The sequence below is a fragment of the Tinamus guttatus genome, unplaced genomic scaffold, assembly GCF_059628265.1.
Source record: "Tinamus guttatus ecotype Peru unplaced genomic scaffold, ASM5962826v1 Tinamus_guttatus_pri_ptg000530l, whole genome shotgun sequence".
Lineage (NCBI taxonomy): Eukaryota > Metazoa > Chordata > Aves > Tinamiformes > Tinamidae > Tinamus > Tinamus guttatus.
In genome coordinates, this window is record NW_028289064.1 from 5,931,373 (window position 1) to 6,053,744 (window position 122,372).

Below are 122,372 nucleotides of genomic sequence, written 5' to 3' on the forward strand. Positions count from 1 at the left end.
CTGAGTTCTTCAGTGTCGGTTTGCCAGCTTCCGAGAAACAAAGTGTTACATATTTTTGGTGTATATTTAAATTATCTAATTATTTATCATGCTTTTGATGGATCAGAAAGTAGTGGTAGTGTTATAAAAACTCTGGAAGGAATCAGCAAATGAAAACGACCCAGCTGTTTATTCAGGCTTTCCTAGCCTCCCAAGAATGGGGCTCGCAGCGCGACGTGAGTAGGCGCTGCTTTTCCTTGGCTCGGGTCCACTATTTATGTCACAGGCAGACAGCTTGCATTAGAGTTTGGCCCTGATCTGCAGCAGCCCTGTTATTTGAATTTAATTGAAAAACATCGAGTCACAATTCAGATTTTAAAGGTTTTTAATTAGTAAAAGGTTAGGATGGAAAATTCAGCTTAGCTGTGCAAGCGGAGTCAGGCCAAGGCTTTAAGCCTGGATTTGCACAAGTTAGGTGTTTACAGCAAGCTGCAGCTCCTGTCACCCTGCGAGGGCCATGAGCTGCGAGGGCGGCTTCGCTGTGGGCCCTTGGGAAGCAGCAAATGCTCCATACCCCTGGCACAAGGGCCAGGTTCAACTCGGCTCTCCTGCTAGCATCCTCATGGGAGCAGGGGCCTGTACGTGATCTGGAACCATCCTACAGCTATTGATAGACCGTCATATTCAGATAGGTCAGTGGAAGCCCAGAATAATCCCATTCACCTAAGTGGTGTTACACCAGTGTAAAGAGACTTTGGGAAAACCAGAATCAAGCTCAGTGTGGAAAATTTTAACAGCAAGTTTAGAGAACTCATTAGTTCCCCCACTTTAGTTATCCCCATTAGTTATCCCACTTTATTGTGGACCTTGTATCTGGCTACTTTGGGTCCTGAAGATGAAGAAATTATGTGAGGATTCCATCACATGAATATCTCACCAAACACTTCTTTACCTCTCAGGGAAGTGCAAATTAATGTTTGAAACAGAGTGCACAGCTTTTGGCCTCAGTATAAAGTAAAATAACGTAGGCTTCTAGGATATTAGTTTGCTCTAAATTATACTGCGAGATGTGTAGGCCTTTACCAAGACCAAAGGAAAAAAAAATTATAACTAAGACTGGGATTCAGTATTTTCAATAACGTATTCATACACCAGAAGAAAATTGGAGACAACTAATGTGATAAACAAGCATGAGCTGAATTTTGTAAATAGTTTTGGATTAAGAAAAGAAAGAGCACATTACAAAACACAAAAATTTTTGTTTGTCATTTCTGAAACCAGATAGTTTGATTTTCAAACTAGATTCATGGGCATATCTGAGCGCAGCTCACATAATTGAGGAAAAGGAGGTCTGTTGCAGGATGACAAATTACTTGCAAGCAGAAGTCAATGTCTAGGACAGTCCTCTGTAATGGGAGGTGAGGCCAATTCTTTCATGCAGTCAAGTCAGAAGGGTTTGAAGTCAACTGTCCTCACTGTTGGAGATGTAAGAGAGGACAAAGGAAAACAAAACCTTTTTTTTTTTTTAACTCAGTCTTTTGATTAATTAAAAAGCAGCTTTTGGTTAACTCAGGAAAGTCTTTCTTAATTTAATTTATTTTTTTTTTCTAAAATTAAGAAAAGAAAAGGTCTACCTCTCTCTGCTTAGAACAACCATTCTAACCATTGTCTTCTTAGCTGAGCCAAGCACGAGCACAGCTACGTGAGTAACAGCGTGTCCCTTGGTGTGAAGGACTGTGAACATGGATAAAGGAATTATCGTATATTCTTGTTCTTGATTTGAAATTATGATAAACATTTATCTACTAATGCAAATCAAATTCCCTCTATGAAGATTGATTTCCATATAATTTGACCTTGTCTAATAAGTCTTCTTGGCCAGATGAATTACAGGGACTTTGTGCTGATTTATTTTTGCTTATGCATAAAGTGCTGTGTGTTTGTTCATTTATTATGCTTAGCACATCGGACTCAGGAAGATTATCTTGTTTGAAAATTAAATTTCATACCTTCATATCTTTGTACAGGCTTCTCTTCAGCTGTTTGACTACGGCCCTGTTCTTTAACACGGAGAAAATCTACAGGAAAAAATTTACTTCATGTTCTGAAGTCTGCATGCTAAACAATAATCCCAGAACTGCCATTGGACTGTGTATACTCAGGTTCTTACATAAGCAAAAAAAAAAAAGAAAAACTCAATATAAATGTTTAATATAAATGCTTTAAACATTTTACTCTTGTCTATGTTCACAAATACTAATATCACTCAATCATAATCATATGGTTATTGTGTCACTAGAGGGAGAATTTTCCATTGTTTAACTGCCTTATCCTTATTCTGTATTCCTTAGCTTATTCCAACTTCTATTACTCTCTACATTAACTCCCTTTCAAATTTGGAAATTTATTTAAGGCCGGATCCAAAGCTGCTGACAGTAAAAACAGAAAGGCTCACTTTCATTTTAGTAGCCTGTGCATCAGGCCCATGAAGTCAACAGTATCTTAAGTTCTTGAATGTATTTTCAAATATAACATAACATAACGCAACATGACATAATATCATAACAGAATTGTGTGAGAGGGAAGATAATTGTGCTTGCAATTATTCTTTTTCATATTATTACCTTATATTTCGTTTGAAGTAACTTCACATTGTTAATTTCTTTTGATTATCCCAGTTCTCTTTTTCCCTCTGTATTTGCTTACATTTGAAAGATTCCTATATATTGTATTCTCATTTAATCAACTGCCCCTTCTAGAGCATTTATGGCTTTAGTGTAATCATTTCAACACTGACATGTTCAGCATCTCCCTAGATACCTCTTTGCATCCAGCTCAACAAATTGCAGTCCATTCATCATTATTAATTGTTTACAGTCCTTCAGGTGGTCCATGATTCATCTCAATTTTTTTAATATCAACCTCCTCATATTTTTAAAAATATGAAGCTAAATTACGTCATTTAGCCAATTATTTAAGAGGAGTAGAATTATTCTCTTCATTGAAAAATATTCGTGTTTTGGTGGCTACATGGTAGGACAATAGATACATCTTTCACAAAACTCATCTAGTCAGCTGAAAAGATGCATTTTGTGTCTTTGATTGAGTTTGAGCTTCAAGACTTGAAGGCAAATCAATTCTAAAATAATCTCAAATATTTTTCTATTAACGGAAGTGTCAGCATTTAAATGGTGGATATGTATTATTGACTTAATACTAACCAAAGTAAGCCTAGAGACCTATAAGGAAACTGTATTTTTTTTAGGGTGATACAGAACCGGTGTATAGTCCTTTAGTTACTCACAGTTTGAGACTGAATAGTGCATATGCTGTACCTTGGAAGTGAATAATTTTAGCCTCCTCCCCCTGCAAAAAAATCCATACTTAAGAGGGAAAAAAGCATTCCCATGGAAGATTGGTAAGATTGTTGGAAGACTGTTTGAAACTGCTCAGGTGTTTAGAAAGTTAGTATTTGATGAAGGGAGAGGAATAAGTGCCCAAAGAGCAGATAATTTATTAAAAATGCATGAAAAAATGAATAAAAACATATCGTGCATTGTGGAAACGTATTAAAATTGGCTTCACAGTGTATCATGCACCTCTGCAGTTGAATGTTGCTAACTCACGATTCTGCTGAGAGTCTCAGAATATTTAGTACATTTTTTAAAGCCCAGTTCTTAAATTCATATGATTACAGTGGGAATTCCAACTTTAATTAAAATGAAGTAAGTCCCTGCTTACAAAACAGAGCTACAAGACATGCTCATGTATACTCTACAGGCTTAGAAATCAAAAGACAAGTAAAAGCAACCTGTAACTTATTGTTTGTATACACTTTTATTACTGTTAGATTGTAAATAAACTTTATTTATTTCATCTGGAAGCAGCTTTAATCAAAATGAGTAACAATCTACAATACTCAGCTAAAGAGGGGAACACAGTCAAATGAGGTAACCTACAAAGCTTTTGACTGGATTTATTACTGGATTACAGGGTGACAAACTCTGTCTTGGTAAACTAAAGCATTTGCAACAAAGGCTAATAAGGTAATAGCAAATATGTAAGCTGCCTGACTGCCAGGGAAATGACCCACCAAGCTGCCCTGTGTATTCAGCTCATAAGATACGATCAACATTCATTACCAACTGTGTGCAAGGAACCCAATAAAAGATGCCTTAGCAGACAAACCATCTATTTTTTACCTCACTGTGATTTTTGGATAATAAATTCTAGGACTATATCACAGAACAAAACGGTTTTGTTGTGAGAGTTACTACATAAGAATTACCACATATGTGAGAATTTACTCATATGAAACTTTGAAATATTCTTTCATCATTTGCTATCATGAGTTCTGGGTATCATACAAATATATAATACATGTGATAATAATGACAGTATTACTGAGTTTGCAGAACTGAGTAACCAGAAATTAGGAAGTGCCGCAACTAATTTTTTTTTGTGTAACACTTATATTTTATGAGGTTGTATGTAACTTTTGCCTAGCATAGCTAGTTAATCCCAACACTTGTATGTAATGTTGAAGATTGTGCTTTCTGTTTCATGCCTGAAGAAGTCTTTGCATGTCCAAAACTTTTTTTCTCTCCTAATATAATCTGCTCTAATAAAAGATATAGTCTGTGACTGCAAATCTTGCTTCATGCGATGTAAGTTATCTTTCTTACAGAAAAACCATGTACAGAACTTGGTCACTCCTCATAGCTCTTCATCTAATACCAGTGTGTACCCCTGAGGCAACTAAAGGCAACTAGTCTCTAAATCCAGTTGCCCATGTCCTCCTGCCCTTCCCATTTTGTAGTCATTCTTGGCTTCCATGTTTCTTGCCTGACTGATCCCAGTTTTACCAGTTGCTTTGTCAAGACTGACTCCTTCGGCTTCCAGCTCTGCTCTGATTCATGCAGCTTCTTTCTCATGCACCTGGAATGAAGCAATGAAAGTCACTGAAAACACAGATCTGACGCGCTGCTGCTTCTCTGTACCTATTCAGAGCAACCAGTACTGGAAAGTGGAACTTCCTACGTTTGGTTGGAAAAAGCAGGCTTAGTAGCTCTGAGGAATAGTGGATGCACATTGTGATTTCATAGGTACCTGGAAGCAAAGTAGAATACTTTGGAGAGGACGGTACATTCCTAATTCAGGCACATATGAGCTAGAATTAGATGGAGCATACTCTATTAGCAAGGTCAATAGCGTAGAAAGTTATTTTTGAAAATTGGGTCCAAATTTGGTTGCAGAAAGAAGGAATAAAGTATCACTGGATTTACTGGGGTTATGTTGCTCCTTTTGGCACAAGGAATTAATCTGGATGAGAGTTAACCTTAATTTTGAACTTCTATGCTTTTATTAGTATTTCTTTAGTACCATGTGAGTTTTCTGGGCATTGCAATAGCAGTTCTATATCTCTGCAACCTCCTTGGGCTCCTGTTGATAGGATAGCGGTACTTTTTCCAACAAGATTGTAGGTGCGCATTTGCTTTCTGCGGAAGTTTTACCAAGCCTCTATTCATGTCATAAGAGATTATTGACATAACACAGTAGACTCTTAAGAAGTATTCCACTGTATGCATTTAGATAGTATTTCATCTGCATAATAAAAATCTACATGAAAATTTGCTGTTATTCAAGCCCAAAAGCAGCTTATCTAAATTAAGTATCTAGTGTGCCCCATAGATTTAGGGATGGAAAACAGCATTTTGGAAAAAAAAATGATGTAAATTGCTAAAAGCAATCCAGATCATAGAATCATAGAATGGTTGAGGTTGGAAGGGACCTCTAGAGATCATCTAGTCCAACCCCACCCCCGCTAAAGCAGGGACACCTAGAGCATGTGGCACAGGGTGGCATCTAGGGAGGTTTGGAAGATCTCCAGAGAAGGAGACTCCACAGCCTCTCTGGGCAGCCTGTTCCAGGGCTCTGTCACCCTCATAGTAAAGAAGTTCTTCCTCATATGGAGATTAAACTTCCTGTGTTTTAATTTATACCCATTACCGTTTGTCCACCTTTTGCCACTGGCCACCACAGAGAAGAGCTTGTCCCCATCCTCTTTACATTCTCCCTTCAGGTATTTGTACATATGGATAAAATCCCTTCTCAATCTTCTCTTTTCTAGGCTAAACAGGCCCGGCTCGATTAGTCTTTCCTCATACGACAGATGCTCCAGTCCATTAATTATCTTCGTGGCTCTACGCTGCATCTTCTCTAGAAGCTCAATGTCCTTGTACTGGGGAGCCCAGAGCTTCACACAATACTTCAGGTGCGGCCTCACCAGAGCTGGGTAGAGGGGGAGGATGACCTCCCTCCACCTGCCCGCAACGCTCCTCCTGATGCAGGCCAGGATCCCATTGGCCTTCTTGGCCACGAGGGCACATTGCTGACTCGTGGTTAACCTGTTGTCAACCAGGACTCCCAAATCCCTCTCCACAGAGCTGCTTTCCAGCAGGTCAACCCCTAGTCTGTCCTGGTGTCTGGGGTTATTCCTCCCCAGGTGCAGGACCCTGCACTTGCTTTTGTTGAACCTCATAAGGTTCCTCTCTGCCCAGCTCTCCAGCCTCCCCAGGTCCCTCTGAATGGCAGCACAGCCCTTGGGAGTGTCAGCCACTCCACCCACTTTGGTATGATCTGAAAACATGCTCAGGGTTCACTCTGTCCCCTCGTCCAAGTCATTGATGGACAAGTTGAAGAGCACAGGGCCCAGCACTGATCCCTGTGGGACACCACTGGACACAGGCCTCCAACTAGACTTGGCCCCATTTATCATCACCCTCTGGGCTCTGTCATTCAGCCAGTCCTCAATCCACTTCACGGTCCACTCATCTAACCCACACTTCCAGAACTTCCTTGTGAGGATGTTATGGGAGACAGTGTCAAAAGTCTTGTTGAAGTCAAAGTAGACAACATCCTTGGCTCTCCTATCATCCATCCATTCAGTCATCCCATTGTAGAAGGCTATCAGGCTGGTCAAACATGACAATGATGAATCCCCTTGGTGAATCCATGCTGACTTTTCCTGATCACCTTCTTTCCCTTGACATGCTCAGAGATGGTCTCTAAAATGAGCTGCTCCATCACCTTTGCAGGGATGGAGGTGAGGCTGACCGGCCTGTAGTTTCTTGGGTCCTCTCTCTCGACTTTTTTGAAGACTGAAGTGACGCTGATTTCTGCCAGTCCTTTGGCACCTCCTCCGCTCTCCCTTCCTGCCTTTGGTAGCATACCAAGGCTTGCAGGTCTCCGCAGCAGGTTGGAGGCGGACAACACAAGTGGTTGGTACACCACTCCTGGGCTACCTGCTTTAAGACGATATTACATTTTTTTTTTTAAAGTGAGCAGAAGCTGCGCCAGATAACGCAGTCTAGTGCCGAATGGGAAATCAGAAAGTGGTGGAAACACTTTATCCCTGTAACCTGGCAAGGCTCCCTTCACACAAGCTTTTACTAGGTCAAAATTTGCAAACAAACAAGCAAACAAGCAAACAGTGCCAGCAGGAAAAAGGAGCTCACAATATTTATGAAGCTTTTACAAAGAATTCTTTCAAAATTTCGTTATCATTTTGTGGTTTTTCTTCAGATAAGAAGCTTCCTTAAGTTCAAAATTAGCCAAAGCTGAAAAGGATTAAATTTTATTGCAAGGTATGATTCTGTTCAGCCACTGTATATTATGTCACGGTGAAAATCTGTGTGTAAGTAGCTAGAAAACAGACAAATGAAAAAAAAAAAGGGTAAAACCTCAGCTGTAATTTTCACATCAGCCTTTTATAGTCAGAGTACAATACAGCCGTTTTGTGGTATCATAAAGAGTTGTTAGTTGTTGTTCTGGTGATTTAAAACCCTAAAATTGTCAACATAGTCTAGAGTATAACTGTGCACAAAATAAAGCTATACTGCATAAATTCCACAGCACCTTTTTCATTTTGCCATTGAAATAATAAGTTCAGTTACTGGAGAAAAGGTGTGTGTAGCTTGTCGTGGCTTTCATGAACTGGTATATGTGAGTGTTGAATTATACAGAAATTCAGTTCACAAAAAATGGCAAATTGTGCAGACATATGAAGGTACAGCAATACTCTGACAAGCAAAACTTACAAAGCAATATTTATACATCCATTGCAAGACTCTTACTTTCATATCTAGAAACGAATGTCAAAGTGAGCATTACTGCATGGGTAATAAGATGTTCCAGAGTTGGCCTTAACTCTGGCATTTAACTTTTGAATATCTGTCTTTACAATTTTAATAATATTCTTTTAATATAGCTTTTTACATGATATGTATTTAGAGCATCAGACTCAAATTGCAGGTCCCCACAGATCACAGGAATAAGTGCATGCATTTGCAGTTCTTAACCTAGGAGCTAGGATTTGGGGTTATATTATAATTTAAATCAAAAACTGTTCATTTTAGTATACGCATAAAACACTTGGGGCTATCCCAAGTCCCAAGATGTGTCATCAACCCAGGTATTATACAAATCTTTCAAGAAACAGCAAATTTAATGCCTGAGTTTAAAAAAAAAGGAAAATTGTGAGAAGAAATATGTTGAAAGATATTCTAGATCCCTTCGTCAAAGAGAAAGAGATAATAACATTTGATAGCTAAAAAATATAATCTGTAGAAATCTTAATGATACCTAATGATTCACATGAGCTGTACTGTTAAATTTACTATTCCCATTTTACAACTAAAAAAAAAGAAATATGAGAGTGGACACTCACATTTTCATCTTTTGGGCTCATAAAACTTTGCAACTTAACCCATATTTACCCATCTAAGTGTCATGTTTTTATGTGCTAATGACTGAGTCCTTAATACGAGTAAGAATTAAACTAACACACAAAGGAGGGAGAAGGTGTGATGAAGCAGGAAAGGCTGCCATTCCGACAAGCACCTATTGATTAGCAACCCTAGCTGTTGGAAAGCGTGATGGTAGAAGCTTTTTCAAAGGCCAGGTAAGTCTTTCCCCTCTGAAAGCAGAAGCTTCAATGGTTCTCAGTCAATGTCAGTTTGAGCATTGGTCTCAGGAAAACTTGAACTCTTGCAAAGCGTGCATCCACTGAGTTTCAGTTTCTTATCCTCAGATTAACTGGTCATCCTTTGGCTTCTCTACAGTCTATTCAATTCTGTTTTGGAATTTTGAAATTCAAAATCTTGCTCATTTTCCTCTTGCTTTTGTGCCAGGAGCTGAGGACATCTAGTAATCAGTATTCTGCCTGTGTCAAACAGCAACTTTATAAGGGAATACTGCTCTTTGAACCCTTATTTTACTGCTGTGTATGACATATGTATGACATGCTGTTTTGTGGTTCCCTAAATGTTCTTTACCCTAAGTAAGCTCCCTAAGTATTCTTCTGCTCTTTTTAAGGAATTTACAGTGCCACAGTTTTTAACAGAAATGGTTACCTCATCAAGTAATTCTGTTGATTTCTATTAAATACTCCAGCAGATGACAATCTCCATTTCAAGAGTGCGGCTCTGTAATTTAGCTAAGTAGAGGTCAAAACTCTAAGGATATTTTTTTCTAAACCATCCTTTAACAGTTTTTCTATCATCTTCTTATCAATGAAAATTACGCCATGAAAACATCAGGTTCTTTTTTTTTTTTCCTTGTCGCTGGCATACTTAACTAGTATTTTTATCTTCTTGCTGTCTTTATGCTTTTTGTCAACTTGCTGTGAATTCGGCTTTCTCTGTTGAGTACCTGTCTACATATGTCTTCATGCTGTCATGTACTGATAAGCATACTGGGGGAAGCGGAAATGCAGCCCCCTCCTCATTGCAGGCATTTGGTTAGGAAGGATTTCAAGGTCCCATCTTGGTCTGATCTGGAGGGACACCTCAGGTCCCCTAGTGCAAGTTCTGTACATAGATAATTATTCTTTAAAATAGCTTCTTTATAGGCTTTCCATATATATGTGTGTATGTGTATGAACATTGCTTTTTGCTCAGGTTTTCACCTTTTTTGGGGAGAAGCTCTACCAGCTGCCTCTGAAGTTCCTGCTTCCTTTGCTTGGCGTAGGCTGCTGGACTTTCCCCTGGGGAACCTGTTTTTCCACTTTTGATGGCTGCAGCTGTAGTGTTAACTCCCCGAGGGAAGTGCGCATCCCTGGGAAAATGTTCAAAAGTCGGATTCAAGTCCTGGACTTGTAGGGATCACTGGTGTTATCTCTGAGAAGAGTTAATAAGGAAGCCAGGAGGTTCTTCAAAGATTCCGGAGAACAAGCTGTCCAGCAGACACTCTTGGATCGATTTACATTGCTGCAGCCGGAAAGAAGAAAAAAGCTTTTGACAAAGAAATTGCTGGCTTTCAGGATGTGGTTTGACCAGATGTAGGTTGGCAAGGGTTGGCCATTCACCTGCATTTCAAAGCAATTCTTCTAAGACTTCCTGGTTTGGAATGGTTACTCAGGAGACTTTCCAGAATAGGTGAATGGTGCGTAGGTGCCAGCTGTGACTCTAGTTTTGCTCAGCTGCATGGCTTATAACAGTACTCAGTTTGCCACTCCTGAACTCATTTATAGAGAGGTCCTTTTACCTAATGTTGACTCTCTCTCTACAGCTTCTGCTCATGCTTAGGGCTTGCCAGCTTCCTATATATCATAAGTGATTGGTTATTGATTTGACAGTCCTCTTTACCCTTGTAACTTGAGCATCCCTTTACATTCAAAGTTCTTCAGAAGAGGAAGTGCAAGACTCAGCACGGGAGCTCTTCCTCTTCTCTCCTGGCAGTCAAGCAAACTTTCTCCTCTTTCGCTAAACATCCCTGGAGAAACTCTCAACTCCATAAGCAAAATCACAAGAGCAACCTAACAGGGGCTCTTGAGACACCAACCTATCCTTTTAAAACAGTGGTGGAGTAAGAGGAAGACCCCTTTTCAGTGGGTTCTGCTTCCAAAGGGTTCTTTGAGATACAACAGCAGACTGAAGGTCTCTCTCTTTTTCTTTTTTTCTTTTTCTTCTTTTTTATGATTATGGGTTTCTGTTATCCCATTAGTTCTCCATCTTAGGGCATCCACCTCAGAAGTGGGGTGAGCACTAAGTGAACACCTAGTGTTCACTAAGGTGAACACTTAGCTTCACTTGTTCTTTGTACAGACCATGCCCCTTCAATCCTTACTCCAATAGTCTTCCTTTGTCCAATGGGAATATCTCTTTCAAAAATGCACTGAATTATCTTGGTGGGTGTTTTCTACCACTAGCCAGAGGTAGTACTTGTGCTTTTGATGTGCATCTTTGTGAAGTACCTGTGTTTCTGCCCTAGAGCTGGTTTGTTTCTGTAGTTCTCATTATGTGGATTCTCCATGTCTTGGTTAGAGGAGTGTCCCTTCCCGGAAACTGATTCCATGATCATAGTCACGCACTAGCTAAGCAAAGATATGACTGCAATGATTCTTTCATGGATGAAGGCAATTTTAGCTCCAGTAAAATTGGTACATTTTTGCACCATTTTTGGTACATTTTTTGGTACATTTTCTGAAAACACTGCTTTTCAGTGCCAAGACTCCTCAGTGCCAAGCTTGCCTCCAGTCAGCAGTACTTAATGGCTTCCTGGATTACCATTTGCCTGTTTATCCTGGTTGGGGATATCTTGATTAACCAGAGAAAAGTTTCCACCAGGCACATGCAGCTGGTATGTTGCCATATAATGATGACAAATTGGACAGGACTTTTTGATCAGCTTGTCAAAAAGGCCCTGCTTGTCTGTGTCGTCAAGCGGAGGGTTTTCCACTGGGGAAAGGTTGGGTGAGGGTTTCCGAAACCCCCAGGCATTTCTCCCCATCAAGCCTTATTCCTCATTGCCACATAAGCTTGTCCTTATGTCTTTGGTCCAGTGTTTGCCAAACAAATTACTTTTTGTTCCATTCTTGATTTTGCAGTGAAAACAGCCTTGAAATTATTATTTCAGTCAGTAAAGGTGAGTAAAGACCTTTATAAATAGACCCCTGTATATTATGTCTTTTAGCCTTTACCATTTATACTAAATGCCTTCCTAATTAATGTCAGAATTTCATCTTAGTCATGCAAGTGATTTCTGTCAGCTACATGCTTCCCAGACTGAGCTGTCTGGCATACCTTTGATATTATGGGCATACTCTTGCACTGAGACAAAAATATCTGGCTAACTCTGCTTGTGTATAATTACACTGACAATATGAGTGAAATCTGAGCATATATCTCAAAGAAAAAAATACAGATAAGTTGCCTTTCTTATGTGCTATTTCTCTATTCAGTTCTGCATTTGATTATGTTCTGCTTTCTCTATTTTTGCTTTCTGTTTTCTTGGGCTTCTGATTTCTATAATATCTGCTCTTTCATCTAGCATCTAACTTATTTCCAGTCCCATAGTAGATGCAGTGTTTTATTGCTGAAACAATTGCAGACTTTGACTCTTCCTAATTTTGTCTTGCCTTTGCATGCAGTTCACATTCACCACAGTACAATTAACCTCCTGTGAACTGATTTTTTCTTGTTTGCATTCAACACAATTAGATTTTAATTTCAAAAGCCTTGCTGTAACTTCAAATATTGTATCACTTGTGTGTTCTGTCCAACTGTAAATAGCATGCAGACTATTCATATTCAAAGTTGTAATCCAGTCTTTGCATGTAGCAGTTTCTTAATTATTTTTTTTTCCACGATTTCCACTTTCTACCTATTCTTTGCTGTGGTCTGCAGACCTTTGCAAAATGCTTTTACTTCTTAGAAACACAACAGATTTGCCCAAAGGTCTGTATTTTCTTTCAAAACTTTGTGCAATCTTTTATGTGGTTTCTTGCAAATCCACTCTGATAATATTTTTTAGACTTATCTTAGAATCTTGATTTGTGTTGCAACTGCAATTTTTATGGGCTTACAGTTTACTACATATGAAGTTGTTCATGCCTCCCCCTTTTTGATTTATGTGAAGCTCATACCCCTTCAACTTTACCTGCAACTTTACCCTGAAGAATATTGCATATTTCTTTAATGCTATGTAACATCTGTCTTGCTCTTTCTCACCTGTATAGAAGCTATTCAGCAAACCTGACAATAATTTTAGGCCACTTTTTCACCTTCTCAGGAAGAGAAAGAAATCTTTGCCCGCTTTGCTGATGTTGTCTAATGTATTTCTGAAAAGCTGGAATCATACTGGAGTCCATAGTGGTTTTCCTTTTGTTCTACTCATGTATCTTTTCCATTGCTGGTACTACATTATTTTCTGAGATGGTAGTGAAAGAGAGCTCCAGATAAGGATTTATAAGGTGAATAATTATTATAACCAAAGAGAACCTAACCTAATTATTATAACCAAAGAGAAGCTGACATAGGAGAAAAATCCCTGTGTCCTGCTCCATCATGTGCTCAGCACTGACTGACCAAAGCAGGAACTATTTCAAACCAGAACGCTACAGGCTTCCTAAAGTGCTTTTACCATGAGTGTTATTTAATGTTCACAGGTGTTATGTACTTAAAAACGTCTCTGAAGTCAAATGAGGAAGAAACTAAATGATATATTTATGCACCAAATTTAAAAGACTAAGTTTAAAAATTGGCTTCTAATAACTTACTGTTTAGGAGTTCCTGCATTCAGAAAGTTGTTCAATGCTGTTTTTAATGGAGATATTCCAGAAAACTGCTTTCAGTTCCCAAATGACTGATCTCCTTCTAATTGAGCGAAACTTGCCAACTCTCAGATCTACAAGATCCACAAGAAGCACACACAGTACAGGTACAGTATTTTAACATAAGAAAGATGTAATTAAATACCATGCTTCAAAAATCATCACAGCTGAGACACCACCATTTTGTTTCACTTTATGTACAGGAAAGAAACAAAATGGAAACGGAAGATAACAAGAGCCTGCTTGCTTATTCCTTGGTTCTTTTTTTTTCCCAAATAAATCCTTTTGCTTCTTCTCTAACAAATGTTCTGGTAGCTTGCTAGTGAAAATAAAAATAGGAAGTTAGACAATAGTTTGTGGAGAGCCTTTTCACTTGGGAAGTAACACTGCAAAGTCACTTGAGTATAATCTGTAATAATTCCTAGTATAACAGGGAAATAGAAAGCAAGCAGCAACAGCGAGTGCCTCCCAGCCTTGGCGGTGACTACAGCTCTCAGGCGGAGGGAGCTGATGGCTAAAGGCGACTGAGGCATTTAAAGTGACCAGGCTGATAGCTCTCCTTTTAGGTCTAGATCACTCTCTCAACAAGCATAGATTGGTGGTCTATATAAGATTTTGTGGAGTAAAAAAGTTTCAGGAAACCGTTTTCCAAAATACTGGTAAAAGAATGAGACAGAATCATCTATAAAATAACCTAGAGCATAGGGCAAGGTGTACTTAAATTATAGTCGGAAGATCATGGCTGCTCTTTTTTTTTTTATTTTTTCATAATTCTTAAAATCAAGGAGGCAGTGTATCCAGTTGACCTTAGCTGCTATTACAAAATGTTTATTGGATATTCTTTTTTGAGAGGCAAATGATGTATTTTTCAAGTAAATTGACATCGAATAACAGTAAGGCACAGAGTGAAATTAGTTTTAGAAAGGTGATTACAATGATACTTAACGTTTGCTATAAAGACAAGAAGACTCAGGAAGGTCTCACTGTCACATCCATGGCCCCTTCCAGTTTGGTTTGGATTTCAGTATTCCTGAACTCTAAAAAATATAACATAGGTGGTGGGATTTTGGCACAGACAGGAAGCACTACAGTTTGAGAAACATAACTGTTTTGGTGAATTTTGGATCCTGCCTGGAGGATGACTCTGCTAAATAAGAGCCTTATCCACTTGTCTGCTTCATATGTAGAAGCAGGCAGTCAGTTCTGAGCAAGCCAGCTTAGCTGTCTCCTACAAATTCCCTGGAGCTGCTTCCCACTTTTACCAGCTGTAGGGGATAGGAGAGCATGAAGAGTCATGGAGAAAGAGCACCGAATTGAGAAGTGCAGATGCAGACTCCCAGGACACCCCTCTCATCACTATTTAGGTGTGCAAGAGGAGTAAACTGGTCTAATACAACTGCCTATTCCCCTTCCTCTCCCAAGTTTAGGAAGAAATGTGTGAGGCCACCAGGGAAGGAAGAAGCAGCAAAGCGGAGGGGAAGGCAGCTGTGTAGATGTAGATGTAGGCAGACTAAAACTGTCAGCTTTTTGGGGTTGTCAGCAAGGATGAACCGTCTGTGGGCTGGCAAAGGGAGGGCTGGTGGAGAGCAAAGCTGTGGCAAGCAGTGAGAGCAGGGAAAGGGGGTGCGGAGAGTGGAAGCAGAGGCTGCTGTTGGGCTTGAACCGGAGCGGTGAGTTAGCTTGCTTTCCATTGCAGAGAAACGCTACCAAAATAAAGTTGACAAATAGAACCTGACTATAAAATCAAGCGTGGGCTAAATGGAATAAGTACTGTAGGACCATTCTTAAATATTTGTATTGAAGGATATCCCAGGTATACGAATGACCTTGACCTCAGAGTCTTTAATATTTGCAGCAAATAAGAGTCTGTTTTTGTTGTTGTTTTTTTTTTTTTTTTTTTTTTTTCCAGCTGGCTGTCTATCTATCACAACCATTAAAGATGGTTGCTTTTCCCAGTTTTCATAGATGGTCTTCATTTTGGAGTTATTTATCAATAACTGACGTACCATTCAATATTCAGTATTTTTGTCTCTCACATAAAAGTTGGTCTAGATAATGCCACCGTGCAGGTTCTAACCCTGTGCTCTCTAAGCTGTCCTCTCAGCTTGTGGGTGACTGAAAGAGCGAACATCCACAATCCTCTACATGCCACATGAAGGAGAAGTCAATATTTATACCCAATAGTTGATAGAATTCATTAAATATATTTTGCTAAATAACACTATATTACATATTCATTGTCTAATATTTGCCCACAGAAGAGGTATTTGTTGTTTGAACTGAATGCCTGGTTAAGAAGAATTAAATGAGGACAACATATTTAATATTTATTTGGTAGCACAACACAGTAGACACGCAGGAGATGAGAGAGAGTGCAAATATAAGAGGAAGAAAAGTGATTAAGTGACACAGTCAGAACACTAAATATTCCTGTATGACTACAGTGATTCTGAGGAAAACAAAAGCAAGAAAGGCTTGGGTATTTGGGTTTTAGATTTTAAAATTTAAGTACTTAAAATAGCAATATTTAAGGAGGTCTGTAAATTAATATTCATAGCATACATATTGATTTGTCCAAAAATACATGCTTTAGGAAAAATCCAGAGGTGATCTACTTTTCCAAGTCTAGACCAGTCAGCTGCTTTATTTTTGGAAGATCCTTTGTCTTCACCGAGAGGCTCTTTGTATGGGAAATTTTTATTTTTCTATTGTTTCAGCCTCTGATGTAATTTTAGCAAGAACTTTTACTACAACAAAATCTAACCACAATGATGACGATGACGGCAAACACACATTGCTGAGAGCTGTTAAACTTCTCAAGGCAGTTCTGAGACATTAACTTAGGGAGAAATTGTAGGGAGCAATGGGATTTTGTGAGAAAATATATTGCAGAATTTTCACACAGAAGGTGCTTTAGATGGTAGTTTTTTTCTGATAACATAGCAAATAATGTTTTACACTTGTAATAAAAGTAGCACATCTTGCTCTGTTTTCTGAAATATATTCTTTGAGGACAAATGGAAGTCACACCTGTACAGACAGAGCTTTCTGGCTTTGAGCCATTTATGTAGTGGTTTGTGGAGGGAAAAAATATATATACACACACACACATGCACATATATATAAATATATAAAAATAATATATTATAATATATATTTATATATAAATAATATATTCTATACGTTTTATTATGTATCTTTATATAATTTTATAAATTATTACATATTACATATATTTTATATATTATCATACATACATATATGGTATATATTGTATATATGATTATATATATTATATATTATGTATATTATACATATAATATAGATACTGCAAGATGTTTAATATTGAATTTTTATTTTATGAAAGTTTATTACCAGAATATATCTCTGCTTGTCTAAATACACATATAAATATACATATACATATAAATATAAATAAGCTACATCGGATAGATAGTGGAATGTTTATTTTAGCAGGTATGTCTTTGCATACATGTCTGGGGGTAGAATTTCAACACGTATATAATCATGGAATAATTCTACATCCTTTTCATATATTGGTTTCTAGCCATATTCTTTCTCTGGTGTGTGTATTCGTGACTTTTCTAGCAATGCTTTTTTTCTCTATCTGTATAGACTTGAATACAGAATTTATATCTTTCTGTACTTCTGACACCGATGATTTTTTTTTCCAATCACAATTAAGTGCATCATTAAAATAAAGACATTTGAAGAATCTTTACAGGATTGTCCTTAGAAATGCATTGCATGCATCACATTTGTGGTTTCCATGTTCTTAGTAAGTCCTGCTGTCCTTGCATGATTTAACCACAGACTACTAACCTTGTTAAAGCAAGCTGAAATAACAGTAAAAACTATATAACTTCAAATTTATTTTTTATTTTATAAAGAAAACGTTTTTGAACATCCCCAGCCAAGTTCAGAATAATTAACCTCAATTTTGAACTGAATAATAACTTATCACAAAATAAATCTATGACACAGATATATCAACTGTGAAAAAATAATTCAGATTATGCTTGTCCATCATATCTTTAAATTCCGTAAGTGGACTCCCAAACCTTTTATAGAAGTGATATCCCCAAAATGAATGTTCCCCATCATTGATTCCTACAAACATTTGCTGTTACAAACCTTTCTCTTTATTGTTTTGGTATGTTGTGGTTGAACAGTCTTCGTGTGCCTCGCCATAGCTATACGTACTACACTTCTTTTATAATGATGTCTTTTTTGTTTTCGGCTTTGATTTAATGTTTTTCTCTTCTCCAGCATCTTTTTCTGCTGCTATCTTTCTGTCTTGTAAGTGAGATCATAGTAAATGCTGCAAATATTCATACCTACCATTTTAATAAATGGGAGATTGGTGTTAATGTACTGAAGAATAGAATTGTATTGTCTGAGATTTTACCTCTTCATAGCAATAAGCAAATTATCTGATATTATTTAAGCTCACACTTTTCCTTTGTCATATAAAATCCTTTTGTTTTTATCCCTAATACCAGCTTTTCTGTGGTAAAACAAAGAATACAAGGAGGGACCACGCAGGAACAAAGCAGCACAGCAAAGAATTGTTCAGGGAATTAAAATCAACTGGAACAGAATGTAAATGTTAGGATGCTGGTTACAGGTTATTACTGAATCGCTGTCGTTAAATCCTTCAGTGCCTAGACCGTTTCTGTTTTTCACATGCAAGATACAGCTGTAAGCAGCACAGCACCTGAGGGGGTGATGGCAAAACCACGAACACAAAAAGAACTGAAACTGCTGCTGTGCAGCAGCCATCTTGCTCCACTCCCTTATGGCCCTCCAGTTTGCTCTTCTAGCTGTTTTCTTAAAGTTATAGCAGTCTAAATTGGAAAAAAAATAGTCAAGATTTCCCTCTGGTGTATTTCCAAATCTGCGTGCTTTTTGTTATCACATCTGCAATTACTGTGAAGTAGAAAAGGACCTTGTTAGGGTCAGGCATCTATGAAACCGAGATATAAAATGTTCTCTCTGGAGAAATAGTTCTTTGCCCCCTGGTGGTGAATTAATTTTGAAAAATATTAAAAAATACTTCTAGGAAAATTTACTTGAAATTAAAAAGAGACACTAATTGCTTCAGTGAATACAAATAACACTGCTAAGCAATGCTTAATGTGTCGGATAGAATTAAGATCCGAAATGAACAAGCACTGTGGATCTTTGACAGTCACTGCAGAATAGGACTCAATATCACCGTTTGAAAATGTATGAGATCTTCAGTATTTCAGTACCATGTTTCTTATTTTGCTTATTTTGGGTGTTCAACACACGTGTCTTGAGAACATACTGCAGTCCTGGGTATCCCTGATTACTGTAAGTGATGGAGCGATTACATTAATCTATACAACATCTTCAGATATGCCCCTCTCTGGAGATTTGTAATATCATCCATACAGTGAGAGTTCCCATTCTGGGAGACTGTAGTAGCATTCCCTGAATGAAAATATTGAAAGACCTGTACATATGTCTACAAATTGTCTTGAGATTTTCAGCTTGAGTACACTGAGCATCTCCATATGTGAACAACATACCGGAATAGCATTCTTAGAGCAGTAATAACAAAATGGACATGGAAAACCATGCACTTTCAATTCAAGTCACAGATCTATTTGCAAGGTGTCAAGACTATATTATTTAATACAAATGTAACAGCTGTCTAATAACTGTTATCATTCTTTTAATTCCTTAACCTCCCTAGCTTCTGCCTGAGACAGTGTTCCCCCATGTTGCTGTTCTTCTTACAAGAAAATATACATTGAAGTAAGACAGACTGTTGTCATGTCGTCTAGAAAAACATCATGCATTTATATTGGAAAGAGGCCATTTATAAAGATCAAGACTTTCAGATGTTGATTTTATATTATTAGGATATGGATGATATTCTGAAGTCGAGCCCTCTTTAATTACCCATCAGTCTCATTTCGTGTGATGTAAGCGTGGGTTCAAATAACTTTTGGGTTTGAAAATATCATCATAGGCTATGGCATGCTGAGTAGGCAAGTACTGTTTTGGCCCTAGCTATGCAACATATCAACAAAAAAGAAACAAAAAAGTGTAACTAAAAGGGAGGTCTGAGCTGCCCAGGCCAGGGATGATAAATAATACTCTTTTGTGTTGTATGGCCTGTAACATAACCAGCTTTCTGGTTCTATCTCTGTTGCTTTTCCTTCTCTTTTCATTCCCATATCTCTTTCTCATTATTTTGACTTACGTCTGGCCTAAGGTAACAGCTGGGCTACCCAAATGGCATATTCCTTCCAAATCTTTCAGTAGGTAAAATTGCCGCAGAGTAATCCTATTCCTACTTGTTTTTCCTGCTCATGCTGGATGCTATCTCCCCTCACTCCCCACTTCATTCTAACCCAAGTGTTTGTGTGGCTGTATTTTAAACTAGATCTGTGAGACGATTTTGGTGTAAGAACAGAACGTCTGGAAAGCCAGCGACCAGATCACTCGCCTACGAGCACACCAGGCCGGCAGCACCTCCGAGCAAGGTCGCTGCGTCCTGGCTCGTGGACGGTGCCGGGGAGCCCGCTCGTCCTGCACAGGTCCTCGAAACGCTCTCCCAGCTGCGAAACACAATTCCTGCCTCCCCACTGCTTAGCCTCGCTGCTTGGGGAGGCTTTCTTTGAGTCTCAGGGTATGGCTATACAAAGGGTTTTCCAGTAGGAAAGCCAGTTTAAGCCAGGCAGTTTCCTGCCTGCTTCGCCCGTCTTGTTCTTGCTCCTGCATCACATTCGCGTCCCTTGATTGTGCCGGTGCAGCTGTTTCTGGGTTGTGTTGTAAATTGGATTACTGAAATAAATCTGAGTGTGCGTGTGTGTGTGCATGTGCATACATGTGTGTGTGAACATTTTTTTTTCCTTTTTTTTTTTTTTTGAATCTGGATCATTTCAGTCATCTGATTTACAATGTGGCCCACAAAGCCTTGAATTAGCGAAGGGCGAACAGTGGCGCAGAGGTGGGAACCAGCATCTGCGCTGGGGGAGGGCGCAGGAAGCCCTTGAGCCAGCTTTGTTAACGGAGAAAAGTGCTGTTGCTCTACAGCACCATACACAGCACCCAAAGGAAGCGGGCAGAAAAGGTGACTGCAATAACTGGAATAGACTGGAGAGCAAACGCTTGAATTGGTGGAGATATCCCCCTTTATCTTCAGGGGAAAAAAAAATAAGGTGGTCCCTTAATAAGCTCTTTGCCCTTGGTCTAGTGGTACTCATTTGAGTCACCAAAATAGCAGGCTGATTGTGATCATGTGAATTCTGCCAGGCTTGTAAAGCATGTTGGTCTTCAGTGGTGTTAAAAATGCTAATAATAACCAGTTCATGCCTCAGGCCTTGGATGCTACTGTCAATTAGTGTCAGAACATAGATTTATTTTAACAGATTACATTCTTGTATATGCTTCTCGCCCCTACAGTTTGCAAAGTGTAGCTTAGTGTACTCAAATCAGTGACTGCTGCCAGCAAGCGCAGGCGACTTCAAGGCAGAGGGGGAAAATGCCATGATGACCTTGGTAGCTCTCAATATCCTTAAAATAAAGGAACTGCCCAGCTGGGGAAATCACATACAAAATCGGGTGTTTCAGTTAAAAATCCGATCCTCTAGCCATTTCTGTGTCATGTGTCAATCTTAGAAAAAAATACTAGTGTCTCCCGACGTGAGTACTTTTAGATCATAATGGGGACAATGCATGTAACCCTCTACTTTCCTCTTTACATCTGTGTCAAAGTTAACAGTACTAAGATTTAAATTGTCATCCCTGGTCATCTCACTTATCAGTCACTGCACATGTCACTGGAAATTTCCCTGGTATATTGTTTCAGGCTTATTGCGAAGGCAAGCATTGCTGAATTGGTTTAAGTTTGCTTTGTATTTTATGAGATCCTCTGAAACCATGAGAGTATTATTGTCTTTAAAAAATTCTTTACCTGATTTATTTTATATTCTGTCAGTTTAGTGTGACCTGCATTAAAGTGTTGGAGAGGAGGGAAATACTCTAATGACTGATCATGAAAAAGTAATCCTTCGTGACTTTAAAACATGAAAATGAAAGAACGAGAAAGGACTAAGCCTTTAGTATCGAGGTGCTTATAGCATGTTCGTAGTTCAGTTGATTTTTATGTTACACTATGAAATACAGCATTTTTTTCCCAAACTTGCTGTATTTACTCTTGGGGTACTGAGTGATTTTAATGAAAACATTTAAAGTCATCTCATAGTCTAGAAATAGAAGAAAATCATTTTCAAGAATGTTAAATTTAGTATCAGGCCTTCTCTTCCAGTAGTTTAAGGAGTAAAATAAAAACGACTTCAAATTTAATGCATTGTTAAAACTAATTGGAATAATATAGATGCTGTCTTAAATGTAAGATAGCTCTTAGACATGTATTTTAAGTAATCATGATCTCATTATCATTAATGGATTTTACTTGAAGAATTCCAAGATGTTTGCTTCAAAAGAGCTCTAATTTTCTATTGCTTTCAAAAGTACTGAAGCCACAAGCTATCTGCAATTGGGGGTCCGTGTGAGGACAGTTTCTTTCAGTCTTGGGGAACTGCATATATTACTTGCTTCTATCAGATTTTTTGAAAGTTGTTTTAACTTCAGTTTCAGCAACTGAAACCAGCAACCAGAGATGAATTTTGAAAGAGATCTTTCTTCATAAATACTGAATGATGAAAAATAGTATTGAAATGACAAATGCTTCTTTTCAAAGTTGATCATTTCACTAGATCAATATATCTAAGAAGGCTAAGAAGCTAATAAGGCAAGATGAAGTATACATGGAAAAATATAGAAGGTAGAAGGGAAGAATCTGGAAAGCATATCTGAAGGAGACTGGAGTGCTATTAATCATAAACACTGAAAGAATCATTAAAATGATACTACTTCTCTGAACTCTCTATTTGAAAATTCGTGTTTGAAAACACAAAGGGAGACATAGCAAAAACACAAGGGGAATTTATGGTGTGAATACAGGTGGGCAAACCAGAACTGATAACAGAATAAGAAAGCAAGAGGGAAGAAACTGATCTATCCTTGAACAGATTCTGTTATTCCAGCAAAACAAAGCAGCCGATAAATTAATTAGCCCCCTTTTTCTTTTTTTTTTTCTTTTTTTTTTTCTTTTTTTTTGGGGGGGGTCTCTTTGACAGTGTGAAGGAAGCATCTTTTCTTTTTTGGGCTGATTTTTTTTTTTTTGAGAAGGATGAATTACAAAAAGACTCTAAACCAGCCATTGTTGGTTAAATGATTATTTCCTGGCAAATGGGTTTAGATGTCTTTCAGAAAATAGCCAGAGGCAGAATCATGATCCTAAGGGCCCAGCGGGCATGCATATGGCACACGCAGCCGTAAGTTTAAATATCAATCTAATTAATATTTAAACAGTTTATACAAATGGGAACAGTTTCAGTGGGAGAGAATACCTAACACTACTGTATACTTTATGAGTTGGCAAATTGATAAAGGTTGGCTCATGCCTTTCTTCTGAATTTAGCAGAGAGTGTGTTTTAAAGCCACATCTCACTGTTCCCAGACGACATCCAACGCAATGTTACACGGACTAGCAATTTGGTAAACGTGGCCTCGCTCCTCTTGTAAATCTACGCATGGGTGGGTTTGGCGTTTTAAACTTTTTTAACTGGAAAAAAAAATGTTGGAGTTGGTTCAGTTAATGGATATGTGGGGGGTGACCAGGTTTTTCTTAAAGAGAAAATTGTCAAAATTTTCTCTTAACCAGGCCTCACTTCGAGGGAGATAAAACAAACGCGGCGTTCCAGGGAGGCCGCCTGTACGCACGAGCACAAAACGAGCCCTTTAACGCAGAGAATTTGCACCACGGAGACAGTATAAGGTTTTCATTTGGTTTCTCGCTCAGCCTTCGTGTCCAGCATTACCTCAGCCGGCCGATAACGAGGCGGCCGCGGCGCCGCCCGCAGCGCTCACGGCGGCCGCCGCTCGCGCGCGCGACCGCCCGGGCGCCTCAACGCGGGCAAGCGGCGAGGCCGGAGGAAGAGGAGGCCGCGCAGGGGGATGGGGACGAGGAGGAAGGACGAGGCAGGAAAGGGAGGGAGCGCGGCCGGGAGGGGAGGGAGAGCGGCGGCGGACCCGGCTCCCCCGCCCCCGCGGTGCCGCCGCCGGTTGCCGGGGCAGCCGACGTCACCGCGGCGGCGGCGGCGGCCATTGGTGCGCGGCGCCTCCCCCGAGCACGCGCCCCGCCGGGGCGGAGCCGGCGCCTGGCGGCCCTGGCTGCGGAGCCGCTGCTGGGCGCGCGGCCTGAGCGCGGCCGAGCCCGGCCTGTCCCGGCCGCCTCCTCGCCGCCCGCCGGGGCCATGGGCCGCCCGCGGCGCCGCCGCCTCCTGCCGCTGCCGCCGTTACTGCTGCTGCTGCTGCTGCTGCTGGCGCCGCGCGCCCGCGCCTGGGACAGCGGCGACCTGGAGCTCTTCGACCTGGTGGAGGAGGTGCCCCGGAGCTTCTACGACTTCCTGGGGGTGCAGCAGGTGAGCGCGGCCCCGCGCGGGCGGGCGCTGTCACCGCGCGGACACGTGCGCTGCGGCTGCCGCCGTGGCAGCGCGGCCCGGCCCGGCCCCGCGCGGCTCCCCGCAGCCTCCTCTTCCTCGCGGCGCCCCGGCTGCCCGCGGTGTCTGTGTCCCGGTGCTCTCCTGGCGGCCTCTCCTCTTCCATCTCCCCCCTGGCGGCGCGCGGGCTGCCCACGCGTGTATCTGGCGCTCCTTGTACGCGCGCCGGGCGCTGGCTCCGCGCTTGCCGGCAGTTGGCACCTTCCCCTTGTTCCGTTTGGCTCCTTCCCCTTGTGTCGCTCCTGCCCGGCCCGGACCCTGCTGCTGCCCGGCCCAGTGTGCCCGGCAGCCGGCCGGGCTCTCGCCTGGTGGTGCCTGGGGCTCCTTGGCAATCTTCCTTATTGCCTCCTTCTGCCAGCCAGTGTTCCTCTCCTCTGGAATTAGATATATATCATTCTAATCTGTTTTATTTTAGCAGAATCCCCAAAAGACACTTGGCTCTTTTATTTCTTCTAGGGCCTCTACCTTCTGGTGGCTGGTCCTGCCCCTGGAACGGGCACCCTTGCAGCCCCAAGCTCTGTTCTGATGCAGTTACAGTGATTGCAGAGACTAATAACGGTGATTTCGCATGCCTTTCATCAGGGCAGGGCCTGTGAGGAGAGGGAAGGCTGTCTCCAGTGCTTCAGCCACAGCCTCCTGATGTGGGTGTAAGGTGGACATATAATAATAACAATAATTGGTGGACCCTGAGTCTGTCTGATCTCTTTTCTCCATAAGCATCTGGAGTTGAAACTATGTGGAGCATTATCACCATCATTATACTTACCACCCAGCAAAAAATGCTTCCTAAGGTTCAGTTTCATGGGCCTGAATATTTAGTCTTTAGTTCCTGAAAGGTAATTGTGGTGTTATATATTGTAGGGATATGAAATCTTCTTTTGGTTTCAGTTCCTGTTCAGTTCAGACCCAACAGGTGAATTAGTGTTAGTAAATTCCACCCCCTCCTCCCTTTTTTTCCCAGGGCTGAGTCTGCAACTTGCACAATAAGTTTAATGCAACATAATGTAGTTAATTTTAATGGGCAGTCATTCTGCTAGTTCTGCTTTCTACTCAGTTTACAAGATACTAAAAAGTCTTTATGGAGAATGTGAATCACCTGTAATAAGCAAGTAGGGGAAAAATTAGTAGAAGATGCCAGACAGATGAAAGGATATTCTGTTAGATGTAAGTACAGGTTAATCATTTATGGAATCACTACAGTCAACACTTGAAACTTAAACTGTATTAGATGCCTTTTATGCGTAGAAGAATACACCTGTGATTATGGTAATAAAAATGTTGATGTTAAGCTCAACCGTGTGGTTTAGTGATGCAAATCAAATAGAAACCAGTAAATGTTGAAAGAAGCTTTGTTAGTTTACAAGTTTTTCCATGTTGTATGTTTTATTCCTACCGTTGGCTTCTCCAGCCTGTACCAGATGCTTCAAACAAGGTACTGAAGTAGGGTTGCTGCTCGCACTGACCCATAGAGAGCTGAAGTGGTTTAAGTTCCCCTCTGACAAAGGCCCTGCAACATGATTAGGGGATGGAAACATGCAACAGTGTTAGCTGTTCTACTTTCTAACTTAATACCTTAACATAAAGCTACATTTAACTGTAATGCATTGCAATTTATCATAATTGAAGATATGCTGTTTCCATATTTCTTCAGGTTTTCTGCGTTCTTTAGAGCTATATTTTAATGGAGCTGACTGCTTTTTTATAGGTCGTTTTATTTGGACTGTCTTTGACTAGAATGCTTTGGTTAGTTTTTCTGTAGTTTTGGTGCCATGGTTGTATTCTATTATACTCAGATGTATTTCTTGGCATTTTACCATAAAATGGGCTGAGCTTGTGCGAAAATAAACTCTGTGTCCTTGCTTTTGGACTGTTTCATAATCTCATTTATCTCACTAGTTTGCTATTTTTAAAAAGTCATGTTTTGTCATACTGTGTGTCCTGATAACTCCTCCTTGGCAAGGTTACCATTTTTTTAAAAAAAATATTGCCTTTTGTTTTGGAAAAAAAAAGAATATACATATATATATATATTGCTTAGGTTTTGATGGAGAACTCTGGTAGTGGCTTCTTGTTGGGCCTCATGTGCAATGTGGGAAGCTGATGCTGACCTCAATGGACAGGGTGCGGGTGGGGAGTCCTGTAGCTTTGGTGCCTTGATGAAGCCTCTGGCTGCGAGATCTCCCCCTGGAATTGGAGAGACCTGGTGGTCCTCGGTGCGGGTGGTCACAGCAACCTGAGCATTCTGCTGCTTGCCCTTTGGAGGGTCTTGGTGAAGCCTCATGATGTTGTTAAGTGGCAGAGTAAGAGGTTTAGAGCTGCTGTAATGTTTTGGCTGGTGACTGAGATGCGGAAAACGGTTTTTGTTGTGAATGTGGAATGTCAGAGGAAGAGTAAGATTGTGACTGCCTTGGGTTTTAGAGTAATTGTCCTTAGGACTTGACTTTGAGGTAAAGTTGGCTCAGAAACTGCAGGTGTTACGGGTGAGTACCTAGACTGAGAGTTCTCTGGTGGTTATGCAACAGCACAGTTGGATTTGTTAATCCATTGCATTCCATTGTAACATTGGATAGCAGGAAGTGTTGTTACTTTTGGACTCTTGTACTGTTACTATTCTGAGCAATTTGGGAATTGGACTACCTACTCGAGTTTTTGGTTGCTCCTAAGTTGTTGACGTGTTTCGCTTAACAGGCTTGTTTAAAATATTGTTCTGAGAAATCCGACTTAATAAGATGGGGGAGATAACCTTTTGCCTGAGAAAAGGCCATGCTTTCATGTCTGCCAAATGTTATGCCCAAATGAAGAAAATGGAACGATAAACTCTTGACAGAACAGATGTAACAATCATTTGAGTATAGTCAGTTTCAGGCTGACAAAAGAACTTGGACCAGGTAGTATTTGTCTTTAAAACTAAGATTAAATAGTTTAATAAAGACGTTATGCCCTCAGTAATAAAACTACTGTGTTACCTGAGACAAGGTACCTGAGCACAGCAAATGTGATGTCAACCTCTCAGAAAGATTCTAGGGAGATCTGGAGAACTCTAAGGTGGTCTAACTGATGTTTGAACCGATTGAGCTAATTATGTTGTCTCTTACAGCTTTTACTAGCTGCTATCTGCTTAGCAAGCATGATATGCTCTGAGCGAATCAACTTGGCATCTGTAGGGCTTGGGGAGCTCCTTGCCAAAATATGGTCTTCCTCGTAACAGCCTATATGGTGTCAAAGGAACTATCTGTTGCTCTGCTATTTCTGGTTTGCAGTAAGGAGGACACAACAGGCCTATGAATGTCTTTGAGCCTTTGTGTGGCAGAGTTCTAGTATGCTGGATCAGTAGATCAACAAATTTTGAGGGAAAATTGTTTGCCTGTGTTACCAGTGCACTGCACTAGATCAAATGAAGATGTGTTAAAATGCACAAGCTTTGCTGCTAATCTTGGCTGTGTAGAGCAGTATGTTATATGTCAGTTATGACCAAGGAATTTCTGAACAATCTTTTGGATTCCTGCAGATAATTAGAAAACAGGTCTGTACTGAAAGTTCTCCTAAGTCTGTGCAGTGCTTGAAAGTAGAAGTTTTTCTCATGATTTTTGAAACTTTGAAAGATACTGCAAACACCCTCTGAGACAGTAAAAGAGGTCCTGAAACCTCATGTTGCTGAGGGAATAGTAGCGCCTGCATTTGGCTTGCTAGCGAACATGTGACTACAGATAGAACTTTCTGAACATGTTGTGGGAGACGCATTTCTCGGAATAAGGATATACCTTCCTGGTCGTATACTAAGCTTACTTGAAATAAGACTCAAATGCACTCACATGTTTTTACTTCTCATTAAGAATTGAAGATGATCTTGCCTAAGATGTCAGTGGCACCTTCATTGGGTGTTTAGAAGCTGAAACATCTAATCTACAACTATGACTTCTAACTGAAAATAAAACAAAGTACCCTCTTTGTATGGATTCCTCTTGGAGAAATTACTTACATACTGGTGTGCTGCTGTTGTGGCAGTATAATCTGCTGTGTTGTATCCTTTCAGAAATAGGTGTTACTTTAAAATCCTATGGTTTAAAAGAGGTTTTTCCTCAGCTTTTTAGGGATGAACTTCTACATGCCTGTCAAGATAGTGATTTACACTTAGCTCCTTTGGATTAAAATATCCACTTCCAGGATTGTCAGAGTATTTCATTCATGTCATAGCTAGCTTTGCTAAATAATGTTGTAATCCTGAGTCACACTCGTGTGTTCAGAATCTGATTTCAAGTCCAGCAGCCTCTGGATGCTAATATGTTGGAACTTCAAGGAAGAGGTGATTTCCTGATCAGGAGCGTGATCTCTTTGTTTATGAGAAGCTTCAACCCTTTGGGACAAGTTGGAGGTTTTGGACTAATAGACACCTGAAACAGAGAAGCCAAGTCTGCATTAGCAAGAGATGGAGACCAAACAAGGCTTCATCTTTTGGTTGCAGTGCTCGATACCAAGGAATTGATGGCCATACTGTATTTCAAGGAATGTTTTATGCTGCGCTAATTTCAGCCTGGTTCCACAGCCCCTTTGTGTTGAAAGGCACTAGCCCTGCTCTTGGAATACATTTTACAGTTTATTTCTATCTGAACTGGATTCCAGTTCACCCACTCGAGGATCACTTCATGGTGTGCAGTCAGTGGCATAGTAAGGAGCTTTGTTCTACACATGCACTCTTGATCTGCATTAAAAGACTGAGGTAGATGCACCTATAAGACTATGGTAAATGGCCTATGCTAAATTTTATCTCCTGACATTGTCCTTTGAGGATGTTAGCAGAGATGAGCCTCACAGCAAAGTGCAAGGCAGTTAGCTGTTACCAGACATTAAGGGGGGTTTGAAGAAAATCCTCTATAATATATTCTTGAATGGTCTGTTTTATGCAAGTGTGATGACTGATTCCTCCTGAGCTGCCACAGCCCCATCACTGCAGTTCTACATTTGTGGATTCAGAGGTTATGAAAATAGAAGCCCTTGAACATAAATTTGGGAATTGTGTTTCAGAATAGTTATTCTTGAAGCTGCCAGAATGTTGCATAATCTGGCACTGCTGTCCTCCTGCTTTTTGACGGGGTCACTCTCCAGAAAAGAAATCCAGAGAAAACAAAACAAAACAAACAAACAAACAAAAAAACAAAAACAAAAAAAAAAGGAGAATATTCTTGCTAGAGAGTTTTTGGGATTTTTGAGTGCACTGAGTGATCCCCCCAAGTGATGGCAAATCCTGCCTGTGCTCTCAAGTCTTCAGGAATAAAACAGCTTACCCCTATCCAACTTTTGTCTCCCCTGGCAGGCAAGACATAGATAAGCACAATGAGGAAGAAGAAATAAAAAGGAATAACCAAGAAATTCAGTGGGCTAAATTGGGTAGCAATGTCTTTTTGTTCCAGGTGACAAGCTGGATCGTGCTCCAAAGACTCACTTTGCTCTTCTGGCACTTAAGTCTGGTGCATCCAAACTGTTTTTTACGGGTAACGTATGTGGGTGCAGTGTTACTAGAACCCTGCTGTGTGCATCATCTGCAAATGCTGTGCGAAAGTGTGGGTTGGTTCTCCAGGCTCAGGCCTCCAAGCTTTGGCAGTATTTAGTGAGACAGAGCTTCACGCTTAGGCAATCACAGCATCAGTTTTCAGATGACTGTCAAAACTGTGTGCTTCAGATTGTGTTTTATTTTTTAGCCATTTTTTGGAATATGATTTTAGTTTTTCATGAGAAATATGTTATTCACTATGGCCTTCGAAGGTCTTTTTCTATGAAGTGATCTGGAGCTATGTAAACCTTAATGTCTCTAATACTTTGAGCAGTCAAAGTTATTAGGCCAGCAGTGAAACATGATTCCTAAGTGGTCTTGATATTGATTTGGTTTCCTCTTTTAAGACTATCTTCTACTTCAAAATATGTAATAAGCAGGGCCAGCAGTTTTGGAAGACATCAGAATTTAATGCAGCATTAATCACAGGATTACAGAGTTTGTTGGAAAAAAAAAAGTGAATTATGTTTCAGCAACTTCTTTGTTCAAAACTGTCAAAATAATTATCTTCTGTGATATACATCAAGGTTATAATAATAGCAGACCTTATTTGGACACTGAGAGATCTTAGGAAATAACTTTAAATGATGGGAAAGGGGAGGTTTTCTTCAAAATCTGTTTTGTCTTGAGGAATTGGCTCCTATTAAGGCGATTACAGCCAAAAAAAAATCAATATACTCTCAACTTTTAGGCAATAATAGACACTATTGCAGTAGTCCAAACAAAAATAGAATTAAAAATCCAAACAACATTATTAGTTTCTCTGGCAGTAATGTGTCCCACGTTTTTATGAGCTTATTCCATAAAAGTAATTGCATGTTTTTTTGCAATATACAATTGAGGCACAATTCAGCCTCCCTTCATGCTTCTAAGCTTCATATTTGAGTCTGTTACTTATAAACAGAAAAAGTTATACATAGAAGTGTGATTTCCAGCAGTTCTAGAAACTCTGCTTTTGATTAAAACTGAAATATTCCAATTTCTTTCTTCAGCAGCAGTGATGCTTCAGCTGTTCTTTTCCTTTTCGTATACTTCCCAGTTCTCTAATTCTTTAAGGGTCGTCCACAGTAACTTGATCATCAAATTGCAGAAATATGAAATGGTCTGTTCTTTTCTTCCTAGTAGTTTAACTTGTAATTCTCTGGAGGGAGTGGCCAGTTTCTTGGTGAGGAATGGTAACATGGTTGGTGGCCTGTTCTGCTCTCTGCTTCTTAAAAATAACCCTCTATCTTGTTGCTTGTGCTTATTTTAAATGAACTTTCTTTGCTGAAGTTTTCATATATGTGTCTGCATTAAGTACCTAAAACATCCCTAGTTAATAACTGGGGCTGAGTAGCAGTTTTTGAAGTGACTTCTCGGAGGGCTTTCTGCTACTTGACCATTGTGGATGGCAGCAATCGTGGTGATGTGTCTAAAATGGTGTGATGAAAAATCTTAAAGCCAGGCTTTATTTCAGTCTGTTGAATGATGAACTCTTTATAGTTTGTGTAGATGTGCTCTAGAATGAAGCTCAACACAGGTTTCTGAGGAAATATAGGAATAACCATTTGGAGGTATTTGTGATGCTATTTTAACTCTAAAGTTAAAAAGAACAAGAGAATAAGCCTACGTTACATAGAAAAAACTTTTCTATTGTGAGAATTAAACTGAAATTAAAGTGGAAAAATGGAGGAAAATAAGGTATATCTGAAATCATGTTTTTAGTATTCCACAACATCAGTGGGATTTCTAAGAAATTAGTATCACTTGGGAAAATTGCAGTTTTGTCTTGTTACGCTGCCTTTTGCATAGCGATATGTCCTGTCCTTTAAAAGTTTATTTCTCTTAATTTTGGATTGCTGAACAGTAGGTGTTTTCCTTTGTTTATTGGTTTGTTTAAAGCTTCAAATGTCCCTTATCACTGCTGCCCCCAATCATGAAGCAATCATAGGGTTTTTTGCTTTTTGTTTGTTCGTCAAGCTCCCTGTAAAGAGTGATATGTAAACATACACATATGGTTATGTCTGCAGTGTATGCTGTACATGCAGTGCATGTTAGTTATGTGAACAGTAATTCTGTTTAAATGTCACACTTTAAAGCACGTTTGTAACCCCACTAACAGAGTTTGTTGTATCATTAAGCTCTGCCTTGCTCAAGTACTTAAAACTGACTGCAAATTTCTTCAATGACTTGGATCAGACCCTACGTCCTGTACTTCCTAATGTCCAGCAAACAAATCACAGAATGAAAATGGTAGAAAACTTGGAGTCACTCCATGTTTTTGGCTAGATCCAAAGTTTCTCCTTTTCAGGTTGATTTAGAAAACTTTGCTAGAAAACCAGAAGACGCAAAGGAACTTTTGAAGTAACATTGCTCTCCACTCATGCCCTGAATAAAGCGAGAAAGAAGAAACAGTAGCCTTGTTTTTATAGAAGGCTGTACCTCTGAAATGGTGCTTTGCCAAATAACAAAGTGCTTTTGCAAATGACAAAGTTGTGAGGTAGACCTACTGCACTATTTTGGGATGATGAATAGGTTCTTCTTTAAGGGCAATTATCGTTGTTATCTACTGCTGACATACACTGGGATGGTTCTGATGCCCAATTAATTGATACTTTATCACACTTCCAACTGATTTAGAGCAACTTGTATAGTTAATAATCACCTTTTCATACTCAGCAATGCCATATGCAGTGCTACTTCTGTAGAACTACAAGATAACCCAACAACATCCAGACAAACTCTGAATTCATTGATTGGGCTGTATTTACCAAGAATAGTATCTTAACGGCTGATCTGCAGGTTGAAGATGTCAACCAGGCAGTTGTCAATTTGCTTTTGCAGTTGATAATGGCAAAAGAATGGCAGCCTTCTCTTGGACTTTGTTTTTAAATACAGCATCAAGCTTTGTACAACTGACTTGCTCTCACGTTCCATTACATAGTAGAGGGTTTCCATGCTGGAGCGCACCAGTACTTGGTGTAGTGAATATTTCTGTCTGGTCTTTGTCTTACCTGCTTGTGCAATAGTGCATGCTTAAACAGAAAGCTGTGTTATTTGTGCAAACAAAATGTACTCCTGTAACGGGCAGATAGAGATCAACGTATCAACAAGTTAGTGATTTGCTGCTTTCCTGAGTCAGTTTTGTGCCTTTTACAGAGTTACACATTTAAAAATGCACACTTGTACATTAGCAAACTGTAGCCACCTTGATTTTTGTAGTGAAGGTGCAGGTTCTGGTTAGTGAACTTAGATATACTGACTATAGACAGTCAATATCTAAGTGTTGACTTAGATATATTGGCTTGTAGTTATGAGTTAACTCACAGATTTCCAGTTGAAAATCACAATATTCTTTTGATCACTGGAGATACCTTTTCCTTTTTAAATTCTCTGATCTCCTCCTCAGTGGTGCAGTGTAGTGTGTAGGGGCCTGTTTTCTCAGGCTCAGGTAGTGCACCCTGGGTGTCATCCACAAGCTGCTTGGATGCCTTCAAGGTGCACTGCATGCCGTCAGTGTAGGCTGCTCCAGGGTCCCCTTTGGTTTCCTGTTCTTACATGTCTGACATGTCACACTCCTTTCTTAAATAAAAATAATAAATCCCGTGGCAATAGCAGGTGTTAGATGTGAACCGCAGGGCGTTTTGTGGTCCGTATCCCCCATACTCGCCCAGCTGCCCCAGTTGTTTGGTCAGTGATTTTAGGAGGAGCAATCCCTGGGGTGCCTTGTGAGGGGCTCCTGCTCCGCAGCAGCTCCAGGAGCAGCCAGCAGCAAGTCCAACATCCCGCCGGGGTTAGTGAGTGCCAGGGCTGAGTTCGCCATTGCGCAGGCAGGGCTTAGGGGAAGATAAACCAAGTCTGTCACCCTGCATCTACCTCCACTAAAGGCCCCTTGTCTTAGTTCTGCTGAATTGCTCTGTTTGGGAGTTTCTTCCAGCATTTCCATACCAGCATCTGGTGTCTGATTGACACTAATGTAGCATCACAGGTGAACTTGGAGCTAACACTGCCCAGTCTCCTCCTTGGTTCCCATGAAAGTACTGAATAAAGCCAGCCCAAGCGGCTGGGGCCCATTCTGCTGCCCATGCTCTGCCCTGAAGAGCGACTATTAATCCTTGCCTAGTTTCATTAGTAAGCTTTGGTGGGGAACCTTGTCAGAAGCAATTTCAAAGTGGAATGTGCTGGCTCTGCTGGGCCCCCTTTTCACATAACCTCCCAGCTGCACTCACCCAAGTGGGTCAGCGCAGAGGCGGTGCTGCCTCTTCCCCAACAGACCATGTATATCCCCTCCTTAGTGACTTTGTTTAATGGACCCTACTGCCTTTTTCCCAGGGTGGATGTTAGCTTTGCTAATCTGTAATTCCCCAAACACCTCCCAGAGCCCTTTCTGATGGCTGGAGGTGTTTTGGCGGCTTGTGAGGCCAGGTCACCTCGCTTGGGCCCTGGTTCTGCAGCTTTGCATGTGAATTCCTTCCATAGGCTTTCATGGAGGCCGCCTGGTCCTGGAGGCTGTCTACAGCTCTTACCTGGTTGGTGCAACGCCTCTGTATATTGATTCATAGAATGGTTGGAAGGGACCTCTAGAGGTCATCTAGTCCAATCTGCCTGCACACACAGGGTCATCTAGGACATGTGGCACAGGACCAAGCTGACTGTGCTCCTCTGACCTGTCTGTGGCCAAGAATGTGTTGGTGGTGTTGGAATCTCTCCAATGTTTCCAGCGGGAAAGGACTCATAGAATTACCTTACTGAATTGCCTAGCTTTAACTTCTTCCTGACTTAAACTTCTGCATTTCTGTCACCAAGCAATCAAGCAAGTTTTGCCAGCGACCTGCTTTTTATTATGTTTAAGAAATAAAGTGTTTTTGAATTTGCCACTTTAGTTGCTCTGACAATAAAAGTCTGCATTAAAAAGTTAGAAAGTCAAAAAAAATTTTTTGCTACGTTTTCCAAAAATTCTATGGAAACCGGTGCATAATGCACCAAATTGCTATGATGATCATTGATCATTTGAAGAAAGAATAGCTGCTGTTAACCAGTTTCCTGCTCTACTGTTACTCACATATGATTAAACAAATTTTCTTAGGAGCCCAGGCCTCCTACTGAGTTATTCTAAAGGAGTTAAAGACCAAGCGGTCCACTTCTGGTAATTTTGTTTCCTTTAGTATCTAGCATTAACTCTGTAACACCCTCCTCTGACGACAGTTCTCTTTTCAGAAGGTAAAATGGAGGCTTAGGTCTGTATAATCACTCTAGGTGAGAAAGAGGTAAGATTTATTCAAAAGTCACGTTTTCCCCTTTTGATCAATCCTTTGATCAATGCCTTTATATGCTAATAATTCTATAGATCTATTAATTCCACAGAAAGCTTCTTGTTGTGATGTGCATAAGTTATTTTGGAATACTTATTTTGGAATAGATTTCTTAATTTTGATGTTGTCGTTTTGATGTTGATTAATTTTTTTTTCAGTTGTATAAATCATTGCAAATCTTCAGTTTTTACATTTCTAGTTAAGCTTTTTTATTTGGCACTGGCATTGAACTCTTGAGAAAGATGTGCAAGAATTTTACGATGGTTTGTCATCACTTCTAACTCTTTTTAAAAATAGAAACTTGCAAAATAAACCTCACAGTAGGTAATTTGTGTGAACTGCAGGAACTTCAAGTGAGCCTATCTAAGCTGAGTTGCGCAGAATCAAATACATTTCAAGGTGTTAGCATGTTCTGCTGCCCAAAGTACTGAAACATGGCATCCCATCCTGCCCTTTGCTTCTGTGCTGTGCACCTTGGCTAGTGACAAGGGATGTGACTCTGGAATAGACTTGGTTCTTTGCTGACATCTACGTTGCTGGAGCCATGTATTGAGACATCAAGTCTGAGAACATAAGTAAGCAGAAACTAATAAAAAGTTTGGTGTTATGAAAGACTAAATCAGATGGCATTTTCTTGGAAGTCTAGCTTTGCAGATACAAAGCATAAGGTGCAGAGGCAATTCCTGTGCAGGCCCCAGGTTTTCATTGTAGTGTAAAAGTAAATTGCAATATATAGATGTAATTAAACATTATTAGTTTTGCAGCTTTTTTAATCACACTTGTCTTTACCCCAAAAAAATCAAGATAAAGTTAAATCTGTTGTTTAGTTTTGTCAGTATCTTGTGAACCCGAGGATACTATGTTTAAATTCAGCATGTTTAGATAGTGTTACAGGCTCCTTCTAAAGGAGGAGCAAAGTGAGAGAGAAAGGCATTTGAAGTAAAAATCACATCATAGTAACAGAGAGCTTCAATCTTGATATTGCATGGGCTGTTTTAAACCATGATTTTCCAGATTTCAGTACAAGAACATCCATTTGTGTTCAGTAGTGTCTGCAGTGTAGAAAATAAGCTGGGGCACTGTTTGTTTTGAGAAATGCCTTTGCACAGGTTGCCGTTCTGCATTGCAGAATGTCGACTTCTCTTGCAACTCTATGAACATAAGCCCTGTTTAACATTGAACACTGATGTTCTTGTTTTCTGTCTGGAAATTAATTTCATCTGTCTTCTGTGTGTTTGCTTTCCTCAAGGTTCAGGGTTTTAGAAAAAAAAAAAGTGGCTCTTTTTTCTTAAAAAAGAACAAGACTTGTCTGCTATTTTAAAAACTGTTTACAGGATCAAAGTATCTTCTTGATTTCTCATGCGAAGAGGCAGAGTCTGTAAAACAGTGTCTTCCCTTCTGGAATATGTAGAATGCAGTCCTTTAGCTTCTGTACCTTCTAGCAGATTAAGTCTAAGACATTGTCACTGAGCTAATAGTATCCCATCATTATCAAGGTATTGGTTGTCCTGTCTGCTGTCATGATGTATAAGGGTCTTGCATGACAGTTGCTTAGACATGATCAGATTGATACTATGGCTATAAAGACAGTACTGGGCTAGGTTGGTTTCTGAAATTGATTTCTCAGTCTAGAAAGAATTGTATCTCGATCAAGTATTCAATATTTTGTTGTCCAGTTAGGAAAATACATTGAGTATTTCCAAGTCCAACCTCAACTGCAGAACTTGTTATTAATGTTAAAAAAAAAAAAAAAAAAAAAAAGCCTCACCTTGTACAAGGATTGCTTGTAGAATACCAGGCTGTTTGGCTGCAAGCCTGGAAGAAATAAATACATTACAGTCCTTCCCACTCTTCATCTGAGTGCCAGATTCAAAGGACATTTTAATAATAATATTATTTTGGTCATTTCTGAGAGGTAGCTTGCCCAAACAGAGATGACTTTTGACTTTCCACTTAAAAAAAATAATAAAGTGCATTCCCCACAAAACAGCAAAATAACCTATAAAAAAAAGGAACCTTCCCAAAGCAAAACAAAATCCATTAATTTTTAAGTGTGAAGAGTGGCGTACCTAAGAAGATAACATCTGGCATAAGTTGGCAGAGCTGGAAAATAGTAATGATTAAGCTCTCATGGCAAAAAGCTTGTCCTTTTTTTCTACTTCTGTAGTGAAACCAGTGTCCCATATAAAGATGAGGTGGTGCGAGTCCTCAAGTGATGGTCAAAAGAAGAAAGACTCCTTTAAGGACATTGATCGCTACACTACCCTAACAGTGGAATGCAAAACGCTGTGAAATGTGGGATTTTGCTTTATTTTGCTTTTCTTTGTCTTTGTGGGACTAAATTAATATATAAGCTACTTGTGTGCAGAAAAAGCGAGGTTGTGATAAAAGTGTTTCAGGTAATTGTTCAGTCTTTAGAAAATGCTGTTCTGCCTCCCAGTTAAATGACTGCTTGTGCTCTGGGACCTATTGAACGCCCGTAATAACGCAGATTCATATATTGGCAGCGGGCGCCTTGCAAGCAGACTCCCTACTTCAGAGACCTGTTCTGTCTTCAGTGACTCGATTAAGGACATGTATCATTACAAGAAGTGAGAAAATCACTCTAGGTGAATTTCTGGTGTGAGATGTATCGCTTGCTGAAGCGTGGGGCAGGGGGATAGCACTTGGCACCGCAGCCAGGGGAGCCTGGGCACATTGCTCCAGGGCATGGAGCCTCCAGGGTTAATGGTGCCTTTGCCGGTCGCATGACAGACTTGAGCTCTTCTGGATGCCAGCTTGAAGGTGAGTATTGAATAAGTGATCCTAGTAAAAACCAGTGCGTGTGCTGTGGCATAAACACTTGAGAACTTGTATTTGGTATTAAATGTAAGTGATCTAGAAAAAGTGCCGGAGTTGCCAATGTCATCCAAGGAAAAAAGCTGATTTTTAGGAGAATCATTGCTGATCTTTTGAGTTATATCTTGCTTACCAGGCTGTGCTTCTGTTCCTCTGTAGGATGGATTTGAGTGGTTTTGCTTTGGATAACCTATGGAATCTTTCCTCCTTTGTTTTTTGCTTTGGCAAACCAGAAACAAAACCCGGGGAGCATTTCAGATGAACTGGTCTTTATTTTCTAAGCCAGAGCCGTCCCTCCAGAGTCCAAGAGTTAGTCCCCTCCTGGTACAGGAGGGCAGAGCAGGTCTTTACTTCCAGCTACTACTACAGAAGGCATAAGCAGCCCTAAAAGGAAGCAGATGCCTGTCCTGGGCTTCTGGAAAGTTCCCTCTCACTTACTCTGGGTTACTTCCTTCACCCAAAACCTTTGGTAACAGTCTTACAATCCTCACCAGACGTTACCTAACTGGGCATTGTGGATTTATTTATTTATTTGTTTATTTTTGCCTTCTCCCCCCAAACAAGAAGCCGAAGTAGCTTCTCGTTTCCTGCTGTGCCTCACGCTGTGTTTCCTGGGGACGCCTCGGCCGGGACCTTCTCCCGGGCGCTGCCCTGTGCCGAGGGCAGCTGGTCACGTCCCCGCTGGCCGCGGTTGTGGTGCTCCAGGGCTGCCAGGGCCTTGTACACACATCTCGGGGACTTTCTGCTGGAATTGGCCATACTCTGCAGCTAATAATTATTCTCTCTTCTTCAGTGACATTTTCATGGCTTTTGCACCATTTGTTTTTCTTATTTTATCTTTCAGAGGCTGAAAAAGTGAATGGTCTGTCCTTCTTGAGTGCATACAATACTTTGCCTTCAGATTCCTTCTTTTTTTTCATCTTTTCATCTTTTCATTTTTCATTTTCATATTTTCGTCTTTTCATTTTCATATCTTTTTTCATCATTTCATTCATCATTTCATTTTCATTCACTATACTTCCTAATGAGTGATATCTATAATTTGCAAAGCAGCCTTTCTCTGATAACTCTTGTATAATTATATCGAATACCTCTCTTCCAAAGCTACAGTCAGCTGGAACTACTTGTAGTTAGATAGTTACGTTCAGAAAAAAAACTTGGCAATCTCCAATGTGTTCTTCTTCCATTTGTCATTCTTCATCTTGGAGGTCATCTTTTCTTGTGTCATTTGTTTTTAATGCCGTCCAATTTTACTGTGGCTTTCTCTGCTTGCCATAAATTAACACATTTCTTTCAGCTCAGTAGCTAAAATGATTATATCCAACCTGGTTAACTTATGTCTTAATTACTTTAGGAAGATCCCTATGCTTTCTGTAACTAAAATGTCCATCTAAAACAGTGTTTGCCTTTCAGTTGGACCTCAAGACTGAGTTGCCAATCGGCTGGGAGTTAGTGCTGCATCAAGCTTAAAGCTGCATGCGTATTATATAGTTTATATTCCATTATACTTTTATTTCCTACCTTTTTTTAATCCTTATACACTTCTACATTATTTGGTTTTTCTTCTTTGCTTGTAGACAATTTTCTAGCTCTCGTCCATTGAGTTTTTTTCTCACTCATATCTTTTATGAAGAACCATTTTAAATTCTTCTTGTTGGTGTCAGTCCTATTCTTCCTTTTCCAATATTGTAGGAGAATTGTCCTAACTTTAAGAGCATATACTTCTGTTGTTTGTGGCTTTCTCCAATCATTTTTGAACAAATATTTGATGTGGTGTCAATTGTGGCAGTTGAGTGCTATACAAATGATTACAGTTATGTTATACACATGAATATTTTGAAGCAGAATTTCTAGCACCCTTGTTTGAGAATTGCTGATCTAGAATGTAAGTGATTTTGGGCATGTAGCCTGGATTCCCAGGCCAAGCAGACACAAAAGTCAGATCTTCTAGATTGACCTTTTCCAGCTGGATGGTTTGGCTCTCTGGAGGTTGTCTTTCCTAGCGGAAAAATTGTCACAGGCTGCTTTGCCTCAGCCTCCCGTTCTGCAGAGAGTGCTTCGCTCTGTAAACGTAGCTGAGTGACCACCCAGTGCCTACTCAGTACAGATTTAGTGTGTGGATGGGTAGGCATGGCATTGGGATTTGGTAGAAATGGCGTTGATTTCTTCTTCACCTGCTAATGAAGTGTTAATGAGGCATAAGTCTGGTAGAGAGAATATTATTTCTTCTTTATAACCCAATAGTTATTCATTTTTCCTTTTTTTTTTTTTTTTTTTTTTTTTTTTTTTTTTAAATTTCTGCAACAGAAATTGAATTATTGAAGCTTGGCTGTGTCTAGTAGCTGCTGTGCTGTCTAACAGGGCAACACTGGGAGTCATTTGTCACAGGCAGAAAACCCAATTGCAATGGCTGTTGAAGAGAAAGTGAAGTGAAATAAGATTGTATGTATGGCATGGCAGATACTTAGGAGCAGTTCATGTAGTTTGCACTGTATGTTTGCTACCAAGTTTATTTGAGAGGTACTCTACGCCATAGTGAAGCCCTTGTGGGGTTTCTGTATTTTCCAGCATGGTGTGTGGGAGGGATAGGGGGCTGTGGCAGTAGTTACATCCAAGTCTCTCAAGTAAATCAAGATCTTTCAGCCTGGCTCCATTCGGTTACTTCATTAGTCCTTCACCCTTCCTATTTGATCTGTAGAAATCCCCCGAGGTTTTTGGTGTGTTGGGTGCCTGTTTCTGCGCCAGCCGGTTTGTGCTGCAGAGCAGCGAGGCTTGTCCTGCCCGAGCCGATGTCCCCAGCCGATCAGAGCTGATCACAGCTGGGGAGGCAGGGGAGAGGCTCACACCGCCGCGTTCTTGCGGCGTTAGGCACTGCCTCGGAGATGTGCTGCTCTTCTGCCTTTCTTTATGAGATAATATTCAACACTAAGTCCAAGGAGATGTTTTAATTATGTTATTTCTCCTAACTGCTGAACCTAGTGTTTCTCAAGTGGAAAATACTGCTTGTATTATCACTTAACTCTTGCTATGGTGATGCATGTATGTTCTAAATGTAATGCTGGGGGACTGTGAACGTAGGTTTTTATTCTGTGCAGTATGAAGTAAAAATGAAACTAACGAAGCAGAGGTTTTGGAGAGGTTTGCTGAATTTACTGGGAGACTCCCGAGTGTGCTCGGGTAGGTACCAGAGCTTCGGTTACAAGACCAGCACGTTTCTTCAGTATTCTGCCTGTATGGTTATCTCTCTACTCTGCTGATCATTTAATCTGATTATTGAGACTTTATATTTTTAAGTTCAGTTTTGGTTTCTTACCACTTGATGGCAGTGAAGGAGCTAGTGTTGCCAGGCAAAGGTTCAGGGCAAGAACCCATTATGAATAACAAAAGAGGAGGTACAAAGGAAGCCTCTGACATTTAATATTGTTCACATTTCTGGATGATATTACATATCCCAAGGATGACAGTAGAGGAGGAGAAGCCTCTAGATGGAGCCTCAGTACTTCCAATGGGGGAGAGAATTTTGTGCTCCAGTGGTTTGTTTCTATTTATAATAATTCTTTCAAACAACTTTCCCATTTAAGATTGCGATGTTACCAAACATAATCAATAAGTGATATCAGAGCTTCTGATGTTATAAAAATTCTGTGCTTTTCAAGAATATGCAATTCTGAGGATTTCTCACACCTTGTGTTCGAGTTCTGCAGGCTTTCAATGTTCTTAAGAATTATCAAATACTGTTAGGAATATGCTTTATAGATTAAGTATCAACTTCATTATTTAAGTTAGGATATTTTTCCTTTTATCTTTTCTTTTTAAGTTAATTGGTTTCACTGCTGGGCAAAAAGAAAATCTTGAAAAAAAATGTTCGCATTGTAAAGTATCCTGTACTGTTTACTGTTCTGTTCATTTTCTTCTTGGTGAAGAAGTATGTGTTGTAACTTTAAATATTATAATGCATGTACGTGTGTTGAAGGCACTTTATTAAAGAAGGATCTTTTGCACTTCCAGCGCCCATGTACCCCTCTTGCCAGGCTGATATGGGGAAATGAACCATATAATGGCCCTGCTATAGTAATTGGCTCCACATGGGTGGACTCTAGTGCACAGACAAAACCTTATTTGAAGTAATTGGTGCTTTGTGTAGGTACAAGGGTCTCTACATGCAGACTTATTTTGGATCCTGGGTCAAACCTTGGCATTAGTGAAGGTTTCAATTTCATGCAGTTATGTTTTTTTTAATTTAATGCTAAAGAAAGAAGTTAGCTTGTTAAGTTTTGTAAAAATACCAATTTATATTAATTGCAGGAAATATTAAAAAGAGGTAAATTTGCATAACTATCAAATATCTTAATTATTGGAGGTATTTTTCTAGTTCTGTAGTAGACATTATTACATAAACTCAAGGTTGATGGTAAGTGAAAATAGACGAGAATTATTAAATATTTACTTTAGTTTCTGATCCCATTTTCATTTCAAAACCACATTAAGTGCATTATATCTAGCGTTAGCTGGCACCTGTCAGCCTGACTGAAGGATCACCAGTGCTGGCTTAATGTAGTGGCAGTCAGAGCGTAGGTGTTGGGCAAAACTTAAGTTTATCTTAAGATTCTGCATCAGATGCATCCTATGTCTCCTAGGGGGGAAAAAAAAAGGGTGAGAAGAGTGAGCTGAAGATAACACTGTTTTCAGAGAGAGTTTCAGCCAGTGGAGACGGGTTTGCTGGATGCTTCCTCGGGAGATCGTGGCATTCCTCGTCTGCAGCATTCGTTGATCATGTGGTATAAAATGATATAGAAATCATTAGGCTTAGGCTATTTTGAGTAAGATTTGTTAGACAAGAATAAAGTTTTATTTTACATAGGTTGGCTGGGTTTATTTTGATGTCAGTGTAATGTTTTAGCTACTGTGGTGCGCTGTAAGTTTAGAAGACCCTAGTGCAGCCTCTTCAGCTGCTGCCATTTGAATTAGGGAACTTTAAGTTAAAAAGGTGCTAAGGAAATTATCATAGTATTCAGAACATGAAATCAATTTGTTTTAGGAACTTGGTGTTAATCTGGCTTTATTTCTATGCCAGACTAAATAGCCTAATGGCCAAAAAACAGATAGGGAAAGAGTATTTATATTTGTACAAAATAAATTTTGTTTATCTAAGCGGTTATCAAGAATTTTAGCAAATCTAACTCTAGAAATAGCCTTTTTTTTTTTTTTTTTTTCTTTTTCCTCCGTGCATGTGGTAGACTTCTGTAATGTTCGGTTGTTTTATTCAGCATTTTATTTTATGTGACTGCATACAGTTGTTAAATCTGGAAAATTTTGAGTCCAAGAAATCTCTTTCTCTTTTACAAAAGGGGAAAAAATAATGGTTGTGGATGTAATGCAGGTCTTCCACTTTCTGGAGGATAATTAGTTTATACTAAATAGTTTCTCTATCAATCAGCTCGGCAGTAGTAATTCCCCAGCAGCAATCTGTTATTTTTATTTTCTCCTTATCTAATTAAGTGTTGCAGATAATAGTACAGGTCTCAATTTTAAGGTTCATCTTTGTTAAAGCCAGCAAATTCATATTCATTAAAAAAAACCTTTTTTTTTTTTTTTTTTTTTTACTATACTAGCACTAACGCTTGTCCTGAAGTTGTCCTTTATGTTTATTTTGATGTTATAGCTGTTGCTCTAACTTTGAGTTCAGGACTACAGGTAATGGTGCTTTTATTTATTCTCAACTGCAGATCTCAAACTGTCACTTCCTGCTTTGGTTAGAGGAACAAGTGCATTCTTGGCAAAGCCATAACACTGCAAAAATTAGCAACCACGGTGTATAGTCTGTTTCCTGGAATACTGTTAGATTCGCTATTGAGATGTATTCTGAACAAAGAATTAATTTCCTCTCTGTCAGCAATTCTTAGTTTTGCTATTTGAAAGGAATGATCCTGTGGTTGAATTCATTTTTACCTTTATAATGATGAAAATATTCACATATTAAAGAGTGGATTAGAGAAAATAATCAGTTCTGCTCTATGAAGAGAACTCCAAAACAATTTTACCTTGTTAAAAATTAATTATTTAGAATTGTTTAAGAGTTAGTGTCTCTTCACATACTTTAGTGAATAATAACAATAAAGAAATAAAAATTGCTCATAGAATTAAGTCTTCATGTTTTTGCTATATTTTTTTTCCATGAGAGCACTCCTCAGCATGTGAATTTCCCTGTGTTGTAATATGTTAATGCAGTGAGTGGCAACTTGTTTGCTCGTCTGCCTTTATAGATGTAATTAAAGATTTCTGAAAAAAAAAGATTTCCATGGTTTTTGTTTCACCACTAAAATATATATATGTATTTACTTCTTGTGTCTGGTTTTACTTGCACCTCCTATTAATAATGAAGACTGAACAAATGCTATGTTGTGCTATTGTCTTTTAAAAATATTTTTGGTACAAATATTGGTATTGAAATATGGCAACTAACAGTTTTCCTGATGGATTGTATTGCTTTTACCATTCCCGCTCTTTTTACAGTTGTTTCTCTCTGCCAGTTCCCTAGTCAGTGTTATCTTTGATATTAGTAGAAGAATATGATGGTTAAGACCTTTAAAAATTCTTGTTAGTGTAAAGGCTTTTGGGTGTAGAGTGTTATGCACAGTATGTATGTGTATAGATCGTAATCTGTGTGTGTGTGCATTGTATAAAGTCCTTCTAAACTAAAAAAAAAAAAAAAAAAAAAAAAAGGAAATTGCCTTAATTTTATTAATGTTATTTTTTCTATAAATACTTGCTATGTATAAGTATAATTTAAAATGTGTATCTTTTGTACGAGTCCAGGTAAATATAAACAGAAAAGTTTCTTAAGATACAAACTGTTTACATATATCTTTCTTTTTTTTTTTGCTGGTAATGTTTCCTTTCTTTTTTCAGTTTATATAAATCTAAGTCTGAATCTAAATCTGTAAATATTATTGGATAAAATCTTAGAGTGCTTATTATTTATTTCTATTGCTATATTATTGAATAAAGTTTTAGAATCAGTTTATATGGGAGCTTAATTGCACCAGTGTTTATCCAGCACAGGCGCAATTGATTTTCATGCAAATACATGTCCTAGGATTCCTAGAGATTGTGGAATTGTAATTTTAATGTTAAAGATAATGGTATTTAATATTCATTTTAATTGCATGTAGATTTTGATTGATCCACATGGGAATAGCTCTTTGTTTTAAGTTATTCTTTTATTCTCTTATAGTTCAGGAAAGCTATACCCAATATAAAGTATATGAAATACATACAGAAATATTTATATAAATAGTTATATTCTCACTTACATTGAAGAAATAAAATAGTTCATATTTATCCAGAATGACGGAGTTTCTCTTCCAGGATGCCTAAGACTTTTTAAAGTCTTTTGCAGAATTTTTTCATTAAATGTTTATGATAAAATCAGATAGTGGTAATACAAAAATATTTCAAATGTACCCTGTGTTGCTAAATGCTGACAATACCATTCTCATAAATAATCTGGAAACGGCAGAGTATCTATAACAGAGATCTAAAGTGTGTCTACCGAGATATACTGCACAACATTCTAAGTAATTCGGGAATTTTGGGATTAAAAAAATGAATAATTCATTTGCAGTCTGAAAGTAGACATCTTCCAGTTGTGCTTCTGGCTTAGCCTCACATGCAGACAGGGCTGAGTGAAATATTCAGGAATAACTTTCTTGAACTGTAGCAGAGCTGGTAATGGACCCCCTTTGCCTGTTTGCTGTATGGCTGCTATAATTTTTAGCATCTTAGTAATAAGTAATATTAAGTAATAAGCGTAGTCACTTTGGAGCATCCTTCTGTAAGACTCTGGGTCTTGCTGTTCCCTTCTGAGATGATAAAATTACACGTGCCTCCTGGAAGCTCTTTGGTAAATGCTTCCATGTCTTGTGAAATTAAAAGTACATGCGGATCATCTGGACACTGCGTATTCCTGAATTGTCCTTCTACACGGGGGCTCATCTGATTTTAATACGTGCCCCCTTCCCCACCTCCCCTTCTTAGACTTTCTCCTTGCCCTTTTAAAATGGTCCGTAGCACATGCTGGTTTTCCCGACTGCTGCTGCCTGTCTCCTGGAAATACCGCGCTTTGTTGCTTGAAGGAGGGATCCATTTTCTACTTGTCTCGAGATCTTCGCTTTGGACCTGGCAGGCTGATAACCAGCCAGCTTGCTCTGCAGTTCAGGAGATCCTTTCTGAACCAAAATGCCTCTGCCGAGAGCTCGGGTTTGCTGCAGCGGGGAGCGCTGGTGCATTTGAGCTGTTAATGTTATGAAGCAGGTCTGCATTGCTTAGGCATTTTTTTTTTCCTTTTTCTTTCTTTTTGAGCCTGGTTGTTTCTCCGTTGCCTATTTTTATAACAGCCTTTGGAAATGCAGTACCTTAGTACTGCTTTTAACGACTTTTAGCAGATTTCTGGGGCTGCATACTGTAACATTAGGCAATGACAGTTTTCAGAATGTCTCAAATCTTAATTTGGTTTCTTTGTGCTTGTTCATTGTGATGATTTTTAATTCACTACATTATATTCTACAGGGTCTTTACTTATTCAGGCTCAGGGAGAAATCTGGCCCCAGTGCAGCTTCAGGCTTATGTATTGAGAGACTGTTGCCTGTAAAAACTGTTTAACCTGTAGATGTAGAGGGTATGTAGAGAGTGGGGGAGAAGATTGCAGGAAAAAAAAAGAAAAGGATGGTTTCATGGGTAAGCCAGTCAGATGAAAAGTGCCCTTGAGAATTGGATTCTGTTCCTCACTCCGCCACAGAATTCCTACGTGATGCTAGGCAAGTCATTTAAACGAAACTTTTCCCAAGTGGTGACTAATTGATTTGAGTGCTCTGCAATTCGGGTTGCATAATTTGCGATCCTGGGGGCTGATATGCAGAAATGCTGAGGGCTTGCAGCTGCAGTGCTCTGCCTTGGCAGCATAGAATGGGGCTTGCTACCAAGCGCTTGGAAGAATCACGTCCAAGGTAAAATTAGCATCAGAGATTAGTGAATATTTTACCTTAATCTGTGCTTCATTCAGCAACCCCTAGAAATAAAATAACGCATGCTTAGCTCTAAAGCTTTTACAGAGGTGAATGTTGTTATTGAAGTGCTCTGATGCCATCGTGATGGGCAAGTATTCAAAGTTGCAAAAATAAGTGGATAGCGAGCAGCTCGGGGCACAAGGGTCTGCCCAGGGACAGCCTGGAGAAAAGGAAGGACTTCCTACTCATGAGGTAGGCAGTCAACTTCTATATGTTGCATAAAGTCAGTGTGGCTGCAGTGATGATGAGAAATTGTGAGTCTTTATCAAGGAACTGCCAAGTTCTCCCCAAATCTCCTTTACTTGTTTTGTAATATTCAGTACTGTCTGTATCATGTAATTCTTTATTATATTTCTGTTAGCCCCTGATATTTAAACTGTGACCTTACATTTAGTATTTAAATAAACGCAAATCGATCTTTTAACAAACCTAGTAGCATTTTTACAACAGTACACGCTTCTCTTGCTCCTTGCTTAAAAAGAAGTTACCATTTTCTCTTGTAATTCGAAGAACAAAACTAAAGCTTGACCATAACTTTGTATCCCTGTGGTCTGGCTGCCAACCGCGTGCGCTTTTTGTAGGCATTAGCACGGTCTGCGGAGCTCCCACTGCTGGCATCTGCCGCAGGCTGGCTCAGGACTGGCTGGGACTAATTGGAAGGAGGCAGCTACGTAAAGAAACTTTTAATTTTAGTTCTGATAAGTTTCCTGCTTCCTCAGTTTCTTTGCCCTGAGGTAAACTTTGACCAGTGTGGTATTTGTTGTGCCTGATTCTTTCAGAAGTAATTCTGCAATATTTCTGCCATTTTGTCCAACCCTTAGTAAATTACAAGAGGAAGAAGTTGCATCTGTTTGAGGACTCTTTCATTTCTTGGATTTAGCAGGTGTGGCCTGTTACTTTAGACTTGTAGGATTGTCAGTAACATCCTTGCAAATAAAGTACTTGTGCCCACGCTGCAGTTTGTAGATTTACCATTTTAGTTCTGTTCTGTGTCAAAAATTACTTTGCATACACATTCTTGCTTGTCTGTTAAACTTTCTTTTTTATTCAAAAATGGAAACCTGGTCTCTGCAGTAATACAGCAGTATGATGAATGGATAAAATTTAATGCAAGTTTTGTATTGTACTTGTCCTGAACTCATTTCCTTTCTAGTCTTCACTTTTTCATGTGAAAACTTTGAGGAGGACCCACGTGTGAGAATATTGTATGGAGAATGTATCTTTGTTTTATTCAAGAGACCTGTGATCACAGAACTCACGTTATGGCTTCTGGTTTCCAAATGTTTTACATCTGCTGGAGTTTCACGTTGAGACTGTAGGACCACAGTTCAATCCTCAGACTTTCACTGTTATCTTTTGTGTTGATAATCCCGTAATCCGATGTTGAGAGGCAAGTAAATGAATTAGTAATAGTCGCTATCTGCTGCAGTCGGTTGGCTGGAGCAGATTTCTGGTAGCGCAGTTAATGGGATGTAACGTGTGCCAAGTTTTCCTTGCTGTTCATTCAACTGCTGATTCTTCCTCTTCGTAGGCGTGGTGTCCTTTTGATGCTGGGCTTTCCTCCCTGTGCAGTTTTTGTTCCCCTCGCCCAGTTCTGTGGTTGCCTGCCCTGCCCTGCGCTCCTGCTGCCTCCAGGCTGAGGAGCTATCCTGGAAACACAGCTGCCAGAGGAGAATCCCTTGTACCTGTTGCTTCTGCTTGTGATCGTGGGGAGCTGGGAAGTGGGAGGGAGGGAAGAGGAGACCCATTCTTTTCCCCTGCCCCGTTCTGACTTGCTTTTGCGAGCTGGGATTTTTGGAGGTGAAGGATGGGCAAACGGAGGCAACTCTGGTGCATACAACTGCTTGGTATGAGTGCTGCAAATGGGCCTCGCATTTGCTGTTTCTTGTTTTTCTGTCAGGGCGGGGAGCAGCTCCCGTTACCGATTCACTTGTGAGGAGCCGTGAGTGAGAGCTCTCGTTTTGCTTTCACAGCCCACTGGCCAGTGAGGACAGGTTAGGTGGCTTCCCAGCAAGAAGGGCAGGCTTGTTTTTCCTGCAGGATTTTTAAATGTGCATGAGAAAGGGAGCCAGTCCAGGTGTTGGATATCCTCTGCCTTCCACAGGGATAAGGTTGGGTGTTGTGCTCGCGGCGAAGAATTTACTCATGTCTGCTTTTGCTCTCAGTGCATCCTGCCCTCCATGTCCTCGAGACCTGTCTGGGTTTGCAGAGCATGTGGTGTAGCAGTGGCTTTTGCTGGGAGAGCAGAAGCTTGGAGTGTGCCGTCTCTACCCGCTATTCCCTAGGCCACTTCTGCACTCCCGTGAAATCACGCAAGGGAAGGCTCTCCCGGATCTGGGTCCTTCTTCTGCTCATTGCCCACCAAGAGGTGGGTGGTTTACAGACCAAAACGCATTAGTTCACTCCCTCCCTGATGCAGCAAGGTCACTTTGGGGGCGCTCTGGAAGGAGGGGGGTAGCTGCTTGCGAAGCTGCTTTGCGAGAAGCAGGACAGTGATGTTTCTGCCCTTTGGACCTGTTGGGGCTAAAGCACTGCCATTTGAAAAGAGGCCACGTCAGGGGACACTCTGCCACTGTGTAATGGGATCTGTGAATCTTAACAGGCAACCATCTTCCTTAAGCATTCTTTGGCTCCTTCTTACTATAAATAATGTCAGACTGGCATTTTTAGTGTGGAAGACACCAATTTTCCATACAAAGTCTGGAGTAAACAAGACAGAGACTGTCTTTAAGTTAGTTTCGTCACAAGTCTTTGCATATGTACTGGCTTCTTTAATAAACGCTTTTGGTTTTTTTTAAACTCTCAGGTGAAAAACTTTTAATTCACTTTGCATTATTTTCAGTTGATGATTCCTAATGGTAAACTGAATTTCTTTATCCAGGTTCTTTTGAACATCCACGGGCCAGCTTACAGCGTCCACAGGCTCGGCCAGGTTCTGTGTGTAGTGATTTGGGGTTGGTGCCCTCTGCTTTCTGCATTCTCCGTTTCTCAGGTGTGCCCTGCGTTGGGTGGTTGGGTTCCGCTGTGCGTTGAGGTGGTTGAGCAGTGCTGCCCTTCAGCCCCCTCTGTGAGGAGTGAGACAACTTTTAGCAGAGGGCTGGACACTCGTATAGGTAATCTGCTAAGCTTATTAGAGTTTTAAAGGGCATATTTGCTTCTTGGCTTTTAGGCTGGGATGCGGCTTATACACGGAACTTTCTGCTGACGCTGGTATCTGCACTACAAAGAGTGATGGAGGGCATTCCTATATTCCTTCAAGGAGCCTATGTACTAACTCAGCAGTGAATTACTATATAAGTAGTGGCATGTTACAACCTCCCTGAGGTCTTCTGAGTCCCGAGGTAGTAATAGCTCATTAAAATGGTAGTTAATGAGCATAAAGGGATCATTATGCGACTCCTTTACATGACAGGTAGGGCTAAATCCTAACTAGTTCAGTAGAAAATAGTCTAAATAAAGAGGGAAGGAATTTGATATATGCTGATTGTAGTTCTTTATAAAGCTAGCTGTTTAAAACACTGCATTTGAAAAAAATGATAAAAAATGTTTTGCATAAATTAAAACAGTACATTAAAATTTGCAAATGTATTTTTAGGGATTTCAGTGATAGCATCCAGTATATTCTCAAAGTTACTATAGTCTGCAATGAAGCATCATCAGTTAAAGATGTTGACTTTGCCACTTAGTATCAATTTGCTTTGAAATTTAAAAGATCTTTTTTTTAATCTTAATATTCAGAGATATCTTCTGTATGCTGAAAATAAATAGGGGAATGAAGTGAGGAAGGTTTCCATAATACAGTTTTGTTCATGAAAACATAAGATCCTCATACATGAGATTGTCATGGCAGGATCTTTCTCTTTGTATGTCTTTCAATTAGCATTCTTTTCTGGAGAAAGGTGCCAAAGATTTATCACAAATGAGCAACATGGATTTTGAAGCAGGGAGATGAAAAATTTTTTGATCTCAGTGCCTTTCAGGCTCCTGGTGAACAAAAGACTGTGAGTTGAGATAAATCTAGATCTCAAAGCCCAAGTTCTATGGACAGACCTATTTTTAGGTATGCTTGAACTACGAAAAAACGCAAACATTTCTGCAAAATCACTTCAGAACTGTTACAGCATGGTGTAGAGCCTATATAAGCAATGGGAAAAGCAAGATTGAAGAGATTTCTAGGTAAAAACTAAAATTTGAGAAAGGTGCTTTTCCTTTCTCTTACAAACAAAGAAAATACGACTGCTCTGCCTCCCGATATGATACGGTTAACTTAATGTTTCTACTATTCATTTAGGCATTTCTGTTGAAGGATTTAAATGGATATTTGTAACAAACCAAATATGGAACACTTTTAAAATAATAGTTTGTTTATTTATTTATTACAGTGTTGTGTAAATTCCTCCCTGCTTTTTTCTCATCCAGTTTAATCCTTCCTATTTTTATGCAGCATTCTCAAGGAAACCTTGCTGGTCGTATCTGCTCTTGGTATCTGTCAAGGTGGAGGTTAATGACTCAAGTGGAGAAAATATTCTAAATGCCATGGGAGACTTACTGGTTTGTTTTCACTACAGGCTACTACTTGATAAGTCACAGTGCCTGTGTAGTAACAGTTAGTGGCAAGCATAACACCTGGTTGTCCAAGTCACAGGCAGGGCCATGTTGGGTTATACACTCATAGCAAAAAGGTGTTCCCTGCCCCTCCTGTTATTTATGTGCTTGTCTCTTGTTTTGAAGACCTTTTAGGTTTTCTGAAAAGCTTGCAGACTTTTTCTGTTTTAGCATGAGCATCTGTTGTTCCTGTCTGTGCGGCAAGAATACTCATCTAGGACCTTTTAAACCATGTAATCCAGCTGGAATATCCTCAGAGGATGTATTAATTAAATTGATCATCCAAGGGATATCTGCATCCTAGAATCCCATCCTGGATGGGTAGTGACCTGCTATGCCCAGCCGTGGCCGGAGCAGTTATATTCCCTCGGGCCTGATAGATGTGTGAAGGATCTGCTTGTAACGAGGCTGTGGCCGAGGCTTTTGCTGCTCCTTGCAAGCTCCCCTCATCGCTAACCTGAATCTTCCAGGGCTGTGATTCCAGCCTGTTACTGCTTAGCCTTGGTAGATCAGACACGGTAATTATTCCATTTTTCTCTGAAACTGCCTTTTATGTATTTGAAGATGTACTGCCCTGTCAGCTGCCTTTTTGTTAGTCACTTCTGTTCTCTTAGTTGTTCTGGACGAGTCACTGCTTTTTTCTTTTTCCTCTTATTCAAATTTGTTGCCTGCCTTTGCAACTTTTCCAAATGGTCTTATTGCTTTCTAGAAACACGTAGTTTAGAGCTGGACAATGTAAGCAGCTGAGGTCCTACAGAAGCCCAGAGGAATGGCCTGGTTGCTTGTGGTGCATTGATCCTGCAGAGCGTTTCTGCCTACCTGCTTCTTTCCAGGCTGTATCTGTGTAGTTGATTTCTGTCCAGCTATTGCGCTTTTTCCCTTGTGTCTATATATATATATGCTTTTTTTTAAAAAAAATGTTTGACAGCATCTTGCCAGGTGAGTGTTAACTACTCATTTAGTAAGGATTCCCTAATTCAAGTTGCCAGTTAAAATATTGAGTATCACTGGACCTGGGATAGACTTGACAAAATTCTACTTGATATATTTTTTCCTTTTGGCATTTAATCTTATATTTTTTTCTTTCTAATTTGTTTTGCAATTACAGTAGAATAATTCCATCTTACCTGTGTCTTTGTCGTTTGGTTAAAATAATGTTGCGTACTAAAAGCATCGTGTAAGATACGTGAATGATTGCTGCCTGCCCCTTGCAGATTCATGTGAGGGTTTTTATTTCACTCTGTTCTTAAAATGCCTTGTGATACTGGAAAACAGTTACAAGCATAAATTAGAGCATTGGATAAGCATTAAGGACTACTGAGGAAGGTATTTGTTTTTATATCAGTGCATCTGTGTGTGTGTGTAAAAAATATATATATATGACAGAGGTGTGTGGGTGTATGTGTGTATAAATTGCTGTCCTTCACAGCTGATAGGGCTGGGAAAGTTGCTGATAAATTGTTAGTGCCTGTTCTGAAAGTTGTTGCCGGGGGGAGGGGATCATTCACCATGCCATGCCGATACATCAAGAAATGGGTAGATTTTAAAACTTTTTTGTTGGAGATGATAATTCTCTGTTGGCTTCTTGTATATCTTTATAATCTTCTCTTTTCAGACTTATATCCTACATCTGTTTTTGTATGCCCTTCCCTCCTCCTCATATATTTTTGACAACGGAAGGGAGGGTAATAAGTAGCTCTTAAAAATATAAGAAGTCTTACATACTTTTATAGGCTTGCAGGTTAATTAAATATGTAATCACAAAAGTGACAGCACAAAATTCTGCTCATTTGGGTATTAGAAAGTAGCTGAAGTGTGTGTTATTTATTTATTGCTTGTTTTATTTTGGATTTTGGTTTTCTTTCAGACTGTATAATTACATTTGTGATGATTAGTTATCTCCCTCCTGATACTACATTATAAGTGAGATCCAGAAAGTGCCTATTTTAAAGGACAGGAAATGCAAGAGGATATGGGTCAATGCTGGTGGTTCTGGTAAAAGGGTGTAATGGGACAGTGTAAGGAAAAGTAGAGGAGGCAAAAGCCTTGGTCTGTAGAGTTAACCTTGCCGATTCTCTAAGTTGCTGTGATTTTTTACACTCTTGAAAGAAGATTGGAAACATTGTTCTAAAGCTGAAAGGTAGAATGAAAACTGTATTAAAAGAAAAGAAAAAAAGCGCAATTATTTGGGGTATTACCTGATAAGAAGCATTGGGACTTACCAGATACAACACCGAAATATCTTTGCTGCGTAGCTGGGTGAGCCCAGGCTGCATTCAGCTGTCCTTGGTTAGTTATAGTGTCACTCTCTAGTAAAACAGGGGTCCTTGGCCTTTCCTATCTAGGGGCAAAGGTGCTGAGCAAGAAATGCACGGCAAGAAATGTTGTACTTTAACACTCTCTCTGCCAATCTGGACTGTAAAAGCGGTGGTCTTACTTTTTAACAGCTTCATTTCCTGTGGATATGGTGCAGGATCAGTGTGTTTGTTTGAGTGCTGTACACTGGAGAACTCTTATGTGAAGGGCAGATCTTAAAAAAAAAAAAAAAAAAAAAAAAAAAAGACATTGTAAAAATTACTTTCTCAAGCCCGTAATAGTGTGTGTGTGTACGTGCACAGGAACAAGGTCCTTGGGAAAACATTTGAAACAAATGAGGAATTCTTGCTCATTTCTTCCTTTTGAAATACCAGAATGAGAAAGTAAATGGAAATAAACCATAAATTGGCAGGATTTGGACTAGTCTGTAGTGGCTTGGAGAATGTTCTTCAATTGCTATTCTCTAGCTTTATTTTCCCTTTAAATGTGAAAGAGCAATTCTGAAAAAGCTGTGGTAGAGCTGGTGAGGGTCCTTGGTGTTTCAGGCAGGTACAAAGCGGGTGTTCAGTCTTAACTTAGGCTTTTACGTGATGTTGTTCCCTTGGGATCTACATTTTCATATCCAAATAATCAAGTTCCGAATACCTACATAAAAAGAAAGAAGGCCAAAATAATTTTAACAGAGGGAAAAAAAAAAAAAAAAAACTTGTTCAAACTGGACAGGAAAACCTAAGCCCATATAATTGTGCACATGTACTGGAGAGCAGCCACCTTTTTTTTTTGTTTCTCAAGCATGAGGCAGCAGAATTTTCTTTCATTTGGTATGCGAGGCTGGAAACAGAGTCGTCTTTCATTTGGCACACTCCCCTGCAAACAAACATGCCCGGTAGGGGATGGTGCCAGTTATCAGATGCTTGCAGGAATACATTGTGCTGATTGTATTCATTTTCATTTCATGAGTTGCTTTAAAACTTAGCAGCATAAAAAAGCATTAAAACACCTTTTTAACATTATTTTTAGTTTCCCTCTATTTCCCTGCTGTGCTGTTATTCTGTTTAAATCAGTGCAATGCTGCGAGCCGCATGGCTTGGTCGGCAGCGCAGCGGCTCCGTGGCTGCTTCCCGGCCACGCTCGCTGCTGTTATCTGCAGAGAAGCAGCACATTTTAAGTTTTATGCATTTTGCATTCATGAAAAAAAATCGGTGCCTTAGAAATATGTTCAGTAAAAATAAAGGGTGAATTGATCAAAGGCAGTGAGGAATTTAAGCCAAAACTCTGTTCAGAGCCACTAACTTTAGCAGTTTCTAGATAACTCTCCGTCTTCCGGGAGGCTCCTGCTTTTGTTTCCCAGCATGGGGTTCTCCAGGACTGCCAGCAGCTCCCGCAATTTGCTGTTGGACTCTCCTTGCCCTCAGATGTTTTTCCAAAAGCAAACTTGGCAAACTCGGGTATGCTGCTTGGAATGATTGTGTTCATGATACTGCAGATTAGGACCAGGTTGGAGCAGATACACTTAGTGAGGGAAATTCAGGAATGATATTTTAATCAAGTCTGATACAAGTGAAGTTTCATTCCTTTTCCAGTTTTGTGCTCTTGCTGTTGATACTTGGGGAGCGTGTGGTTACGTCTGCTCTATGTGACGGCTGCTTCTCCTCCTGGTGTCACTGGGCAATTACAGTGTGCAGGAACACAGCGTGCAGGCAAGACTTCTCTTCAGGGAAATTACTTTCAGGAAAGGAAGGTGTTTGAGGAAAATTCCAGATTCATGTGATTGGTCGCAGAACGTGTGTATTGTGGAACTCTAGGCTATGAGTACTGATGGGGGATTTTTTTTTTTCTTTTTAAAGTCATGGTGAAAAAAATATATATTAAAAATAAAATACAAAGACTAGAGTCCAGAGTTCAAGGCAGTGAACTACATAGTTTTTGGGGTAAGCTTGCAGAGTGGGAATGGCCTTGGAGCAGGTCTCCACCGGAGGGAACCGCGCCAGCCTATTCAGACCCGGAATAGGGTGAGAGTTGTTTTGGAAAGGGAGTTGCAACTGTATTTTCAGCCCTGAGAAATACCTAGGCTGGGCTTTGGAGCAGCAATGTGACTTTTCTGCCTCCACATACTAGCCATGCATTCAGCAAGAGTCATGCGCAGAGTCCCTTGTGTTGTTTGAGGAATGAGCCCTGGAAATGGATGTTGTAATCAATGGCCTACAGGCTCCAGCACTTAACAGGTATCAGTTGTGCGAGGGCTTCTCCTGCGCAGGATGAGAGTAAGTTACTGCACACTGCTGTAGACAGCTCGAGCTTCTGCCCAGTTACCTGCCTTGCTTGTCTGGGGGGATTTCTGTGGGACTATGTACCCTGATGTACCCTGTGGTGGTAAATCACAGAAGAAAAACACCTATTCTAAGTTTACAAGGTTTAGTTCTTTAATTCTCTACCGTTATGTTTCAACTTTTACACCAGATACTTACCCAAAGGCAAGTAGTGACATTCTCCTACACAAAACAGAAAATTTTATTGATGTAACCACACAATTCAAATGTCTCTTGATTTAAAAAAAAAATCTACAAATTCGACTGTAATTTGGGAAAGCTGAAAAAGACTTTTAGGTTTATGTCTCGTGAAGGCTCGTGAAGCAATGAAGTTTATTTACAGGTGTAAGATTCATGCTTCAAATACTCTTGCTGTGGAACTGATGCTCCATACAACTGCCACTTTTGGGTGCTATTTTCATTATTTGTTATATTCACTATTGGAAATTGTGCATAGGCCTTTTTTGGTACTGCAATTGAAATAAGGAGAATGATACAAGTAAGTTTATTTTCTCTCTTAACAAGTGATTGGGCAAACAGCAAATGAAGAGAAATGTGAGTTTTATCAGCATACTTGCTTCTCTGGATCCCATGCCTTCCTATTGCTAATAAAGATAATGCCACCTATTTGAAGATATTAACAGGCATATTTAAAACCCAAGATGAATTGAGTGCATTTCCTGTGTTAGAAACAGTTGCTAAATTGTAAGTAACTAAGTCTTGTTGTATAACTGCATTGCACTCGAGGGAACAATTTAGGTTTTGAATTGTATATGTTGGTAAGTGAAAACTATGTAGACATTGATTATTTTTTTTTCCCCTTGACCTAATCACTGTTTGCCTATGGCAATATCTGATATGTTATGTGTTCACCAAGAATTGTCTTGGGACCACAATGAGTGTTTTTGGCTTTTCTTTTTTAAGGTTCATTAGTAGTCGTAGTTGCAGCAGGAACAGAAGGCAATGGAGTGATGTACTGTACTTCGTGGGCTTTCCTACTTATTGTAAAGGTGGAAGGGAACTCTGCCGATGAGACTCTGAGCTTGTATAGACATAGGAGACTGGATTTGCATCTTTAATGTTTATGCATTTGAAGCATGCATTTATTACAAAAGAAATTCCTGTGTTGTCAGGAAAAAAAAGATTTTTGTAATTTTTTTCTTCTTATATATTTGTTATTTGTTAGTTTTTCATATGTACTCGTGAGTGTAATTATATGAATAAAAATTCCAACAGACTACCTTAAAAATGTATTTAATTTTTGTCATATTATTGATTGCTTCAAATTGTAATTTCTTTTGTGTTAAAAATATTGGTTTATACTGTGTAAGAGCTTACTTAAAAGTGTAAAAGATAAACTGTTAACTTACATGTAAAGGTCTTGTACCTAAACACTTGGAAACTCTATTTGTTCAATAAAGTGTTAGCAATTAAAAATTCCCATAAGAATACTTGCATATATTTGCATGCATTAGAGGCTAAGTATAGACTTGTTGTTTGGTATAACTGGGAGCTAGTTCTATCAGAAAACACCTTTTCCTCCATTACCTTGTCTACTAGGCGCGTGTTTTCTGAGGTATGTGGCTGAGAGCCGAGCAGTTTTTACCTTAGCTTTTGACACAAGTGCTTATGTTAAGCTTTGTTTTTTCAGAGTATTGGTGATGTAGCGTTACCTTTTTTCCTGTTGAATAGCAGCGTAGGGATCGGACACAGCTGGGGTGAGACGCGCATCAGGGAGGTGCCTGTGGCGAGGGCCGCCCTGAGCGGGTGAGAGCCCAAGAGAGGAGATGGGGAGGCGACGGGTGCTGTGCCGGGCCCTGCTGCCCTCACCTCACCGCTGCTGCTGAGAGGCAGCCACCGAGGCCTGGCGCGAGGCCTGGGTGGCTGCATCCACATGAGGGAGACAGCGCGACAGGCGTCCGAGGCTTCGTCAGCGGGAAAATGTACCCAAGTGCCACGTGAAGAAGCCAACCGCGAGGTGCGCAAGCGGCCCGTGATGCCGTCGGCTGCTTCTGCTGCCGAATGCTGCTGGGGCAGAGTTTGGGTTTCTGCTCCCTAGGTGCAGCTAAGGTTGTGATTTCTGGAATGTAGAAGAAGCAAGCTTTATCTTTAAACCAAAAAACGTAACGTGGTTGTAGTGTTTTTCCCCAAATCTTTGAACCTTTGCCTTAGCGTATGAAATATTCTGGTTTGTAGAAAGCACTGATTCTTCACTTCAGTCTTGTTGAGCCTTTATGGAGGGTGGCCCTTAGCTATAAATGAAAGATCCTTCAAACAGCTGTCTTAAATATGGTAGATATTTCTGTATTTGTCTGGAATTATAATTATGTGTAGCATATTTAGGGCCATGCACTGCCAGGAGGTTCTGTAATGATTGGCTTTTTTTTTTTTTTTTTTTTTTTTTTGCACATCAAATGCCATTCAGGCAGCTGCTTAAGGATCTGGAATTTTCCTGAAGATGTTCAACATTATATGTAGGTGACATTAATGAACAAAATGTTTGGGACTTCGCTTTGGAGGACAGAGTGTTTTGGGTAGTGATTGCCCCTGTTGTGAAGACTCAGTTAACTGACAGCCTGGGTGGATTGTCTGGGGTGGTAGATGTGGGCAAACAAAAAAACAAACAAAATCTTTATTTCTAGTACTGAAAATGCATGTTTTTCCAAATTGAGCAGCTTTCCCCCCATCTTCTCAAGACGAAGTAGTGTAACTCCTTCATAGTTGACTTGAGATCTCTTCTTTGCTTGAGCTATCCCTTGTGCTGCCAAAGAAATCTATCTAACCCTGCTGCTCTTAAGTGAAACAAATATAGCTCAAAACACTCTTAACTTTTTTTCTTGTTCCTTGTGAGAAGTATTTGGAATAATATTGCCAGACAAATCTTTAAAATGTTTTATTGGGTTTTTAACTATGTTCCAAAAATAATACAAAGCACATCAAACAATCTGGTGGAGAAGAAATAAGCTGCAGTTTGTCCTATATACATGATATGGAGGTACTCATTTCTTGATGATGTTACAGTCTCAATCTCTAATTTTGAAACATTTCTTTATTTTTTTCCGTCACTTTGTCTAATTCTATTATTTGCATCTAATGGGTTTAATATATCTTTATGTTAGAATAGATATTTAAACACATTGCTTCTTCCTACTCCTTAAACATGAATTAAAAATATATCAGTAAAACATGATTATCTGAAATGACTCTCTGACAGTAATCAACATGGGAACAAGCTGGTACTTAACCAGGGGAATTCTGCTTTTGGGTGCACTTACTGTAGAAAGTAGGTCCTGGAAAATAAAGATTGAAAAAAATGCACATGTAGTCTTTTCAAAAGCAATCTGTCCTGAGTAATGAAAGCGACTTCCGTCTGTAGGCAAGAGCCTAGGGAAATTTTGGTCTTCCCTGAGCGGATAGTGCCAAGTTCCTTAAAGTATCATTTCATAGCTGAATGTTCTCAAACTCTGCATCTTCTGTCACTCTCTTTTTTTTTTTGCCTTTCACTCCTCCAAAATCTTTCTCTAATATAACTCTTGACCCAAACTTGCATGTGTTATTATAGACTCATGTTCGGCAAGTGGAATTTTCAAATGAAAATAATGATTTGCAATAAAAAGGGCTGACAGATTAATTACAGTATTACATTAATTATTGTCTTATTTCACCTCTGTTCCTCTCACAGCTAGTTCAGCTCTGGATATTGGTGGATTTTTTTGTTTGTTTTGTTGTTGTTTTTTTAATACCTGTTGACATAATCTTGAAGGAGCAAATATTCACTTATATATATGAAAAAATCCCAAGAATTTAAGCTTGACAGACACGTACTTTATTTGTAAAATGTTGCCTTGGAGCTGTTTGTTTAAACAAAAAGAAAAAAGAAAAGCCAAGAGGTTGTGTTCAATGATGCTTTGTGGATCTTCTGGTGAGTGTAACGCCTATGGTCTGTTTAATACACCTCTTGACATCTTTCTGTTGTGATGATCTTTGTAGCACGCACTAAATGGCAGTCATTTATTCACTTTACCTTTTGCATTTTTTCTTTTCATAATGTGTGCCATCTTTATCATTTTTCAGGCATAGATTGATGCTAGTGCCACAATGTAACTTCAATAATGCAATACTTAAAAGAAAAATTCCTTAGACAAGGTGAAACCAAAGTTGAATGGAAGTCCTATGTGCGCTGACTTTTGTGTAAATATTAATAAGGACACACTTCATGGCAAGTCTTGAGTTGGTAAATTGAGCATGATAATTTGAAGAAATTATGACTTCCTTGAAGACATGCATATGTAATATTTCTGGCTTTTTAATTGAACTTTTAATTGGTACAGCGACCAGATTGGTTAACTTTTAAGGAAGAAAGCGTTTGAGATTTTTAGCAAATATCATTGTAATGAATGTATAATAAGTTGTGATGAGAGTTGAGTTGGACTAAAGCATTGTTCAGTCCCATGGGTCAGGCGAGTGACCGGATTTGGTTTTAGACTCTCTGGGTTGCACTGACTTGCCTCTTGCGCTTGGCTGGTTGTTTTCAGATCTCAAAAAGCTTTTGGGAATTTGTTTCTGACACTTTGCTTTGTTTGTGTTTTTAGGATGCTTCATCTGCAGACATTCGGAAGGCGTATCGAAAACTTTCACTAATTTTACATCCGGACAAGAATAAAGATGAAAATGCAGAAATACAATTTAGACAGGTAAGTGCAACATGATAGAAGTTAAAGGTAATAAAAGTGTGGGTTTTTTTTTTTTTTAACGAGAACTGTTTATAATTATATGCCTTTATTGAAAATGAGGATGCACCTTTAAAATGATGGAAAAGTTGAATCCTGAGTTACAGCCAGGTTAGTTCTGAGAGAGTTGTAAATTCTTTTTAACTTGTTCAGTAACTTGGATTTGGCTAGCTATTTGTGTATTAAAATGTGAATGCATTAAAATATTTAAATGTATACTCTTATGAGGAAAATGTGTGTTTTATTCTTTTCCTGAGGACTGTTTATAGTTGTATTTTTGAAAGAAGTGAGAAAAATTTCTGATCAGGTTTCAATGCAAGTTGTTTACTGTGGTCATAATTTAATGAAAATTATTAGTTCATTCTTGAACGTTTTCCTCTCTTGAAGCTTTGTAGAGCAAAGCCATGGGATTACTAGAATTAGATCTGCCATTTAATAAGATGCTTCTGGTGGCCAAGCACAGTCTTTTGGTAGTATAGTTTTAATGAGATCTTTAAAAGGAAATATGTGATGCCCCTTTTTAAGCTGTAACTGAGACAGGTCTCAGAGTCTGAGATGTTTGTGTGTTGGGGCGGAATGTGTTTTGTAAAAACTTGCTTGCTTGTATATCTGGTTTCTAGTACACTTATGACACTCCTCCTCCCCCCAGTTCCCCTTGATGAGCTTAGAAAACTCAAATCTAGGAAAGAACATTTGTTAGTAAGTGTAGAATATGACAATAGTACACAAATTTTGAAAATTCAAACCCTGAAGTAAACCTTTTCCTATTCTTTCTGTGTTTTTTATTTAGTTGGTGGCTATCTATGAGGTTTTAAAGGATGAAGAAAGGAGGCAGAGGTGAGTTGATTTACATAGGTTCTTCAATAAAGTAATCGTGTATGCTGCAGATAAACTATTTGGCCTGACAGATTTTTTACATAATTTCAGTTGTTCTTATATAACTGTTTAACTAAAGCTTGTATCTGGCTTAAGGGAGAATCTGTTTTCTGTTCTTGTGGCATATATGGATTAGTTCTCTTTAAAAATAGGTTTTGAAAGAACTTTAAAAGCCAGTTTCCATTTGGAAGAAGTCATGTTTAACACCTAAGTATAATATCACTTGATTTTTTTTTCTGTTTGTTAGTCCTGCTAATTATCACTGATTTATTTTTATTTTATTTTATTTTATTTTTTAATGCTCTTCGTGTAAATATAGTCCACTCAGATTCAGCTGTCTGTCATACATCAGTATATCAATAAAAGGTTCTTTTTGTGTTATTTACATTTTTTTCCAGTGTATGCCACCTTTAATATTTTTTTCTGCTTTTTTGTTGTTGTTTTCTTTCAAAGACATCTATAATATTGTAGTCTGGTTTAGTAGTATCCAGATAGCAATGTGTTGTTAATAATTGATAGTTGCCCTGGCAGCATCAGGAGCATATTCAGCAATACCTGAAGGAGATAGAATTAAGGAATAAAAATCTACGGTTGATCTGCTTTCTTGAAGTGTGTGTGTGTGTGTATGCATATATATATATATACACACACACACATATTTAGGATGTTCATTTAAATTAATGTTTACCAGGGTAACTGGGCCATAGCAAAAGAAGCTATGCTTTTAGATTGGAGTTTCATTAAAACATCTTCTACCTTACAAGTCTTTCACAAGACATTTCTTGAAGTGTTTTTGGCTTTGGAGATGTCTTGGCTGGAGTCCAGGTTTTATAGTACAGATTATCTACATTTTGATAATCCTCTGTTGAAGTGTCATGGAAATGTACTTAGAAGAAGTGCTTTTGGAAATTTGTGTCTTGTTTTGTTTTTAATTATACCTCTCACTAGAGAATTTTAGTGTGGTTTCTACTCTCCTCGAAGAAAGTTAAAATGTTGTTAGCTAAATGGGTTCAGACCACTTAAAAAGTGATTTATACCATAGATTTGCCCATCTTTTTGTTTGTAACCTTTTTTAAAATATACGTTGTGATTCCAGCTCTCTGGATATTAGTTCCATCATGGAGCTTGTGGGAATTACCTCTATAATATATTACCTTTTTTTTTTTTTTTTCCATGAACTTGAGATGCAGAAGCTTGTTAAAATTGTGTTTTTAAGTCTTCTGTACATTGTGAAAGTTACTAACCTTTAGCCAGTCTGGTCGAGGAAATAATACTGTTAATTAGTGTAACACCACAATTTGCAAATGGGAAATTAAATCTACAGTAAGTTGTTGTAGTCTAGTTGATTTCACTCTCAATAGCTTTATATATATATGTGCGTGTGTATATATATGTGTGTGCGTGTGTGTACATAGAGACAGTATTGGTTGTATTTTTCTTGCACAGTATGAAAGTGTGTCTCATATAGCTTTCATACTCAATTAAACCGTGTTGCCGTGTGTAGAGCAGAGCAACTGCATAGTCTCGTCTCTTTCAGAAAATCTTTATTGAGCAAATTTATTATTCAGTTGAAACTTATAAACTCTATGTGTGAAAAGACAGGGGGGTTGTTTCCCTGTCCTGTAAGACATTGCTATGTCATGCCCTTAACTAGCATGCTAGGAGCTACTCCCCTCCTAGGAATGTTTCTCCTCCAGTATTGCTTGCAACCCTACGGCAGGGGAAAGGAGACAGCGAGGGGTTTTGTGCTGGGATCTTCCTATTTTGGATGCTGAAAATGAGATATTTGGTTATGCAAGGCTGAAAGTGCATTGCACGAGGCGATGAACCTGGCTCAAAATTTACTGTTCTCCCTGTGCACAGAGGAGAAACTGTAGGGCACCCTTGATATCTCTTGGGCTCGTCAACACTGAGCAATCATGAAGTAAACTAATATTACCATGTTACACCCCTGGTTATCTCCAGGGTATGTAGAGATAGGTACACACTGCTTTTTAAGATATTTATTGGCAAATAAACTTGATATATTTTGTTACCTTTTGATTAATTTATGAAAAAGTAGATTTTCTTTTTTTCCCCCCTCATTTTCTTAATTCAGTTAGGCAAAGCATTTTAGACTTTAACAGCATTGTTTGTAGCCTTTAAGGAGCGTTTTACCTACGGGGCTCTGTCCTCTCTAACAATGTGGAGTTGATTACAGGAAGCATTTGCAAATGAATCAAGATATGCTGGTTTAGTGTAAGAAAGGTGTTTATCTAGCTATCATTATAATTAAATGACTGCATTCGTAGGATATAGGAAGCTTTGATGGCTTGAGGAAAAATAAAAAACACCAGCAAGGTCTTCCCCTAGTTCAGAATAGATCTCATTAATTCAAGCTTGACATCTTTTATAAACTGTATCAGATCTCTGAAATAATGTGAAATATGAAATGCAGGGGCCTTCTTAAAGGGAAAAGTAAATTCTATTAAAAAAGGTTATACTGTAATTAGCTGCTTCAGTTAATGGATTTTTTTGCAATATCATAGATTCTACAAAGAATTCTAAAACTGTGTTATGGAACTTCACAGACGATCGAAATTTTAATACTCTTGTAACAGGTTGCTAACTAGCCGTGTGTAATACCCTGAATATTTCAAACAAACAAATAATATAAATGTTTGGAGCCTTTTTTTTGTTTCTGAATAGGTTCTTTGCGGGGGCTTAGCTTGTGAACTGCTGCGTTTTAGAGACCACTGCTAGGCACATGCATATGACAAATATTTGCTGCATTCAGTGTACTACTAAGAAAAAATGCTATAGATTTATGTTTCCTTCTCAGTTATATATATATATAGAGAGAGAGAGAGTAGCAATTAAAATAAGTTGGAAGAAGGCTTTATAATTAAATATTGAATGTATATATCTTGCTGCATATGGATTAACTGACTAGCCTTAGTAGTTAATAGAGATTTCTATTAAAAATTATTTAATGAGAAAAATGTGTACTTTTATTTAACACATCCTAAATGTGGAAATCGAGATTTAAAAATTATGAGAAGCTTCTGAGTTTCAGAAGGATCATTTTCCATTGCAAAAACTAAAAATCATTGCTATCTTTATTTTTCAAATACGGAGCTTAATTACTGTTGAAAGCAGTGATTTATCTTTTAACAGTATATATTCTAAAAAGTGGGTTATAATAGAAGCTATCTTCTCTTAAAATGGCCAGTCGTGTGAGCCATAATGCTCATTGATAGTAAAATCAATAGAGCATTGATTCTGAGACTTAATCCTTGGAGACTCTTGTTCGGAACCGCAGACATAGCCTAGTAAATACAGAGGGCTGTTTAAAGCGCTTAATGCAAGAGATTCTGCTATCTTAATTTATTTTTTCTTAAAAGGTAATTTATAATAGATGATGCTTGCCAAACATTTCTTTTCCAATCTTTTTTTAAGTATTACAAAGTTTTTCCATTGGGATACATGGAGCTTATTTAACCAGTAGCCAAATTTGCAGCATCTTGGCTAACATTCCTTATTGTGCAAGAAAGATGAATAACTAATAAATTGGTAGTAATACCATAGAAAATTATTCTTTCCTGGTACTCCATATGTATTTCCCTGAAGTCTCCATCAAAAAACTGCATCTTTTGTGAAATCTTATTATTAACATAATTTATTAAAGTGGTTTGATTTCTATTTTTTTTTGTATTCTAATCCTAAAATAGTCAGAAAATACAGTGTTTTTTGATTAAATAGTAATGCTTGTATTTTCCTGTTCCTGAAACTTAACACAGAAAAAATAGTTAAGTAAAAATTCTCATTCTGAAATAACATGAATTCTAAGCAATTTTTCTGTGCAGATAGCTTGTGTTAAGGCATCAGAAGTTCTTCATACAGTAGTAGCTTCATTCTGACTTATTGGAAAAGGAAAATTTATTATATGGAAACTTACACTAGTGGATAATAGACTTGTAGTATTAAATCTTTAGTCTAGAAATAATCTAGCTACATTCACCAACTTGAATGAATGTTATATCAGAAGTCAGGTTTTCCAGAGGTGTTAAAGTGTATTCTTTATTTGCCTACAGAGACTTTCTCTTTTTCTGCCTAAAAATGAATTTGATTGTGGATTTTTTTTTTTTAGTGCATCTCCAAGGTATCAATTTAATAACTATCAAAGTAGCTAGTGCAGTTGTTGCATTTAAATTGATTTACATGTCAAGACTGGCAGTTTAGCAGCTGCGCTATTATTCCTGGATCGGTCAATTTACTTGAGAAAAACCTACTACTGAGTTCTACTGACCTGCATGACAATATAGGCCCTATTTCTATTCCTGTAATTAGGCCTGCGACTAACTCAGAATATTTTTAATTAAAATATTTTGGTCAATGTGTTGCACCAAATTAGGCCTTTCAGCGCAGATTTAATTCTGGAAATGGTGTGATTAGAATATGTAATGAGTCGTGTTCAGTTTAAGTGAACAGGTTGTGTGTCTTAGAACATACAGGTTTATTCAGTTTACTTTATAGATTTGATTGAAACACTAGTTTTAAAACTTAGCTAAAAAGGAGGTAAGTTTTTTCTTTCTTTCTTTCTTTTTTTTTTTTTTTTGGTTGATGACAGTGTTCTGTAAATAAAAGTTGATACTATGGACGTGCTAAGATATTTCAAGAAGTTTGTGTTGGGGAAAACTTGCATATGCTTGTAAAAATGCTTTTTATACAGAGAGTAATTTTAGTATATTCAAGCAGTATTAAAATAGATTGATTTTGGAAGCAGCTTTTCAAATAGAAAATCAAAATAGCTGTGGTGAATCTCGTTTTGTAACATTATAATCAAACTTTAACTTAATTTCATATCTGACTAGAAAATATATATTAATTCTGCCATCGTTTTTCCTAATAGATATAGTGCTTCTAGAGAACAAAACAAAAACTTTTCCCTCTCCCTAGCACTTGTGCTTTAAATTGCGAAAAGAAAAAAAAAAAAGGTTTATAGTAGTTGGGGCTTGTTGTTCTTTGGTGCTTTGTGTTAAATGTGTTTTGTTATTCGCTTCTGTGGTGGAGACCTGGCCACTGATAGGCAGGGAGGGCACGTGCACGTTTCTACCACTCCGTTATTTCCTAAGTGAATCGGCTGGGATGCTGCACGAGTAATTGAGATATCTAGTCTCATGCAGAAAAAATAGTTAAATTTCCACAACATGAGGCTTCAAATTCCAGATCCAAGCTTAGCATTTGACAAAGGATGTTATGCTGCTTTCTAAAAAATGCTAAACGATTGCCTGTATGTAAGTGTTTGTAAATTATTCCAACAGTCTATGGATGTTGTTTGCTTTGTAATTAGGTGCTTTGGCTTATTTAATTTTAAGCTCTCCATGAAAGTCTGTTGTATTTGCTGCCGTAGGTATGATGATATTCTGATCAATGGTCTACCAGATTGGCGACAGCCTGTATTCTACTACAGGCGGGTGAGAAAAATGAGCAATGCTGAGCTGGCATTACTCCTGTTCATTATACTCACAGTGGGTCATTATGCTGTGGTTTGGTCAATCTACCTGGAAAAACAGCTGGTAAGTATTGCTAATAAATCAAACTTGCTTCAATTATTACTATTGAGTTTCCGGCAGAAGTTGGCATGTTATGGGGATCTCTACTGCCTCCCTTCTTTGGAATTTGGATTTTTCATATTTTAAAACGATTACATTTAAAATGATAATAATTATAGAATAAGATATTCAGCAAATCCAAAGTAGTAGTCTAAAAACTACTTCATCCGTTTCCTAGAATTGATAATAAATAGCAAGAGATAGCTCTTGGTTTTTAGTTGAAAGAAGAGGGCTAAATACTCTTCTGTCATGTGTTGAAGCAGAATCATGTGCTAAAGCAGAATCATATGCTACTGTAGTAATTTTTATGCTTTTCCTAAATATCATTTTAAAATAATCACTTTTATTTGGCTGATAATCATACTTGCTTTGCCTTTGTTCTCATCTAAAAGCTTTTTTGTTTAGGGTTTTTGTTAACAGGATAGATATCGGTAAGCAGTTTAAAACCACATTATATTTTATCTTTCTTATTTTTTGGTATGTAAAAGTCTTGCATTTAGACTAAAAATACTAAGTATAACTTGAAAAAATCATATATTAGCATTTACTTTTTTTATTATTATTTTTCCACTGCATTGTTAAAGTTGATGAATTAGAAAGGAGGCAAGTTGAATGCTTTCTCCTCTTAGAAAACTTTGATTGCTATGGAGATACACATGACTGACAGAACTGGACTTCATGTGTGTTTAAAGACTGGATGCCATGGCAACAGTTATTGTTAAGATAGATCATTTTACTTAATCATGTAGGACCCCTAGATGCATTTGCATAAATGCTACTCTAATGTTTACCCTTCACAGAAGAGTCCCAGTAACATTTGTGGTTTACATGTTAATGATAACCTGTAACCATAGTTCTTTCTACATCAAGGATGAACTGCTTAGCAGAAAAAAGAGGGAGAAGAAGAAAAAAACAGGAGGCAGGAGTGTGGATGAAGCCAAATCTGCTGCTTTTGACAAAAATGAAAGGTGGGAAGAAACTCTCTTGTTTTCTCTATTTCTAAACATTTTATCAGCTATGAGTTAATTCTGTCATTTTCTCCTTGAATCTTTCCCATACTCTTATGAGGAAAATATCTGGATTTGTGGTAGTAGCCATGGCAAGTATCAAGTGTGACAGTGTGCATGTGTTTATATTTTCTGATTTGTAAATAAAAGTATGGTGTGTGTTGAGTAGATCAACAATAAGTAAAAGATTAAGACTGAACTATTGATGTTGCCCTAGCAGAAGGATATTATCTGTAGAAGTTCGGTGTGATTTTTTTTTTTTGAAAGATTTTGCAGGTGGTTCTGTTTTTGAAGATCTTTTGCTGAAGATTTTGATTAAAATTTCCATTTGAGCTTTAATTTATTGCCACACTAACAGTGATTTTTAAGTGGATTTGAATGCTTGTTTTCTGTCCAGTTAGCTTAGAAACAAATGTTAGACAAAACTGTACTTAAAATGCCTAAGAAGCTTAGAATAAAGGTGTTTGTAAAGGCTTCTAACACTGCCGTTTAGTTAAGAACACATAGGGAAATAGTGACTTTCAGGACACTCCAAGAGATACCACCATTTCTTCTATTGATTCATAGAAAGAAATAAAGGGTTTAAATAGTTCACACAGCAGGGGCATGAACTGGATCAATGCAGGATAGAGATCAGAGACCATTCTGCCTGTCGTCTTTCCTGATGACATCAGTGAATAATGCTTCAGTGAACTGCAAATGACATTAATTTTTATGTATTGTTTTGTTTATGCTACAGTCTTCATATCTGGTTGTCAGCACTTGTGAACACTTGGGTGAGGCATGAGCTTTTTTTAACTGCAGTGCTTATGCGGCTTATGAATTTATTTCCTTTTAGAAAAAGCTCTTTTTAAGAGATTAAAATATGTAGGTGCTAGAATAGAAACTAGCTGTTGTGTGTGATGTATTTTCTATTAAATATTCAGAACTATCTTTTGTATTAAATATTTATACATTTTAATATGAATTGTCAAGTGATAATTATTTTGCAAGTTAGTGGGAGGGTTCCAGCTTTCTGCCGTGTAGTGTTGTGTAGCAGGAATGAAAAACTTACAGTTCTGTTTGGCTGCAGAGTCCTGGACAAACCACAGTGGCATGACTTGCTCCCTTGCAAGCTGGGAATCTGGTTCTGTCTCACTGTGAAAGCTTTACCTCAGCTAATCCAGGTAATACCAATAATTAATATTACCTAATATTACTTTTATTTTTTTTGATGGTGTTACATATGATCAAATCCATAGTACTTGCTCATATGAATTTCCTGTGTAATGAATATGCCTTATATAAAGAAGGATTACTGTTTGTAGGTTATTTTAATCTCATTAATTCATCAAACTGTGAATATATTAAAAATGAATATTGATGTTAATCTGTTAGAAAATTCCTGCAGAAGTACCTGTTAGGCAAAACTGCAAGAGTGAATGATGAGGCTGAGGTGATATGTTTACACCCGAATCGGAATAGCTTTTTTTAAAAAAAAAGTTAATAAAAATATTTTTGTTATTTCAAGCACTGTATTTTTATAGTATATATTAATATCTAGCTTAGATTTGAGAGAACAATGAAGTCACTTTCTAAATTGAGTGAATTTTCCTTTTAAGTCACTTGATAATGATATAAATAGATATCGGAAAATGCTGAACTAACAAAGATTCAGTAGTAAATTAGAAGCTTTAATTTGGACTTATCCAAAGGACTTTTTTTTTCTTCAGTCAATAGTTTGAATTGTAAAATGCAGCTAGTATTCTTGACTGTGTAACTATTTTCAGAAAATCAGTTACTGAAATCATTTCTTCAATATCAGACACTGCTTTCCATGTGCTTTGATCACAAACTTGCGGGTTATTTTAGTGACCTTAGTCACTAACTACTGACTAATCAATATGGGTCAGAGAGAGTAAGGTGAATTTAATTTTATTCTGCAAAAATACTGCGTATTAACTCTGGAGTATTTCAGTGTGGCATTGACATTCAATATCTGTCTGCAAACTAAAAAAACATAAGGTTTGCAATTACTAGTCTGTTAGGAAAAAAAAAAAAAGGTTATAAATGAAATAAATACAAGCATGAAGATCAGACATTCGTTTCTTTTAGACTGTAACTTTTCTTGAAAGGAGATATGCAAGTTAAGATTCCTTTTTCCTTCGAAAGTTTCAGCAGAACAATATGGCAAGTTTACTCACGTAACCTTTCTTAATCTTCTTGCATGTTTTTAAAGTAAAAAAGACCATGCTAACTTGTGGTCAAGTTGAGCTTTGTTGCGCTTTTCTCAGTGAGACAAGCTGGCTGGAGAAGAATTAACTTTACTAGCTGCTGTTGCTACCTTTTTGAATTTTTTAACACGTAATTAAACTATTTCACTAATTTCACTAATGGAACATATAAATATTACATAATACAGTAACATTCATAAAGAATTGTAAATTATGGCTTTATATATAGTCTCTCCAAGCTGTCCTTTTCCCTGATTTTTGATTCTGAGATACTCTATTTAAAATAAATAAATATAACTGGGCTTTCAATTTTTTTATTCCAAACACAGCCATTACGTCTCCCTGACTTGCCAGAAAAGCTGAATATAGTGATGTGTTGAGCTTAGTTTGACACCTAGCCAATACCTATTGCTGTGCAGTTTAAATACAGGAACTGTATGTGACATAACTCTTGCCTTTTTTTAAATAAATGATGTTGAAATATAAGGTATCTAGTAACCCGCGGAAAATTGGAAACCAGCAAGCTGGGACGTGGTGGCAGGGGAAGCAGGGTACAGAGGAATTGAAAGCTAGAAGGCTTGTAGAGAAACTCGAAGGCAAAAATATGAGGTTCTCAGCTAAATTGCCCCAGAGATTTCAATGTATTTCAGGCTTTAGTGCAAGCAGAATCACTAGGGCAGTTTAGCTGAAAGGGAAGCCCCTAACACCCACAGGCATTTAATAATTGTGTTATATGTACCAGTTACAGAGATAATTTATTAACGAGATGTTGCCCTGGCTGACACAGGGATAGCTGCTATAGATTGTAGATGTTTACTGAGTTAATCAAAATGATTTTTTCAGTCATTAAAGAGCCCCCACACATTGTTTTCAAAGTTGACTGTTGTTCATTCATTACTAATACAATTGCAGGCTAGATTCTAAAAAAGAATAATCTGTATTTAAAAGAACTGCAGTTGGGACAGGGATGGGCAGAGTTTTGGTGATGCTTACAATTACGCATTGCTTCCGCTACGTGTTTCACAGCTCTTAAGGCTAACTCTGAAATAACTGAACTCAACCGAACTGTTTCCTCAAATTAAGGGAACAAAACTTTTTCAAAGTCAATCTTATTTAAAAAAAAAAAAAAAAAAAAAGGAGCACTTTAAACTTTCTTTTTGCTGCTTCTGGTACCAGTTCTTTGATTTCTTTCCCCAACACCCCTTCCCTCCCACCAGGTTCCTCAGCGTGCACATGCTCCTCACGGCAGCTCTGCCTGGTGATTCAGGGTGCGGGGCTTCTGCCCATGTCTGACTCATTTATCCAATTGAGTGTCTGTCTTCCACATCCCCTGCTCCTTCAAAATGTCAGATTTCAGAAGGAGGCACTTAAAATAATTAAGGTGGGCCTCTACTGAAGAAAAATGCTTTGTTTGCATGCCCTTCTGATGGCCTGTGCCATTTTATTGTATTCTGCATTTTATCTCAAGAAATTGGAAGAGAAATTGGTGAGAGAGGTATAAGAGAAACCCAGAAATGACTGTTTATTTTTAACTGTTGGCAATTTTATTTTGAGGGAGACTAAATAGGTTTTTATATCTGTGCATTTAGCTTAGTTAAATTTGAGAGATAAAGCAACATCTTAAAGCTTGTTTGAAGAAGTGCAGGGAAAGAATATTTAAAGTGTACCATAAATCAAATATATTTGATGCAAAAGAAACACTAAGTGGAGTGTAAATTACATTCAATACTATCAAATTTAATTCTTACAAGGTAGGCACAAGAAAAATATAGAACCCCGAATGCAAATTGTTTGTAGGCTCATTTAGTTTACTCTCATGGTAATGACCCAGAAGAAGACTGTGTCTTTTTTTATTGAACAGAACAACAAAACTGAACTAAAATGCTTATTGGAACTGGAAATTATTTTCATAAAGAAGTAGAGCAGCTAAATATAGTGTGCAAGAACTTTGGTTCAAATGGTGAATGCAATACAGAATAGACATTGTGTTAATTATACTGTTTTTGGTGACAGAAGAATCGTGTATAAAGTGCAGTTTATTCCCCAAAGAATTGTCCAGAGTTTTGTCTGACATGCAATTTAAGTGTTATATCTTGCTAATTATTCTTCACAATATATTTCTTGAAAATAGAAAATAGAGTGTCCATTAGTGTTCCAGACAAGTACTTTTCCTTCAACTTTATATGCTGAAGCTTAGACATGGGTAGTTGTTTTTTTTTAACTGTTTTTATTAATGTTGGCAAGAACTAGGAAGTTTTTTTTTTAATTTTTTTTTGAATGTTGCATTGTGATCCTGCAGTTGGCCTGGCTGTAATCAAGCAGAAAGGCTTTTTGTCTGTTTCATACAGACAAAATTCTTTTCTTTCATGTAAAGAAAACAAAGTTTTTCTATTATCTCTAGATAATAGAAATACAGTAATTACTGTTAATTATTGCCCACCCCGTCGGTGAGCTGCTGGCAGTGCTGAGGAGGCAGCGGAGCTCGGCAGGGAGCCGCTCGGTGCTACCTGGTGAGGTTATCTGCACTGCTCTCAGTTATGATCAAAACTTTTGTTTTCAACGATCTTTGGCTACTATGAAGTGGCTTAAAATAGAAAGACCAGTAATATATTTTTATGTAGACCACCAGATGGTAATTACTGTAGCTGATGTAGTAGCTTGGATTAGATTCAAACTACTGACCCAGAGGTGTTTAATTTCTTGGCAGGTTTTCCTCAGGTTTTCTTTTAATCCATGATTCATTTCAACACCTGTTTAGAGATGGTTCAGTTCTGCCTTAAATGGATTGGCAATGTGTCATTAAACTCGAGAGGCTTTGCCTCTCCAGGGCATCTCCTTTGGCAAAGTTGGCTTTAAATGTTTCCCAGTTGAATCCAGTCTTCTTTTTGTAAGTTAATTTTGTCTCCCTGTATGACTTTGTATAAAATCATAGCGTGATACTAAAATATATTTCATCGCACTCAATAATGCATGATTAAAAAAAGATTTCTGAGAGATTTAGTCAATTCTGGGGCTGTATGTCTGCCTAATTCCCAGGTTTGCAGGGTTCTGAGGTGCTCCAGCACCGCGCAGCGTGCCGACGTTGGCAGATGTTGTGGGAGCTGTCGCAGGATGTGTGGCCTGAGTGATTCCCCTTCGCTCGCTCTGCTCCGTCTTATTTCACAGACGTTGGAAGAACCAAACTGGGGATGAGGCTCTTGACCCCGAGGTCAATTAGGAGCTTAGGGGCAGGTCAGGGGAGAGGAGATGATAAAACGAGTTCTCTGCCTGTATATAAGCGAGCAGAAATCATTTGCATTGAACTGGGTACTGTCTGATGCTCTGGAGAGAGTGCTTTGTGGCATTACCCACATTCTGCGTGAACATCAGCCACTAAAGAAACTTGCCTTTTCCTGCCCCTTGTTCTGTGGTAGCCCGTGTTGTTCCGCTCCTTCACATCCCCTTCTGTTTGTCCGCGTGCGCACAGCGCGTGCCAGGGGCTGCGGCTCCAGGAGCAGCTCCCGAGGACGCGGTGACACCGGCTCTCGGCTACCGAACGGTGCGCGCTGTCCGCTGGGCTGCTTTGTGTGAAGGGTCCCGGGGGCCCTTGCAGCCCCGTTTTCCCCTCGGGTTCCTGTATTTGACTCGTGCGCGTTGAGACGGGCAGCAGGGAGAGCAGGAGCCCAGGTGGCCGCTGCTCGCGCAGCCCCAGGGCCTTGGGAGCTGCCCCCAGGTTGTGGCCGGCTGGGAGCCCGGCAGCACCTCGTGTCTCTCCAGGGATTCCCTGAGTAAAATGTTTCCCGTTTCCTGGCTTGCTGTTGAGCAACGATAAAAATGATGAAGAGAAATTTAAATGATGGTACTTCCATGGTGTTTTTGCTATGGCATAAGGAATCTTATTTTTTATTGCAAATTGAAGGTTGAATGCTGCAGTAATCTTGTAGTGACTCTGTGTTCTTCAGTACTCCCATAAACATAGTTTTTTTCATGACTGATGTTTCTCTCACAAATTGTAAGAAACACTGGGCTGAAAGGTTAAAACCTGGCAAAGAAAATGCTTTTAGTATAACAATTTAAATATGCTTGTAGGAGTATTTCCAGTTGCTTGTAAATTCTTAGAGGACTGTTTTGTTTGTAGGAGTCTCTCACCCCACAGAAGTAAAACATCCCTCTGCCCTATCACAAAATCTGTAGTGAAGATTCACATATGGCCAGTACGGCAAGTTGTTTGCCTTACTTCTGCTGACCTCTGGGCTTTCTGAGGTAGACCAGAAAGTCGGGAAGATTGGCTGGAGGGGAAAGAAATGCAAAATAAACCAACCACCTAGCACAACCTCCTTGCCCCCCAGGCATCAAGGAGAGACTGCAGAGAATGAGGATTATTCAGAACAGAAGATGTTAATTCCTGGAATAGTAGAGTTTGAATTAAATATGCATGTGTTGATTTAAAAAAAAAAAAAAAAAAAAAAAAAAAAAAACCTCAAATGCAGTATCAAGAATTTTTTTTTGTATTTTTAGGTAACTCAGTAGTAAGTGCAGGTTTTCTTGGAATTTCTAAAGATATTGACAGTAGACAATACTAGTATCGAGAAGAATTGAATTATAAGTACTTTATAACATTTTTTCTGTTTGCTATTAAAATATTAAAAATATGTTAATAAAAATGTTTATCTGACAGTCTTATTTTTCTTCCACGGCACTTTTTGAAAATCAAATGTAATCAGTGAAACTTTTTACACATTGCAATTGAACTATAATTTAGAAATGCTAATTACAAAATTCTGAGTTTCTAATTGACTATTTTTACATTCTCTCTCCTCTATGTAAAATGGGTGTTTGAAATGCCAGTATAATAAACTAGCCTGTGTAAGCCCTCTTTCCTCATTTTTTACCTGACTAAGTGCATGCTACTGCTTTGATAGTGAAGAAAACTAACACATCCATGTTATTGTTCTCTGGTAACTTCTCAAGCTCTTGCAAGAAAGAACAAAATATTTTTGTGTTCAAATTAGGTAAGGTGGAGCCTGCTGCTAGAATACTTTCAGACTTTGTACTTTGAAATGTATTTATGATAAAAATTGAATATTCTTGAAAACTAGTATTTTGTTTTAGAGAAACTTTTTGGGGTCCTTTTAAAATTGTTTTTCAGTTTTTCGTTCATTGCAACTTACTGGGTCTAATACCTATATAGCCTGGCTAAAATCTTTTCTCAGGTGTGCCATTTAAATTCTCTTTACAATCTGTAGAGCTAATTTCTGATGCTTTTTTGAGGAAGGATTTTATTCTCAAGTCTTCAGAATCCATTTAGTTTCCTTTTTCGTTTGTTTTCTATTTTTATATTACATGTAAACTTTTCCATCTGTGTAGTCCTCCCTTTCTTTGTGATTATGGCATCAGCCGGCATAAATTGTGATTAATAAATTACAAGACTAAGGTCACAATTGTTACCTGGGTATTGCTGTATTTGCAGTGATAACCCATAGTCTATCTGTAAAGCAGCAATAGTACCAAAATTCATTTATGTGCTTCTGACTAGTTTTCTTTGTTGTTCAGCTCTTGTGTCTCATTTTCTTCTAAGCCACATTTCCAATTGTTCCATGATTGACACGCTGGAGAGATTGACAGTTACCCCCTAGTGCCTGCTGTCTGGAGATTCTGCGAGCAATAATGGATTTTACACCAGAATTTAGCATCAAATATTGGCTTTCAGTGTCAAATGGGTTAAATTTAAATGCCAGTTAATTGTATCCATTTTGAAATCGTAGCCTTAAACAAAAGCATTCTCTGGATATCAGTGTGTCTGAGTGCTGTGTATGCAACACAGTCTGAACGTCTCAAACTTGCAGCAGAAGTTGGCCATTACATTTTTTGTTCTTTTTTGTTCCATAAAGATGCAAGAAATTCCAAAATCTGGAAAATACAAGGAATATTTCAGTGTATGGTAGAGATTTCTTATTTCAAGAAACTGAAAGGGGAGCCAGTGCTAATCCTAGTTTTGTAATGGTATGTTGTAAAATAGAAACTGAATGTGTTTCCTTAAGCCCTGCTTACCTGCTGTGAATGATAGTCATCCTCAGTGGTACCTACCAGGGTGTTTATCCTTACTTCTATTAAACCAAAAAATACCTCCCCCTGCTGCAGAGACCAAACAGGAGCATGAGAGATTCTCGTCTGCTGTATTCTAGCAGCAAAAAGTTACGCAAACTCTTTAAAAAGCCTCCATGAGCAGAGCAATATGCTCCATAAACCTAGCAGGGAAGTGGATCTTCTTGTTTCCCACGTGCACGTAAAAAGAAACAGAGAGAAAGGCAAGGTTCTTTGGCAAGATTCTTTGGATTAAACCCTATTATCTGCTGTGAGAATTAGAGCGGCTCTTCAGGAGCACTGCCTTACATCAGTGAGATCTTTCCAAAACATTATGAGGGTCTGCTCAGAGCTGGACCTCGATTCTGCCCTCTGTTCCCTCAGGTGCCAGCATGATGCCAAGGGCAGTTGCTGTGTTGTAGCATCCTTGCACTAAGCAATTTTTATATGACTTCTGCTATAGGATGCAGTAATAACACCTGCTTAAGTTGGGCTTTGTTTTAAAAATGTATTAAATGCCTTATTTCATTGCATATGAGACCAGGTTTTGTTTAAATGTATTTGATCAGATTGTAGTTCAAATTCCAAAAGCACTTAGCAAGGTTTTAATATATTTTACAGATCAAGATGAAAATCATTTATTTTCCTCTGTGGATAAAAAGTGGAATCATTATGTTGAAGCAAGAATCTTTTTTTTTTTTGTCTATAAACAAGAAGAATTAAGTTTATTTAAGAACACAATTAATTTTGATAGGAAGAAATGTTCTGCTTGTTTGGAAAATATAGACAAGAATTTGTCTATGTATAGACAGTATATAAAAATTTTAAGTCTCTCTGCTGTAGATTTGTTGGTTTAGGTTGAATTTCAGTCTCTAAAAGAGACAAGTGAGGCTAAGAAAACTCTTCATGCCTCTTATCCTTAAGCAGTCCGTGATTCAAATTGGAAAACTTTCAACTCAAATCCATAATTACTACTTCATCAAATTTTGTAAATGTGTATATTATTGTGAGGTTTGTGGCAGGGCTTCTAATTTCGTAAACAAGTTTCTTAAATAGATTTCAGATTGGAATCTAGCCTGGTCATTGGGGAAAGACCTCAATATTTATTTTTAACAACTTGATAGTAATTTAAAACCTGTTAAAAAAAAGGAATAAATTGGGTTTTTTTGAACATGAACAGTTATTACCATAATGAGTTCACAGTAAGAAGACTGCTGCCTAGCAATTGCTTTTGTGTGTTCCTGCACACACTATTCCAATTAAAAACTTTTCTTTCTTCCCTGAACCTCCAGATCGCTGATGGGAAAAAAGTGGGTACACAGCCTCTTAACCAGCTATATACGGTCATCAGAAATGCTTTTCATTTTCAATGCTTTTCCATTTTGTTTTACAGGCTGTCAATGAGCATCATGATCTATAATATCAATACTATTACATATGAACCTTTAGTACACAAATTCTACTTTCTAAGTAAATATTTCTATATCGAAAAATTCTGTATCTCAAGGAAACGAATGTATTTTTTTTCGATGTGAGGTTAAATGAGAAGTTAAAAACAGAGCCATTGCAATTGCTTGCTTGTATAAGGATGCTAATGTCATTGCAACATTTTCTTAAAGGATGCCAGACAATTATATATAGAATATAAAGAAACAAAAATGAAGGAGAAAGAAGATGCCCTGGCTAAAGCTGAACTTGAAACACTTCAGAGTGAGTTTTTTACCACTGTCTTAATAAGCAAGATATGTAATATAATGTACCTACTCCTCAAGATGAATGTGAACAAATGATTTTAAATCTTCTATATTTATATACTGTTCCTAAATTAACATGAGCTTTTCATTATATGACTAATTATATGACTAATTTTGCTCGCTTGTTTTTATAGATGCATAAAAACTGTGGTAGTGAAATGTTTTATGTGCTACACGGTAGCGACAAAAGCATGCTTTGCTGGAAGGGTTCCTTAGCAGGAGGGTGGAAATCTCAGAAGTATATACTTTGAGGTATAGATCATTAAAAGTGACCTGCGCATTTTGAGCTTTCCTGCATTTTTCCTTTTTGTCTGCAAATAATTTTTAAAGCGTACGTTGTAATTCTTCTGTACAAAATTTCTTCTATGATACAAATAGAAATTGAAAATAATTTGAAAATTTTCAGAAGCATAGATGCAGATTTTGGAAATGGGTTTGTGCTATTCAAATACATACAAGACTGAAGAAGGTAGCACTTTCCATAATAAAGTATTCAGAGGAATTGTAGGTGACTTTTTCTTTTTTCAGTTACTTTCTTTTTTGGCAACAAATAAATCTACCCTGTTTTGGATCAGTTTTAAATGATGTGTGTGCATATACACATCTGTATTTTATTTACTGCACCTGAGTGCATGTTTTTAAATTCCATTATTTTGACCAGTGCATTCAGTGCCCTATAATAATTTAACAACTTTGAGTACGCATAAGCCTTTAGGCACTTAAAATACAGCTGTGTTATTTATTTTTATGTAATTTCTTAATTTTATAAAATCAGCAAAGAGATTGGGTTTGTCAATAATTCCTAGTTCTACTGGTAGCTAAGCCTAATTTAATAAAATTGGTACTATTGAGCACTTTAGTGAGCATGGTGGAGCCAGGCCAAGTCTATCAGGACAGGACATTTACAGCTTTTTAGCGGGGCCTGGCGTTACGTTTGAGATGCTCACCACAAAGCAGGACCTTAAAAAGTGTCTTGAATCCAGTCGTTAAAAAAATCAATTACAAAAATGCTAGTGTAGAGCCTGTAGAGCATTTCACTAAATTACCCTGTATGACCTTTCAGTATTTCTCATGTGGCCAGGTGTGCCAGGTGTCACGTAAGACTTTTTTTAGAAAAGGAAAACAACAACCACTGCTCTGTGTGCCCTTGCCGTGGCAGTGCCCTCGCTGGGAGGCGCTGGTTTGGGGCCTTCACTGTTCAGTAAATGTCATCAAGTTTGGTCAAGTTGTAATATGGTCCCTTGGCAGGATTATAACAAGGTGCTTGAATGGCTTCCTTTGCTGCTTCATAAAACTTGGTGTAGAAGGTGTCACTAAAGGACTAGCGATGCACTTTAGCTCTTAGCATTATGGAGTTCTTGCAATGCAAGACATAATATTCATCAGAAAACCCAGAGAAGGCCTCCCTTTGTGATGGATTGTTCAGATAATTAACTTCACAGCCACAGACATATTCCTTAATTTTAATGTGGGTTTGTCTAGCTTTGGCTTGTGGTCGTTCCTTCTTCTTGGTGTCTTTCTGTGCTTGAAAATAACTTTCTGTAGATTTTCATTATATAAAGCATTTTTAGCCCTTAATTCCTGTGGTTTTTCTGTATTTATTCAGTTTTGCAATGTTGTTGTAGATGTTGGACCCTCGGTTTGTGTGTAGTGTTTTAATGTTTGCCATCTGATTATAAAATTACCTTGCTGCTTTTATCACCTCTCTGTTTACAGACTACATCAGCTCCACTAGCTCTGGTAGCTCATTTCAGATCACTGGTCTGCCACAGCTATAAACTCTTAAAACGTAGGTTCCTTGTCCACAGTTCCTCTTAAGGCCTAAGGTCCTTATCCTTAGCTGTGTGTTTGGTTTTGCCGGCAATCCAAAATGTTTCTGATCTGAGTAGTGCCGGGCTATCAGCCAGTCTGTGTTGCTACTTCTTGCTGCACTTTCCTCTTAAGTGTAAATGACTATGGTCAAACTTGTGTAATTCAGCAATGCATTGAAGGTGACTTTACATTTGATTCCAAATAATTGTTTAATATCATGGATAATTATGTTCAATATCAATCTCTGCCAAAATGCAATATGCATGTGCCTGCTTAGTGATGCTTTACTGGCAGGAAGATGCAGAGAAATTTAATTCCTACAATGCCTGCCTTTTTGTTTCGTGTGGGTGCAAATGTTCTCATCACTTAATTGTTACCTCTGAAGCCTAATGATGGCAAATGCAGCATGGTGTGTTTCACTGCTTGCTTTGGCAGGCCTCTGGAGGACATTTTGAACTTGCAAGCTTATGTGCTCTTTCCAAATGTACCAAGTAGCTCAAGATACCTCTCCCTGCAAACCATACTTCGGATTTTACAGGAAATATTTAGCTAGCTTTTAGTTTAGTGAGGCTCCTTTGAAAGAGGCATGTGTATTTCATTTTGTGTTTGTTGAGGGGCAAAATATTTATTCCCAATTATTGAATGTTTATTTCTAACCCTCAGTAGTATGGGGATGAGGTATTTTGGGGGGGAACAGGAAGTTAGGGGAGAAGCAAAGAAATATGAAAGACATCAAACCCCACAGCTTGAGAGGAGGGTTTTGTAGCTGAGGATGTTTCACTTTTGAGGATGTTTTTAGTCAATTGTCTCAAAAATAAACTAACTTCTAGGTCTTGATACAGCAGATGTTTGTATCTAGCTTTAACTATTAATGCATGCATGTAATCACATTGATTTTATTAGGCTTACAGAAATGTATAAATTTTAAACAAATGAGTTTGCCTCATTTTTGCTTTGATGTGGAATTAGTTTGTTCTGTTTTTTCTATACACAGTCAAAACCTTTGTACATTTTTTTTTCTGTAGGCTTCTGAGTCTCTTGTATTATATCTGAACACTTTGCTGTACATGCAAGTGAATTTTTCTATTTTATGATTTTAAACAGTTTTTAATTCTGCAAATGCTTTGGTTTTCTCTTGTAATTATGTAGGTAAGGGAATTATGTAGAAATAAATTCTCAGTGCAACCTCTTTCTATCTTGGAAAAAGAGATAGTTGCCCCTTACCTATGGAAGCCTGATATTTATTGGTGAAAAAGCAGTACCTTATTTTGTGATCTTTTATTATGTGGACAGCTGTAAACAACTATAGCCAGGTATTAATTCTGCCACTGATTAGACAAAATTAATATATTAATAAGATGAAAATCTAGCTATCTGCTTTTGTGCACGTAATTCATCCTACGCTGTAGCCTGATTTGTTATGCATTAGTTAATTGAACACACAGCCAACACTGGACCAGTTTTGGAAGCCTTTAGAGGCACAAAGAATTGTACAGGTAAGGGAGTTGAGCAGTGGTTTTGTGGCAAAGTCTAGGGATCCTAATGACAGGGTGTTATGCAGATTGAGCATAAGGGCAAGTTTTGTTTCCTCTTTTAAGCTTTGAGGTGTTAAATACCCGTCAGCCTGAGGTGAAGAACTGTTTAGTTCTTGAAGTGCAAAATCGCAGAGAACAAGTATTCTTGCAGTATGAATTCAGCACCTGATAAAACAAGGTGTGTCCTGCTACAAAAGGATTAAAACTATGTAAAAATTCTTAACTCATGGAAAGTATTGATCATTTTGCACTGCAGGAAGGAGAGTAGGTAGTGCAAACACCTAGTAGATATGAAACTATTTCCATAGTGCTTAGGATCGTGGATTATCCATTTACTTTTTGATGATGGGTGATTCTTTTTGATTTATCTAATAAACTAGAAGACTTATTGCAATGTAATTTGGCAGTTAGAAGGTGTAATATTCATAGAAGCTGATGAGATTAAGCTGTTCATTTGCCCTGTTGAGTTTGAAGTTTGGCTGTGGTTTCACCACAGTTGCATTTAGTTGTATGAGCAGCGGTGACTCTGGTTGTAGTTGGCCGGTTGGATATTGGTACCTGCACGGGAGAGTCTCATCTCGTGAGGTCTCTGCCAGACAGAGAGTGTGCTCATAGAACTGGGAGAATTTTTCTCTATTTTGGTTAGGTTTATGCACAACAATATGAGAAGCAATATTTGAGAGTGGAGGAAAATACCATTTAAAAAATGTTTTCTGTTATGGTGGTTCCCCACACAGTCGCATCCCAGCAACACTAGAAGATAACACTAAATGTGAGGAACATGTGTGTTCCCAAAGCCCCAGCTGCAGTTGTTGGTGCTGTCAGCGGCATCCAACGCGTCCTTGCTTGAGGTGGTGGTGGGGGCAGCAGCAGCTCCCTGGCCTGTCTGCCTGCCTGTCTGTGAGGCAACGAGTAGTATACATGATTTGTTCAGTAAAATTAACTTTTGAAATAGGCCAAAAGAATTTTGTACCAATATTGCCTTTAATAATGCATCTGGGCAATGAGGTAAATACTGGAGAAAACTTGTATCACTTGTTATTTTACTAGAGAAAACTGATCACTTGTTATTTTCCTTTTTGGTTTGTGCGAGGGGGTAACTCTCTAGGAGTTCAGTGAGTTGAATTTGTTTCCCGAGTGGTTGGATGGATGTCAAAGAAGAGAGGGAAGCTGATGACCACACTGTAGAGAGTGGAAAGGTGGAGGAAGAGTCGAACGTTCCTGGTTTGGCTTTCAGCTCTCCTACATCAATGACATCCTTACAATCATCCAGTTATTGTGAATAAAATGTACTTAAATGAACAAAAAACCAGTCTACCCCACACACAAACCCAGCCCCCTTGCTGTACTTGAGCTTTCTGGTTGCTTTGCTTCTCAAGCTTCTTTTTCTGATTCTCTTCCTCTTGCTGTTCCTAAAGCTCTGGCAATTCTTGGTCAAATTTAAAGCTTTCCAGTGATAACATCCTAGGAAGGGGTCTGTTAAGGTGGCTATTTTGTCCTTCCTTGCTGTCCCTGAAGTTTCCTGATTTAATATACATTTAATATGCATTCAGCACTATTAAAAGAACAGCGAGAGCAGAAAACAGTGATCAGTTTGGAAAATGAAGATCAGGATATAAATCTTCCTTAAGGTTTAAGCGATAAAACAAAGCTATTTGTAGCTAGACGAATCTGAGAACAGAGAAGGTATCTATTAATTCAGAACCTTTTACCCAGCCCAGCTGACTGTAAGGCAATACAGAATTGTCTAAAACTCAACCTGTCTTAACTGGTTTCTTTGAAGCCAGATGGACTTTGGAAATTTTGCATATAACAGGCTATAACAGCTCCCTTAGCTTTCACCTGATTAGTATCTTAATTATCAGATAGTGTAGCACTGACAAGTTCTAAGTGTGTTTTTGAGGGGCTTCTCCTTTGGCTGCCTAAGGCAAACTCATATATAGCTGCAGGTATAAGAGGAGCCAAGTATGTGCAATGCTTTTAATTAATATTAGGAGTTGAGCAGCTAAGAGTGTTTCTGAATTATTCTTCTCTACTGTATTGCTAACATTACTTTTTTTTCCCTCCTTTTTCTCTCTTTTTTTTTTTTCTCTTTCTTTTTCTTCTTTTTTCTTTATAGAGGAGAAGAAACCTAAAGTCAAGAAACCAAAATCTGAATTCCCTGTATACACAGTGCTGGAGTCAAATGCATATATACCAACATATGATCATGGAGCTTCTATTGAAGAGATTGAGGAACAGATGGATGACTGGCTGGGAAGCAGGAACAGAACACAGAAGAAGAAGGCAAGTTTGAAATTATCTTTCTGATTGTTATATATTTTAAATATTTTACTTGCCTATTAAGAAAATGGACTAATGTGATACACATTCTGCCATCATGTTCACACACACTATTGAAGTCTACAGACCTATTAACTGTCAGGCAGAGATATAAGAGAAAAGATTATATTGATATCCAGTGTAATTTGTGTAATAATACTAGAAATGTTAAAATAGGATGTAGGTAGTTGATAAAAATATCTGAAAGTTTTCTAGGTTCTAATATAAATGCCATTCTTGTTTATTAGAAACTAGTAGAACATGGTACAGTCAAGTAGTAAGTCTTGATTCTTTTCCTAGTTGCAGTTAATAACTCTTTGTTTGCAAGGACAGATAATATCTATTAAAAATAAAGAAGAAGCTGTTGCTTTTTAGTTCTGAGGTTATAGTATCACCTGAAGCTGAGTAAATGCCTTTATAGTTCCCCCTGCTTATGGAAAACATGTGAAGTGAAGGACAATTCTGTTTATTATTAAGGTTCTTGCTACTTTGAGTGAAGGTTCCTAGTGGCATAAATTATGTTGAAACACTGGCTTGAAAATGTATGGTCTTCATATTTGAAACAGATAAAGACGTAACAGAAGAAAGGTGGTAAGTTGGCCTCCTCACATGAAAATCTATCTTACCAGAAAGAGGGAGGTAAGAAGAACTGGATGCTGAGCGCGAAGTTAGGGCAACCCCCGATTTAGTGTTGAAGTAGTGTAAGAAGTTTCTGCTGTCATTTCTTTCCTCTGTGTTGCTAATTTCCCTACTCCTTGACTATTTCTCAGCCTATGAAAAATAATTCTCCTTATTTTAGTCAGAGCACACCTAAAATGTTTACTAAAATAATTCGAATTTAACATAATCAATTTTATATAATGATAATACATCTACCAGTATTTGATTCTGAAGTTTCATGGTTTCCCAGTTGCACAGTCTCTCTAGCTGTAAGATTTTATGCCTGTTTATCTTTTTGTATTATTTAGCGTATCTGTGTGATAGTTCACTTGATATTTCTACAACAAATCTTTTCTACAAATAGGCTGAGCTTAGCTTTTGACTTCTGCATAAGGGTTTGAAACTCTAAATTGGCTGCAGGCTTCACTTGATCTTAAACATCGAGGCATGATCTACTGCATTTCCTCTCAGTGGAACTCCGATGCTGAATTCTGTAGCCGGGTCGCCTGGGCGTTAAGAGGATGCGTTGATGGTCATTGCTGGGGTTACCTTAGCTCAAGAAATGGCTGCAGGATGGATTATAGTCAGTCACATCTCTGTGTGGCAGCTTTTCTTAGCAGGCTCTGTGGGTAACATTTAAAAAGAAAAAAATATATGTTTGTTTACAGTACTTTGGGCTTGTTGCATGTTTGACTGTCTGGATCCCAAAATTCACATTCTTCAGTGATGGAAATTGAGTCTCTCTTTGGATTTCCATGGTAGTGAAGGAATTTGAATGAGACCTGATGGGCCTCTTTGATCTGTAATTTCGCACCTGCTAGACCAAGTGCATAGAAGTTGTGTCCTTAGGGACACTTCTAAGAGAACAAAGGTTGTTTGTACATCCTTACAGAACTAGGAGTCAAAAACTGTTTTTAACAGGTAAGTAACTTCTTTTTCTATACCTATACCTGGAGACTCAGTGTTGCATCTCAAAATTGAATCAAGAGCTTATTTTTTGAATCATACTCTGTTGCAAATGGGGTTAACATCTTAAGAACAAGCAAGCAATTTGCAAGGATACTACCTGGGTACTGAGTTTGGCCTGAACGTGATGATGTGTGCTTCCTCCCCCTCATAACTAAAGCCTTCCTGCAGTGCAACAGTGCAATTTTGTATAGTAGTTGAGAGCAACTGTGCAAATAAACAGGAAAATTGTATTATACTGATTCTATTAGGAGCCATTTGTATGTCAAGAGGAGAATGTGTGTCATGTGACTAATAATAAACTCACTGAGAAAATGGTTGCAGCACCAGTTAGTTACTCCTAACTGTTGAGAAGAGAAAAACTGTGGGCTCAGAACGATCCGATGTGAATCAACCTGAAAAAAAGTTTATTGAAACAGAGCCGTCCCTTATACACCAGTTCCTTTCCCGTGTGCACGCTCCCGTCTCATCGGATGGGCTAGAGCCTTTCTCCAGATTGGTTGTTGTCAGGCTCCGTCGCTCTTCCCTTAGGTCGCAGGTTCAGAGTAACCTTTTGTTCTGCTGACTCCAACATCTCGTATGGCTGGTTCATCGGGCGGCCATTTTCCTCCATGAACGACTCCACAAACTGTTATGCAACAAATTTGCCTTTTTGGAAAGCTGTATTTGTTTCTGCTATGTCATAGGTATGAACCTGAACCGCATGTCTCTCCTACCTCCTTCTTGCACAGATATATGTGACTGTCACCTCTCAGTTCTACTTTTTTTAGGAGAAGCTTTTCTTTCATAAGGCATTTTGGCCTTCAGATTTTTTTCTTGGGCTTGTCGTGCATCACTCATGTGAAAGCTTCTTAGCACTTTTTCTGTCTTTTTTTTTCTTTTTTTTTCTTTTTTTTTCTTTTTTTTTCTTTTTTTTTCTTTTTTTCCTTTTTTTCCCCTTCTCCCCTCTGAGGGCTGTTGCAGACTGCCTACAATCAGCCAGGCATGTGGAAACATCAAAGTAACTTGGTGAAAAAACATCTTCCACGCAGAAATAAGTTTGTGGAGTTCTTGTTCCTGACATTGCTCTCACAAGTGTGCACAATCCTAATCCATGTCACACTGTACGTGAACTGTTTTGCTGTGCTGACATCTACACTTTGGGTGGAATGATCTGTCGATTGGTTTGTTACAGAGTGTTGAATCTTGCAGATTGCCAGGTTTGATAGAATTTAGATTATGATCAGTAATTAAATTGAAGCCAGTCCCGATGTATCTTTTTAAACACATGGTATTATTTGAATATGCAGGTCTCCTTCTTTTTTGAAAGATGGCAACCTTGGATTTGTTTTAAATACTTAAGGGGTTCCTGGGAGCTGTCGGTTATTGCTTCTTCCAGTTTGGAAGAGTACATTTGCATTCTCTTTGGAAGGGTGGATTTGGAAGGTCAAAGTTACAAAGATGTATCAAGGTGAAAGGAAAGTTCAGACTTTATTGCTCAGTCAGCAACAAGAGTTTGGCAAGACGAATATCTGACATATTCATCTAGGAATTAGTACTCTCATTGAATAAAAGGCTCCTTACAAAGGATTTGCCAGCATGGGGAAGACAGTGGTTTTCCAAAGTATTTGACTCAACATTAAGCTTATGTAAAGAGCATTGTGCATTATTTAAAGATAACAAGGCTACAATGTCACTACAGGAGAAAAAACAAAAAAAAGCTTTTGCTTCAGAAAATATATATTACTAATTTTTGAAGATAACGGAAATCCTGTATTTTGTAAACCAGAACGTATACTGGGGTTTCTGTCATGGATTCAATGGATTTAAAAGTGATTCCTTCCATGGCTGGTGTCAAAGACTTCCAGGAAAAAATAAATCACTTTCCCTCAGGAGGGGTAACCTTGAGATGCGTTTTGCTGCTGATCTTTGCTACGTGTGCATCAAGTCATGAGGTACAGGAATAAAGCAAAACTTTACAAAAATCAAGTTGTTAGATACTGTAACAGAGAAGGTGAAAAAGGTAAATACTAATGGAAATGAAATACGTCGGGAGGAGTTGGGGCTGCTGGGCAGAGAAGCTGAAATTAAAATTATAGCCCAAAAATAATTTGTTTCAGCTTTTATTGATGATGATACTATTAGATCTAAAGGCTGTCAATACAGTGTATTGCTAGGAAATGAGAATGACCACCTCTAATGGGGAGAAAAAAATTTAATCTCAAATTAAGAAGAATTTGCAAAATTGATCCTCATCCTGAAATTCATGTAAAAGAAGAGCAGACTGAAGAACAAATACAGTCCTTTATATGAAGGAAAATAAATGTATGCAATTGTCATTATCAGGCGACATAAAAATAATTGAAAAATGAAATAGTAGCTTTGTATATATGAAAAATAAACTATAGTAGAGCTGAGAGTTTACTAATGTGTGTTTTGGCTTGCTCTACTAGTTGTTTAGATTTTTTTTTCTGTTCTTTATTTGATTATGATGTGGAAGTTATTAATGTACTAATGACTGTTTCCATAATGCTTACATAGTGAAATTGGTAAGGAGCAGGCTAGAGAGAGGAAAATACCTTCCTTCTGAGGCAAGGGAAATGGTCCAGTGAATGCTGTGGAAAGGGAAGTGTGATCTGACTGGTGAGGTTGCACAGCTGGCTGAATACACGTGCCTAAAGCACCATAAAGCTGTTCTCTGTCTTACGTAGAGAACATATTAAGTTAAGGTCCATAAGGGGCTTATCTTGTCATGTTGTTGCTCTCTGCTTAGAACTGGATGTGAAAAGGAAGTGTAGCAAATCTCATTTGGGACTAGGTTAGTATTCAGCATAAAAAAACACGGAGAGGTAATTTTTCTGATTTTTCTGGAACAGTGACCCACCTTTAAGGCTTTTTTGGATTGTTTTGGTTGTTACACTTTTAAGGAAGGAAGCAAAAATAACAGAATTAATCAGCAGAAACAATATGTTTGGATTTAAAAAAAATAGAGAGAAAGATTGAATAGATTGACTCATAGTATAAGAGATAAGCTGTTGGGAAAACTGCATGTTTTGTTTTTCCAGTGCATTCAGAGTTAAAAACGATAATCAGTTATCATTACTCAGTACTTTTCACACAAAGGGAGAGAAATATTGAATTTAATTTGCAACAAGGGAGTTTCAAGTCAGATTTGGGAACACATGAAGGGCTGGACACAAGTAGAACATATTATCTAGCCCACTTATGAGATCTTTCTTCGAGCATTTATCTTGTTCTTATATTCCATATGTTAAGAATGGTGTGAATAGATTTGATTGTATTTGAGAGCATGGAAATAAAGTAATGACACCCTTGTGTTTTGTTTCTGTATAGGAAAGCCAAATCTTACCTAGCACTACATTGCATATTAATGTAACACTTTAGATTATTCATGTAAACTGCATATGACTATGGAGTTTAGAGGAATTACTGAAAGCTCATACTTATGCCAAAAACAAAACTCCTCAAAGCAAGAACAGAAAAACGTATTTCTAAAATTATTTTTGTTTGGTCATTGAATGTTTGGATTCCCAGTCTAAGTCTTTGTTCAAGTTGCTAAGAGGAGATGAGAGATTATTTTATTTGGATTGAGTTTCTGATTTTTTATATGTCAGCAGAAATTCACTCTTAGAAGTGGCCTGTGTATGTTTGTTATGAATTAATAGAAATTCTGCGTAAAAGTTTTTGCTGGCCTTCTTCTAGGTTGCGTCATTTTGTTGCTCTCATATATTGTTAAGCCACTTACTGCATTACACTGTGGGCATTTAACTCTTTACTTTCTTGTCATATAACCTAATACTTAAAGCTGGAAGAATAAAGGGCAGCTTATTGACAGACAAATTTTGTTGCATCCAATTTTTGTCCTGCCTTTTTTTTGCCAAAACTATTTTTGTAAAAAAAAAAAAAAAAAAAAAAAAAAAAATTTGCTATTTCAGGATTCATTTCCAAGTAATTTCTCTCCTGCTGGGATTTCTCTCGTCCATGATTTGTAACACACATTGTGTTCATGCTTTATGTGAATAATGGTGATCTTGCATGTTCTTGGCCCTTGAGAAATCAATGGGAGTTTTATCACAGTCTTCAGTGGGACCAGGATTACAATCATTTTTGCTTTGTAGATCCCTCATCTTTTCTCTGACTGGAATCTCCTCTTGGTTCCATGTCATTATTAAAGCTAGTTCATCTCTGTAGATAGAATTCCAAGTCCTACCTCAACGAGGAGTGAATACTTTTGACCTTTTGCTATGCGCTTCCTCTGTAAAGGGGAGATAAAGGTGGAGAAAGACAGTGCCTGATCCCTTCCAGCTGGACCAGATGTATGGACAGAAAATCATGTTTCTCATTATTTTTGTTTTTCATGTTATCCTGCGGCACTTCTTGGCATTTGGGTGGTTTTGATATTGCAGGAGCACCTGGCTTGATTTTACTTAAGCACAAATAGTAAAAAACTATTTTTGTGCATGGAGCTGAGAAGCTCAGGTAACATGCATCTCCTGCATTGATTTCACTTTAGGTTTCCCCCTTAAATAAAGAATATTAAAAATACCTTGAAACAAAGTATACAGAGACATTGTTTTTACACAGTATATTAGTAGATGCTGGAGATGAACTTACCATTTTTTCCAATATTTTAACAGTAGTCTGTGTTCTTGTACTAGTGTCTTCCTGGTTAAAATGCTGTTTGTGTTTTTGCTGTTCTTGGTCTGAGCATCAAAACATTGTTTCTTAGATAGTTTTTGATAACTGAGTGGACTTTTTAATGAAGCTTTTATTTGAAAGCTGACTGTGGTACAATTTTATATAATAATCTTAACTCTAAAAAGGAGGGGTGTCTGTCATATAACACTTCAAGACAAAATGCTCTAGAAATGCTAAATTATTATTTTTGTTAGTTTAAAAAATGTGGTTTTGGCAATTAAATCTTAGTCATTTTATAATCTTGCACATTTCGTAATTGCCAGCTAGCCTGCCACCTGCTCTCTTCTGCCTTGAATCTTCCCACATCTGTGCTGCTTTGAAATCTGAGTATGCTTTTTCTTTAGTAGCAAATAATATGGTGCTTGTTCTAATCAGAGGTCCTATGATGGATTACCTGAATACAGTTTCCAGGCTTTTAAAAAATGTTAATTCCTTAAGCAAGCCATTTATATTTTAGCAGGATTAAGGTGCTGGGTAAACCAGATGTTTTAATAAATTGGTCTTGGAGGGGAAGGGTTATTCTGTTTTAGTGTGCTACCTCAGGTCATCTAGCTTTGCAGTGCTTTGGGTTTTTTTCTTTTTTTCTCTAAGCAGTGAGACAAATCTATCTGAAAAGTGTGCCTAAATTAGAACTTTCCCTCATTCACAGGGCAGATGGATGTGAGCAACGAGCAGTCGTGATGTCCTGCTCGCATGCCTTGACCCTGACCCAGAGGGGTGGCTCTAGGTGGAGCAAGTAAATCACTCGGGGCTCCCACTGCGTTTAAGGCCTCTGTATTGAGTCTGCCAGCAACCATACGTGTTAGTGTCAGTTATGATGCTGTTCACTAGGAGCTGGTCTAAGATCATAATACATTTTAACCTGAGCTCCAAACTCTCATCAAATGGTGATGACTCTGAGTCACTATTGATCTGGGCTGTATTGAATTTAGTGACCCTGAGGTGAAAATCTCACTTTTCTATTACCAAACTCTTAGGCAATCTAGTGTCACTGAAAAGATACTTAATTAAAAAAAAAAAATTTACATCAGAGTACTACTGACAGTGTTACGTCAGAAGCTTCTAGGCTTTATTGTGACTTCTTTTGCTTTGTATCATTGTAGATTGTGCAGACCCAGCATGAGTAGAATATTTTTTAAGCTTAAAAATAAAGAAAACCAATTCCTCTCCTATAAGTAAATGCTGTAAGTTCCATATTTGAGTTACTAGTGTTCAATGAAATATCTGTTTGGGTCCTATACGCATATGCTTTAGAACAGACTTTTAAGTTTGTCTTCGTAATATAGTTCAGGCTCTTGCCTGAGCTCACTGAACTGATGTTTTTAGCACAATATGTACATGTTTCTTCATGGTCCCAATGCTGCTCAGCTCTGTCTTCTGTGCAGCAGAATAGTGTTAATAAAATATTGAAGTTAGCGGTTGGGACATTGTAGAGAAGGTGTCTTTCTGTTACATACTGTGTTTTTGAAATAAGTAGGACTACCAAAACAAGTGGATTGGCAGTTTAGATAATCTAAAAGTGTTTGCATATCATTGATACTCTTTCTCCTTGTTAGCTGACAAATCAGCAAGCGTAAGAAACAGAAGAAAACTTGGGAAAAAATGAGCTTTTCAAATATTTATCTGAAACAGCCAGTGTTTTTGTTGTTGTGTTGTTTTCATGGATACTTGTTTTGTTTCCTTCTGGAGATATTGAAACAGAGCAGACATTTCTAGCAAATTAGTTGTTTTTTTTTTTGTTTAATTTAGAAACAATAGAATTATATACTCTTTGAAGCATCTCTCTGTAAATCCAGAGAATATTCCTTTCAGACTCTCACCTTAAAATATTTAAGCCATTATGGACTTGAATTTGGACTTGAATAGTTTTAAGGACAGAGTAGGATTTTTATTAGTGTGTTTTTAATAGCACTTTAATTACGAGGTTTTCCTCAGGGAGGACGACCCACATCTTTGAATCAGAAATAGGAAATCTATGTTTTTCAGCTTTGAATAGCAAATTATTATTATCAAAAATCTAATTTAATGTGGAGTATTAAACATGCAATGCTTCTTATTATCTCAGCTTTTCTCAAGAATTAGCAGTTATAGATGATAATATTCTCTTTGACATGGCATCTCAAGTTATGACAGATAGACATCAGAGAACAAATTGATTTGTAAATATAAAATTAAGAAAAGTTATCAAAGTGATGAATACAGAGAAACAATTGCTCTGATGGATGCAAATGTCAGTAGTATTAAACATTACACCAAGAATTATGGAGTTTTGCCTAACATAAGTCAGATATCTAAAAGACTGAATAAGAACTAGCTCAACAACTGCCATGTAAGTATGTGAAATTTCTATGTTTCCTTTTCTACATTTCTGCCTTTGATGTATTCATTAGATAGGAGAAGTTAATAAAATATAGGAAACTTTATTTATTCTTATTTTTATAGGAAGTGATAGTTTGTTTATGGAATATGCGGTATTCTGTAATATTCTGCTCTCAGATGTCCTAAGTATGTACTGCTCTCAGGCCGGCTAAAACTACTGTGGATAGAGAGTTGTCACAATCTATGTGCGCAGGAGAGTTATGCTTTAAGATATTGCTAAGAAAAGGATATAAAAACAACTCCAAATGATGTAGAGAAATGATTTGATATGATAGCCAGGGGGAAAAAAACTGTTTGTAAACAGTATGTGTTGCACAGTGCAACAAAAATTATTTAGATTGCAAAAGAAACAAATAGTCAAAATACGTATTTCCCAAAAGATATTTCTTAAAGAGTAACAGTATAGTATATAATATTTTTTATTCTAGTTAGAAAAAGATCAACAAAGCAAATGTACTAAATTAAGATCATATAATTGGCTTTCTTCTGGTATTTTCTGATCCTCACTGTGTTTTTAAACTTTCTGTCTAATTAAAAATAGTAACATAAGTTCTTGTCCTGTACAGAGAAGAAGGATAATACATTTTGATCTCAACACCATGCTGCAGATGTTATTGTGTTAAATTCTGGCTCTTAGTAACTTTTTCAATAGTGGTTTTTCAGATTAATCAGTTTTTCCAGAAGTGATTTATGTGACTTTGCTCTAATAATTCAGTTTCACTACAGTGACATATGTTGTCAATTCATCCTCAGTTGTTGAAGAACAACCAAAAGCTCAAATTAATTGCAGAAAGCATTAATCTATATGAATCTAAATTAATCTATTCATGTAAAAGCAGCAGCAAACTACAACTCTGTTTAATCCTGGCCTGCACTATATGCTCTACTTCAGAAACCTGTCCGGATTCAGAATAGGCTTATGTTACTTCTGTTACTTGAACTTGCTTAAGTGAGGCTGAATTTCTCAATTTTCCTCAGTTCTTCAGCCTGTTTCATATTGGAGATTGATATGATGATTTGTCACAGAAAGACCTGATAGTTGACATAAGAGAAGCCTTACACCTGTGAGGAGAAGTGGGGGCCTGCTCTCCTTCCCAGTCAACCCCTGAAAAGGTTGATTGGGCTCCAGCCCAAGGGCTCTGGCCCTTGGGAGTGTATTTTCTGTCTTGAAGCTGATTTCCCTTCTTCATAGTTTTGCTACAAGCCATGCATTTATAAATACGGGGTTTCCCTGCACTCACTTTGTCTGTCTCTCAGCTAGGGAGAGATGTGGAAAATGCAGTGGGATTGCTCTAATTTGGCTTACCGTGGCAAGGGAAATCTTGGTTTCCCTTGGTGATACTACTTCCCCTCAAATTCCTCATACAATCAGTTTTTTCTCTAGTAGAGAAAGGAAGGATGAAGTAGGAAGAGAGTAGTGGTACAAGGGAAAGAAATAAGGGGAAGAAGCTGGAGGAAGGTATGAGGGCTAGTTAATCATGGTGGCCTTGTCCCACTTGTTCCTCCCATCCAATAGAGAGGATTGATCCCAAGGAGAGGCCATCTCTTGCACACTCTGTCCTTGTAAAATCACCAATAAATGAAAGGCACGCATTATAAATGTGCCTGAAAATGGGATTTTCACAAGATCTACAACTTCAGGATGAGAAAGAATTTGCAGTTTATGACACTGACTTCTGCAGTGCTATATTCATTGCTTCTTTTCTCAGCTCTGTAATGCCGGTTTGAAGTTTCTTACTTTTCTTAGTGCGAGTTCTGCCATCTTTAAATTGGAGAATAAATTTAGCCACAAATTAATCTAGTTTTAATTTATAAGTGTAAAAAAAAGATGTTTTTATATCTTCTTTCCCAGATAAACAGGGTAAAATCTGATCAGTTTCAGCAAATTCTCTTCTTTCCCATGTCAAGTGCTGCTACTTTGCTTCTCTTCTTCAGACAATGGCTATAATGATTTCTAGTTAAATTTGTTTACTGAAATTATAATGCAGGGTAAAGTCCAACATCTACAAGTAAACTAGTCAATGTGGGCTGCTCGATCTTTCCAGTAAAGATAAGATCCTGCTTTGGATTCGCTGAATAATACTGTCATTGCTGTTTTGTCACTTAGGAATTTTTGGACAAGCTGAATCTAGTTATTAGCCATTTTCTGTATAGTTTTTGACAGGTTGGATGCAGTCTTGAAAAGATCACCTTTCAGCCTTCAAAACTCAGTTCTGCACATTTAACCATGCAATTACATTCCATTTAAATCAGTCGCAGTTGTGTCCATATTTAAAGTTAAGCATGTTTTGAATTGAGGTAAATTATTTGGCCTGAACCTTTCTTTATAAAACATTACTGGACTATATATTACTTGCCCAAACCTGCAAACGAGGATAGCACTCTTAATGATGGCACACCGTGAGAAACAGCACATTGCAGCTAAGCTTTATTTTTCATATAGGAACAATCGAATTCAGTTGTGCTTGATGTAGAAAGAAGAATGTTATGCGGCCATTAACTGTAGTGTTGAACTAATTTTGTTGGGGAAAGCTGAGATTACTTTCTGTTTTGTTGCCTCTCTTTGTATTATAATTTGAATAAATTACTTAAGGTTTTTGAAAGTAGGTGAAACAGGTTGCCAACAGTAAACAAAAGCAAAGAAAAAAATGTAAAAGTTTTTGGATAATTTAAGAAGCATGATAAAGTGCGTCAGAATTTAGAATATGACTTAAGGAAAATATTTGAAATACTACATATTTTAATGGGGATTTTTAAACAGAAGACTAGAGCTGTTGGTTTGAAAACAGATTAAATCTTGAGAAAAGGGCAATATGTCTCAATAGGAAAGTCTTTTGAATGAACGTCCCATAATAAAGCACTATTAGGTTATATTTGGATAGGTAAAATATCTCACAGTTTAAATCTGAACTAGTTCTGTTAATTAATGAGTTGAAAAAGCAAGTATTCATGGCTAAGTGTTGTGTTTGTCAAAGTTCTCGAACTGGAAGGCCTATCAGCAGAACATACCATACTTTTGTCTGTACAGAAAATGGGAAATAGAAGATTCCTGGTGATTAGGAAAGCTTGAAGCATATTCTATATTCAAGAAAACTGCTGAGAGTCTACAACTTAACAGAACCCCCTATTTAATCCTATATGAAAGTGAGGTCGTATTCAAAGTCCTTCTGGGTAAGGAGGCAAAGCAAAAACCAAGTTACCAGTAGAACAGACAAAGTTGAAAAGATGTGTGGTAGATTTATTGAGAACCAGGAAGAACATTAGCACTAAGGTATAAAAATGGCTAGTCATTTCTGCTTTAAATTTAAGCCATTTGATTTGATAGGACAAAAAGAAATGGGATCATGATGCTTCAGATGAGATTCCCCTATGTTCAGTTGGATTACTTTATGAATGCTGTTTTAATCAGAAAACCTGCTTTGAAAGCATGTAATATTAGCTTGTATATTTAAAATTTGAATGAATTTTTATGAGAAAAGCATCAAAGGTTTTAGTGGGCAGTTAAAGCTAATTCTCTTGATGATACAATAGTTCCTCAGATAAGGAAATCAAGCTAACAGATTAGGTCCAGACTGAGAGCGTCTAGTCTCTTGATTAGCACTGCAGAGATTAAAAGCAGATGAAAAGACCTGAGGATTCTTGTGAAATATCAAGGGCTTGAACATTTGAAGAGTTCGCTAAACTAAGTTGTAGACAGTGATATCCAAATCCTTGAGAAGAGTGGAAGACTTGGCCCATTTTCCTCATTGCCTGCTTGTCTAAAACTGGTGCCCTGGCTTTGTCTGTGCTGCTCTGTCTGGGATCATTCATGGGCTGAATTCATCATGAGATCCCATGTCATGGGATGATTCGTGATCCCCTCCAGCGAGCCCAGAGAGGGAGCATGAGTAATATCAGTGAGGAGACCCCTCCGTTGAAGCCCCAAAGGGCCCCCGCAGGGAGGCCCCTCGGGTGAGTGCCTTGAGGGAAGCTGAAGCAAAAGGGAGAGGCAGCGGGTGGACTCCATGGGGCCTTGCGGGTGCCGCAGGGCCTCACAGTGGCCAGCGCCCTGCGTTGCGGACAGTCGTCGCCTCAGATTGTCACTGCTCTGCTGGCTTATATATTTAAGATGCTGACAGATTTTTATGGAGAAAGTATCAGAACGTTTTAGTGACAGATTATACCTAATATTCCTGATAGTTCCTTAGATAAAGTAATCAGGATAATAGATCATGTACAGAAAAAAGCATAGGCTGTTGCTTGGTACTGTGGAGATTAAAAACAATAGGTGGAAAAGGCCTGAGGATTTCTGTATAATGGCAAGTGCTTGAATGGTTGAAGTTTGTTAAAGTCATCTAACTTGAAAGTTCATATGCATATGCTAGGTAAAGATTAACTAGAGGTATCCTACAGGTATTTGGGGAGTAGGAAACAGATTTATGAACATACACTGGAGCCAGTAGCTTCATGTAGCTGTGCCTTTCAGGTAATCAGGTTTTGAAGATAGAGATTGAGGTAGAATACCAATAAACATTCAGAATTCTTACAGGAAAACTGTGGATTTCAGGGACAACTGTATTGAACAGTTAGAGATGGCTATTACAAGAGTCCTTAACAGGAAAAGAAAGAAACAATTTTTTTTTGGACACATAAACTAGAAAACAGAAGGTTTGTAGATAATGCAAATACATTTGAAAGGCAGAGAGAAGACAAAAAAGCTGGATAAAGGATGGAAGTGGACAGTGGACAGAATCAGTGACTCAAAAAGATCAGTAGTGTAGTAAGATCTACTTTATTATGAAACAGTCTTTGAAACTGGTATGTTTTAGTGTATCTGAGGGTTTTTTGTTTTGTTTTGTTTCATACCATATGTTAGTGTTTTGAAAACATTCATAACATGCCATGTTATCCTGAAGTAGATAAATAAAAGTATACTGCCCAAAGCAGTTCTACATGCAAGGGAAAATTCTGCTTAGTATTTCATGAGACAAATAATAACCTGGCAAGGAAAACACTTGTTTCTAATAAAGCCTAATCATATGCTTTAAGGTATCTGCATACCTTCGGGCTTATCTTCTGTAGCATTTAAAAGCATGACCAAAGATTTTAAATGTATCAAGCAATTCTGAAAAAAGTTACCACCTGCAGTCTGTTGCAGATCTACTGCCCTATGTAGCTATTTACTGAGGTTTAGGAAAGTCACAAAAGTCATTTTACCAGAGAATTCATGTGTATTCTAGAGGCTTTGTGATTTCATGTTCTCTAACAAATGGAAATACTTTAAAACTGCATTAAAAGTCCAAATGGAGAGAGAGAATTAAACTGAAAACATTTACTCCCTTTCTTTGGAAATTTGTCTCCAGATAAATGTATCACAGGCCAAACCTAATTACCTGTTCAACCTGTAGTTTATTTGATCTGCATGCCTGAGTGTCCTACAATCAAATTTACTGAAGAGCTTCTCACTTTTTTCTGCATTAAAAAAATTGCCTTGAAGCATCTAACAATTAAAAAATGAGTTAACACTTTCTGCCAAATGTTACCAGTTAAGCTGTAACATGAAATTAAAAATACATTTTAATTTCTGTTCAATTACATTGACTCAAATAGTAATTTTGGCGTTATACTTATTAACCATTTATTTTTGACATTTTCTGGCGTGATGGAATGTAGATTTGATTTTGAGAATATGGCAAGAAATACCATTTTGTCCTTCCTCCCCACCTCCATGGTTTGTCATAATAATGAGCAGAAAATAAAAAGCAATTTAAGTAATTGCATTTTTATAACAACTACAGAACATTTGAGAATATTTTTAGTTCAGCATCCTTGAAAGAAGTCATAATTTGAATGATTTCTTATTTTTTCATTTATTTTTCATTTTCATGAATTTATTTTTATTGAATTATTTTTATAATATATAAATATTCAGATTGCATTATAGTAATGTAGTTGTTTGAAAAACTTCTCCACTTATTTCACAATGTTAACTGCTGTGTGTTTAAAAAAAGCTTCAAACTAGACCTGGATTGAACATGCAGTAGAACACTGTGTGAAAAGAGAACATAATGCTAAAGGTAGAGTGGCCTTTTCGAGTGTATGTCACTAGATATAACAAATTAGTATGTTTTGGTTTTAGCTGCTTTTTAAACATGAAAATGATTTGTGTCAATATGTGGTAAAAATAAATGGAATTAATTTAAGTTTTTGTGTGTTAGTACCAGAGAGAACTTCCTAGATAGTGAGGTCCTGACAGTGTTCTCATAATTCCTGTTGAAATTTAAAGATGTCTCATCAGCATTGGTGTAAGGTCCTTCTTCTTCTCTGAACTCTTCTCCTGCAGGCCCTTCCAGCACAATGAAAGACACTTTTATGTTTTAGATATTCTCTATTTATGATAAATTAAAGCCTAGGTGCTCATGTCCTACTTCTGTGACATGCTATATAACAGTGCACAGGATCAAAGAACCAATCTGTATTAAACAAAACCCTGCCTAAGAACCATGTGCTTTTTTATACCTGCATTAGTTTCCTGATATGATTTGCAAGCCCTTTTGCTGTCAGAAGTGAGGGGTTAAGAATGAGAAAAGGCTTTAAATAGCTAAAGACTGTATTATCACCACACAACTTTCCTATACTGTGAAATTCCCATCTCAAATTTTTGCGTAAGGGGAGTTGGTTATTTCCTCATGTCATGTATTACTATTCCATGTGTCGCAGTCTCTGGAGAGACCTTATTTCATTTTCGGTGGTATCAGTTGCTTTTTTTTTTTTTTTAATTTCCAAATAACACTGAAGTTCATAGTTACCCTTTTGCCTGATTCTGCTCTTAAAATTCTTTAGAGATGTTTACCTCTTTGAGGAACCAGCATTTTAAAATACCATTTTTTTTTCCTGGTATCCTATCCTAATACTACATAACAGAGATATGTGTTTACCAAATCTATAGCTGAGGGCAGGAATCTGCTGTGAGAGATCTAGTTCTCTTTCCTCCTGTGAACATGCTCAAAGATTGCAGAGCGACCCAGGTATTAGATGCTGAATACTCCTGATTTTGGTGAGGACACAGCAGCTTAGTTAGATTGTGGCGGAGAAGCCTTTCTTGAACAGTCTTTCCATTTCTGTCTCAACATGATAGCTTGGTATTCTCCACACAACAGTATCAGCACAGCTGGTGCTTCTGTTTAAGAGGGAAAGAAGAATAGAGGTGTAGGAAAAATAGATTTTTTTCTGGTGTTTTCATGGCAGCAGTGATGTGGTGAGGAGTGCCTGGCGTGATGGCAGGTGGGATACCCTGCATGTATATATGGACTGCACGGAGGAGTTCAGGGGATTTGGGGTGCATTTCTGCATTATTGTTGTTAAATCTGTTTTTTTTTTTTTTTTTTTTTTTTTTTTTTCCAAGCCATATAGGATTTAGGGAAGTGTAACACTGAAGAAGCTGTTGTAAGCTCTAAGTGATTAGTTTTAAAATGTTTGTAATCTGTTAATGATTTCCTAACATACAAAGTACCAATGCCTTCACTCAATTTTAGCTCTTTTTAATAGGGCTTTGTGTTTCAAAATACGAGAATGTTAAGTGGTATGTACTTAACATAAAGTTATCACCTTTAACTATATTCTCAAAGAATGTAAGGGTAATGCCTGTTTTTTTAACAGAAGAAAGTGTTCTGAGAGAAACAAAATATGAGCTATATCTTTCCTTATCAAGGAAAACTGAAATAGAAATCATATTCAAAATGCCTCTCTTTTATTGAAGAAAGAAACAGTAGAAAGTTGGTCATTTAATTTAGATTTCTGTTACTATTTGAGGACTGTCTAGTAAAATAATTCTCTGACTTAAAGTGAGGCTATTTGTGCTCTAATAACTTTGTACTTGTTTGTGTGTCTTTTTCATAAATGCTCATTTTATCTATATATTTTATGGAATTGTCACTTTTGTCTGTGAACTCTTTGAACCTTTGTGTTCATGAAAGGCCTTTCAGTATTTCAGCGGAGGCAACCAATAGATGTTGCCTTTTAAAGGAGGCCTCGGTCACATACATCTTTAGAATGCATATTACCCATGGAAGATTTTTCTTTTTTATAAGCTACTTCAGATCCGCTTTAATGGCAGGCGTTTTATGGGCATGGCCAAAAAAAGGCAAGGAAAGATAAAATGAAAAAAAAAAGGAAAGAAAAAAAAACCTATGAATAAAATCTAGCCAGTTTTTTTGTTATACCAAATAGATAACAGTTTATTTCTTTTGGAAGTACGTTTGCATGCTGCTGTACTCATAGGTTTTACTTTAAAGCTGTCGTTTGCCCTGCTATGGTGAGTACTGCTTCTTTTACTCCTGCAGTTTTACTCCTGCAGAGGAGACCAAGAAATTCTTCTAACCTTCTTGTAAATACAAAGAATGGATGCTGCCATTTTTACCTTAAAATTTTCACTTAATTTCTGTCATATGCTAAAAATACTTACAAGAAAATGCTGAAATATTTTGTTCATTCTTGTTTCCTCTGTTTTTCAGGGGACATAGCATTAAGCTGATATTTGAACAATTCATATCCATGACTAGTTCTTATCAGCTCAGTATTGTAGAGCATTTTTGTATTTGCAACAGTTCTGTTGACAAAATACTTCTATGAAAATAATTTAGACATGTCTTTTGAAAGCTTCTTGTTCTGCAAAACCTAAAACACTGTTATTGCTACTCAGGATTGCTTTTCTGTACAGACTTTTTTAAAGATGAAATGGAGCGTTTTTTATTAAAATCCCTCCTTGCTCTTAAATCCTTAAGTAGCAGTTAGTAATGAGAAGGAAAAGGTGTGAAAGATCAGTTTCAAACTCCTTGGTGTAATTCTAGAGTTACATGAAAAAAGGTAGAAACCAGATAGAGAGAAAAGCTATATAAATTATTCAAGGTCTGGAAATGGCACATTTTAATATAGAGGGACAAACCTTTTAATTTAGCAGGTGTCTTTACTGGAGAAAGTACTTGGTATTACAGAGCTGCTTAGTCTAGGAGAAAGGCACATAAGTGCCAATGGCTGGGAGTGAAGCTGGAGACTTTAAAATGAATATAATAGCAATCGTCTTGTGAGTATCCACTCTTTCATTTTAAGTCACTTTCTTGCTGCCTCTTCTGTCAGATTAATTCTAATTCTAATTACTAACTAATTACTTCTGTTTTGGCATATCTGCAAGTTTCTAAGTGTTGTCATAACTTGAAAAAATTCTCTTACTGCTTCACATAGCTGCTTCTTATCTTGATTTATCCTTCCTTTTTATCCTCTTCTCTGGTTCTTTGTCTATTAGAACACAACTTTTTCAGTGTGATGGTGTAGATTATAATATAACTAGGGCTAGCCTGACAGCACTGTGAATACTACTGTCACTGGTGGGGGGAGAATCTATTTTTCACTAAGTTTTCCCTGCCAAGATTTACCAGTCAATATATAGGTACATACAGATACAGCTTTCAAGTGGAAATGCTTAAAAATAATTCATTTTTGGCGTGCATTAACTGTGAAACATACTTGAAAACAATGTTTTTAGTTGATGTTCCTGTATAGAGGTCATCTGTTTTTGTTTGGTCAGAAACATAAGGAAAGCTGCTATACTAACATAAAGTTGATGAACATATTTGAATTTTATTTTTAAATATGATTTAACCCTTGAAGTAAAATTAGAGCTTTTTTAAAAAAAAAAAAAAAAAAAGAAAAAAAATCTGTTATCCTGGACTTAGGATGGGTTTAAAGACTCCTAGAAACTTTCAGAAAAGTTTGTCAAAATGTAACTTTATCGGTATGGTAGTCAGTAGAAAAAAAGCTCAAGACCATTCTGTTTGAAATAATTTATTCACATCTCGCGCAAAAAGGTGAACAGAGCTGTTTAAGTGGAGAAAAAAATGTGGAGTAAAAAATAAAAAAATATTTGAAAAGGGAAAGCTTTATGCAAAAGAACGTAAGATCTGCAAGTCAAATGCAAATCCTTACTGAGAGGTATTAAGGCCAAGGCCAAAGGACTTGGAGGATCATCTTGTTAATAATACAAACGCTACCGACTTCTTTCAAACAAAGCAGATGAAAGAACCCTGCCAAAGAATTTGTAAAATCAGTTTATAGTTTGATCATTTACTATTTTCAAGAAGATGTTAACACTTAAAGTCCCTTTTCACTTGTGTTTACTGTAGAGTAATGTTTCCCATCATTTGTGGGAAGTGAGTTGGGAGATTGCTTAAGATTGAAGTATTCAGTCCACTGCCTGGCCTTAAACCACTAAGTGAAGGCTTCACGTTTAAACACTGCTGTTAATATTTTAGCTATTACTAAATAGAGTCTGGAATGAGAGATGGAAACAGGATACCAATTTTTGAATTTTCTTGTAAGATTCTGGGAATTGCAGAGTAGTTATTTCTGTACTGGGTGATTGGATGGAATTAATCGTATTAGTAGATGAACTGAGTTATAAATAATAGTAAAAATTATATATGAATTTATGTATGAAAAAGTATGAATTTAGTGAATATCTTTTTAGACTACTTGTGTTTCATAAAGCTTTTGGCAGGTTCTGTCAGCAAGACTCCTTAAAGAGATAAAGTGATTATAAGATAAAGGGAAGAACTTTAGAGTGATATATAATCAAAGAAAGTTAGAGATACATGTTTGTTGCTGCTGAAGCTCACCAGTGGAGCTTCTTGTGTGTTTGTGTGAGGATCTCTTTAACACTGAAGAGGTGGTGTGGTGAACTGCAAGTCTGTAGGTGATCCAGATGATACAGGACAGCGCTAATTGAAATGACTCTGAAAACTGCTTTTTAAACCACGGAAGACCTAGAAAAACTCACCTCTTAAAAGTCCCATCTTTATCTTTGTTTAAAAAAATCTAAAATTAATAATTATGTATCTCAAAGGTTCCTTTATACTAAACCAATACAATGTTTAACATTAAATGAGTTAAGTTTCTAGGAAGAGGAACTCACCAACAGTTCAAACAAAATTCCAGGGTGAAATAATTGAATTAACTATTTATTTTCATGGCTGTTTGAAGACTAAGCTTTGGTAAATGTGACATTATTTCTATTTATTTACTAATTTTTTACTGTTTTTCAGGGAACTTGCAGGCCTGCATGCCTGATATCTGTGTAGTTGAAAATCACAGAAACTGAAATAAGAAATAAACTTAGTGAGCATCAGATAAATAAGAATATTGCTTCTATAAAAGAAAGTGCCTTAAATCTTCTGGATGTCTTTGAAAAGTTGATAAATATACATGGAAAAGGTGATTTGATGGATAGAGTCTATTTGACTTTCCAGAAGGGTTAACACTGAAGTGAGAGAGTTTGCCCATGGTACAGCTGTTTGGGATAGTGAAGATGAGAGCAGATAGTTCAGAACTGCAGTCTGAGCTTATGACTTTGAGGGGCTGGGCAACAAAATGGCAGAAGAGTATTTGCTTGTAAGTAAAAATAAAGTTGCAAGTGTTGATACAGGGGGTGACTATTCTAAGTTTATGCAAAAAATGATGGGCTCTGAGCTGGCCGTGATTGCTAAGGAGTGAGATATTAGGCATTATGACTGCTGGTTTAAAGAAAACACCACTCCATATCATTCAAAAAAAATCTGGTGTTAGATTTTTTTGAGAAAGGAATAGAGAAGAAAGAGAAGCATCATTATCCCACTGTATAAATGGATGGTTAATTCTTCCTTGAATACTGTGTCCAGTTTTGGTATCTCATCTCAAAGAGGATATATTAGAATTAGAGAAGGTTTAGAAAAAGGCATCAAGGATAATATAAGGTACGAAATAGGTTTTACATGAGAAACCAGTTGAGTAGGCTAGGTTTCTTTAGCCTAAAAGCAACGAGGGAATATTTTAGAGCAGTATTTTAATCAAAACTGTAAGTGAAGGTGAATAGAAATGGACTATTTGCTGATTCTTCATTCAAAAACAAGATGTTGGGGTCATCAAAGCTAGCAGGAGCCAGCTTCAGAAGCAACAAAGTGAGGTGCTCCTCTGTAATGGATAGGAGGAGCCTTGCAGATCCAGAAAGTTTAGGTTGATTCAGAGAAGACTGGATAAGCCTTTGAAAAAGAGGTTTGTTGATGGTTACTAAATAGATGAACCTTATCAGGCTAAGGAAATGATGTGAGCTGAAAATAATTGGAAGATCTGAAAGTTATTTGGGGAACTTACCTTGCTCGTACTCTTGATATCTGCATGTGGCTCCTGTTGTTTTCAAAGTAGAGTGGGGATGGAAAAGATGAGTAATAAACCCAGGCCTTCCCGTTGGCACCAAGCACGTAGTACAGCTTTCCACACAGCTTAATGGCCCAGCTGGACCCTTGGTCCAAAACACTATAGCTCTCCTTACGTTGCTGTTGCCTATCTCAATGTTCATGATAAAGCAGCTTGGATTTGAGCAAGGTCTGTGGGAATATGTTGAGACTTTGAATATGAGTTCAGGTTAATACTACTGTGTTGTAACTTAAGGATATCTTTAGAGTTCATCACATAGCTGGATCACAAAGCTGAAGTCTGACTGCAGCAGATTTTTAAAGCAAGAATATGGAAGAATAATACAAGGAGAGTAAGATCTTATGATCCAGAAATTAAATTGAGAATACTTTTATATCCTGTTCTTATATCCTGTTACTGGGCAGAAGCACCAGCAACCTGTAGGCCTATTATTTTCTGAATTACGGAACTGTCTGGGAGTTTACTAGGACTCTGTTCTACAAATGTTTAGGTATTTCACTTTTAAATAGATGCCTCTTCATGGTTCATTTGAAGAATCAGGGAATAAAAGTGCACAAAATAGTGAATTAACTAAAATCAGATGAAATTTAGCACAAAATTCTGGCCAGATTTTAAACAAATGGCTTTCTTGTTAATAAAGCAGCATTTGTTTTCTAAAAAATAGCTCTTAATGTCAATGAAAAATAGAGGTTTTATATTTAGTGTAATCTTGGTATGTAAACTGTGCCACGCTGAGAGAGGTGGTGTGGAATTGCTAGGAAGGGGTGCCCGTGCTCTCAGCAATAAACCGCATTCATATTCCCTCTAGAAGGCGCAAAGCGGTTTGGCTGAACCGTGAGCGTGTGAGCTAAGTGCAGTAAACCATATTAAGGGGATATCATTTGAGTGGATGCTATGAATTTTTTAATATTTACACTTGTTTATTTTCATTTTAAAGACCATAGACCATAACTCTGTGTACTTTCCATTTCGTATTCAGGATGGAGAGTTAATCCCAGAACGGGGCTTTTCTGATGCAAAATCTGAATGCTTGTGTAGTCACAACAGCTGTCCCCTCACCATGTGGTGTCTTCCATTACTTTACTGTAGAGATGAATTTTGGCGCAGTGTCCCAGTGATATTGGACACACATGGTTTTAGGTGACAAAGCAGTATGTTTATGCATTCGTTTGACTCTCGCAGTTACCGTTGGCTGCAGATTAGAAGGGGCAGAACACATTCACACCATGACCACCCTCATAGCCGCTTGTAGGAGCTGGGGCACAGTAGGCGCTGTTGCATCTAAAGACACAATTAACTGTTGCGGGGGAGCTGCGAATTCACAAAAGGTCTTTACAGCTGTAATGGTTAACAGCAGATTTTCTACAAGCTTTTTCAAAGTTGTCCAAATTCATAAGTGTTTCAGTTTTTTTTTTCCATCTTAAAATTATCGTTGGATTGAAGTAAGATTAACATATCGGTATTTTACTTTAGCTAATGAATTCCTGTGCTTTGAGTTAGCCATGTAATTACTTACAGATCTACAGAATGATTGTAGCTTTGTTAGTTATTTAGGGAGATAAGCTCGTGAATTCTGCAATATTTAGAAATGGTATTAAAGTTTTGAGCACACTGCCCAATCAAAACTTACCAAAAAAGTCTAAAAATAAAACATAACAGAAAGCTTCCCAATGTATGTGCATCACTGAAAAGATCATCTTGATTTCTGCGTGTGGTGGTTCAGATATGCTTTAGGTATGGTTAGAAAGAATAACTGTGCCTTCGTTTTCCGAAAGTAAATTGCATGCAAAAATGTTTGCTGTAGGAAGTTTTTCACTAATTTTTGAAGAGGGTTTTTTAACCAAAGTCTTATTTTAAAATATTTTGATGTAAATTATAGTGATGAAATTTTATTTTTAGAAGTAGAGTGTTCAGTATCCCCAAACTTCCTTTCTAAAAATCTCAAGGAAATATTTTTGAGTAAAATATTATACGAAGTATGTTTTTTTAGTACAATAAATTAATAAAAGTTATTGTGCAATGTGGAGATCTGCGGTGTGTTTCGCACATCTTCTATAGGCCAGAGTGTAATTATGTGGTTATATATGTAACGTATGTGTGAGATCTCACATGCACGTACACCCGTTATTTAAACATGTTATGTTTAAATCATCATAGGATGCATAGATGGTGAATTTTACACTTGTATTAAAAGCTATACAAATATGAATGTCTGGGGCTTTCAGCTTTGAATAAAGGACTACACGGGTCCAAACCAGAGCGATTGATGAAATCCTTGCTACTATTGGCTATTATTTACTGTCTTTTAAGTGGCAGGTTGTATTTATGCCAATTTATCTGCTTCAGGGAACACTCTTGATAGCAGAACAAAGTGAATAAAAGTAGTTTGCTTTGCAAATGAATGCAAATGGTGGAGCCTTTCGGGAAGCCCTTTAACAGGAGCAGTGCACTTTGATTATGAGTGAAGCTGCCATTTGGACATGGTGAAAAGAGCACGCCGGAGCCATTGATTGGGGGAGACAGTAAAAAGTCAGGACTGGCCCGTTAAGCCCGCGGTGCGGCAGGCGGATGTCAGTGCGGTTAGCGCTCGGTGGGAGAGTGACAGGCGGGATTAGTGTCAGGCAGGAGCTTTGCTGCAGTGGTGGAGATGGTCCCTGGGGTCACTCACCTCTGACTGTTGTTGGCTGCTGACGGCTCTGTGAGGCAAACGGCGTGATATGTGCCCGTTCATTATCGGAAGTGGTGATGAGAGGAGGTATGTCATACGGAATGCCTCAAAAATAAATAAAAATGGCAAACCGGTGCTTGTGACAAAGGCTGAGCTCCAGAGTCGCTGCCAGAGATGCTGCGAGTGTCAGAGGTGGTTACGGGCCCCGCGCTGTGAGGGGGCAGCGCCGCGCGCCTTAGCCGCGGTAATTGGGTGCCCTTCCTGGCTTTGTCCCCTTTTACTGGGCCATTATGAGGAAGGTTGTTTCTAACAGGTTGTGGGATGCTGCTAGAGTAAAACATTTTAATGTGTTTTGGTTATTGAATTTTAGAACCCTTGGGTTTGCTGTCGTAGCATGACTGGGGCTTTGTGTGGGCTTTTTGTTTAGGAGTCCTGGCGGGGTCTTGGAATCAACAGATTTCACCTCTCAGTCATCCAGGGAAGCTAAAATATACAGTGATTACAGCAGCAAAAAGCTAGAGTGATTGTTCTATTTACAGCTTTTAAATATATAAAAATGAATATCTTTTCTTTTGCTTGGAACAAATCTTGCATTTGAAATTAAAAAAAAGCCAGCATTTTTTATTTCAAACTGTAATTTAATCTTTAATAGAAATATTGTTGCTTTTGATCTTTACTCTGCATTGTTGTACTGTATATGCATTTATATATTGTAAATAAAAATTAAATAGGTCAATGTAGATTATATGGAAAATGCTTTTTTAAAAACATTAAGGCTTTGTAATACTTTACTGTTTTCCTGTTGTTTTTATGCATTTTCTGCAATGAAATGAAGCGGTGATACCCAGATATTTGAAATTACTAAATTGGTTGGGTTTTTTGGTTTTTACATGGTTTGATAAATACATATCATATATTTTCTTCAGTATTTTACCCCACAAAAATGTGTCCAATATCCTGGTGTAATGAATGTTGTACAAATGTTTTGCAGGCACCCGAGTGGACAGAAGAGGACCTCAGCCAGCTGACAAGAAGTATGGTTAAGTTCCCAGGGGGGACCCCAGGTCGATGGGAAAAGATTGCTCACGAATTGGGTCGATCGGTGGCAGATGTGAGTTCACCCGGATTTGCATTGTGTGGCGGGTGACAAACCAGCACCAGGCAGGCAGTGTAGGAGGCAGGCGTATACGGGGCCGGCACTGCCTTTTGAGAGAGGCTACAATCCTTTTAGGACCTGGAAGTGAACCATTAACTAACTCTGCAAGAAGCAGATGTCAGCCGGTCTCCTGCTCCACAATTAGCAGCTGTAACTGATCAGCTGTGGGGGGCATTCTGGTGCGCAGAGCCTTGAGCTACTGTGGCCCACGAACAGCTAAAACAGGGCTGTTTTTTTGTAGCCACGTCCTCCAACTACAAGAGAATATTTGTGTGATGGGTTAAAGATTACGTTTCTGTTTTACGCCGGTCCCTGCAAACTATGTGGATGAGCTAATGGTGTTTAGACAGGTGCTTTTGAGTAATTAAACTGGAATATCTTTGCCAACTATGAAACGAGCGGTATGTATGATTCTATTTTGGTCCATTTTTCTAGATTATAGTGTGGTTATTATGGAAAATGATTAATATCCTTGTTAATTTATATTTTATAGTATTGAACCATATATCAAAGAAAGTTTGTACTTATAGATTTTTAGTGTTATGATCTTAAAACCCTCTGGGGCTAGGCTGTAAAAGACTTTTCCTTTTTAAGCAATAGATTACTAGAACATGATGTACCATGTCTGCTGAGGACCATTTGAAAGCCCTTTCCGCTGACCCTATTTAAAAGGTTCTGGGAAGGGTTAATGAGAATACTGTTTAAATTTGTCGATGTACATTTTGAGATTAGATGTTCCTTATTTATTATATTTCAGCATTTATCTTAAATAATGGGATGGGAAGCAAAGTCTTTGGCTAGAGTGAAACATTAAACCACTATAACCTCCTGGGCAATTTGCAAGGTCCTATTTTTTTTTTTTTTTTAAATTATTCCTGTTGACATAATCAGCAAAAGATATTTTCAAATGCTATTTTTAAAGATTTAATGCATCTATATAATTATGTTACTCATACACACTAGAAAAACAGCTATTTTATTTTAGAACAAGATACATCATTTTAGAACAAGATAAATCATTTGTGGATAAGTTCTGGGGGTCTTGATATGAACATAAGCAAGAAGTTACTAAGCTGTTATGCAAATGAAAGCTAATTATTTTGAAAATCAGTTTCATGTTGTGCATCATAGTATTAAATTAGGATGGCATTTTTAAAAATGCTATATTTTACTTTCCAGATTTTAATAGTTAAATTATTTCACTTGATAATATGCTGTGTGCATGGAAAAAATCTTTGAGATTACTTTGAGAAACTGATTGGTACTGCTAATGCAAACATGCTTCTACATCTGCCATTAGAAAACTAACCAAATTCAAAGACTGCCTTTTGTATCTGCTTTCTGATTTGAAGCAGGTGTCAAAAGGATTGTTTTATAAAGAACCTTTTGCTTAGCATTATTTGGACACTGTAGTTGCATATGTCCAGTCCTGGAAAGAAAAGTGAAGGTCAATTGCTTCTTCCATTAGGAGAGACGTCTTGAGAAACATCATCATTTTTTTCAGTGAACTGGGTAGGGAAATGCAAGAAAGGTGCACATGCTAAGAACTGTCATTTTTCTTTGCATGAAAAAAGGAGTCTTGGGAGGGATTTTAATGTATGAAGAAGGGTCTGAGCATATTCTGTGTTTACTTCTGGTGACCTCCAACTGTAAGTGTTCTCCACACTTTTTTTTTATTTCCCTGAAGATTTCCCACTATTGATATTGCTAGTTCAGCTTTTTGGACTTAGGTTTGTTACTAATGTCTCTGTTACTTTTATCACTGCATCACACAGTTAGTGATTGAGTTTTAAGAGGCAACACTTAAAAGCTTCCTGAATTTTTCTCTGGTTCTCAAATTACTGCATCAGTATTGGGAACATTTAAACGGAAACTACTTAAGGTATATCCACTGAGTTACTGAGCAAGATGTACAGTTTATCCTTTATTCTTGTCAAAAGAGACATAAAGTATAAATTTACAGCAAGGTTTCCTAAGCTTAGTTTGATTGGGCACCACCATGATAGAAAGAAAAAAAAATGTTATGGGAGAGCCAGAGAAATAACTCCTGTTGTTTTTGTACAAGGAAAGAAGTGTTTGTATATGCAGGCAGTGTGTACTGGCCAAAGTGTTCCCTGTTTCCACAGGAGGAGGTGCAGGGAGATAGATTTCTGTTTTGAAATAGCCTGTATAGCATAACGCGGAACTTCCTACAACTTAGAAATTCCTTATTTACCACTAATCTAACATGAGCAGGAGAGAGTTTGTGTGTGTGTGAGAATTTGGCAAGTAAGCTTCTTTTTCTCCTAACAGCAAAACAAATGAAAAAAAAAAAAAAAAAAGGAAAATAATGTCTTTCCTACTTTCTTGTGATACAGGATATTCTTTTTTAAAACTTCAAACTAATTTCTGCTTGTTTGCTCTTGAGACTTTATGGGAGAACAGTACATCTTGCTTTTCCTTTCATAGTTAGAGAACACATTTACCAGCTACAGTTTATTTGTTTACATGTGATTTTTAAGCATTGAAAGCCTTTCTATCAGTAGATTAGCTAGAAAGGTGTCAATAAAAATAGTACAAAGAAGTAATCCATTCCAAATGATCTCTCTGATGATGCCTCTCTCTCAAGGCCTCGTGAAGTAATCCCACTAGCTTTATGTCTCAGCAGAAAGGGGTAGAAAAATATTTCAGTATTTTTTGTAGAAAAGGGTGAAGTCCTTCATACGTACCAGAAGAGCCTCAGTGAAATTCATTCATTCATTCCTCCAATCCCAAAGAAATTCAATTTTAGAATGTCTAAAACTCTTTTCCTATTTTTAAAAGTAAATTCATGTATCAAACAGTGCTGGTTTGCTCTGCAGTTTCTGAAGAGAAAAAGAAAGTGATTTGATGTGAGTGTATCTGACTTCGGTCAACTTTTTGACTACATGGTGTTGCTTTAACTTAGGTCTGTGGTTTTGTTTGGGAGTTTTCGAACGGCCTAGAAGAAAGCCTCTCATTGCATCTTTAGCATTGATTTTTTTTTGCTTATAAAGAAGGCCTGAAAAGTTTGTGTCTGTTCTTCATTCCCAGAGAGACTTGTTCTGCTTGGAAAAAAAGTTCTTGATTTTGCTAGAACCTGACTTTTGATATCTCAGAACCCAGTGAGCAAATGTTCACACCATGTTCTTGTCTAACGAAAATGTGGTTGTTGATGCTTTTCTTAATAGCAGAAGCTCTCCATAATGTTTTTCACTTGATATTATTAATATGTGAATAATATTTTAATATTAATTTTATTAATATATTAATATGTTAGTATATTAATATAATTAAAGACAAGCTTGGAGTTTCTGGTCCCTTTTCAGTTGCTCATATCTTACTGTCTGGGATCAGGCAGTGTCATAGTGTGTCATATGGAGCCACTACTGCACGAGTGGGGCATCCACCCAACAAATTTTGCAGAAATCATCAGCGTCAAATCACTGTCAAAGGGAAAGAATGGACCCTCCTGGATGAGGAGGATGTGAGTGCTTCTCAGGTCTGTTCATGATTTGTAGCTCCTACAAAGATAAGAGGAACTGTGAGTATATTGGTAGATAAAATTCAAAAAGATCAGGGCAAATTGGAGAAATTATATGCAAAGAGTGGGGTGAAATTGCACAGATAATGTACACAAGGTCATACAGAGAGAAGGTGACCAGGTTCACAATTAAAAGATGGGGAACAACTGGCTAGTAGCAGCTCTTAGAAAGTAGAGGAGAAAGAGCAATTAGAGGAAATAGTGAGCTAAATACATGTCAACAAATGGCATGTTGTTGTAAAAGCAGCCAAGGAAACATGCTACTGAGCTGTGCAAACAGGACAGTGTGCCAGCTCCATTCACATCCTCAGTTTGAGTCCAGATTTCAGTATTGCACTTGAGCACATGACTCACTTGTATAGAATTTAGCAAAGCTAAAAGAGAATATGAGGTTTGTAAAGTGTGACCTACAAGGAAAAATTGTGAAGGAATTCATGTTGTTGAACTGAAAGAAAACATGAAAGTGGGGGCTTTGGTCTTCAGACATAGGAAAGGAGCACTGTGGAGATTTGTGTTCTTCCTTCATCATATGTGTAGGGCAAGAAGATGTTACCCCAAATTGGGTAGTTGCCACAGATTCAGAGGAAAAGGGACAAAGAATTGCAATGAAGGTGGAGCAGAGGAAGAAGCTGCTGAAGGAGGCTGTGGAGTCTTCAATCTGACAGGACAGTCAAACACCTGTGAGAAACGACATCAGTGTAGAGGTTCTGCCTGAGGTTAGGCCCTTCCCTTCATACGGTCTGTGATTAGACTAACAAGTGCAAGATATCTAGGAGGAAAGGGGGAGGAAACGAAACCTTCCTTCAATTGGAAGCATGTGTGAACTCCCTTTTTAAAATGTAAAATTAAAGCCAGATATTTGGTTACTAATCACTGCGTATACCTTAACTTGTCTGTTCTTAAATTCAGTACTTCCCGCAAAGCATCTTTCAGGTGCTTTTTCTACTGCCGTTAAAGTTGTTTGTCATAAACAAGTACTTAAGTTTTGAGGAAATTACACAGTTAACAATATTAAATAATGAATAATCAACCCAAAATAGATGAGTTAGGCTGTGCTCATTTTATCAGCATGCTTAATTATTTAAATTGGCAGTTCTCATTTTATTATGTACTTAGTGGGGATTTATCAATCTTTTCCCCTAAAGATATTTTCCAACTGAATTAATACAATGAGATTTTATTGCTTTTGCAATCGAAAGTATCTACAGCTTTTTAAGTCATTTTTGTTGCAGTTGGCTGATGGTATAAATTAGATTTTCAAGTATTTTGATTATGGAAGGGAAATGGAGTTTGGTTTACTCTAATCAGAGTTCCTGCCTGCTGACCTGGTTACCTGTGCCACTGCTCTCTGTCATCCTCTAAACATCTGTTCTTTGACCCATTTTCCTTGCTGAATTTGTTGCTTCAGGGTTAGTTCTCATTCCTGTCCTTCAATACTTAAGGAAATAATTGACCTTTTAAAACAAAATTTAAAAGGTACATTTGAATTTTCTAAACAATATGAATACCCATAATACACTATAAATTGTGAAGGAAGTTTTAAGACTTTTTTTCTTCAAAAAGAAATTGTTTGATTTTGACAAATGCCAAGCCTTTATGGAAATTTTAAATAAGTGATAGTTAGCTTTTGATTAATTCAAAAGTGGAGAAAAAGCACTTACATGTGAGATTATAGAAGTGTATTGTACTTGATAATACCTATACTGTTAGATTAAAAAAAAAAGTTTTAAAAAATGTTTGCTGAAAGGCATAAATTAATTTTAGTAACTACAAAGGCCATTCAAATTGTAAAAATAACAGAGGAAGTAAAAGCTGTCTGGCATGCCAAACAGACTTTAATGTGATTATTAGCTACAGGTTTTTTAAATTAAAGGCAAAGAGATCTCAGATTTCATACTTGTGAAGTAATATCATTCACTTGTCTTGCAGGATTTAAACTGATTCTGTTTGCTCCTGCAGTCACTAATCTCATGCATTTGTGTAGTAAAAGCAGAGTGGTGGGGATTTGCTGCTTGTGCAGGAGGAGGACGGCAGGCAGCACAACAAAAGGCAGGTGGGTGTATTTGAGCAGACAGGCCCAGTTGGCAGGAGGCCCCACGGCGCACGGCAGGGGAGAGAGAGGGCTCCTGCTCTTGGTGTCTCTTGTACGTCCAAGAGCAAGTTTCAGCCCTGGAGTGTGGCTTGGGAGCACGTGCTCCCTGCACTTGCCACTGTCAGATAGGCAGTGCTTTCCACTATCAGATGGGTTTCTTGCTTTTGAGAGATGCTTATCAGCAAGGAAACTTCTGTGCAAGAAACAGGCCATACATGAAATTAAATGAATTCATTGGCTTCTTTTTGCTTTTGGAAATCAAGAATTTTCCTGTTTTGTATTTCATTTCATGCACTGTGGTAACTCAGGTACTGGAATTTTTTGATATTCTGAAATGTTGACTTCTAGCGTTTGGCATGTGATTGAGCAACAGGTCTTCCTGTTGCTCACTGAAGTATGAGCACTTAGCTCTGGTCCAGGTCCAAAAAAAGGTATTAATATCCAAAATGGGATCTAGGTGGTATGTAGGTGCCTCAGTCTGAGTGTGCCACCTTCAAAACAGCTGTGCAATCCTGCAGACATCCCAGAAAGGGAGAGGAGCGTGGGGCTGTTGGCTGTTTCCTTGCGATGCAGGTCCCTCCTGTGCATCCCCACAGTTCCCCTGTCTCAGAAGAGCTGGGCAACATGACACCTTTTATACCCAGAGGCAGAAAGCATTGATCTTCTTGTCATTGATGTCTGAGAGTCATGATTGGGAAAGCATGACCAGAGCATCCCTGGCACTTCAGGGAGAGACCTCCTTACAGAAGACAGTGCAACAACTTTCATACACAGAAGCTTTTAAAGTGAGGTGCTAAAGCCAGTAACCTCTTACACGTCACCTTTCCTGGGGAGCTGGGCTTGAACCCCATTGCAGAATCCAAATCTAGCTCCCAGGAAAGGATTTAACTGCTGCATGTTCAGACTCACGGTTGTTTCCCTCTCTGCTCTGGCAACTGCCTCCTCCCATCTGCTCTGGCAGAGCTGGGAACTGCTGCAACTGGTTGGACTAAGCAGATTTGGTTAAAATTCATAACACGTCACTTAGCTCTTCCAAGAGTGCTGAAAACCTGCGTGCGCTGTGTTAGCATTAAATTCAACATGTAACTTTCACTGCAGACACACACCAGTGTGTGCACACTTCTGCACAAATCAGAAAGAAGCTAATAAGCAAACTGCTATAAGCAGTGCCAAAAAAAAAAAAATTTCCAAAAGGTGAAAAATTTAGTTTCAAGCAATGTAGTAAGTTGCAAAGAAGGATACTTGCCAAAAGTGCAGAGTGATTTGGCTTGATGTTTCAGTGCTTAAAGTTTCACTGACCTGCTAAAATTGGAAGGCAGCTCAGCAGCTTGTCAAGTCTCTAGAAGGGAAAACTATTTATAAAGTGTAAGTTTTGAGTATATTGCATGAAAATAAAGGATTGGGTCATTATTATTATTTGAATTAGGCCAAACAGTTCTTTAAATAATTATGGTTGTTCTGAGAAAGCCACCAGAAGCCCTAGATTTGAAGAGAGGTGCAGCATGGTAATTTTTTTGCTTCTAACTTCGTATTTGGCTGTTTCTTCTCTGCTCTTCTGGAAGGTTGGATCCATAAAAACTACTGCTGAGGCAAAGCCAGGAAGGAATTTAAATCCTTCTGTTTGGCTTTCTTTGTTTTTTACCCTAGTCAGCTTCTCAGATTGAAGATATTCTTCATTGCTGCGTGTTAGCCCTAGCTCCTCACAAGCTCTCTGTGAAGAGCTTTTCCCATAGCTGGCAGATGTTGCCTTTCCTGCACAGCATGAACACGTGGAGGACACGCACAGAGGCAGCGGCCGGCCGAGCGGGAGCGCGAGCTCCTGGAAGCTGCTGCTGCTGGAGCAGGTACTGACAGCGGCTGCTCAGGAAGCTGCTGGGAACAGCAAACAACTCTATCAACACCTGCAGTTTTCCTCAGCTCAGTGAGGTCATCACTCGGATGACCTAAAACACGAATGTTTTAGGTGTCTTGTTCAGTAGCATCTGGTCTTGGGATCTGGACTGCTTGGGATCTGGATCTAACTGCAAGTGACACAAGAAGCAGGAAGCTCTGTGTGGCTGTCATTGCAGATATCAAGGTAGTCCTACTTTCTTTGAGTAAAACCTTTTGTAGCTGAAGAACTGTTGAAACTGAAGCCAAAAGGGAGTTCTCAGAAGGAAACTTTCTGTAGGTCCCGTTCTAAGAGGGTTCAGTTTCTACTTCCGTATTTTGCTGTAACCAACTCTTTTTATCATATTCCCTGTCTGAGACAACCTGCTGCGTTGAACACTGTTACTGGGCTTAATTTGTGGCTTCTGTTAGCCGCCGGACTACAAAGATGCTTTAGTTACTTGTGCATAGGAGTAGTAATATTTGAAGTTGCTTCCTATAGAGTAATGCAGTTGGGCTCTTCAGCACTATGAATGTGTGCAGGAACATGAGACCTGTCCCTTCTGTCCTGACTTCTGCAGTTTTAGATCATTTCCATAGTCTGGATCCTTAGTTTCTATCGTGTCCCCAGACACAGGATTTCCTATGGACTGACTCACGCTTCTGTGGTGAAGGCTGTTGTCAGTAAGCAGTCTGTTAGCACAACTTGCCAGAATAAGGATGAAACTCGTAATTTACATGAAAACTTCCATTTTACAGCATTATGCACTAACAATGGCAGTGGTTAGAGCAGCATTTCTACAACTACTTTATACATTGAAGAATGTTTTTTCCAAACAAGTGATCTGTTACCTTGGGAAAGAATAATAATTAAAGTATGGTAAGAAATGGAATAGAAAAAGCAACGGAGCAACTTCTGCTTTTTAAAAGTGCTATGGACCCAGCCGCTAGATATTACTATTATCACTGGTGAAGAACCCTAAATTGGTATTAAGGATGTCAGAAAGGGAGGAACTGACATCAGTAAAGACTGCAAATCTGAGTGGCAAGGTCAATAGTTAAATCAAATGGAAATACAGATTTCAGACATCCCACACAGGTGAGTTCCTAATAATCCCTTAAAAGTTAATACTGACACGATGTGATTCTTTTGCTGTGTCAGCATAAGCACAGAAGATACCCAAGGTGCTACCGGAGGCTGTTTTACACCTAGGGGAGAATGTGCAATACCCTTAAGATCTAAAACTAAAACCTTCCCTGTTTAGGAGGAGGGCTGCTTTAGGTTCTAATTTAAATAGATTACAGCAAAATTAGTATCTATTATGGGACACCGAAGATAGGCTGATTTGGGAACATGCCTCTTGTAGAGGAAGCTTGAATCCAAGGTCCTGAGTTGCAGCCCTTGCAAAGTTTGTTGCACGTGCGGTCTCAGATTGAAGGACAAAGCGATAATTGCAAACCTCTTAATGTGTCAGGGGTTCCATGTCCTGAAAATGGAGCAGTGTCGCCGAGATAACAACTCATGGGTCTGTCTTTGTCTTTGCTCAAAATTTATTCCGATGTGTTTCAGTTCAGGGCAATCTCTTCTCTCTTTTCTTGGCTAAGTTGCCTGCACATCTTTTGAAGGAAGTGTTTCAAAAACAGTAAAATGGTTTAGAAGCAGCTGCCTGGCGTACGTGAACATAGGTGATGCCCTGTGACATTCCCAGCAAATTCACTGCAGCGCTGCAGTAAGTGCCCAAGGATTTGCTGCTCGGCTGTGTGACAAGTTCTCCTCACTCTTTTCAGAATAATCTGTTACAGGCCAGTTTGTGTTAACAGAATCCTGTATAGCCCGTGGCCACGGTGGAGCCTGATCAGCAGCCAGGGATGGGGGCTCCTGCTCTGTCCTTCCTACAGCCCTGGCCCTATAGGGACACTCCGGTGCTAATAATGCAGCGGGGACCCAAATGTTTTAACTGGTATGAACTCGGACTTCAGGGAAGATGATTTCTGTTGGCAGATCCCCTGTTTCAGGTGATCTATCCTGTTGATTCAGAAACAGGGTCACGCATCCTACAGGCAAAGCTAATATTTCCCATTATAAATATCAGTACCTCTTAGTATTATGAGGCCTTGTCTTCAAAGGATCAAAACTTTGTTGTGCTGCAACAGTGGAAGCTGGAATTATCCATGCCAGGCAGCTACCTCCGACTGAGGGTTTTTTGTTTTTAATTAGGACTGGGATTTTTTGTTCATCACATTTTCATTTAAATTTAATAATCTTAAAGATGGAGTTTGATTTGGGGGAGATAAATTATTTTGCTTAAGTCTGACCGTCAAGTCTTACAATCACCTTTTTAAGGAGTTCCAGCACTTTTCTAAGCAAGGTCCCGTAACACCATGGGCAGCAACCTGGGAGGGAAGAACCAAACAGAGACTAGAAACAGAAGGTGCCGAAGGGCGCTACGTGACACGTGCTGGGAAACCTGGCGCGGGACAGGGCTCCTGAGCGTTGCCGTCCCGTGTGCGGGCGCAGCGGTGCCGCCCCGCGCGGGGCTCGCTGCTCTGCAGGCGTCGGCGCGTCCCCGGCTCAAGCCGCAGCGGCTGTGCCGTGCTGCGGAGCTCTGTGATTCCCACCGCAGGGAAACGTGATCCTGCGTGGAGGAATTCCCGGCCCTGCGGCTGGTGCATTTGCTGTTTGGCTGCCCGGCGTCCCGTTCCAACGGAACGGGAACATCCCGAAGGTGGGAATGGGCCGGCCCTCACAGGCCGCCTCGCGCCCGCCGGCAGCAACCCTGGGCTAAGCTGCAAACTCCGGGTGTCCTGATGCCTCAGGGTAGTTAATTCCAGTGTCTACCTTTGCCCAAAGACCGTATAATTCTGAACTAACACCCAACATTCATAATATATTTTCAATACTAAGAAATCAGAGCATTTCTTTAAGTTGTGCATTTTAAGATGCATTCAGCTGTAGCTGGTACTTGAGTTACGGGGTTTAGATCACTGCAGGTAACACAGTCGTGTTTAAGTGATTAGAAGAAGCTCCATTTTAAAGGGAACTTGTGCTCGTTCTTACCCGTAGGGTTTATCCAGCAGTGTGGGGAAGTTTGGAAAAAGGGGCCTCCTAGTTCAGGGTGGGGAGAAAACCTGCTCGTTTCCTGGCTTCAGCTCTTCAGTCTGATGCTGCCTTTCACCCGACACACAGATTTAGAACAAACACAGGAGTGGCAGCAGACAGCTCTCCATCCTGTGGATCTCCGTGCACAGAAAATGTTTTTCCTGAATTATCAGGATTTAGGAGGGCTGTGGTGGGGCTTGGCAGTCGCCCCGCTACGTTTCGGGGCTGAGTGCCGGCCAGCAGGCTGCATCGCGTGGGCCTTTGTTCAGTATTAGAGATAACAGGTTAGAGATTGAGGGTTTAACAATGAAAGAAGAAAATTTAAGTACCAAAGTGGTAGCGATTGTTATGGGGGTAGTAACAGAAATGTGTAGCATTGCTTACATTATTTAAACAAACGAAGAATACTTTTAAAAGGACAAGATCTGCCAAGTTAGTTACTGCCCGTGAGGGCTTCCCATGTGCACAGTGCTGCAGCGGTGGGCTGAGCTGCTCACAGCATCTTCAAAAGCCACATAATGTAACTTTAAAAGCAGTCATTTTGTCTCCCCTGTCTCCTTCCCCTGCGCACAGGTGACGGTGAAGGCCAAGCAGGCGAAGGCGGCCGTGGCGAGCGCGCCAGGTGGGTCCGGCCGCGCGCGGGGAGCGAGGGGCAGCGTCGGCAGCATCACAGGGAGGCTGGGGGTGGAAGGGCCCTCTGGAGAGCCAGCCCAAACCCCCCTGCTAAGCAGGGACGCTCGGGCACGTGGCACAGGGTCGCGTCCAGGCTGGATAAACATTGTCCCTAAGCCCTTAAGCCATATGAGCTTTGCCTTCTCCCTGTACCACTCCAGCTACCTTTTTAAATATTTTTCCCAGGCAATTCCCTTTTTGCTTGTAGTTGGTTCTTACTAAGTGCAGCAATATTCCTAACAGGTATCATCAGGCTCTCGGAGCTGAAGAGCCTGGCCCAAAACTCCAGGAATGTCAAAGTCGGCCCGAACTTGCCCGACCACATAATCACGCAGCGAGAGCGAGGTGAGGAAGAGGAGGAGGAGGAGGAGGAGCAGGAGGGGAGCGACCATCGCGTCCCGGAGCAGCTGGGGCTCCAAGCGGATCACACGGAGAGCAGCGAAACCAGGCAGCGCAAGCGGAAAGTTATCAGGGGACCCGAAATGGTCCCAGCAGCAGCCAAAGAGGTCCCGGGAGAGAAGGGCAGGGGGAGGCGCCAGAAGGACTTTGACAGTGCAGAGCAGGACGAAGAGAGCGACGAGGAGAGCAGGAGGCGCGAGCGGAGCCGAACCGCGGAGGAGCTGTGGACTCAAAATCAGCAGAAACTGCTCGAAATGGCCCTGCAGCAGCACCCGAAGGGAACAACAGATCGCTGGGATAAAATAGCAAAATGTGTTCCTGGAAAAAGTAAGGTACAGTCACCCGTCTGCTTGCACCCGAGTCAGCCACAGGGAACAGGCCACCCGGCCAGTTAGTGACTGTGAGGAACTGAGGGGCCGGGCAGAGAGGTGGAGGCTTTAGCCCTGCTTGCACCTATCAGCCAGAGCGTAACCTTAAGAACATTACTGTGGTTTTTTTAAATTTAATATTTGCATTTGATTCTATTTGCTGTATGATAGGAAAAGTAGAAATATCTTGTGTTTTACTTAAAATACCTGCAGGACAAATTAGATTTTAAACAACTTTTATTCCACAGCGAGTAACCAGGGGCTGGTGACCTGCTTTGCTCTCACTTTCACAGTGTTGTTCTCAGCCCATCTCAGTGAACAGCACGAGTGACCCAGCTGCAGGCCCAGGGGCTCCTTAACGTCCCTTTGTCCCCCTCCGTGGCGCTGCTCCCTGCTGCCTCCCGGTCCCTGTCGCTGCAGAAATTCCTGGGTTTATTTGTGGCAAAAATGCAGCGGGGAGAGCAGGGGCCGTGGGCGGGGAGGGGAATGGGGGGGACTCTTTTTTCACTAGATGTAGATTCTCCTTTTGAAATTCAGTATATGAATAATAATTAAAAAAAAAAAAACAACATCCTTTCTCCCACAGTGAGGTAGTGTATGCTGTTAAAGCAATATTAATGATGTATCAAATTTTAATTAACATTTTTGCTTTTCCTTTTAGGAGGAGTGTATAGCAAGATACAAGTTGCTTGTTGAACTGGTACAAAAGAAAAAAATGGCTAAAAACTGAATGTTCTCAGCAGAAGAAACTTGATGTCTTTGTCAGCAGATTTTTTTTTCAAATCTCATGTGCAGGAACCTGCGTTTTTGTACCTCGCTATTTCTATACGTCATGTGCCTTAGTAAAAGGAAGTATCAATAAATCTGATGCCATCTCGCTGATGCTGTGTGTGTTGCCAGTGGAGGCTCTTTCTGTATCCGAGAGCGGCTCCCACAGCCCCTGGCGCCAGGATCTGGGGCCAGGGACCCTTTTCCAGGCGCCCTGGGCCTGGCGGCGCCGCCGCTGCCGGACGCGACTGCGGAGGGTGAAACTGCGGCCTTGGCAGCACCAGGATTGAGCTGCAAACACCGAGCGGGCCTGAGCACAACGGAACGCCGGGGTCTGCCTCTTCCAGAGCTAAATGCAAGGCAACATCCTTACCTGCATATAGCAGCTACGTCGTGTCTATCAAGTTAGTTAATGTTCTCAAAAAAAAACCCCAGTATTTCTTAATTTTCATAGTCATTTATATGCACCCTGCGATGCATTTTTTTCCCTCCTTCCCTGCAGGCTAATACACAGGGATGTTAAGTGCTGTTATTGGTAAAGCTGAAATGGGTAAGGCCTTTTAATTAACAAGTATTTGAACATATGAACATAGTTCATGAACACATTTTTTTAAGTAAACAATTGGATTTTAACATCATTATGCTAAGAAAGATCTCTCGTATTTTGTTTTTTTTTCTAAATGTTGGCTTCCGTAGAGCTTGGTTTTAAATTTCAAATGG

General features: G+C 38.5%; 1 protein-coding gene across 1 annotated transcript; it reads left to right on the forward strand.

Annotated features, from left to right (window-relative positions):
- The first annotated feature begins 23,927 nt into the window (after nucleotides 1-23,927).
- On the forward strand, nucleotides 23,928-121,631 carry DNAJC1 (DnaJ heat shock protein family (Hsp40) member C1). Its single transcript, XM_088533983.1, has 12 exons — nucleotides 23,928-24,138; nucleotides 60,781-60,882; nucleotides 61,709-61,755; nucleotides 67,187-67,352; nucleotides 68,259-68,356; nucleotides 69,468-69,561; nucleotides 78,291-78,381; nucleotides 83,892-84,058; nucleotides 108,679-108,798; nucleotides 120,019-120,067; nucleotides 120,361-120,848; nucleotides 121,546-121,631. Exons 1-12 carry the CDS (start codon nucleotides 23,971-23,973, stop codon nucleotides 121,612-121,614), a joined length of 1,659 nt encoding a protein of 552 aa, XP_088390109.1. The 5' UTR covers nucleotides 23,928-23,970; the 3' UTR covers nucleotides 121,615-121,631.
- Nucleotides 121,632-122,372: the final 741 nt, after the last annotated feature.

Excerpts from the sequence above, each read along its gene's own strand:
- DNAJC1 (XM_088533983.1), top strand. The coding sequence starts at position 23,971 with ATGGGCCGCCCGCGGCGCCGCCGCCTCCTGCCGCTGCCGCCGTTACTG. Across the intron at positions 68,357-69,467 it reads GCTTTTGACAAAAATGAAAG|AGTCCTGGACAAACCACAGT; the intron begins GTGGGAAGAAAC and ends GTTTGGCTGCAG. Across the intron at positions 84,059-108,678 it reads ACAGAACACAGAAGAAGAAG|GCACCCGAGTGGACAGAAGA; the intron begins GCAAGTTTGAAA and ends AATGTTTTGCAG.